A 144,179-nucleotide genomic window follows, 5' to 3' on the forward strand; every position below is an offset into this window, starting at 1 on the left:
GTCGAGGCAGGGAGAGGAGTCGCAGAAGGACCCGAACACAGGGAGACTTTAGTGCCGTTTTTCCCTCACAGCGAAGAAGGAAGAAAAGCGACCCGCCCGAGGCCAACGTCAGGAAGCAGCAACCCCCGACCGCCACGGCCCTGGCAGCCACCTCCCTCCCGCCTCAGGGGCTGGGCGGGCAGCAACAGCGGCTCCGCCCCGCTGCGGGGGCCGCCCGTGCTGGCAGAGGCGGCTTCGTTCGCCGCCGTGACGCCAGCGGCGCTGGAACACCTGGAGGGGCGGTAGAGGCGCCTGCGGCTCGGCCCTCCCCTCCGCCGCGGGCAAGGTGAGTGCGGGAAGGGGGAAGTTCGGTGGGCTCCGTGCCGGATCCTGGCAGGGAAAATGGGTTCTGCCAGCAGCTGCTGCGGCCAGTGTCATGCAGTCCTGGGTGGGCACCACCTCCCCTACGGGCTCCCCGCCTGCCTCATGGAGGGAAGGAGGCGGCGTGGCGGTTAGGCCTGAGGCGCTAGTGCCCGTGAGGGCTTGGCGGCGGCTGTAGCTGCGGCCGGACCTGTCCAAGGATGAAATATCCGAGGCACAAGATGGCATCTCGCCCTCTTTTTTGCCTTGTGTTCCCCCTCCCGCCGTGCGGTTATCTCGCCATGATTATTGCATTTCTCCGTTTCAGCCTCCCTTCCTCCCGTACATCCTCTCTGGCTCTCAGCCCGTTGGAAGCGGGAAGGCAAGGGAGGAAAACGGCTGCTTCTCAGCCGTTTCCGTCTCGGCTGACGGGCTGCGGGGCAGGTTGTCCGGCCGCGGTGGCGATGCGTGCCGTCCTCCGGAGTGGCGACGGCGGCGATGGCCTTTGCTTTCACCTGAGGGCTCGAGCCGGGTCGGGTAGGATTGGTGGAGGGCTTCCTGTGTTAAGGGTAATGGCAGTTATCAAACCAGGCACCAAGACGTTGACAGCTGGTGAAATTGGAATCAAAACTCCTCAAACTTGTGATTATAAGATTATATTTTGTGAAAGCTGGCACATGAGTGTTGTTCATCTGCTCCAGTAATTTAGAAGAAGGAAAATGGAAAATGTCTTGATTTTTTTTTTAAATTCAGTCTTTAGTAAGAGAGAACAATGAAGAACACTTTGCTCTTTTTTTTTGTCAGTATCACTGTGTGAATGTTCAGCACCAAATGTAAATAAGTTTTGCATTTGCTGATAGCCTCAAGGTCCTGCATGGACCCTTTTAAAACAACAGTTCAGGTTTGCCTTCATTCGAATGTGTAAATTTGACAGCGAATCACATAATCTCAGGGTTACATCCTCTAACTTCCTACCCCCAACTTACATCGTGTACATGCTTTGGGAGCTTGACATTGGAGTTCTTACATTTGTTTTTTGTAATATTTTGTGCCCTCCTGTAAATCTTGCTTTAAACCAAGATTACTGTTTATTTCCAGGAAGCACCTAGTTTTTCAGTTGTTTTTTTTTCACTTCATGTTTCATTCTGTTATTCCCTTTCTTTCAGTTTCTGGATGGATTTTATTTAATTTGGCTTTCAGAAAGCAACTGTGACACTTGTTCCAAAGCAGGTTTCTTGGAAATAAACTGTTCTCATGTTTTGGTCTTTGCTTAATCACTTTTCCAAAGTACTGGTCAGAGAAAATGGTGGGCTGGGATTTGGAGTGTGCAGTACAAGCTACGTTTGGTTATGATCTTTCATCTGTGTTTTTTTGGTTTTCTGGTAATCGGATCATTTTCCACTTTTATCTATCCAAAGTTCCTGAGGAGTGTAAGTGCCACATGACAGTGCAATCTGCCTGGCACTTGACCTAGGAACTGCAGTTCTTGTTGGCACATAGCATGAAGTCCAGACATCAACAATTTTTTATGCTGCTGTTTGAATAAACCTATTGGTTTAAACTGAATAACAATGATTTATTTTAATACCACTGAAGAAGGAATTTACCATAAAGCTACAGGGATCTTTTGTCAGTAAACTGCCATAACTGGTATATCCAGTCACATTTTTCCAATGGCAAGCTCTACTGGAAGAGGATGTGACAGTTAAATGCTGCCAGACCTTGGTCTGAAGTTTCTTTATTGTAACATTGTTATTTCCAGAAAGGTTCAAACGGTGTACTTCAAGAGTAATTGGTAATAGGAGTTTGCCACCTTCTTAACTGAGAAGGAGTTAAGTGGTTTTTAGAGAATGGTGATTTCCTTTGTTTGCAGGAGCTGATAATTAAAATGTGCAGGTTGACCTTACCAAGGTTTGCAGGTTCAAGACTAATTATGGCTACATGTAAGGGGGGACGTTTCTTTAACTTTTTTCTTTCACAAGATTATACTATTGGGATGTGGAGGGAATCACATAGCACAAAGTAAAATTCCTGTTGAACCCTACTACAGGGTTGGGCTGTTTTCCCCTAAGTAGAGTTTCGAGCCCACCTATGTTGCCTGTTCTTTTCTGTTATCCATGCTCTACAGGGCTGCTAAAATGTTCTGATGAGTTCCCAAGTAAGCTTTTCTGAAATAAACAAATAATAACAGGTCTTTTCATTCTTCAACTAACGTTGAAAGCAGTTGGTATGAGTTGGCAGAAAAAATGTGCTATTATCTCAGCTAAACTAGAAGTTAAGAAATGTCAGCAAAGACTCTTTTCAATACTTTTTTTCAAAATCTTCCCCAACAGTGTTGCTCTGAACTAGTTGATTCTTCAAGATATTTCCCATTTCTCAACCATAAAATTACTCTACAGATAAAAATTATGACACATGATGCAGGAGCACTTAAACATACAAAAGCCTGGAGAGTGGAGAATGTTAAGCAAAGAACCTAACAGTCAAGAAGTAGAAACATTTGACCTTTTATTTGTTTGCTAATAATAATAGTCTCACCTTAGTTTTTGCTGTGGCTATTGTTAGCCATGGCAAACCAAGGGGCATTTTGACCTGTTACGCAATTGCTTACATCAACCTTAGGAACTGTCTGTTCTGAGTTTCTGGAAAAATACTCAGTTCCATCTTGCAAGTAGCTTCATAGAGATCATCAGTGCTCTAGGAACAGTCGGCTGATGTGCTTGTATCTGAGAACAGTAATGTAGAAGCTGAGTGCACTGTGCATCTATCAAAAATATGCAGCCTGTATTGATCGTGGTGTTTACTCAAAGGGTGGTAAAAGAAGATCACTCTGTCTTTGTTCATGTAGCTGTACATTCTGAAACTGTTTTGTTAATGAAATCTCTTATCCACAGATGTGAAATAATCTTCTAAGGAAATCTAGAGAAAATTATTTTCCCCTGTTCCCTCCCCCGGCATTGTTTCTCCTTGAGTGTAATAGCATTGCTTCCTGGCTTCTGCATGGACGAAAAAGGAGGAGCAAAACAGAAACTTGAGAGTGTTGATTGTGTTAGCAAATAGGGTATCTAAATAAGAGGGCATTTAGTTTGAACTTCTAAAACCATATTTGTTTATATTTAGTATAGTATACGTGTGGAATGTTTCATGTTTTTTTAGTATATCCACTGCTTTTCTCATAGATTCTACAAAGGGAAGGTTTCTGAAGATTAAGGCTTGAGACTGATTACGGGTAGAATGTTTAACAAAAAAAACATCTTCTGTCTTTTAATCTATGCACAGTAGGTGTTCCATATGGCATTTTCTTTAATAGTGTTTGGATACTAAGTTTAAAAATACTGGTTTTTAAACTAAGAGAACAAATGTGTATTACAAAACATTTTGGTAGTCATTTCACAGAAATGAAGCAAGTCTTCATTTAGAATGAGATTAAATACTGGATTGCACGTATCTTCAGCTTTGCTCATTTGCAGCTTGAGGGTAGACTTGCCACTAAACAATTTATATTAAAATTATTCTTATGTGAAACACATATAGTAGTTAAGATACTTATCTGGTTCTTTTCTAGGGACATTCACTCAGTGTTCTTCATTAGCAGTCAAGTAAAAGATGCTATGTGAGGGTAAACTGATGCTCACAATAAGCAATGAAAAAAACAGTATAATCTGAAGAGGAAAATTAAAGTTCCAAGAAGTGCTTGCAGTGAAAGAAAAAAATGATTCCAGTAGTATTATGGCATGCGACTGTGTCCCAAGTACAATATGTTATTCAGTATGCTGCCAAATCTTTTTTTCCTCAGTAATTCAACAGACCACCATGAAATCTCAGTTCTAAGGCAAGTGAAGTAGAGAAGTGTTCTTACTGCATGATTTAGCCCCTGTAGTTCAGCTGGTTCATGCAGAAACAGTCATTTCTGCATGCTCAGAGGACAGTGATGAGGCTCTGGTTCAGGTGCTCAGAGTTGCTCTTAGGAGCTTCTGTTCACTATCTGCACAGGGGTTTACTATGAAAGGCTTGTATGTAATTTAAGCACCACAAATAATTCAAGTCAAACGGCATGAATTTTATTCCCCCTCAGCACCTCTCAGGCATATGAATGTAGCAAGAGTCCCTCTCTCTATAACAGATGCTATTTTGTACTTTGCTTAAGGAACTATGAAACTTCTTTGTAGATGTCAGTTCCTGAAATAGCTATTTCTGTTGAAAAAATTCCCTGCAATATTTCTTCTCCTGAGAAGCTCTGGACAATCTGTAAAAGATACACTTTCCAGGATAAGTAGAAAAGATGTAGATCTATCTGTGACAAAGGAATAGACAAAAAGTTGTGGATGGAAGGAACTGCTAATGCAGCACTTGCAGACCAATTCTGCAAACTTTTTGAATCAATAACAAGTGCATCAGTGAGTAGTCTAACAGAATGAAAATGCTTCTGGATTTAAAGCTAAGCGTGGATGATTCTTCAGGATTAGAACATCAATTATGAGCATTAAGAGCTTTAGAGAAAAAAATAAATCTTGTCATTGGTATTGATATAACTTAAACTCTAGATTCATTTTATCTGAGTTACAGTGGTAGATATTCATGTAATTGAGGGTAGGAATACTTCTAAGTTGGTAGATAACCTTGATGCTGAATGTCTCTATAGAGATAGACTTCATTTTTCACACTTTTCCCGCATTGACAACATGGATTATTCAGATCAGTAGACTGCTTTATTCTCTTTTGCTTGGGAAAGACAAAGTGAAATGTGAGTTGAAGCTCCTGGTCAGCATGTTTGTAGAGAAACCAGAGAAGATATAACTATGCCCTGCTTAATCTTCATCTTGCAGTAGGACTGCTTCTTGCTTTAGGGCCCATTTACTTGATTTGATTTGATCACAGGTTTGAGGGAGCAGAGTGGGGGGAGATGGGTTGTCAGCCAAGAGCTGTTTGAGTCACAGATGGCATCGCTTCCCTCACCTAAGCACATATTCTTCCCTTCAGAGCATTTTACATAAATGAAACTATCACTCTTAACTTTTATAGATATAGCTCCTTAAAATTCTTCATATTTATTGTCACTTAATATCACTCTACTATTAGTGTAATAGAAGGGTTTTTTAAGATTATTCATTTTTACAAACACATTATATTATGTAAATCAACTGCAATGCATGATTCTGCCATATTTGTAGTTATAAGTTGCAGGAGTTCTAGGTACAGAGAGTCTGTTAGAGTTTGAACACAGAACATATTAGGTACTTCGAAAGGATAGCAGACTGAAAGTGAAAGTGCTATCAGTGAAAGTGCAGAATTATGTCTTTTTTGGTGATTTCTTTCACATAAGGGTTGCTGAATCCTGCTCTGCCACTTACTCACTTCCATCTTGTGGTTTCTGGAGGCATCTCAAAAGAATGTGTTGTTCAATCTACAGCCTTCATGCCTAACTATATACTAGGTTATCTTTGGATGTCAAATATAATCTGTAGATCCACCTAACATTTTGCTAAGACTTAGTTAATCTCTTGATTCTGAGAAGTTGTGTTTAGACCAACACTTTGTTTTAGATACCATCATCACAGTTTAAAAGATTCCTGTTTGTTGTCTCTGATTGCTTTCTGCTTTCTTCTGTAAGATCTTTTATATAAGCTAAGAGCACAGTGAGAGCTGTGTAACCAGTGCTTAGCCAAGGAGAGATAGGAAGACAGGGTGATGCAGAAGTGTTATGAAGTTGTGTGCATTACAGCTATTTTGGCTTCCTATGGAAAGAATTTGTGGATAAACAGTTTACAACCCAGATAAACTCTGCCACATATGCAGAGGTGCCATAGTTGGCTGTTTGCAGAGCCATCTTGGTTCGAGCAAGTTTTGTTGGCTGTGGCAAGAGCACTGTGTGAATGCAGCTGTACCACTTCTGGAGCCAGGCTGAGTCTAGAAACAGTTCAGCTGAATTTCACAGCATCCAGGCTGTTAGGCTATGCAAAGCCTCTCTAGTGTCAGTCTGTAAAGTGGGAGGTTTGTGGAACATGACGCTGAGGCTTCTTGGTAGCTCTTCAGAGGGGTTTTCAGAGTTTTGTCAGGGTTTAAGAGCCCAGATGGTTCTGTGTGGAAATGGATGTTTCAGTACTGTGGTCCCTTGTGTTCTGGGTCAACTTGTTATGAATAAGGATGGCTAAGGCTTAATTGCAAAAACTGAGGTAGCATCTATCTGTCCCAAAACATTGGGAAGCTCTTGCAAAATTACTGGAGCCATGCATGGTCTTCTTCAGGAAACCTCTGATCAGAAGCAATAAACATATATTTGTGTGCTATAATAGTTATATAAATATATATATATAGTTAGTTAGTTAGTTAGCTATAATGTAGTACTGCTTGTGCTAGAATGCAGTAGAGCTTCTATGTTTGCTTCCCTCCCCACCTCCCCATCATATCTAGAATATCTCTGCCTTTTGTTTGCTAAGATAAGGGCTGACTGTCACAGAGATCACAAGTGTTGTGTAAAAGATAATGGAGACTTTTCCTATACAAATGCTTAGCCAGTGGCACGGTGAATCCTTTTTTTTTAAAAAAAAAAAAAAGTCAACATAGTATCATTGAAACTTTTTTTTGTGTTAATACACTGTGAAGAAAAAAAAATAAAAGAAAGCCCCTTACATCAGCTCCTTGTGTCAAATTAAGCTTGTTTTTGTATATAAAACTGTATGATAACCTGCGTTAATTTGAGATTTGACTGGAGTTTTCAGGGAAGATATTGGTGGATCTATTTACTGTCGTGTGTTCCTATTACAGTCAGCTTTGGCAAAGAGCAGCTCTTTTGAAAATTCTGTTCAGGACATTTATGTCATTTTCTTCAAAAGCATAACAGAGTTCAAAACCTAAAGTAGTCAAAGGTTGTGTGCTTGGAGCCTCTCTGCAGCGTCAGGGTCAGCATTTCATAACTGTAGAGATTCTTTGTTACACGGTTATGAAGTGTTCCTCTAAATTCCTGAATACTTCCCTGGGCTGTTTCCAGTCCCCTTTTATTAGCATCTCTCACTTTTTGTGGGTAGACTTATGACTTTGGGATTTCTTTAAGAAAAATTCTTAAAGTCCTTAGTTACAGTTGAACGAATATCTTAACTGTCTTCCTGGAGTCAGACAATAACAACACATAAAATTAGAGATTATGAACATAAATAAATTACAGCCCTGTTAAATAACTGCAAGGACAATTTACTTTGTGCTTGTAGCCATAGGTAAAGAATGAAAACTGTTACTGTTAAAAGTTTTTCAGCTACAAATGAAAATGAACAATATGACTAAAAGGTGAAAATATTGTAGCTAACTCTTAGGAAGAAAGCAGATTATACTTTTTGTTTGGTTTTGTAGCCCCAGTGGTCATGGTGCAATGTTACTCTGCTGTCCATTTAGAGAATTCGTGTGGAAAGTTTTCTGTATAATGGTAGCAGCAAACATGCTGCTCTACAGTCTCATCTTCTTTTACATTGGACAAATTTTCACAGATTCATATAGGCTGGAGGGAGCATTGGAAATTATATAGTCCAGGCTCATGCTCAGCCAGGCCTAGTTAAAGCAAGTTGTTCACGGCCTTGTCCAAGCACTTGCCTTACTGGGCAGCTTGTGCCAGTGCTTGCCTGCCCTCATAGTAAAGAATTTCCTACCTGTACGAAGTGAGAATTTTTACTTGGCCTTCCAGTGTGCAACTTTGAGAAGAGTACATCTCTCATTAATTAGTTGTAGACAGCAATAAGACCTCCTGTTAGTCTGGTGGCCTTATAGCTGAAGAAGTGTGGAATTGGAGTGGCTTGACATTGGCTGGATGCCACTCCCTCTCCTAAACTGCCATTCTGTCACTCAGCCTCCTAAAGTGGGCAAGGAAGAGAAAATAGAATGAAAGGCTCATGGATGGAGATAAGGACAGGGAAATTGCTCAGCAATAACCATCACAAATGAAACAGACTCAAGTTGGGGAATTTAGTTTAATTTATTGTCAATCAGAACAGAGAAGGGTAATGATAAATAAAAACTGGATCCTCCATGCCTGGAAAGGTGATGGAACAACTCATCCTGAACGTTGCTACTAAACAAGGAAAAGGTGGTTATGAGGGGGAGTCAATTTGGATTCACCAAGTGAAGATCCTGTTTGACCAACCTGATAGCCTTCTACAAGGGTATAATTGGCTGGCTAGATGAGGGAAGAGCAGCAGATGTCATCTACCTTGACTTCAGCAAGGTTTTTGACACTGTCTCCCATAACAGCCTCATCAGAAAGCTCAGGCAGTGTGGCTTGGATAAGTGGACAGTGAGGTGGATTGAGAGCTGGCTGAACAACAGAGCCCAGAGGGTGGTGATCAGTGGCACTGTGGAGTCCACAGGGATTGGTTCTGGGGCCAGTCTTGTTCAACATCTTCATCAGTGATCTGGATGAGGGGACAGAGTGTACCCTCAGCAAGTTGGCTGATGACACCAAACTGGGAGGACTGGCTGATTCCCCAGAAAGCTGTGCTGCCATTCAGCGGGATCTCGACTGGCTTGAGAGTTGGGCAGAGAGGAACCTCATGAGGTTCAACAAGGACAAGTGCAGAGTCCTGCGTTTGGGAAGGAACAACCCCATGCACCAGTACAGACTGGGGGTTGACCTGCTGGAGAGCAGCTCTGCAGAGAGAGACCTGGGAGTTCTGGTTGACAGCAAATTAGCCAGCAATGTGCCCTAATGGCCAAGAAGGCCAATGGCATCCTGGGATGCATCAAAAAGAGTTTTGCCAGCAGGTCAAGGGAGGTTCTTCTCCCCCTCTACTGTGCCCTGGTGAGGCCTCATCTGGAGTCCTGTGTCCAGTTCTGGGCTCCCCAGCTCAAGAGGGACAGAGAACTTCTGGAGAGAGTCCAGTGCAGAGCCACCAAGGTGAGCAGGGAACTGGAACATCTTCATTATGAGGAAAGGCTGCGGGAACTGGGGCTATTTAGTTTGGATAAGAGGAGACTTGACGGGGGATCTCATTAATATTTACAAATATCTAAATGGTGGATGTCAGGAGGTTGGGACATCCATTTTTTCTGTTGTACCTAGTGACTAGACAAGGGCTAATGGAAAGAAGCTGAAATACAACAAGTTCCATTTAAACATAAGGAAAAACTATTTCAGTGTTCAGGTGAGGGAGCCCTGGCGCAGGCTGCCCAGGGTGGATGTGGAGTCTCCTTCTCTGGTGGTCTTCAAAACCCGCCTGGATATGTTCCTGTGTGACCTGATCTAGGTGGACCTGCTTTAGCAGGGGGCTTTGACTAGATGATATTTAAAGGTCCATTCCAAACCTACCATTCTATAATTTCCCTCAACCCTGTCTTCTTCTTGAGTCTCTGTCTTCTGCCTCTTAGCAGTGCAGGGGGATGGGGAAAGGCAGTTTCGGTCAGTTCATCACAAGTGGCCTTTGCTGCTGTGACCTCTCAGTGGGAGACTGCACACTTTCCCTGATTCAGTGTGGAGTGCCTCTCCATGTGAGACAGTCCTCCATGAAGTTCTCCAAAGTGGATCTTTCCCATGTATTCTCCAGGAGCTGCTCCACAGTGGATCCCTTCCACAGGGGCAATCCTTCAGGAACAGACTACTCCAGCATGGACTTCCTATGGAGTCACAGCCTCCTCTGGGTATCCACCTGCTTCAGTGTGGCATCCTTCCTGGACTGCATCTGGATCACTGCTCCACAGTGGCCTCCATGGCTGCAGGGGCAGGGCCTCACCATGGGCTGCACCACGGGCTGCAGGGGAATCTCTACTCCAGTGCCTGGAGCATCTCCTCCTCTCCTTCACTAACCTTGATGACTTCTGAGTTGTTCTCACATTCTCACTCCCTTCTCCCACTGTAGTTTGCTCCTGAGCAGTAACTTTTTTTTTCCTTCTCAATTATGTTAATTACAGATATTAACACCATCACTGTTTGTCTCAGCCTTGGCCAAGGGCAGGCCCATCTTGGAGACTACTGGATATTAACTGTATTGGGTATAAGGAGGGGAAGCATCATGCAGTTTCTCTCAGAAGCCACATCTATAGCCCTCCCCTGCTACCAAAAGCTTCCAACCCAAACTGAGTACAGGGATCCAGACCCTTACTGACAGATCCACTCCAGTATGCCAGTTGTCTTTCCCGTATAGAGAGCCCAAAATTGGACACTACTTCAGATGTCTCACAAGAGGCTGTTGAGGATTCTAGGGGACAGCATGATAAAAGCATTGCCAGAATCAGCATACAATATCCACTGCTCTCCCTTCACTCACGAGAGGTAATAATTTCATAGTCAGGGATAATAAATCCATGCTGGCTGTTACCACTCACTTTTTTGTCTTTCATGTGGCTGGGAATGTTTTCCAGGATGGTTTTCTCCATGATCTTTCCAGGAACTGAAACTCATGGGCTTGAAGTTTCCCTTTACTCTTTACTGTAATTTTTGAAGATGGATATGATGTTTGTCTTTCTCCAGTCATCAGACACCTCTTTTCATCAGTGTAACCTCCAAGAGAACAGAGAGAACGTCATTGCAATGACATAAGCCAGCTCCCTCAGCACTGCAAGATCCATTCTATCTGGTCTCATGGACTTCTGTATGTCCAAATGGCTTAGGTACTTCTTAACTTGGTCTTTCTGTAATACGAGTAATAAATGATACAGACCTACTGATATTAGGCTCAGAGCGCTAGAAAGCCACAGGGCAGACCTTCCAGTGAAAACTGAGGCAAGGTCATACCTCTGCCTTTCCATATTCTCTGTCACACTGTGTCACAATGTTATCCTTAGCCTGTTTTTGCTGCTACTTTTTATAGAACTCCTCTTGTTGCCTTTTGTGTCCTTTGCTAGGTTCAACCCCAACGTGGCTCCATCTAACTCCATCTCTGCATACTGAGGCAATGTTTTTTGCATTCTTCTAAGTAACCTGCCCCTGCCTTGATTTTCTATATGCATTAGTTTTGCATTTCAGTTCATTAAAATTAATGTGTCATGGCCTCCTGACACAGGTTCTCAACTATGAACAGACTGTTCATGTGCCTCAAAGAAGTTGACCTTGAAGACCACATAGTAGTCCCAAGCTCCTCTTGAAAACCCAGTTAAGGATATGGCCTACGTAATAAGACTGGATGTTTCTTAAATTTAAAAACCTAACATTACAAGCTAAACAAATTATACATTTTCAGTAGAACTCAGATACAAGCATGAGCATTCCTATAATAGCACATCAACTACATCCAGCTCAAGTAAATATTCCGTTATTATATTACTCTATCTTTGGTTCTAGTTTCAGTATCTATGTTAATATACGCAGGTTCCATTTCAGTAGAGCTGAACTGTGATGCTGAAACATGAAGTATGAAATAGTGTAGAATGGTGCAAATATTACACAAGTGTATCTAACTTGAAACAAGGCCAATGTGTATTGAAATCATTTAAGGCACTGTTGAGATCAGTGAGACCCAAACCAAATGCAAATTTGGGATCTAAATTAACAGCTAAAAGAATTATGTAATAGTAGTGCACATCCAGGTTTTTCTGAATGTTCTCAGTCACTGAGAAAGGTGAAACTCAGCCAGGTTTTTTGAGGCATAACTGGTTTCTTCATGAAAGCTCCTTAAACAGCATCTGGAATGAATGTGATCCAGGCATATTCTTGATAGAAATTATGGGTGAAATACTGCAAGCCTTATCAAAAGTCATATGATTCTTTTTGAGCAACCACAATTGTGTTTTCTCAATGCCCGTGTGTACTAAGCTGTCTTTGTACAAACTGATTTCTCACTTAGGATCAGAAGCTCCTCTGTACTGGAAGTAAGAAGGGCCCAGGGGTTGAGCTTGAGCACTGAGCTACTGCTTGTTCCTGCTGTTTAGTTGCTGCAGTCTACCTGGCATGGTTTTTATCTACATAATGCAGAATACTCGGAGACTTTTCTCTCTGGGCATGTTTTTCCATGTGCCAGGAGCTATTTCTAGCAACAGTATTTCCTTCCACGCTAATTGGCCATATAACACTATCCCACCAGGTCTTGTAGTTCAGACACCTCAAATGCCAATATGTTGCACAGCAGAAAGGGAGCACATGCTCTCATTTTCATACCATGAAAACACAGTCATAATAGCCATAATACAGTTTTCACTTTGAACTAAAAAAATCCCCACAAATACTATCTTAAGGGCATTAGGAGGACTGTGTAGGACTGAGAAGAGTATAACAAAAAAGATCCCAGAGTCAAAATATAAGGTCAGATGTTTAGGAAGAATGAACGTGAGCTGTGCTTACAAATGAGAACTCGTTCACCATGACCCTGATTTTTAATTTTTTTTTAACGGACATTGGTTTTCAGAAGAGTCAGATGGACATGTACAGTGTGTAATGTCAGTGCCTTAGACATGTCCCCCATGTTGGACATTTACACTTTGTTCCACAGCGTGTTATTCCATCTAGGTAGACTGTTCTTTGCTTCCTGTCAAACCAAGTATGCTGCTGAATAACTGAGTCATGAATGTGTATACAAGCTAAATATTGTGTTTTTATCTAACTCACACACACCCACAGTTGACTTAAGGGGACAAGTATTAAGCAGTCAAGTTGAGCATAAAGGTTTTAGAAAACTGGAGTTAATGTTGCCTGTTACTTATGGCTCTAGAAATCACAGCAAAGCCATGACTGATGTTGTTCATTCTGTATGTTGTCTGACTCAATGCTACTCTAATGCCAGCAACAATCTGAAAGTGTTCTTCTGTGTTGTTTAGCTGTTGGCCTTTACATTTAAACTCTGCTTTGAATTTTCTCAGTGTCTGTCTTGCAGTACTGCTGAGCACTTAACAAAAATTCCAGTTCAGGAAAATTTCCTTCCGTGATATCGTCTTACAGCATCTTCTAGAAGTTTGCTAGGAATTTTCACAAGTACTGACAGCAGAGAAGTTAAAATTGGAAAAACAGGATTTGTCTCCATTCTGCTCCAAATGGAAGTGCGTGTGCATCATGGTTACATGTTTGCAGGAACCCACGAAAGGGAATGCAATCTATTCCAGTGCTAACCATACTGTCTGTCAGCAGCACTGTGCTAGATATGTTTCCAGGGTCACATCTCCCCCTTTCAGCCTCTCTTCTGTCTCACCCATATTATTGCCCAAGTTCAGTTTCAGCACCATTACCTTCCTTGTTGCTTTTTATATTACTGTTATCTCAATCAGCTTTATATCTTAGTGCAGCTTGTTGGTGTGTTCCTTCTGTGTCTGGTCTTACCAAAGGCCTTTTCCCATCAATACCATCTGACCAGCTGCTTTTTTATCTCATCTGTGATCATGCTGCAGCACCTCAGTTCACATGGTGGCTGTATGCTGGAGAACAGATTCCTCTCTGATAGCAGCAGAGGAAAAGCTAGGTGCTGCTTGTTTATAAGAAGAGTCTGGTTTGACTTGTAAATTTGGCCTGCAAGGAGTGTGCTAAGTTACTGTTGGGAAGTGATGTGCATGCCATCTGGTTAGCTCAAAGAATAGTAGGAGACCTGAGTATCCAAGCTGAAGATACTAACTTATAAAATCTAAAGTCCAAAAGCATAAAAATAACATTCTATCCTCAGGATCTGTGTTGTCATCACAGAAGAATGACCTGGTGGTTACATTTGGCATTGATGGCTTAAGAAATGATGCAAATAGTGTTTTTAAGATGTACATCAGTAGGACATGTTCAAAAAAAGTAGCTGTATTTGTTGTGGCTAAAACTTCGCAGGGAAAGAAAATTGACCAAGGAATATGCCTACCATGATTGATTTTGGCTTGCGTTATCAGAACTCACTGAATTTATTACAGGCAAATTTGCTTTTGCCTGGAAAATTTGCTAACATAACAATTTCCAACATCAGCAATATCACTTAAATGTGTTTGTCACCGATTTAAGTGAAAATTGTGTGTTACGTGAGAAAAGCATATTTAGTCCAGGGATTGAAAACTTTTCTGTGGCTAAACAGTTAACAAGGTGCCACAACATAGTAATTTTCTGTGTGAAAAGGTAAGGAGTTTCTAATGTATAACTTGAAAACTATGGTCTAAAGATGTTTGAATTAACTGATAATTTCTTAATTTGTTTAAGTGTCTGAAGAAAACAAGAAACATGGAAGGTCATAAATAGTAAGTATCTTAATAATTTTTTCTAAACTGAAAAGCTAGTGGTGTTTGGCTTTGTTGATTTGTCACTGCCTGAGTCTAGCACACATTATGTTCTGGCATCTAGTATTTATATAAAATCACTGTTAGATATTATGTTTAAAAAGAATAACAATAAAAAATTTTAAAACTGCCAAAAAAATGGAAAAAGAAGTTAATTGACTAGATACAAAATTTTATGTTATCTATTTAGTGCTTAATGGAAAAAGTGTATGGACTGTCATTTTTCAAGAGGTTTATCTGTGGCTGTCAACTTCAGAATGAAGTACATCCTTCTTTTAGTTATATTTTCTGATTACTTAACAAAGCCTAAATATGTCCTTGATTGCTTGACACAAAATCTGTTTAAAAAGATATTAACAAGTAAAAATTCTTCACTGAATATTTCAGTAATGTGATTATAAATCTTTAATTATCTTAAGCATAAACAGGAGCCAGTAAATCCCATGAAATTAGAAGATGAATTTGTGTGTAGTGGTAAAAGACTATATTCCTCATATTCCTTCAATAAGTTTATAAGTCTCTAATTCAGGAATCTGTATTAATCCCAGCATTTCTTTATTTTTTGTGATCTAATATAGAACTTATTTTTATTCCTTGCACCATGCCCTCAGTAGTAGTCTCCCCCCTAATAGTCTCAAGTGAGGTAGATATCAAGGCTGGTTGACATCAAATGAATTATGCTCTTTTTGTCACTTGACCACTGAACTGAGATATCAGTTATTTCCACAGCTGTAGCAGAGGTTAAAGCACACAACTCATCAAACAGCCAGGGTCTTTATACTACCATGTAAGCGGTTTCCTTTTTTTTTCCTTTTAAAGTAAGACTATTTTTATTAAACTCTCATATTCTTATAATGCAGGGGGATCTTCTTGTTATTTATTAGACGTTGTAGGTTCTACATTTTAAAATTGCAGCAAATATCAGATCAATATAGGCATCATCTAACCTGATAGGCTGTCTGTTGTCAGAGTGCATAAGGATTGCTTAGTGCAGAATTCCATTTGAAATGTGGTATGTTTTGCATGTGTTTTTTATTTTGTGCTATAGCACAAAAAAGCCTTTATTTTAATTTTAATGAAATTTGTAAATTAGATTCTTGGAACTAATGTTTTTGTAGTGTTAAATGAGTAAATGTCATTGCATTTAAAGTTTTAGGAAAAAAGACAAGAAGTCCTGTTGTGTTAAGTGACTACTGAATTTTGTCCTTGCTCACTTTCAGTTTAACTTCTTACCATCCCTTTGGTGATGAAGGCACTGTCTCCTGATTAAAAATAACTAAAGCAAATAACAAATTTCTGTGAAACAAACATCCTTTTGTAGTTTGAAGTGTGTTGCTAGTAACTATGTAGGACAGACGTGCCACCCTTTTGGGAAATGTGTATGAATGTCCTGTTTCAGAATGGCCATAGCATTTCACAGCAAGCATCTATCTGTTTGTCTCAATACATGACCTGATGTGTATCTCAAGTCTGAAGACATCTTGGGGTAGCATCCCTGAGCTGTCTGTGTATTTAATATCACACGTTTTAGCAACCCTTCATTACTAAAGATCTGTAAAATCACTGCAGCTCTTTATATATGCACACAGAAGAAAAGGCATGTACTTTTTTCAGAAGTTAATAACAGAATAACACTTCTCAAAAGCGATCAAGATTTAATTGTAAGGATATCTTTTTTTATTGAGCCATCTTGGTATGGTTTAAATATTGTGGAATTTGGAGTTTGTCTTTAAATTGCACTTTTTATTAGATCTGCTACAGGAATACAGAATCATCTGTTAGTAGAAAATAATCCTTGAAAAAAGAATTACCCATTGTGCACCCACAATCATTATGTAGCCATTGCATAAAGAAAGACATGAGCTATCTGTATTTCACATACCATGCTCAAAAGAGATGTGCTGTTATTGTAATTCTTTATTACTCAATTGTAAAAAAGAGAGGGCAAGAAGCAGTCTTAATTCCATTCATAATAATCCTGACACTGTTGAAATTGCATGAAAATTGCTGCTTACTTATGCAACTCTGCTAGTCCATTTGAAACTCCCTCATTGGTTATATAGAAATTAAAAGTTAATTCCATGGACTATAAATTATTTTATAATGCATTGGGAAGAATTCTTTGCACCTGATTCTTTGGCAGTGCTACATGTTAAAGACAGTTAAATTGAAAGAAGTGTATTATTTTCTAAAGTAGGATAGGAAATATAATACTAAGTTAATTGCTTTGTTATTAATGTATAATGAGGAAATGCATATTACAATAAACTTGTCTGCAGACAAATGCAATATTCTTGATGTAAATGTGTTAATTTAGCATGTTAGAATTATTTTTTTAAGCATTCCTTTGAAGTTTTGTATTTTTTTCTTAATATTTTAGCAATTATCCAAGGGAATTTTATGACCAATATGCTCAAAGCCAAGAAAAATCTGTGGTGAATAAAATGCAACAGAAATACTGGAAAACAAAACAGGCCCTTATAAAAGTTACAGGAAAAAAGGAAGATGAACATGTTGTGGCTTCAGATGCAGATCTGGATGCAAAACTAGAGGTTTGTAATATTTACATGCTGTGTATTCTCTGTTCACTTTAAAAATCTTTTCCTTTCCATCAAGCCTCTAATATATGTACACCTTATATATACATATATTTTATAATTATTTCTTGCAATATCTTTTATAGTTTTTGACAAAATTACATATGTAAATATGTGGAATGTAATATCATTTTGTAATATAGATCTCCATGACCCTCAAACTTTATTTGCAACTTGACATATTTATTTTCAGGAACAAGTGATCATCCATTGTGCTTATATCTGTTTACGTTCTTTTTTTTACACAGTATTCTAAACTATATAAAAATCACATTCTTTATAAACTTACAAATAACACATATGCCAGAAAATCACACAATATACAATCATAGAATGGTAGGGGTTGGAAGGGACCTTTAGAGATCATCTAGTCCAAGCCCCCTGCTAAAGCAGGTCAGTCTAGATCAGGTCGCATAGGAACGTGTTCAGGCAGGTCTTGAAGACCTCCAAGGAAGGAGATTCCACAACCCTTCTGGGCAGCCTCTGCCAGGGCTCCCTCACCCTCACAGTAAAATAGTTTTTTCCTATAATTAGATGGAACTTTTTGTGTTCCAGCTTCATGCCATTACCCCTTGTCCTGTTGCTAGATAAAATGGAAAAAAGGGATGCCCCAACCTCCTGACACCCACCATTTAGATGTTTGTAATTACTAAATGAGATCCCCTGTCAAGTCTCCTCCTATCCAAACTAAACAGCCCCAGTTCCTGCAGCTTTTCTCGTATGAAGATGTTCCAGTCCCCTGCTGACCTGGCGCTGCACTGGACTCTCTCCAGAAGTTCTCTGTCCCTCTTGAGCTGGGGAGCCCAGAACTGGACACAGAACTCCGGATGAGGCCTCACCATGGCAGAGTAGATGAGGAGAAGAACCTCCCTTGACCTGCTGGCCACACTCTTCTTGATGCATCCCAGGATGCCATTGGCCTTCTTGGCCACGAGGGCACATTGCTGGCTCATATGTAGTTTATTATCAATCAGGACTCCCAGGTCTCTCTCTGCAGAGCTGCTCTCCAGCAGGTCAACCCCCAGTCTGTACTGGTGCATGGGGTTGTTCCTTCCCAAACGCAGGACTCTGCACTTGTCCTTGTTGAACCTCATGAGGTTCCTCTCTGCCCAACTCTCAGTCCGGTTGAGATCCCGCTGAATGGCAGCACAGCCTTCTGGGGAATCAGCCAGTCCTCCCAGTTTGGTGTCATCAGCCAACTTGCTGAGGGTACACTCTGTCCCCTCATCCACATCACTGATGAAGATGTTGAACAGGACTGGCCCCAGAATCGATCCCTGTGGAACTCCACTGGCCACAGGCCTCCGACACGATTCTGTGCCATTGATCACCACCCTCTGGACTCTGTCATTCAGCCAGCTTTTGATCCACCTCACTGTCTACTCATCCAAGCCACACTACTTGAGCTTTCTGATGAGGATGTTATGGGAGACAGTGTCAAAAGCCTTGCTGAAGTCAAGGTAGATGACATCTGCTGCTCTCCCCTCATCTAGCCAGCCTGTTATGCCCTCATGAAGGCTATCAGGTTGGTCAAACAGGATTTCCTCTTGCTGAATCCATGTTGACTCCCCTTGATAACCATCTTTTCCTTCATATGTTCAGTGATAACATTCAGGATGAGTTGTTCCATCACTTTTCCAGGGATGGAGGTGAGGCTGACCAGCCTGCAGTTTCCTGGGTCATCCTTTCTGCCCTTTTTGAAGCCTGGAGTGACATTGGCCTTTCTCCAGTCCTCAGGCACATCACCTGTGCTCCATGATTGTTCAAAAATGATGAAGAGAGCTTAGCAGTGACATCAACCAGCTCCCTCAGCACTCTAGGGTGCATTTCATCAGGATCTATTGACTTAGAAGCCTTAAGCTTGGCCAACAAGTCTTTAACCTCTTCCTCTTCCACCCAGGGCAAGTCCTCTGCTGTCCAGGCCACTCTACCATTCTTGCTGGACTGGGCTTCCCGAGGGCCAGTCTTGGCTGTAAAGAATGAAGCAAAGAAGGCATTCAGTAGTTCGGCCTTCTCTGCATCCTCAGTCACCAGAGCACCCTCTGTGTTTAGCAGTGGGCCCACATTACACCTCACCATCCTTCTGCTGCTGATGTACTTGAGAAATGCCTTATTACTGTCCTTAACTTCCCTGGCTAAATTTAATTCTACAAGGGATCTGGCCTTCCTAGTTGCACCCCTGCATGCCCTGGCAATGTTCCTACACTCTTCCCAAGAAGCCAGCCCCTGTTTCCACCTCTCATTGATGGCTGCTTTCTGCCTGAGTTGTCCCAGCAGATCCTTGCTCATCCACAGAGGCCTCCTACCTCCTTGTCCTCCTTTCTTGTGTGACACACTGATCCTGGGCTTGGAGGAAGTGGTGCTTGAAGACTGACCAGCACTCTTGGGCACTGCTGTATTCTAGAATCTTATCCTACGAGATCCGTCCAAGTAAGTCTTTGCAGATGCCAAAGTTAGCTCGCCTGAAATCCAGGGTCACGATCCTGCTTTGTGTCCTGCCTCTTCCACACAGGATCTTGAACTCTACCATCTCACAGTCGCTGTAGCCGAGGTTGCCTCCAACCTTCACATCCCCAACCAGACCCTCCTTATTTGTCAGTACCAGGTCCAGCAGCACACCCCTATTCATTGGTTCCTCGATCACCTGTGACAAGAAGTTGTTGTCAACAATCTCTAGGAACCTCCTGGACTGTGTGTGCTTGGCTGTGTGGCTATCCCAGCAAATATCAGGGTGGTTGATGTCCCCCATGAGGACAAGGGGTTGTGATCGTGAGGCAGCTCTCAGTTGTTCGTATGCCTCATCCACTTCCTCCTCCTGATCAGGTGGCCTGTAGCAGACTCCTACAACAATATCACCTGCCTTGCCCTGCCCATTAATGTTGACCCATAAGCACTCAACCTGCCCCTCTTCCCCACGCAGGCACAGTTCGGTACACATTAATTGCTCCCTCACATAGAGAGCAACTCCTCCTCCACACCTTGTCAGTCTGTCCTTCCTAAACAATACATAGCCCTCCATGGCTGTGCTCCAGCCATGGCAGCTGTCCCACCAAGAAGAAGTAAGCTGCATAGTGCACTCTGCTCCTTTGAGCTTTTTTGCAGAGAAATAGCTTCTGACACAACCAAAGAAGCTTCTAGAGGTCTGTAAAGTGTAGACAAGAGACGAAATCCTGCTGTGTGACAAATACAGTTCTACTGTCAGTATCATCAACCCACTGAAAAAAAAATTAAGGTTCTACAAATTGAAAAGCTTGAACATCTTTGACACAAAAAAGGTAAAGAATAGACTGACAAAGTGTAATGAGAAAGTTAATGTCCTTCTAAGTTTTATTGGTACTGTTTTGTTACGTAAGGTTGCCTCACTGGTTGGGTTTTTTGCAGTTTCTTAGAAAATCATTGACATAGAAGTCTCAGTTTATTTACATTTCAGATGAAATACAAGAGGCTTTTTTACAATGAACAAATCTATAATAGTGAGAACTTATAACATGATGATTCTAGCTATGGAATCATCACAATGATGTACAAATCAAGAGTATTGATGTAAAACAAACTGGAAGGATGGAACAGTATTTTATAAATATTTTAGTAGATAATTATAAAACCCTGAGTTCCTACCATGCTTACTGTGTTGCAGCTTCATTGGGAAGGGTGATTTGTTAGCTCAGGTGGGATTGGAAATAGGGAAACTTGTGTTTATCAGGTAAACTCGCAAGCATGTTCTCACTTGAACAGTTTCTCAATTGCAAGTCACGCTCTCGGTTTAAAAGACAAGACCCATGTAAATATGTAGGAAGTCAAGCAGCTGCAAAGACAGACAGTTATTGTGCCAGTAGTCCATATTACTTAAATTTGTATAATACTTGATAGAGGATAGTTAAGGTTTAAGTTACAGGTTGGAGGCTTTAGATGGACAGACAGGAAGACTAGTAATTTTTCTGTTTTTGAGAAACAGTCTCCAAACTTAATCAAGACTGACTTTTTTTCCCTTCTTCCTTTGGAAATTGCTGCTTTAAAAATTTGATTAGAAAAGCAGAGCTATAACAGTAAAAGGTTCAGTTTAAATCAATAACTTTCTATGTTGGCATACCAGAGCAAGTTTTTTCCATTAGACTTTGCAGTATTAAAATTCAGTATGTGTATTAACACATTATAAGCATGATAGACATTTTGGTAAAACATGATAGACATTTTGGCTCCACTGTTAGGTTGTTTTAGAAACATCTTTATGTTTCTAAATATACATCTTTATTTTTCCAGAGATATCAATTTTAAAAGCCCAATATGAGTAGCTAGGTCAACTATTATCTGTTTAGAATAGGTCTGTTTACAAATTTTTTTTTGTCTTTATTTTCCTTTGTAAGTTATGATTGGTCTGTCTGTAGTTTCAGTGGACAACTTAAGTGAAAGGTAAGCACAATTGATAATGGAAAAATACTTTCAATCTGGAGAGATTACTCATTTTTCAAGAAGAAAATAGTGATCCCTAATAATTTCTAAAAAAAACTAAGCTCACTCTTGTATTTTAATCATTAGTGTTTCTTACACATGCTTACAATTTTTTTTTGCTGTCTTTTGTTTCAATATCAGCTGTTCCATTCTATTCAGAGAACATGTATGGAGCTGCTGAAAGCAATTGAACTATATCAAAAAAGGATTTGTTGTAAGTATGATGAAATATGGTAGTTAAAATATATTATGGAATCATTGAAAAGTGAAAAATTAAAAATGAAAATGAGGAGCTACTAACTTCATCCTATTGAAAAATAAAGATAACATTTATTGTAGACAACTAAAGGCAAACCTGTTTATTTGCTTGAAGATCTCCGAGTTCATAAGTTTTATATTTGATAATATGCAGTGATTGGTACCAATAATTATGGGAGAAAGCTTGTTTTTAAGAGCTGTTTCTTCATTACTTGCTTTAAATTCAGAAGTGTCTTATCTTAGAGGTCCTAATTCCATTCTCATCTGGTTGAGGGATTTTTTAATCAGGCTTCTGTATGAAAAATATTTGGTTTATTACTAGTTTTAGAATTAAGTAGTCCATGCTGTTATGATGTAGTTGATAATACCGACTTGGCTGTAACAGATTTGCAGGAATTAGTAGCAGTCAGTGAGAGGCAGGGATCTCATTTGAAAAGTTTCAAACAGCAGGTTGTGTTAAATGACCTCTAAACGTTCTCTGCAGTCACTATTATTTGTTTATCTGCTGCTGTGATTTCTGGCCTGGAAAAGAGAATCCAGCTTTGGAGACTACTTTCAATTTATTTTCTTTGATTGTATGTTAGCTGTATTTGTTCCAGTCTTTCTACTGTGTTCAAAGAGAGTTGAAGATAATGTTTCAGGATCTAGAAGTAGTAGCATATTGAGTTCAAGAAGTGTTCCACAATAACAGGTGAAATCTCTGGCACAAAGATATGCATGCAGCATGTTCTACCGGGGTGTGTTATGAATCTACATTGAATTTGACTGTCAACATTTGGAAAAATTACAAGGACTTCAAGAGACCTTCTTTCATTATATTAGGCCATTTACCCTATTGATACTGGGAAGAAATTGGTTTTATAGGAGATCACCCCTTTGGAAGACTGATAGTTGAGGCTATAATGAAATGTTTTTGTAAGGATGTGAGATCATGAAGACCCATGGTCCCAGTTTAAAAGTAGTAAAAAATTCAGTGCAAAAATACTTAAGTGTTTAAATTTCTTGTTTAAAAAATGGTCAGTTAATTTGAAGTACTAGATTTTTCGTATGAAGATTAATTGCTGTAGTCAAGCGTGAAAAATGGAGGGCAAGAGAAATGCAAGTGAACAAGCTTTGGGTAGTATAACTCAGAATTACCCTCGGTGAAGGTCTACTACCAAAAATCAACTGAGGCAGTCTAGATGGTAAATAAAGAATTTAAAAAAACAGCAACAGACAAAAAAAAAAAACCACCAAAAAAACCCCCCAGACTTAAAAGATAATCTAAGCTAATTCTTTTGTTCAGGAAAGAAATAGCATGTTTCTTCTGTTGCCTTTCAGCACTGCTGGAATTTTGTGATTGTTATCTCAAGTGAATCAGATCTTCTGTTTACTAAAAGCAGGAATTCCATAAAAATATTTATTTTTGCTGCACTGTCTGGATTTAAGAGTGAGTTAACCTATTTTATGTTAGGCCAGTTTTAAAGCTGCTCTAGGAACCTATTAAATAACTCATTTATTTTTTGTTAGTTCTGTCTCAGGAAGAAAATGAATTGGGCAAATTTCTTCGATCACAGGGTTCTCAGGATAAAACAAGAGCAGGAAAAATGATGCAAGCCACAGGAAAGGCCCTCTGCTTTTCTTCTCAGCAAAGGTACATGTGTCAGAATTACGGTCTTATTATTTACTTAGGACATGGGATAGTGGTAGTTGATTTGCCGCTGGCATAATTCATTTTGCCAATTGACATGTGTGAGAAACCAAATGATAGAAAAGTTATTGACCAAACTTGCTGTAGTGTTGACAGTATTACTGACTTGGTCTGTGTAGTTTGCCCCATCCTGTTTTTTGTCTTATGAACATGTTGTGTTTGTGCATCTCCATATCCTTTAACTATGCCTGTTCAGCTCACGAGTTTTAAAGCTGTACAGGTGCATCTGTGTGGCTTCCCAAGCAGCAGGGCTGTGAAGGACCTGATCACAGGTCCCTCTCCTGCTTCTCACACTGCTGAGAAATGCTACAGCAGGCTCATTGTGGAGTTACCGGTGCCCTGAGAGGGCTGGGAAATGCGTAGGGCAATGCCTTTTTCTGGGCCACAGAGTCTTACACCTCAAGTAGATGGAGGGGAAAGAAGAAACCTGAATGCCATTTTCTGCTTTAACCATACACCATGCAGTCTGCCAGGAGAAGATCCTAGATTGCCACTGAGATCATGTAGCTTGGGTAGGAGCAAATCAATAAAAGGTAATCCAGAGGGACACACATACAAACAATCACATGTTGCTACCCAGAGCTCTTGATGTATCATTGACCCTGTGTTTCCTCAAAGATTTAAACAGTAACAGTACCCGGTGGCATTATGAGCATTAAGATGCTTTTTTTAACAGTATTGGAACTATGAAAGTTTGAAATTCACCATCATTTGCAAGGGAAAATTCTGTTCCATGACATTTCACAGGATTTTTTGGGGTTCTTAACTATAATACTGGTGATACTTTCCAGCTTTAGCTTAACAATGCAGCTGTGTGGCTCAAAATAAAATGTCACATAAAGAGTATTGAGAATTCCATGTGTTAATTCATATCCAGGCTATAGTTTGGTCATTAGCACATCCAGTAACAGCCACGAGTGGGATGTTTAAAACACATGTAAGGCACCTTTAAGCAAAAGCATTTATGATTTGAGCAAAAGCATTGACAATTTGCTTCTTTATAAAGCTTTAACTGTTTATAGAAATCCCTGACGTGTCTACATAAACTGAATTTTCATTTGAATGGTTGGAGTACGTTTGTAGCATGAGAAAAAATGGGGGTCGGGGACAGGGGGAGGCAAGGAAGCCAAGAAGCTCACATTTTATTATATCTCTTAATGCATTAAGATTTAAGACATCTTTTTAAATAAACTCATAAAAATAAAACCAATTCTTCATCTTCTTTTTTGCTGTCCTCAAGCTCACATTGACGTTGGGACTGTGCTTATTTACATTGCATGCCAATATCTAGCTCAGTAGATCAAGATGACACAGTTTGCTGGTTACTGGAGCTGAAACTGGAAATTCTCTTATGCCTATGAAGTCACTAAGTAACTCATTAAACTAAATCCATACTGGTGTAGAACTGATTGAACCTGTTCCAGTGAGGTGACTGCTGTCAACCATGAGGAAAGCAGAAGCAGTAGGAGGAAGCAAAGCAAAAGTTGGAGTAATCTTGTCTAGTTCTGAGATGTCATTAGGTTCATTAGTGATGGCATAAAGAAGACAACAGTGTCCCCTGTTGCCTTTCCAAAATGTATTACTGGAAGAAACTTTTAAGAAAATGCTTAAATCTTTCCAAAAGATAAACGTCCTTCAAAGGTGCCTTAAAAAAAAAAAAATTGTGGATGTGATCAGGTAACTTGACAGGTGACTTCTTTATTTAGATGTACATTTGAAGATTAAAAACCTAATGGAAGTGAGGCTTAACATGACAATCCTGATACATCTGTGGTATGTATCCCATAATAAATTATCTCAGGTACATTTTTAAAGCTGTTAAATACAGCTTTCAAAGAGGAATGTTAATAGCAGACATAGAAGCAGCTTGGCTAACTAAAAAACTTACACACATTAGAAAAAGTCTTTTTCCAGTTGCATTTGTAAGTGAATGGTCACTACCTGAAGGTTGCAAACAGATTATTCATGCAAAATTACCCCATTCATGTGTACCCCTAACGAAGCTGTAGAACCATCTGAACATACACGAGCATTTGAGTGGACTATTTTGACTGTATATGTTTTTTTGATAGCTAGTATGGTGTCAGTAATTGTATTAATCCAACTTATTTAACATGTTCCTCTCCTTCCTTTCTTTCCTTCATGCCTTCCCCCAGACTAGCATTGCGTGCTCCTTTGAGTAGATTATATCAAGAAGTGGAGACTTTCAGATACAGGGCGATCTCAGACACATGGCTGACAGTAAACCGAATGGAACAGTATCGGACTGAGTACAGAGGAGCTCTACTCTGGATGAAAGATGTGTCTCAGGAGCTGGATCCAGATCTTTATAAGCAGATGGAAAAGTTCAGGAAGGTATGAAGTTTCCTATAGTTTCCTAGAAGGGGATGCCTGCTGAATGACAGTGAGGCATGGTTTTGATTCTTCCAAGGAAGGCATAATTCAGCAGCAGTGAGGATGCCATTTAACATAACTAATCTTTTCCATGTGACAGAAGTCAAATTAATCCTATCTGGCATACAGTATCCTTCACAGAGTGGGCTATAAAGGGAGATACAGTAGTAAGAAACAGCGTTTTTCATTAGTCTATTCAACTTCAGCTTAAATCTTCATAATTTAAATAATATCTCTTTTCAAAGAAGGTTATCTAATTTTAAATACTTAGATGTGATGCCTGAATGACTAATGGAAGAAGATATATCTCCTGTCAGCTGGGGAAGGGAAAATTGATTTTTGCAACTAAAGAGTGCAGAATAACAAAGATGCTATAGTATCTACTGCTAGATTCTTGGGTGCAGTTAAAGACCCAACATTTTAAAAATTGACATTTTCTGGATTTTAAGGAGTTGCAAATTCAGAATTTGATCTTACATTCTTTGTGCAGTTCAGCATGATTCTTGGGCAACTGCTAAGCAATAAAAGCACTAAGAATGTACTCTCTATAAAGTGTCACTCAAATTTGCTGAAGTCTTCCACTCCTAAAGGACTTCCAGAAATCACAAGCCCTACCTAGGTGGTAGTCACACCTTGTAGCAAACTGCAGTTTTGCTACAAGGTGTGAGTATAAAATTTATTTGGACTGATCCTGTCCCAGTCAGTTTGGGAATGCTCACGAGAACTTCACATTTGCTAGTGAGGTTCTAGAGCCTATTTGTTAAAAGGCTATAGTTCACAGTTTGCTGTTTGTACATCTGGACTGTTAAGAGGAGATAGGATCCTAGGTGTAACATGGTGGCTTGTGCTTTGAGTAAAGGCAGTAAAAAAATTTACAGAAATTGGGTCATACTTGAATGCAGAGACCTAGTAATAGAAATGGTATTAAGACGTACATGCATATGTGCATGGGACTTGGAGCCAGGTAATGTTCAAAAGAGGAAACACTAGACAATGGCTTAAGTAGTCTGTGACTGAAAATGTTTGGAGACGAAAGATATTTAATATAAGGTTTTAAAGCTTGAATAGGAATTAGGAATAAACCTTCCTAACAGGAAAGGACTGGCATGCATCTAGGCTACAGTATTTTTTGTAAACGGAAGTGGTGACAATAGCAATTAAGGAAGGAGTGGAACGAATGAAATCCCAGCTAGTCATCTAATCTTTATTTAATGCTTCAGTACAGGATATTCCTGTAAGTCTTGTGGCACCAGACATGTATTTTATTATGCCTTGTGGGAAATGTTTATAATGGCAAGTTCTTGCAGGTAAAATAATTGGTATGGTCTTGGCCTCAGCCAGTTGCGTATGTATAATGTTTGATTTATTAGAAAAACACTTTAAAAATGGAATTTTAGAATTAATAAAGCAGTACTGGTAATGATCATACAAAATTGATTTATAGCTTTGTTGCAAAACAAATGCTATGGAAGTCACAGATTATATAAATTGCAAAGTAATTAAAATAATGTATGCTTTGTACAGCGAGCTGCTATAGTTAAAAAGTTAGATGTGAAATTTCAGCCATTGTGGGTTGCTGTACTTCAAGGTCAGCAAAAATAAGATTTGATTTATTCTTTGTAAAGCCCTCACAAAATTTGGTAGTAAAAATGTGGAAATAGTAAGTATTTTGAAGTATTTCTAGGTTTGAAATGAGTTCTACTCTGATGCAGAAAAACAGAGAATGTAGACTCTAAAATTCTGTAGTGTTACCTCAAATAGTTTAAAAAAACCTCAGCAACTTTGAGAAGGTCTTTTCAACCTTTCTTTCCTCCAGTTGTCTGTCAACCGAAAACCTTTCAGGTTGCATTATAACGCAGAGGACGAAAAGTTCTGTATTTTGTAGCCAACAAAGTAAAGAAATGCCCTAGGTATCCAGTTCCCTAGGTATCCCAGCTGTGCAACAGGCATATCAAACTAGTCTTTGAAGATTTTAACACTTGCAGAAAGTAAACATTTTATTTTTTCATTCTGGAAAATAAAATAATTACAAAAATAAAATCCTTAAGCATAATGTACTTTAAGAGCTGTTGCTGAACAAGACACAGCAGTTTAGTTTGGTGCTTTACAAACGTAGATGGCAAACAAAATTAATGATGGATAGTGACTACAGTCCTAAATAATTAAAGGAGTTATTGTCTTTTTGTTCTGTTCTTGCTTGCAGATCTTAATTGTGCCATAGTGTGGCAGTGTAATGCTGGGGTTTGGGGGCTTGTTTTGGATCTGTAGCAACAATTGAAGGAATCGTGATAGTTTTGTGTTGACAAAGATATCATAATTACTGATGTAAGGTTTTGGTTTTGTAAAATATACTATCACCAGAGGTAAATGCTTGGTCTGAAGTTCTGTATCTAGGGATGCAACAGCAAGTAGTGAAGCTGATCCTGGCAGAACACTCGAAAGAATTTTTTCTTAAGGCTTCTAATTGTAAAAATCTTAAGTATTGCTTTAGTAAACATCTTTTTTATTTCAAGTAAACAGTGCTGGTTTAGTGATCTATTACATTGGCAGTATTTATATCACTAGGTTATAGGACCGTTTTTCAAGTATATAGCCTTTTATAATGTAATCATAAATGTATCATTATGTATACAGCTATGGTGCTTGTTTTTGGAGACAAAAGCTAAATCAATCCAGATGGAGTTTTTACACTTGCCCCTAGAATGGCTCAGACTAAAAGATCAATAGTTGAGTCAGTGTTTTCAGAGCTGATAAAATCTCAGTTAAAATATTGGCATTTTTGTAGGTCTCTTTCAAAACAATGAGGTACTTGAAAGAGTTTTCTAATGCTGTTCTCAAGGCATCAGTCTAAATATGCAAGACACAGCAATACTACCTTTTTCAAGTGCCCTGGAACACTGCAGAACAGCTTTTTTACACTGCTGTTTGAAGATATCCATATTATTGTAGCTACTTGAGTCAGACCAAGGAAACAGGTGAAGTACTTACTTTTCCCTGCAGAGTTCTATAAATGCTGTGTAACTTCATTCTTTTTTGGTTTGTGGTCGGTTTGTTTTTTTCTGTTAACAGCTTTTATGGACACTCCAGGGCTGTTCTAGATATAGAGGTCTTCCATCCCAGGTTCAGCATTTGAAGTGCTGCTTGAAAGAATCTAAACAGCATCTTGGCAATGCTTTGATACTTAATTTGAATGAGTTAATACCCCTTTACTAGATTCTCCACTGCTGATCAGGTTTTTAAGGTTCTTAAACCCAGACTTTTATCTATCTGACTGTAGCATGAGCTCTGCTATGATGTAAAAATACAGACCAAATTGTTGAAGTGCAGATAATCACTCAATGTCATTCCTTCCTTTGTGAAAAAGTTAAATTTTGCAGGCATTTCCTGAGAAGGAACGTGCCTATATTGCAGAGTGATAGGCTATGATACCAGGAAACAGCCTCCCATGTGTAGCCTACAGGAACACAGAAGAGACTGTCCTGTTCCATTTTACTTAACTAACTGTATAAGCATCTCAGATGCTTACACAGTGCAATACAGACTTTCTTGTCAAACTCAGACATCACAAAGCCGCTTATAACAAGTAAAATATGATAGCTGAAAAAAAATATCATGATAACCTTTTGTCTAACTGTAAGAAAAATTCCATCTGTGACGTGGCAGGTTATATACCATATTGCACTGATAGAGCAAATTAATCCTTTCTATATTTGTTTTTCACTTCCATCATTCTTCTACTCCTCTGCTTACCCCTTCATTCTGATTCTTGAACCAAAGCTGGAGTATCTTTGTAAATACCCAGCGGCCATGCTGAGGTCCCTGAGACAGGCTGCACTGCATCAGTGTGCTCAAAACTGGGTACCTGGTGGACTGTTTCTGCCTGTAGTCTGTGTCTCTGTTTTGCCAAAACTGCTTTCCTAGACGCTCTTCTTTTGTGTGAACCAAATGAAGCTCAGATGGGACAAAGAATAGACTGAAGCTGTTTAAGGGTAATGCATGCAAGAATGCATGGGCTGGTTCCAGCAGAACTTTGTAAATGCTATGAGACTGATCTGCAAGCTATATGTTGCAAGTCCTGTATCTATGTCTGTGGTACTGAATATGATACTGTCTATGATATCTGAATTTGTAAAACTGTATGTATTAGGTAGGATACTGTCTGGAAAAAAGAGTTAGGTTTTGATCAAAATATTTGCAATGGGATCTGTGATGGGAATCAGTAGCATGCTTTGTCTTGGTAACTTCTGGAAGATTAAAAGGCTTTACCTCACAGTGCAGAGCCCCGAACTACTTCAGTGATGTTAAGAAAGTGGAATAGATCTCACCACAAAAAAAAAGGATTTTCAGGTTATTCCCCAAAAGATCATAAATGATTACAGGGCCTTTAATGCCTAGCTGTTACTTTGCACGCAGCTGTTGAGAAACTTCTAAGTTTGCAGCTGAGTCATTGGCACACTGCTTATCTGAAGTTCTTCCTAGTTATAGCACTCTATATACTTGAAACAAAATTAATGCATTTAAATGGCATTTGAAAGATAAATCTGCCAAGAGAAAAAAAAGCAGTGAGAAACAGGAAAGTTCAACAAGAACTCATAATGACATAACAATAGCTTAAACTGTTGTTTTTATAAATGTACTAATGTAGGGTGTGGCTGATCTATCAAAATTCTCTGTTTAAGAAACAAAAGAGCTTGTGTGGACAGCTGCAGAGTAATTAAATTTCTAAATAAATCAATTTATTAAATAGTGAGAAGGGAAATGCTGAAGTGTACATTCGTTGTAAAGAACTCAGCATGTATGGATAAGATCCATCAGAAGCAGCCTTACAGGGCAGGCTCAGGACCTACGTCTGTGTTCCCCCACTGTCCCCTTGCCTACTAGCACTGCCTAGTACGTGTGCACTTTGGCCTGTGTGTGGATGAACAGGCTGTACCATGTTACAGCATCATCTGCTATTCACCTGTCCATTAACATCAGCGCAAACAGCCTTACAGACCCAAAGGCACTGTGGAAATGTGCTGGAGGGGTTTTTTTTTAATTATTATTATTATTTATTCTCTGTTATCTTTGAAAACTCTTGGAAAGATGAGAAAATGCAAAAGTAAAAAATAAAATAAAAATAATAAATAAAATTAAAAAAGGTAAAAGTAAAAAAAAAATAGGGAAGGAGAAAAACAAATATGGTGCTTATCTTTGAAATAAGAACGGACTTGGCAGTTGCCTTCCGTGTAAATTTAATTTGAGTTCCTGGTAAAATAATTAAAAGGAAAGAAAAGGAAATCTGTTAGCATTTAGAGGTTAACAAATTTAAGAGTAAGTAAATAACCCAGGTTTATAAATAACATTAGAGATTTTATTTTCTTTTGGATTTTTATTCAAATTTTTTAATTAATAAGAAAAAAATGGCAAATCTGGATTGTTGCAGTTCCTTATGAGTGATTACTGGAAAAATTGATTTCACTTGTGCTAGAAAAATAAGAGCTCTCAGAGCTAAAAATTGAGAATATTGGCTGAGGGGTACTAAACAAAGTTATAGAGGATCATAGAATATAAAGATGGAAAATATCTTAAAGATCAACTAAACTCTTTTCCTAACAGGAAAAAATTGTGCATTTGTAATATGTTTCCCAAGTGTTTTTCTGCATCTAATAAATACAATTCAGTTGGAAATTTTGTGGCTATTGATGATTTTTCTAGTTAAATGATTAAAAAATCAACCAAAAGAAATCGTGGTAATTATCATTACATCTGCAGACAATATTGAGCTGGAAAGTCTTTTGATTTTGCAAGCAGAAAAGTGTACCAGAGTCTTAAAGAAAAATGTCTTTGGCTGTTACAGTCACACTGGTGTAATCTGTAGACTCTCAGCTACCATAGTTACAAAGAGCAGCGTAAGTGATTGATGGTTAGAGCCAGCTATGGTAGTCACTGTTTACCATCTTGGCTTTCCAGAATTCTTTTTTTAAAAAAATATAGACAGCAGCTGACTCTTTCTTTTTAGCTGATACTGCCATATTAAATTCCAAGGTTAACTTCATCTGGAAAACTTACAGTGCATTTGCCTTTAGGTGACAAAAATGTAGGCCTTTGCATGTAAGAAACCAGATGATGCCTCTTGTGCTCTGGAAAAGTCAGAAAGATCTGAGTAGTTTCAGTAGACCACACATTAGCTAAGAGATGTGTGACACTACAGTGTTGAAAAAAAATACTGGCTTTCATAATACCTATTAGGTACATGAGATAGTAAAATCTATTATTTCAGTAGTCCATCTTTATCACTCTTGATTCAAAATCTTCTTTGATAAATAAAAGCCTGACTCAATCTGTTTGCTGATTTGTATTGCTGTTGCTCATTAGATGAATAGGTGAGGTTCCAGGAGATCCAGTAATACTTACTGCAAGATAGCTGCATACTCTAAAATTAGTAAGATGATGTCACACTACACTCTGAGATCTACATCTTACTGTAGCAATGTGATGGCAGAGATATAGAGGTAATAGCATGCTCTTACATTATGATGATAAGCAACATCTACAGATACCATTTGTTGTGATGTGTGTGTGCCATCAAGAGCATATTTGGTTTCATTCTGGTAGGGAACAGCAGTAAGAATATTATTTTAAAGTGATTTTTTAACATGAAAGTATATAGTGTTGAAAATGATACATTTAATTATTTACTTAGCAATTATGGTAGTGAAAAACAAAAGACACAGAAATATAATATGCTGCTTATACAAAATTGTAATTTTTGCTGTGTCATTATTGTCTGTCCATGTAAAAACAGATAGGGTTTCAGTGCAGTTCTCTGTGTACTTTCTACTATAACCTTTTTTCCCAGGTTTTTCAATGTCAAATTCAGAAACATTAAGGGGAGATACCCAAACATTCCAAGGCACTTTATATATAAAATGCTCAGGCATTTTAAGGCAGTTGTGAAAGACACTCCTATTTTGAAAATGTGAGCTAAAGTAAAAATGTTCTTCACAGTGTAAGCATTTTGTAGTCTTCTAACCTTAAATTACCATTTCAAGTACCATTTTTAAGAGTCAGTGTAGACAACAGATAAAATCAATGATTTTCTGAAGCCATTTAATGCATATTAAATATCACTAATAATTGTAACTGTGTTAAAAGCAAAGTAACAATATGTGATAAAGATGCCATTTTAAAAGCATAAGAGTATGCTACTAAAAATAGAAACAGGCTTCTTAGAAGAGATTACATCATCTTAAGTGGTATTGCTTGTAGAATATAGTTGCTTCCAGAGACTGAGGCTTGCGCTTGAGAGGCGATTTGTCATCTGTTCAGTTATTTTTAAGAAAGAAGAGTCTGAGGTAAGACTCCACAAAATGGCTGTAAAATATATTAAAATGAAGTGCTAGTCCACTGATACAATATAATTTTAACAACCTTGTTTCATGTAACCTAGCTGAAATTTAATAAAGGTTTAATTGCACATTTCAGACTTTAAAGACTTCCAAGGAAAGGCAGACAGACACATCCTAAAAATTTCTGTTCACATAAGTAGCAGATGTAGTATTGTTTCAACAGAGTACAGAATATATGGATTTTAAAAAGTCAATTATTTAAATCAATAGTAATGTTAAGTCCAACTTCAATGTAGAAATTATTGGTCTCAATATGAAAAAAGGTGCTCTCAAACATGATGTGGCAAAAATTAAGCTCCAAGAATGTTCTCATGTCTAATAATTAAAGAAATGTGTAAGTATTAAATGTAATATTGAAAATTTATTTTTAAAAGAAAGGAACAGCTGAACATTGTTTTTGCCTAATTATTCTGATGTGGTTTGGTCTTAAAGTCAGAAAAAAAAGGTGATTGCCTAGACAATTTCTGTTGCTCACATGAAAACTCTTAACTCTGCAAACTGGTCTGTGTGGGCAAAGCCCCTAACCCATGTGGATCATTCTGAATTCACATAACCTAAATGAAGTGTAAAAATGTAAACAGAATAGGTTGTGAAAGGAGAAATGAGTTTTGAAAAATTCCTTCAGCCTTAATAATCTGAAAAGACTAGGAGGGTAGCTAAAGAAATATTTTTAAAAAATAAATGGATTACAGATGTGACCAAAATGAGAGAATTCTGCAGGAGAGAAAAATAAACAGGAAGGGGAATACAGCTGTTGGGAAAAACATTGTTTACACAAGAGAACCAAGTTTTTCTATGGTCACCACTGCCCAGGAATTCTTCTTATACTTCCCTAAAATGCCTGGGCACCTACATAATGTAGTCCATCTGCTTCTTAAGGCCTTTGCTGTTGTTATATGCTACATAAGCTCTGAATGAGTACAAAGATGCTGTGTTTTTTCTCTTTCACGTAACAAAACCAGATTGAAGATAGGATTTAAAAAAAAAAGCCACCAAACCAAAGGTACTGTTCTAACCAGAAAAATGGCTAATATGCCATTTCATCTCTGTTGCGGGGATAGTCTGCCTGAATCTTGGTTAGATTTTAGATGTTATTTCTTTTATAATAATAAAGTCTGAAGAGACTACAGAAAGATTTGTGTAGGGGTGTTCTTTTATAAGTAAAATCTTTCTGAATTTGTGTCTGGACAAAATACAGTGTAATTGTTTTGAGGGAAACTAGGCATACTTACTCATGTATGAAATACCAGCCAGGAATAGCAGTAACAACACATGGGATAATGTACAATAGACATTGTGTTACAAATTAGTCATGATTATTAGTGGGTGCCATTTCATATTCTGTGCTGAAAAAGGTTAAATAGATAACAAAATGCAAAAACTCAACTTACAGGACTTCTACTCTTGCATTAGCACTGTAAACAGTGTGGCTTTGCACTCAGTGACAGCATCTGGGGAGTAAATATTAAAGGCAATTCGGTTGTCATGGTGATCTTCTTAAAGGTATCTTACTCAGAGTGTTGGTGTCACATCCAGCTAGGATTTGCAGCAGATTTGTCAATGGCATTCCCTAGCACTTTGTACATCTGCCCATCCCACCACCCTTTGCAAAGGCCAAGAGGATCTTGCAGGCCTGCTTACTGCGTTACGGTGCTTTCACTGGAGAAAATGTTGCTGCACCTGAAGTTCAGCTTTTCACATCCCTTTCCCTAATTTCAGTTTAGTCACTCTCCCCATCTGCATACTGAGAAGTATGACCCAGTCAAGTAACAGTCTTGCTGAGGCCCTTAAGAATTTAATTTGAATGCAAAGAAATGAAAAATAGAAATTATATTTTCTAACCATGAGGACACTGCATTTTAAAGGAGTCAAGAAGACCTCTAGAATATCTTCACTAAATGAGATAAAAGGAACTGTGTAATTACTAAATGAGTAAAATCATGGACATAGTATAGAGATTAGTTTTATGCTATTTTGCAACTTTCTTTATGTCATTCCTTACCTTTCAGTCATCAAAGGTAGTAATTAGCTGTGTCTATTTCCTGCAGAGGCTCTCTACCTGCTCCCACTTTGCCAGCACCCCTCCCTACACCATGTGTGCCAACCATCTTTTGCTTTCAGATTATCTAATATGATTAACACAATTGAGTTATGATAAACTCAGCACTTTAAAATCCTAAGTCCAGATTACTTCTTGTTTAGATTACTTCTTGTATATGGTCATTCAGACCTGAAAGCTTATTTCTTTGCTTTTGCCATTTGTTTTGGTCAGCCTCTTTCTTGCTACAAATCTTCACAGTCATTTTGGGCAACTCATGGGCTGTGACTCTCTGTTTCCAGATTACATGTGCAAAGAACTGTTGTGTTTTATCAACTCCCTCCTAGTCATCTAGGGAGACATTCTAAGTTAACAGGACCAAATTCTTCCCTAAAGAGGATGTGTGCTCATGCATGAAAGTGTGCACCCGTTTGCACTTTAGAATAGTGTATGTCCAAGCATCCTGTTGTGGTAATTACAACTGCAGACTGACATGTGCATGCTTACTGCTAGAACTATATTTGGGGCTCATAATGTAGAAGTCTATCCCCAAACTGCAAAGTAATGCTATTGAGATGGATGTCATTCTGTATGCAGTTTAAGAGTTTCCTGGTCACATGAGCAAAAAAAATCATTGTTAATTATTTTCTTTGTGTGTCCTTACTTGAAGGTCTCTATTAGTGTCAGAACATTTTTTTTCCTTTCAGCCTAATAAAACACACATCCTGGCTTTGACTAATACTGAAACCTGTTACCTACAGAAGGTTGAGGTGTTTATCTAGGCTTCTTAAAGTGAAAAAAAAAGCAGATCTTCTAGCAAGGCTAGAAGCTACATATTTATTGCCTTCCTTTCATTTAAATTGGCATTTAATCATTGTTCCCTTTTTAAAATAATTCATGTATTGATCCTAGCTGTAAAAAATGAATAAAATTACTGGGAAAAAACCCTTTCCATCTTAATAGTTTGAGGAACATGTTATGTTCTGTGCTGTCTGATAATCAGAGAGTAGCCAAAAGGTGTAAACTCTGAGTAAAGCTGCTCCTGTATATGGTTTATTCCTGTAACGACTCAACGCAAATAATTTGGGAGGAGAAGCTGTGTGCACTCTGTCTCTTGGCTGTCACATATCTGACTGCATGCAAACTCTCTCCTTTGGTACAGTTGGAAGTTAAACAGATTACCCATAAGTAGTTTGTCTTAGTGCTGGAGAAAAATAGAGGTCTCACACAGACAGCAGTGGTTTCAGTTGGGATGTAACTGCTGACTGCAGCCCTCTATTTCCCCTCATGCTCACCTTTGGAGCAAGATCTACAGCTCTTTGGGTCAAAGCTGCTGACATCAGGCCCTACCCTGCGTAAAGTGTGGACATGTTCATTTGGAGGTAGTTTGTTTCTGCGCATGCAAAAGATCGGAAAGTTGGTAGGTAACATGTAGGGAGTGTGGGACTACATATTTGAAGAGTAGGGAAACATTTTTGGAAAGGAAAAGCCAGGATACCCATAGCCCTTTTTCTAGGGAAAGTTTATGGCTATTCAGAGATGCTGCTTTTCTGAAGTATGGTCTAAGTGAAGCTGAACTGATCTGTGTAAACACTCACTGCATTTTGAGAGTAGCATCTATCGATTTAACTTAAACATGTATTTTCCTCAGCTTAAATTCAAGTAAACAACCCTTAATTTGAAGTAAGTCTTATGTAAATGCACACCGTCTGTTTAATTCAAAATAATTTTTAAAACAGTTTAGTTAAACAGCAGAAGAGTAAGATACTTTTTCTATTTCTAGGCTGTGGACTTGGAGGCTCTTGAATCCTTTAAGATGCGGTGATTTAGTAATGTTTTTCCACTTTGCCCAGTTTTTATGTTGTGCTGTGATATTAGTTTCAGTAATGACTTAGAGTGTGGTTCTGAAAAATGGAAGACTTGCTGCTTTCAGCTTCTTAAATTTAACAAACTCTTTTCATTTTTACAGTAAACAGTGGTTGGAGTTATACAAGCTATCCACATGTTATGTTTGAAAGTTGGTTCCATCCTATATCTGATGGAATTGTTTTTAAAAGCTGACATATTTTCTGTGTATATTCCATTTTATGTTTTGTTGCTATGAACTCATTGCTGGTTGAGGATTTGGATTCCTGTTCTGGAACTACACTATGCTGTTCAGTTTGTGAAAGCTGTTGTGAGGCTTAAAGCTAAAGATTTTGTTGTTGTCTGGTTTTGGCTGGATGACTTTGCTGGATTGTGCTGAGAAATGTGACTTTGATCAGGGCTGTGTCCAGCTGCTGGGTAAGTGGAAAGGATCCTGCAGAAGCTGCACTCTCGTCAAATGATGTGCAGTGTCTGCTTGTGCAAGGCCATGATAGAGGGGCAGAAAGCAGGAAGGAGGAGGAAAGTATCTCCTTGATTCCTGATAATTCCATAGGAAAAAACTTCAGAGATTTTCTGTTGCTGTTGGACTGTACCTTTCAACTTTTTTTTTTTTCCCTGTGAAGGGACTAAACTATTTTTTAATAATGAAGGAGGAAATGTATTCCTATTGCTGCAGGGCAGCAGTTCAAAAAGTTATTTAGCATAGAGAGCAACAGTACTTGCTACAGTTTTCATGTCTTAGAGAAGTTTGATTTGAATGAAACAAAGCTTTACTGCTGCAGACATGTTTGGATCCAGGCCTTTGCACTACCATAGGACTGATGGCAGGAAGGAAAATATGTCAAATTTGTTTTAAAAAGTTAGGCAAGGAAAGGACAAGAGGAAATGGCCTCAAGTTGCACCAGGGGAGGTTTAGATTGGATATTAAGAAGAACCTTTTCACTGGGCAGGCTGTTAAACACTGGCACAGGCTGTCCAAGAAGGTGGTGGGGTCACCATCCGTGGAGATATATGAGACGCATAGATAAGGTACTGGGGGATATGGTTTAGTGATGGGCTTGGCAGTGTAAGGCGAGTGGTTGGACTTGATGATCTTAAGGGTCGTTTCCAACCAAAAGATTCTATGAAAATAAAACATTCTCACGAATCTTCAATTAGAACACCTTGTTGATTGAATAACAGGAAGACTTTTGACATATGAATTTAGAATATCTGTAATTGTTGGCCTGTTCTGGTTAAATATCTAACCCAGTAGTAGGGCTTCTCCAATAATATTTATTTATGGTAAACTAACTTCTTAAAAATAAAAAAGAGAGTAAATAAATGAGCTATATATACTTTTTTTCCCCAGAGAATTCATGGAGATAATAACACTATTCAGTGTAGCACTCCACTCTAAAATGTCGTGAGTGAAAATTTCATTAGCAGACAGCCCTCTAGGAGTTGAACCAAGAGAGAGGAGTGTTGCCTGCATGCTTGGGCAATGGATGCTGGGAGATAAGCTAGGCCTGTCCAGGTAGATCCTGTAGGTTTGGGAAATCCATTTCCAAAATTCAAATCCCAGGTCTTAATGTTGTATATATTATACAAAACTTTACAAAAGTCAAGTACTAAGATCTGAGCTTCTCTCTGCACTGCAGTTACAGTTGTAGAAATGTTGGATCATGTCAAAATTGTCCCCACCATTCTCTTAATGAATCTGTGTGAATGCAAAGCTTACATACTGTCCTGCAGTAGATACGTGATGCATTTGTACATGCTTTCTGTTATTTAGGCACATTTGGGCATAGGCAGTGCTTGAATATACCCTGGCAATTGAAACTGAGCACTCTTACAGTTATGAAATTATATCACTCAATGTGCTTTTGAATTTTGAGAGTAGAAAATCAGCTGTTACACACATATTAAAGAGTTTACTACCTTCTTTACTGCCTTTTGAAATACCTTTGCTGCCTTATACCACAGAACAGGGTTCTCCCACCATGAGGAAGCACCAAGCCAGTCTGAATCCAGCATAACACAAACCCATCCTGACCTGCAAAACATGCCTCAAGGTTACCTTATTCCTAAGGATAAAACACATTAGTTCAAACAGAAATCCACTGTCTGGTCATCATCTTTCTTCGTTTCTGACCAATGCTAGCAACCGGGTTGTTGCACAGAGAAATACGCACTGATGTTTTCATGTGACCAGTCGAGGCATCCACTGTACATAGTATTTGGGGTATTTTTCTATGAAATTGTCCAGTTGCCTTTTGAACTAATATCAACTCTGGCCATCACAACAGATTGCTGTGATCAGAGAGCTGCCCTGGTAACACAGATGTGTGTAAAGATCTACTGTCTTGCATTGAATTCAAACAGCTAGTTGGGTGCAATACCCTCTGGTTCCTGTGTCGGATGAAATCTGCTCTTTCACAGCTGTTGTATGTTTGATATGGTAGATTTCCATCATGTTCCTCCTTAGTCTTCTCTTTTCTTTTTTTTTTTTGCAGGGGGGAAAATCCTAGTCTATCATCGTTTTTACAGAAACTAATTTACAGACATTTTGTTATTGCCTTTTTTTTTTTTTCCCTAATTGCTAAGCCTGAACTGATCTGCCCTTGCAGCTCCACTTGACTCTGAGTGGAAGAAAAATACAGAGTAAAAAAAAATCTTCATATCCCTGCATTTTTTTTAAGGAATCATATGCAGAATGTGCAAGGAGGTTCTCATTTTTCTTCATCCCTAAAGAGACACAAAAGAATGGGAGAAGGTACATTATAAACTATGAGGAATAAACACAGGGCTGGGAAGGAAGTGAGGCAGTAGAAAAAAAAAGAAAGGGAGAAAGAAGTGACATAAATGTGAATGTGTTTGCATAAGGGAAGAGAGGGAAAGCTACTTGGTAGGATTCAATTTCTGTGATAGGCATCACTGAATATATCAGAAGGTGGTACAACCAACCTGTGGTTTCTGGAGACATAAAAAAAGAATATTCAAGCCAGTCATAATTTTGTATCCTCACAGGGGTCAGAGAATTGCTCACATCTGCTGACTGTCAGTTGTTATGAAGTAAGCAGTTTTGACCATGGCTTACTTATTACTGCCAGACTAGAGTTACCTGGTGTGTGAGCCAACAGGCTCAAGGCAGTAAACTTTTTACAGGCTGAATGCTAAAAAACTTTGGAGGGAAATGTGGCATAAATGTGACAGAGCACATTTTGTATTCTACTGAATAAAATCCACAAAAAAGGTATGGTGCATGTCCATGACCTGGCTCTTTGGTAAATATGGTATTTTAACAGTTTCTTTTAGAAAAAAATCCTCGATTGGGATTTTAAAATAGCAGTACCTAACTCAGTGTACCTAACAACATCTTTCCTTACCTTATATTTTTATATTGCTGTTAAAAAAAAAATAGTAGCAATGTTCATTAAGCACTTTGCTCTTTAATATGACATTCTCTTTGACCCATGGCCATAGACAGGGATTTCAAACCAGGAAGAAAAAGACATCTGACCTAAAGTACTGTGAGGACAGATCATGACCAGAAATCAAGGCAAAGTTACATAGGCAGGAGGGGTTCTGTGGTCAAAGAAGAGAACACAGAAGGGTAGTGGTAGTTCTTCTGCGATATATTTGTATCCCAAGCACAACGCCCGCCTCTCCAGTAGCTGGAGATACAAACAAAATTAAAGTATATGTTTGGACTTCTATATTAGGAGTATGTTTAATTCTTTTCTCCTCCCAGGCAGCAAATTGCTAATTGCAGCTCTGTAACTACATTTGCAAGGTTTCTGCTACAGTTTTTATGAAGATCTTCTGTAAACATGGAGCTTAACTGCCAGCCAGTGTCAGGAGTCGCCTGATACAGATCCTAGTCCCCATCTCTGGCTTTTAAAACTAGAGAGAGGGAGTATCAGAAAGTGTAAGATGTAACATGAGGACTAGGGGAAATTACTTAAGATGAAACATTTTTAAGTCAGTCTGTCTCACTTTACAAAAAGAACACGAAGAGTTGGCTTGTCCACTTTATGTAAGTTGCTGAGGCTCTTCACTCATCGGGACTGTATCAGGAATCATGTCTTGGAAGCTTATGCTACATGAATTCAAATGGTAAATAAGGCACATATTAAGGTTATTATTAGCAATAAAAGATTTTTTTTTTTAGATGCTACTTATGTTAGGATTTATCAAACCCGACTTCAGGCATCTGCTGTGTAGATGCCAGCACTTAATCAACAAGAACTCTCTTTGTAGTCCAGGGGAGAGAAAAATGTTCTTTTAGGATGATGTGGACCAAACTCAAGTCTCCATAACTATTTCTGTTGGTCAGAACATGTGAGCTAGGCAGAGCTAGTGTGTCTTTCTGGAAGACGTGCCTTAGAGTAAGTGCAGGAGTAATATTTTGTTACGTTAATCTACCGATTTATTCTGGCCTTAAACTGTCTAGTCAAATACATGGCAACTGTTTAGGAACACTTTTCTAGAAAACCTGCAGAGCTTCCCAAAGCTGGATCAGATGTGAATGATAAAGGAGATAGGAATCCTGCTGTTCACGGGAACAAATTCTGGCAAACACTGGTCCAAAATAGTGACTACCATTGTGAAGATTACTATGAGGACTTATACTGACTCTCCTCAAAGAACTGCTGAAATGGGCCATATCCTATTAGGATGCGTTGAAACACATGGAGAAAATATGGGGTTTTTTTTGGTGCTTCCTGGAGTTTAAGACTTGGTTGCCCACAGATACCTGAATGTTTCTAATGAAATATTTTTAACATACTGAAAAAAGTGTATTAGTAGAAAATTGGTTTATTTAAAATATGGCATTTAAAAAAGTAATATTACTAAAACTAATGATGTCTCATATATTTTTAAAACTGTGAAAATTTAATCCAACACAAATATACTAAGCTCTCCCTATTACATGATTATGTCGTTTTCTAGATGGATAACATTTTAAAAGTTGTAATTGCTAACAGATTTAAAGTACAAATTATTATTATGGAACCTTAAAAGATTTTCAGATTGCTCTGTTTCATTCTGGGAAATGAGGCAGTAGTGATAAATATAAATGCATGTATTTATATGTACTTGCATGTATTTGTATATTGCAAAATTCCTCCAATATAATTTCATAAAAAGCTCCTAAAGGTTTTGTTTTCAAATTGTAATTTATTTAGTGCATCAGGGCATGTTAGAGGCAGAAATAAGAGCTATTCAGAGTATGATCACCTTCCTGTAGAAAAAATAATTAACCCTCAGGTTGTTCTATAGCATAATACAACATCACAGCCACAGGTGGGAACAGAACACAAAAAACATTATTTTATTTCTATTAATTTCATGGACTTGAGAAATTCTGTTGTGTTATCAATTGCATGCCACACACTTATTTGGAGCTGTGTGTTGTATCAAAGCTATCATGTGTTGGTGTAAAGTGTCCTTGTGAAATTTAGTTCTGTCATATAATCCTTTGCTTACTTGGTACACAAATATTCTCCTGTCTGTCACATCCTTAGTAGCCTTCAGAGCAGTACAGAATGAAAAAGGAGAGAGAAGTTTAATGTCCTACAGTATTTCTTGCTAGAAATCACAAAAACAGCCCGATACAAAACTTGGTATTTTATGTAAAAGAGTTCAATTTTATCTTTGCACCAGTCAGGATATTATTATAGTTTTGTTATAAATCGTTTTAAGCAGAAAAAACCAAAATCCCCCAAGCTCTTCAAACTCTCCAGATTCTCAGATCTGGAGCACGACTGAAGGCTGAAATTCACTTGAGCAGGCTGTTATATCCAGACAGCCAGTGGCAACTCTAATGCTTTTAAACTGGTTGATATTGCAGTAGAAAAGTTTGTAGTAGACCTGTGTGTGTGTGCACATGCACATGCGTAGATCACAGTGGAAGAGAACTGTACCACACAAGTGATGGAATGGTGCAGGCTATTCATGGTCATGTTTAGAAGACTGGGATCTTCGGTTTTCTTTTGCAAAGTTGAACAAGTGACTGCTATAATGTTCTGATGGAGTAGACTCCAGCTGTCCTGGGGGAAAGAGTCACCCCTGTAGGTAGCCAGTAAGGGCTTGTTTTGCAAGTACAGTCCTAGTTTAAGACCCTTGTCTTTCAAACACTTGGACTCATGCTTAAATACTCCGTAATTTTAGGGCAGTCATGTAATTTATTCAGTGCTTTTTGGTGTTGAGTACAATGGGACCCAGTCTCATTGAAACCTTCAGGGACTGCTGTAGTAGAAATGTTGAATAATAATAGCAATGCTGTTGAAATCAAAGAGAATACTCACATATTCAAATGAAAATGTGCATTCTCATCAGAGGCTATTGTTCTTCTGTGTGAATTAAAACTATTACAGATGTTACTTGTATTCCATTCTGCTTGCAGAGGTAGATGAAAAATCCTACTTTTGTGTAAACTTTTTTTTTAAACTATGAACAACTCTATCATCTGAATTCAAGTAGAGTAGGATTGTAAAAATATCTAAAATGTAGCAGGTTTGGGAGATGTTTGCAGGGTTTGGAAGAAAAACATTTCTGTTATAATACAAGCTTTTACTAGTTCTTTTCTCTAGATCACTTTGTCATAGTATAAGGAGAGCAAAATATTTGTTAAAATCATAGAGATTGCATTGTTCTGTCTAGACATAGAAACATTGTGATTAAAGGAAAAAACCCTTTTAACCAGTGCATGATGACTTTATGGTTGTTCTGTGTGTAGACAATTGATGTTTCAGATTGAGTTATTTGGCAGAGAAACATGATTGTTCTTGGTCCCACTAAAAACAATGAAATCTATATTCTGTTATGGAGTGGTATAGCATTGCTTCTGCTTTCTTTTTGGTGGTGGTTTGGGCTGTTTTCTCTGTTGGTTTGTTTTTGGTTTTTTCTTTCTTGTTTTTTAGCACTCTTCTTCTCTTGCATACATTCAGTTCCAGGACTTTCATGAACATGTTGCAACCTCCAGTAAGAAATATGAACAGGTGACTTAGATGCTTCAATTAAATCTAAAATTTGTGGGTAATTGTGGCAGATAATTTGCTAGTACATATTTGCAATTATTTGAGTAGGTATTGAGTTCATTGGATTATGTTGGATATTACTGTGTTCCGGTTGAATGCTTAGGGTTTTTCTCACTATGAATGTTTCAGTCACTAGAAAAATGGTCTTTGGTGGCTGGAAAGTCTTTGTGCTGTATTGTAGCTGATTCTAGACTTGCCTTGATCGGGTCTGTATGTAGTGAGAGTTTTCAGCACTTTAGGATACCAGAAAGTTGTGCCAGATTGCCTTCCAGAGTCTTTCTTTCTTAAAATGTAAATAGCCTAATACACATTTAATTCAGCTTTCACTTGTCTAATGTCTTTCTGTGTGATTTTGCTGATAGATTTAAACCAGCTTGACACAGGACGTGTATATTTTTGACAGCCATTTCAAATTGTTATTTGCTCGTACTACTGCAGTGACTGAGAATCTGAATCAGAGATAGCAGCTCCACTCTAATAGTCATGCACAGGAACAGTTTAAGAAAAAGGCAATCTGTACGGCAGGTGTACTTGCATTTTTTTCCTCTTCTCATGGAGACATAACTTCTCCTTCAAATGTAGCAGAAATACAGACAGTGCTTTTGTTGCTTTCCAGGGTGAGACAGGTAGACATGCAATGGTAATGAAATCCTTTATGTGAATTGCAATATGACTGCAAATTTGCTTAATCAAGGTTAATAGGACAAGGTGCATGGGGATGCATGCCCAAGTGCAGATGATCGTCATTAGGACCAAACAGCAAATTTAAAAAATATATCATTGGAACTTATTATGCATTTTACATTATCTAAATTCCTATCTCAAGAATAATTTCATTTCTTGAACAAATCTGATGAACATCTGCCCTTTTTCAGACCTAAGAGATGTTATTTGGATTTATTATACTATCCAAGTAGTTTTCCTTTTCTTAGATAGATGTTTTTCGCTTTATAAATCTCATCTCCTAAATTAATTTTTATCAGTGTTTCTCATCATATCATAAATGAAGATTTTAATAACCAGGGCTGAAGCATACAAACAGAAGTATGCTACCTCTTCTTTAACCATTGTTCCTATATGTTATTCCTGCAGATTGATGGAACAGAGATTAATGAATGTGGTAAATATTATTCCAACCCAAGGAAGCAGTTGAGTGAAAGTGTAGTCTCCATAATGTAGAACATACCAAAGCACACTGAAGTCAGGTTTAGTACTGTGTGAGATGCTGGAAGCATTATTTTGTATAAAACCTTGTAATTTCTGTTCTCTGGGTATTCAGCCAGAATCAATCTTGAAGGTTTGGGGTTTTTTTTAAATAAATAACTGCTTATATATGCTCATGTCAAAGTGTAGTGGGTGCTCCTTGTTATAACTGCACACGGGCTATGAAGTCATTACAGTTTTGTGGGAACTGGGAATGTAGTTCCTTATGTTTTCTGTGCTATATGCAGAAATACTATAAGATATGCTATACACTAAATACTTTGTCCTGAAACTACAACATACTTCAGTTTGCATTTAATTTTCATATAGGCTTTACAACAGTCAGGTATGCCAGAAGATGCCAGACTTATTTAATGCACAGATTTGTTCTGATTGCATCTGCTGGTAGAGTTTACCCAGGGCCCTCAACAGGAAGGTTTGCTATATTCCAAGCATTTTTTTTTTCTTGAATTACCTCCCTCCTTCCAGCTTTACACACACTGTGCATGCTTTTCACATCAAGTGAGAGGTTGGGTGACAAATTAGACTGGAAGCATCTGTTTCTGCTTCTATGCCGGAGATGGTGAGACAAAAATATACTGTATATAAAGTCTGTTAGTGCATTTATCCAACATAAGTTCTTTTTTGGAGATGATGCTTCATGAGCTGAATTGTCCCTGAAATTAGACTACTACTGAAAATAAATTTTATCTTTTATGGTAGACTAAAAGAAAGTAATAACACAGATGTACTGTAGAGGACATAAAGATTCCTTGAAAATACATGGAAAATCTGTATTTTATTATCGAACATAATGAATAGGGGTTTTTAACTGGATCTGAGCATTTCTCTATTTTTATGTTAGCACTTGTGAATATTTGGATTTTTCTGTTGGAATATATATTTAGGAACCTGCATTAGCAAATATTTGCCCTGAGCATCAAGCATTCCAGAATCTGACTTTCAAGTCCTCAGGATTTAACATTTATTTATTTACTTATTTATTTTAGTCTTTTGAAATTATTTCAGTTTTATCTGTCATCTTATCGTTTATAAAACTATTAATTTAATAAGATATTGCTTTCCAAATTTGTATTTTCTTATGTGCTCTCTTAAAAAAAAAATCTATTCCATAAATGTAGTACTTAAGATGTTTGCATTTGGAGTTAAAAGCAGGTTGTTCTCAGTTGCTCCTTAGAAAATGCAAAAGATGAAGAGTAATAATATTTTGTAGATAGTACCATAAGATTTTCTCATACAGCATAAACCTCAGTACCTACAGTTTCAGGTGCTTAGTAGGTCTTTTATTGTAAAATGTCCAAGTTACATTTGAATTAGGGCAGTTCTTTTGCAGTCAGTAGAATCTGGACACTTTTCAGACAAGGACTTTGAAGAAGTTTTGTATGTTCAGCTTTAATGAAGTTAAATGTATGAATAAAAATTTGCAAGACTGAGATGACAATGAGGTATTTCTCATGTCAGAGATATGAAGATTAATATGTATTACATCAGCTTTCCCTTGAGTAGAAAACCAAAGGTTCAGTCTAATAACTTGTGTAGTATTAAATAGATTATGCTTTGTATGCGTCAAGTTTTTATACCTGATTCCTGAAGCCAGAAGTAATCTTAAAAAATGTTTATCACTAATCGGAATTGCATTTATTGACACATATTAAAGGCAGAAGTCATGCTGATGGTAGTATGCAATGTTATTTCTTGGCTGTCCTGCACTGCTGCTGCAAAATGGAGAGTACTTTTGCTCAATAAACTTTAAGTATATCAAAAAAACTAAAAGCATTGTTAATTTAATAGTCCTCCTAGTGTCATGTCTTCCCTAGTTGGCAAGAGAAGTGTCTGGCATTTGGTAACACAGCATAACGTATTTTGAATCATCTGTATGAGCATGGCAAATATAGTTTGTATTTCATAGAATCATAGAATAATAGAATCATAGAATGATAGGGGTTGGAAGGGACCTTTAGAAATCATCTAGTCCAACCCCCCTGCAGAAGCAGGTTCACCTAGATCAGGTCACGTAGGAACATGTCCAGGCGGGTCTTGAAGACCTCCAAGGAAAGAGACTCCACAACCCCTCTGGGCAGCCTGTGCCAGGGCTCCGTCACCCTCACAGTGAAATAGTTTTTTCTTATATTTAAGTGGAACTTTTTGTGTTCCAGCTTCATGCCATTACCCCTTGTCCTGTTGCCAGCTACTATAGAAAAAAGGGATGTCCCAACCTCCTGACACCCACCCTATGTATGTGACATTGTGCTGTGGATCATCTTTATGAATGCTGTAGCTTTTAAAAGAGACACTAATTACATGTTCAGTTAAGTGCTGACATTGCTTCTTGCTAAATGTCCCTGAAGACTGTCTGTAGGAAGAGTACAACTCAAACTTCACAGTTTTTTGTTTTATGGGTTCTTTCTTTCCTTTTAAGCAGTTGGAGACATGAGGTAGACCGAAATAACAGTCTGTTGTGTGAAGTCCTTGTGTGGACTTGGAGCTCTAGAAATTAATAATTACATTAGAAGTACTGGGAAGTACACCATCTGACAGTATTTATATTCCACAGAGCTAAAATTCTTTGCTTTCTTGGACTACAAAGCCCCAGATGTTCTTACTGCATTTTCACCATTGATATGATATACTGAATAAGAAAGTGATTCTGCAGCACTGTAAAATGTAGTCTTATATATGATGTGTTTGCACTGACATCATTTTAATTTCTCTAGATTTTCAGGGCTGTAACTGAGATCAGAATTCAGTCTCAAGTCTCACTAGGTTTTTCAAAGCCTTACAACATCTCTTACTTAAAGACCTTCCTGTTGTAGCAATTATTGCTGACTAAAGATGTAGGTAATCTCACATTTGGATTTCAGTTACAAGTTCCTTTTTGCACAGGCCCACAATTTTCTTCACAATTCTCCTTTTTAGACTGAAGTTGTAAATCCATGCTCTCAGTCACTCACAGCTGAGACAAATACAGGATTTGAGGACCTAATGCAGGACAAATGTGTTTTATCCAGGACTGGGTCAAGCTTCCACACTCCTGCCACTGCTCCCATTCTCCTCAGTTTTGGAGGCCTGTAAGGTCTGTACCCACCTACTGATTTGAGTAGACAATTGTGTGTGGGATGAGATTCCTGGCATGGTGCCTTACCCCAGACTAAGAGGCAGCCTAGGCTAAGGCCAGACTCACAAAATACTGTATTTTTGTAGGGAAATACCTTGGTAGAAGCTGCTCCTTTTATATCATAGCTTAGCGTTTGTCATGCTTACCAAAGGAGTGGAAGCCCTGGGAACAATTTCCTCCTTCTTGAGGGAATTCAAATTATTCTCCACCTTACCAAAATATCTCCTAACTACCCAAAAACTCTTCCAGCTCTGGACATCCCTCTTAGGTTTGAAACTCAAGTATGAAAAAATAATAAGGCAAGTCACAGAATCATCAGTAAGGTGTTGTAGTTAGAGCACTGGATCAGGTCAGATGTTTGAGGTGTAGTTTTTATTACCGAAAGTCAAGATTTACTCATTAATTGCGTGATGTAATATGAGAACTTACCCTAGAAGACTTCCCATTCTAGATGAATGCACTAATTGCAAAGCTATTTTATAAAGATGGAGCATCACTGCTTTTTCATTGTGATTAAAGCAAAAAAAAAAAAAAAGTGTTTTTTTTCCTAGGCATCATCTTTTTCTACAATTAATCTCTCACCTGTGAGATGGTGCATTTATGAGAAATTTTGAATTATGGTCATTTCTTCCTTATAAACATATCAGACCTATGATTTGTGCAACCCTAATATATTACTTACGCAGAGCTGATTTGACTAGTGAAAAATAGTTGGCATATATACAGCAACCCAAGTCCCACAATTTGTGTGAGTAGGTCATCATCAGATGCAGACCTCTTGCTGTTTTTCTGCCTGGTTGGAAGTCTCATATACTTTAAGTGAGTTTGGGAAAATAAGATTAGAAATCTGGCAAGCCTAACATTTCAGATGTCATTATGAGGTGTGTGTTTGTCCTTACTGCACAAGGAGCACTGGCACTTGCTGCAAGTTTCTGTATTCACTTTTAAAGATCAGAGCATACAAGTTTATCAAATCTTGTTCAATTGAGTTTGCATATTCTGAAAAAAATTTAGCTAACTGTCAGTCCGATAAAGGAAAGTGTATTTGCATTCAGTGGGGTTTTTTCCACCATGAAGGGTTTTTTGGGGGGGAAACATTTTATTATAACTGTGAAAGATCATCATGTTTTGTGGTTTGATTGTTTCGCATTTCCTTGGAAGAAAGCTAAATTTTGTATACAAATTTTGTTAAATGTGGTTTGTTAGAGTAGTAGGGTAGTATACAAAGCTGTCAAAAAAGCAAGGGATACTGGATACAACGTGCCTATATCAACTTTCTACTATGATACCCGATTGTGAGAATACCCATTGTTCTTGTCAAAGATGTGTAGCTTGTATGACAGAGAGTGTCTTCGATGTAGTAGTAGAAGAATAATTTGAAAAATAAAAACCTTTTGAAACTAAAATTGTTTGCTTCTAAGAAAAGAGGGCCTTGTTTTTTTAATAGCAATAAACAGGAAAATCACTCATTTTTAGAAGAAAAACTTTAATGAGCAAAATTTTTGTAGCAGTTCAAAGTTATTGGAGTGCTGTATTGTCAACAGGAGTTGCAGATTGAAGTTTGTCAGTGTAATTTGTCTCCTACTATAGGTTCATGGAGATGTCTCTGCCTGTGTGCCTGTATATTATATAGTAAGCTTTTACTTCCAAATCAGTTAATCAGGCTTAGAATTGGTATTTCTATAACAAAATACCAAAAATGGGTAAGTTTTCTAATTATTATGTTCTCGGTATGTATTTAACACGAATATCCATCTTATAAACAGGGATTAGAAAACAAAATTTCTTCACTGAATATATAAGAAAAATAGTAACATAGAAGCCATTTTTAGCATATATTAGCCTGACATCTTAATTTCAGTGGAACTGATGCTATAATAAAGTTCTAGACTAATTTTAATTGAGCCTGTTTAGGTGTCTGATTTCTCTAAAAGTTGTATTAGTTTGCAGAGAAGAAAATTGTCTACGTAAACAGTTGTCCCTTTGTTTGAAGGTTCAAGCTCAAGTGCGACATGCAAAACTCAATTTTGACAAACTGAAGACTGATGTCTGTCAAAAAGTGGATCTTTTGGGAGCAAGCAGATGCAACCTCCTTTCTCATGTGTTAACAACATATCAGGTATCCGAAGAAAACTTTGACCTTCAAGAGAATGATTTCCTGTTATTATATGGTTTTTTTAAGAGATTACTATAGCAATACTCAACAGTTTGGATATGTAAGTAGTATTGGAGAGTACATGTGAAATTTGAACTGAAAGCAGATTGGCATAAAAGCTAACATTGCAATGATATTTTATCCTCCCTTACAGACAACACTTCTTCATTTTTGGGAAAAAACTTCACACACGATGGCAGCCATCCATGAAAGTTTCAAAGGTTATCAGCCATATGAATTCACTATGTTAAAGGTAAGGAACATATAAGATATGTTTGTTTGCCGAATGATAACAAGTAAGAGAACATAAAAGGATGTAGAAAGCACACATTCATATTTTGTCTGTATAGTGTCTGACAATTTTATCCCTGTCCCATCTTTTAATTTAAATACAGATTTTCTGTTTAATGTACTTCTGGCTAGTGTAATGGCTGAGGAGTATTTCGAAAGAAGACATTATTCAGGGCTGCTAAGTGGGATTGTGATTGATTATTCCTAAAGAATAGTAAAATCCAGCAGAATCGGGGATTTATGATGCTTTTGAAATCTTGGAAGTGAATTAATACTATTTTGCCTTTGTGTTTGTTTCTAAAAGCTCACACTCCTTAAAAACACTTTATTGGACTGAATATGAGTACATGGATACTCAGTGTTTCCATACCTGTACTCAGAGTTTCACTGGTTATGTAAAAATAATCACTCAGCACTGTATTTTCCTGGTCTTGCCTTGTCTCTGCATATGAAGTTGCTTTTTGCCTGTTGCAAGTTGAAGTTCAGCAGGGGAAAGAGAAAACAGTGGAAAAAAATCATAAACTTTCCAGTTAACCCCATAGACATCTTTGTCCTGTAGTTATTTTGTGCAATGCAGTAACGACATGATTGGCTAATCCTATTTGCACGGGAGAAGAGTGAAGGAAGTCTGAGGAAAGAGTTACTGTTGGGAGGAAAGAGAGAAATGAACAGCTTGTGTCAAAGGCGCTCTTTGCTTGGAGAGACAACACAGTTTGAAAACATTTACAAGCCATAGCATCTGTCCATGAAACATTTGTGCATATGACACATAGAAGTGGAAGTTGGGCTGCATTATGCCTGTATAGCCTGTGGCTACCCCAAAGAAGCACCTGAAAGTATTAGATTTAATTCACACAGACCACCAAACTTGTCTCTACATAATTATGCTATATTTAAAGTTGTTTTCTATAATAGGGGTTGTAAGAGAGCAGTTTCTGAACTTTGACGAGAGCTTCGGGATACTGTTAGTCCTGCCACATGAAAGAACAGACCGAACAGATGTAGAGCTAAATCTTTCCTGGACAAGGACAAAAAAAAAACCCAAAAAAACCAAGAAAAATTATTCCAAGTCCTCATTTGCTGTGAAGTTAACATAACTCTAAGCTGCTTTTTTGCATAGTCCACGTCATGCAACATGGGTTTTAGCCAGAGCTTATGTCCAGATTTCAGCAGGAGACAGTTTTGACATTGCTAGTAGTTGCCTAAAGACTCACCAATTAAACTGCAAATCGGAAAGGAAAGTCTCTCTTACTTCTGCACCATTGCCTCCCATTGTAGTGATGTATAGTTCACAGTCTGGGTTAACATGGCCACAGTCCTGCTTGGAGACCTGAGTACCATGCTGCTAGGCTATTCTCATAATTTCCCAATGTTAGAAGGTTTTTTCTGAGAATTTTTTTCTCTTTGCTTTGATACAAACCAGTTTTAGTCTTAATGTGTATATGTAGCCTATTTTATTGCTGGATATTTATTCTTTATTCTCTTTGATATCTAAAAATGGGATTATTTGAACAAGATTTATGATGTTTCAAAATGTATAGTAACATTTGGACACCTTGGAGAGAAACTTGTACAGAAAATGCACCTGTTCTGGAGTGTGAAGTACCCTTGTGGTGGAGAGTAAAAGAGATTTGAGCATGCTTTTTATCTTTTCGACTTCCTCCTGTGAAAGATTTCAGTATAAGTTTGAATTTAGGTTGGGAATCTATGAGGAAAATACAATCCATATTGAGTCTACACATGTACTCCCTTGAAGCAAAAGGTAACTGTAAAAATGATTATGAGTATTGTAGTGTGTTTAGGATGCAGCCTAACTTTGTTATGAGACTCTTAACTATTTTTCTTGCTGGCCTCCTGCACTGAAAAGATGTGATTTCCTGTTTTTGCAGTGATATGTATGCTGAGAAATTATGCTAATCATGAGGTAGTTTTATACTACAGAACTTCATGAAACCTGTGCTTTCAAAAAAACAGCTGCTTGGGAATAAGACTGTGTTACTGCCTTTCAGTATCAAGTCTTTATTTCTGTCAGTCACAAGAGTGGGATTATACCAAAGTTAAATCTCCTCCATGATCTCTGTCTCCCCAGTTAGTTGTTTCTGTTTGTTTACATTAAATGATTGCTAAGGAGATTAAATCAAACACTGGTGGTTGCATCAGATGAGGTTCTGTTGCCTAAGGTAATAGATCTCTGCTGCTACTTCAACTGCTTTACTAGGTAAGTCACCTCACCTTTACTTGTCATTTGAAGAGTGTAGGAATCCCATGAGTCCTGTGTCTCCGCTGCTAGACATGAGTGTGGGATAACAATAGATGTTTATAGTTAGGAAACTGATCCCTACTGCTTGTACCATATGTTCATGCCAGAGTACCTATATATTAAGAAGGACCTGCAAGCTAATTGTACATTCAGATTACATAGTATTTTGGTTTTCATGAAGTATAATAGATGGCTGTAGCTGGCCTGGGGTAAGTGTAGTTTCTAGTAGAAAAACTTTTGGTCTAAAAATGTATCCAATGAAGATACCATGTCTGCTGTTGTCTTTGTGCATTAAAAATATACAATCAGAATATATGATAGCTTAAAATATACATAAAATATTTCTATTTTCACTTTTCTACATTTAATTGGAAATTACCCCTTTTAGAATACTTTTGCCTATCTTATCTCTTAAACGGAATCTTTACGGAAAGAAAATGTTCAATTTGATGCTTGCAAATCATTTTTGTGCCTTATGATTCCGGTTCTGATTCTAGCAGTTAATTTTATTCATACAAGTGGTCTTTCTGAGTTAAACTAAGCACACATGTATGTAGGATTAGCATTTTTAAAAAAGAATATAAACAAAATGTTAATATTTGACTTAGGCATAGATTGTCTTACTGAAAAATTAGAAGGTGTAATGTACTTGAAAATTACTATTTGTGTTTTGTAGTATGAATATATTCATGTACCAGATTTACCTCAGGAAAGAGATTCTTAAATGCCTCTTGGGATTGTTTCTGCATAGAAAACATTGTCTGTAGAGATGTTTGCCAAACTGCCTTAATGAAAAGCAGCCTATTTGTTTTCTTTGCTTCAGGATGTATACTGAGAGTAGTATAATTGTGCTATTGCAGCTGTATTTCCTAACTATGAGTTTTATGCTTGATGAAACATGATTATTAATGTGCTAAAACTCTATGTATCATGATGTAAAGTATCCGTTACTGTACTCATTGCTATGACATTAATGGTGAGTAGCTGCTGTTGTGGTAAAGCCTTTAAGGTTTCATTGGTTAGAAATTACCATATATCAAATGAACCAAAATTTCTTTCAAGGATTGCTTTTCACGAATAGTACCTCTTTCTAATTTATGTCATCATTCATTTGCCTTAGTTACTTAATAAATATTTAGTAGCATTTTTGACGTTTTAATGCTATTATAATACCAAACTTCCCTGAAGAGTTTGTATGAGGCTAGAAATAATAATAACCCTGGTAAGGGAGTCAATAGGCATAAATCTCAGTGCGTCCATTTATTTCCACGCAAAGTGGAATGCTGCTGCCTGTGCTCCTTACGTTGTTTGGAGAACTCTGTTCAAACAGGTGCCTTCTCCTGACTTCTGCTGTAGTCTGGTATCCTTTTTTGTTTACATTTGCACCATGACTACACTCAATTGCAATGCTGCATAAAATTGTGATGATTTGGGCTTTTCTTCTAATGAATCCCTATGGGGAAATTCTGAGACTACCTGCTTTTTCTCTTCCCTTTACGCTCTCTCCCCAAATTAAACGTATCCAAGGTTTTTTCTCCTGAGTAATGTTACCCTTCCCCATATGTATCATCATGTCCTGAGATGTATCCCTGGCTGCTGAAACTGCCCTCAGCTGTGTTGCTTTGATTCTTTCTCAGTCAAGAGGAAATGCATTAGTTGTCCAAGGCACTTGAGGGGAACTGTGTGTGGTGATTTAACTGCAGAGGATTGGTTTTGTGAGCAGTCCAGATGATCTTGGCTTGGCTTAAAAGCAGCCCAGATGTAGGTGAAGGATTTTTTCGAGTGAGTAGCAGTTAGCCTCTGAATGGTGCCTGAGATGGAACCAGAGTTAACTGAAGTGAAGGAACCCCTTACCAGCTTGGATATTTAGTCTGAGTACTGGGAATAAGCAAATTATCATTTGGGTGACTTTTGGTCATAGAGACGGACAAGGTGGGCAGAGTGACTGTGAACTCACTCTGCTAGTATAAATGGTCTTGCCCTGATTTTTATAGTAAAAGAGAAATAACAAAGCTAGAAAGAAAACTTTAAATATAAGAGGATCCTACATTAAGCCATGTACTGGTTAGCTTACAACAAAGCCTGTATGAGCCCACATGAGCACCCAGAAGAGTACTGTGAAGTTAGGCTTTTGCTGTCAGCCAGCAAAGTCAGGGATGCTTCATACACCCAACTGAAGTGTGCTTCCTTTTATCTGAACTCAGTCTGTGTCTTACAGACTTGTTTAATCACTACACTTTCTAAGTGATGGGACTTCTTCCTCTCTTCTGATGTAAGTTGAAAAAGCGCAGGGCCATCAAGATGATCAGGAGAGTGAAGCGTCTTCCTTATGGGGAAAGGCTGTGGGAACTGGGGCTGTTTAGTCTAGAGAAGAGGAGACTGAGGGGATATCTCCTTAATATTTACAAATATCTAAATGGTGGATGTTAGGAGATTGGGGCAGCACTTTTTCTGTTGTATCTAGTGACAGGACAAGGGGTAATGGAAAGAAGCTGGAACGCAAAATGTTCCATTTAAACATAAGAAAAAACTATTTCCCTGTTGAGGTGAGGGAGCCCTGACACAGCCTAGCCAGGGAGGGTGTGGATTCTCCTCTGGAGATTGTAAAAGCCCATCTGGACATGTTCCTGTGTGACCTGATCTAGGTGAACCTGCTTTAGCAGGGAAGTTGGACTAGATGATCTCTAGAAGCCCCCTCCAACCCCTACCATTCTCTGATTCTGTGATTCTACGATTTGATTTCTACATATACTCAACAGTAGTGACCACAGGACTGTGGGTTCACATTTAGAAAACAGTTGACAATGTCTTTTTAACACTGTTTTATTTTGTACCCATTCTCTAGCTAATAAAATGGTTTTTAAAAGACATTCTGGTTTGTAGTGCACATCAAGATGTGAAGAGAGACAGGGGAAAGGAAAACAATTTCATTATTTGTGATCAGAATTTGAAAGAATATTGTCTAATTAAGTTGTTGCATTGAATTATTGCACTAAAATACAGCTACTGATTTTTAACAATTTTTATCATAATCTCCATTGAAATTGAAACTGTATCTCAGAGCCGTGTTTGTTTTTCTAATACAGGAAATAGTAACTGCCATTATTATCATGCTGTTTCCTTCCCAAGGTACTTGTGAATTCCATTTCTATATGGTGTTTCCGTGGCTTGATCACAGTCCTTTAAATATGGATTTCCTGAAACAGTCATGAAGGAAACATCATAAAATATAGCTCCTTAAAAAAGGATGATGATATTTCTGTATTTTTTCTTGGTGAAGATGCACAAAATTTATTTGTGATAGTTTTCTTTAACTTGGATAATTAAGTGGTGGTTGAAGTAGTTCTGTTTGCTCTTCAAAACAATTTCATCCCTCTTGGGGCAGGCTCTGTGTTGCCATACTTAGTGGCAGGCAGAGCACCACAAGTGTTGCACCATCACCTCCTGATTACAGAGGACTGTGTGTCCAACTGTGAAGGTGTCCAAGATGGTTCAAGTGCCTGAAGCAGTACAGTCCCTGTAATGCAAAGCATTGCTGTCTTTCATGTCCTCTTAGAGTCAATGGAGTAATTCTCCTAAATTTTAATAGTACAAGAGGTGCAATCTAATTAATAGCAGTAAAATGAAGTTAGTCACATATTCATTCATAGGTGATCTAGCTAAGGTGGATAGTGTCCATTATTAAGAATCCAAGAAGTAGTCTTACGTGTGGTTCTGATCAGCACTGTTACAATGTCGGAAGTGGCAACAATGGAATAAGTTACATTTCTTTAATTCCTCTATTTATTATTTCTGTTGTTGTGATCCCTCATCTTTTGACACATGATATCTGCAGTGCTCAGGGTGCTTATGACAAATTCATCTGTAGAAGTTCTTATTAATTTACTGAGTTCAAATTAACTTACTGAGAGGGGGAAAAAAAAGCAAGTATGATATACAACAGGGCCATTAGGTGGTTTCTAAAACACTGAAGTATACATTTCCTCATACAGACAAGTACTGACCCAAGCGGAAACTGGAATGCGTCTTGTGGTCATCTGTCCTGGTTAACAGGGCAGTGTGAACAAAACCTGTGATACACCTGGGAATGATTTTCTTGTAACAGATGGGCTGAGGATTCTAACTTCTGTTCAGTTGACGAGGTGGACTTCGCAGCCATGGCTTTTTTTCTTTGTTTTAGTATTCTGATGAAACATACTACCATTTTGTTAAAAATCCAGATGCAAAACCACTACATTTTTTGTGGATGTTTTGCACAAGAAGTGGCTTATTTGTTTTAGCCTCAGCTTTTCAGAGGCCGGGGGAGAAAGTGGGTTAGATGCACCACTAGTAGTATCAATGAAACATAAGTAAACTGAATTTCAAATGGTTAGCACTATTCACATGAAAGATGGCTTTTTTTTTTCAGAAAACGAGTTGGTCTTTGGAAAGAGGAATGGCAAAAACCACCTTCATGGCAAAAACCATTTGATAGAACCAAATACTTACATTTCTAACTTCTACAATTGTTTAGTTACTATATTCAGCTATTTAATTTTTCATACAGAAATCCTAATTAATGCATAACAGTGACAACTCATATTTATCACTTTTGTAATCTCAAAGAGTCAATCTATAATGCTTTATGTGTTGGCTTGTTCACGAACATGTCCAAATTTTGGTTATAAAAATGTTGTCCGTGACACTGCACGTTGTCATCATGTAGCATGGTCTTTGGCTTGCAGAGGCACAGTAGGGTTTTCTAAAACCACTCGAGCCCTCTGTGTAGCTAGTCATCCAAGATTTTAACCCTCATTTTCAGATTCAGGATACAAGTAGTACCTTACCACTGCACTGCAGTTGCCAAAGTTGTGTGCATAGTTGTGTCAGGGGAAGAAAGAGGCAAATCCCTCAAATGGCAAAGAAATATGTTGTCAGTGCATTGCTTTGCACACAGTATAGCTGGTTTTACTTAGAAATATTGGAAACACAAGTTCAGAAGTATCCAAGAGTTACCTTCCCAGATAAAGTATGTTCACGTGGCTCCGTTTGATTATCTTCTAACATTTTTTTTTTTTACTTGTTTGAGTCAGATACAATGTTGCAGAACCATTTGTGCTTAATTTATGTAGGGTCTATAGTCTAGTTTAGCCTTAAATGACACACTTTCACTTCCCTGATTCTATTTTGTTTTTTTCATTTATATTACAATTACCGTGTAGAGCTTGCAAGATCCTGTGAATAAACTAACAGAAAAAGCAGAAAAGGAGGACTCGCAGATTGAGAGTATCAAACCTGTACAAGATCATCAGAGTCAGTAAGTCACGTGGCCTTCATGTTAAAATATTAAGTATTTTTTTATATAATCTGCTTTGTGGTTGCTCAAGTCACCGAACATTTATAAGTGGAAATGTAGACACAGCTAATCTAATCATGCTAGCTAATAGTCAGCTTAGTAGAATTCCTGAAATATTGTAATGTGTTTGTGAAAACTCACAAATTTTATGGTGAAATTAGGAGTTTTTAAAAGACCCGTTAGACCTTAATAAGTTTTTCATCTTTCCTAGCCTTCTCTTTCTTTTTCAGCTTTTGCTTCAATTTTTTATTCAGTAAAAGAAATAGTAAACAACTACACATGGGAGAAGGTCTATGAGCATTGTGTTTCTCCCTTCAGCAGCATCTCCTTTCACCTGGGAACAGGATATGGACTCCCGATTGCTTTGAGCGGCGATTAGTTTTTGTAATGTATACAGCATCAGTTAGTAATCCAATGAAGCAGTAGGTACTTAGTATAAAGTACATCTAAGTGAGCTAATGCTATTGAGGTTTGAGTTACCTGTAGCTCTGAGGTGAGAGAGACTTGTCAAAGGGCTGCTGTGGGGAGAGGAGAACAGGAGACCGAGATGCGATCCCTCCCTTTACGGGACCATCAGGGTTCAGTTGCGGGGAGATGCAATGTTGATATAATCCTACTGCCACCTGTTGTTTTTGCTGTTCCTGGTTAAATGAAGCACCCGGCAAAGGATCAGTTGTCAAAAAGCATAGAACAGCTTGACTGATGAGTGCATTTTGCTTGGTTACTTATAATGATAAATTTTTTAAGAGTTTAGTTTTCCAGACCTTTTACCTGTTTAGACTCAGAACCGGTTTATAAATTGATCAGATTAGGCGCTGTTCAGATTAGAAAGGACTCAGACAAGCACCATTTGGCAGGTGGTTGTCTCCACAGCACTTCCTCGAATCTGCTGCATCTCGTAACAATAATAAAGAATTTCATAAATAATTGTTTTCCTTGATGTTGAATATAAAGTTCTGTGATGAACTTTATGCAAGATGTGTGCATTGGTGCCTACCAGCAAATGCATTGGATGCCATGTCATGCTTGTACTTGTTTTTATTTATGAATTATCTTTTTCTTTCTCTGTCATAAAACTGAGGGGAAAAAAATATGTCACCGTTTTGCTATGTAAAACAAACCATAAGCAAACATCTAAGATTCTAGAAGAATTACAGAAAACAAAGTTTTCATTCACAGTAAACATTCATTATACTGGAATTGGCCCTGAATCTAATTTTCCTCTGCTTCACCACAAGCATATTAAGAGCAGGGGCAGTGACTGCTCCTGTCCTGTCACTGGAGTTGCTGTCCTCTTCACCAGCACATCATTCTTGTGGCTACTTCATTCTCTACTGGTACAAAATAATAGCACTTAATATGTAGTGAAGAGATTACCTTTGTGTAAGAATTGTATGTAAACCACAGCTTTATTTTTTTCCTGTCAAGAGTATCAACACTGCTGAACTGGACTTCTAGAAATCTGCTGACCTGGGACAAAAGTCACCTGATTGGTGATTTTTAATTAATTGCTCTTGAAAAGAGAAGTGCAAAGTTGTTGGATTGGGGTTGATTGGGGTTGGTTGTTTTTTTTGGAACAATGGTACATCCACCATGATTGAAACTGATGAAAGACCAAATCTGGAAAAGCAAAATACACTGTACTTTCCTTTACAATATTTAGTTAGATTGAAAGTGGAAAGGTGGTAGGTTTTAATAGTTGGTCTTCAGTCTAATTTTGGTTTTCAACAGACTTCTGTCAAACAAAAAAAGTTAATAACAGACCAGCAAATGCAAGAGTCCTCATGAATTGCTGTTTGTCATTGATATGATTCTATAATGATGTGACCAAAAAGAGAAAAAGATTGTTATTCTCTAACTTTAGAATTCTTTTCTCATTTTTTTTCTTATTTTTCAAATTAAGGTTGATTTCATTAGATGAGGAGAGCCATACCAAGGAATCAAACTATTCAGGTATTTTATTTCACGTTATCATAACTTCGTAATTGCTATAATATGTGGGTTCTTTCATTTTGTTTATTTCCTGTATTTCAGCTTCACTCAGTAAATCTCTACAATGCAAAATGCAAAAAACTTAAGACTCAGAAGATCTGTTGAAACTAATCTCCCACATGTTATATTGCACTACATTCAGTAACTCTCAGGTAGATCAAACAGTTTGTCTTCTGAAGTATAATTCTTACATTGGGCACGTCTTCGAGGAAAGGATCTACAGATTAGCAGATGTCAAGACAAGGAAAGTTTGCCACTTAGCTTAGTAGTTTGTTCCAGTGACTAAACATGTACTCTGTTAAAAACTTGATGGATTCAGGTGGAACTTCTGCCCAAAAGCATCAGCCACTGCCAATGATCTGACGGTTATTCTTATTCAGTGACTCAGCCAGGCTCTAATTGAAAGTGCACAGTGAAAGAACGTGAGATAATGGACACTAGTGACATGAAGGGAAAATCTGATCACATAATAGGAAAAAAAGTGTTTACAGTGAGGATGGTGAAGCTCTGGAAGAAATGCCTGGAGGGATTGCAGAATATTCTTCACTGGAGATCTTCAAGACTTGACAGGACAAGTCCCTGTGGAACCTGATCTAACCTCATAGCTGACTATACTCTGATAAGGGCCTTGGATAAGATGACCCTCAGAGGTCATTCCAGCCTAAATAATAAAGCCATGGCTTTTATCTTTTTCCGCTGAATTAATGGAGAATTGTTTTTAATAGGTGGCATTTTATCCTCCATGAGGATATTTAGAACGTATTAAACTAAAATCAAGACTCTTTTCAAATCTTCATTTAGATAGACTAACAATATTGATGTCTTGAAGATGTCTTCTCTGCTCCTTTGTTTTTGCAGTTTTTGTTTCCATTGCACTTTTCAACATCCCGTTTAACACGTGAAATATATAGCTGGACAAGATATTTCTGATGTTGGTCTCTCCTGTCCTATTTCTGAAACATAAAATCACATTCCTATTTCTATATCCAAGAAGGACATCTCGTTTCCCTGCAACATCAAGTTAGAAGCTCTTGTTTGAATTGTTGCTTGTCAAGACTCTGTTCCTTTTGGTCACAGCTTTCCAGGACTCATTCTTCCTTTCTGCAGCATGGCTTGGATTCCTTATTCCTAGAGATATAAGTTACAACTTAGTGGTATTATGTTCTCCCAGCTCTGACTACAGAAACTGAATGCCTGGCCTGAATGACTACCACTAATAGTCTGTTAGATGTTTGCACATTTTTTTCAAGATTGATTTTGTGTTTACATCCAGATGACCGCTAAAGCCATTGAATACCAATGAATATAACACTAAGCCTTGCAGATCTAAACTAGAAACACTTCAACTTTGCAATTATTTCTCCTAACAACTGAGTTTTGACATCTGTTAGTTGTCATGTTCCTAATCTATTCAATATGTTCATTATAGGTATTATGCAGTGCTGACTTTTTAGCTGGAAAGATATATAGTGCAAAGTCAAATTGTTTCTAGGCAAATGTCTTTACCAAAGAAAGTTTGTAGTGTTTTCAAAGAGTGAAGTTAGTTGTTTGGCTTTTTTTGAACTAGGTCTGCTTTCCATAAAAACATCTTTCATTATAAGAGCATTTATTATGCTTGTATTCTTTTGCTGAATCCCATACTGATCAGAATTCAGTTGAATGTTTTGCCTAGAAGTAATGGTGAGCTACTAGCACATAATTACGTGCAATTGCTTGAGTTACCCTGTTAATTATTGTTGTTGAGTATTTTTTGTAGTAATGATGCAATATAAGGACTTCTCCAATGTTTGAAGTTTCCCACATTTTGCAATTACTTCAATCAGATATCTCTTCTATGAGATATTTTCATATTCTTGCATACAAATTCTGACATATTTTCTTAGCAGATGTTTTCTAGAATCTGAGTTACTTATGGGCTGTAAAATATTTCACTGTCATCCATAGTACATATACCTTGTTCTATCTCCTCCATTGCCTCTAAAAGGAGCAGAAGTATTTTGGCATGTTTCCGTAGGCATATTTCAGTAGGTAACTCATCCTGGTTTGCCACATATCTTGAATAAGATTAGTCACCTGAAGGAGATGTCTTCACTGGTAAATGAAATGTAGATGATTGTTTTAACTCCATGTCTAATCTAAATAACTTTCTGAGAACTTAGGGTAGTTACAGTTGGGGCATGATGGTGTTTTTCACCTCTGGTAGCCTATAGGCATCGGCTATGCATTTTCCATCCTATTGGTCTGAGCCTATTTATTTTCCTGCAGAAGAGGTGTTATTACTTATATCCTGACCTAGGCTGCTTTGGGAGAAGATTCCTTTTCACCATTCCCAGAGTTGGTGTCATGAGGAAGAATATATTGTCAAGGAAGGTGTTTTAGAGAGTGATGGGGTTCTGGGCATCTTTTTGCTTGCTCCTGGCCTGTGTAAGTACAAGCCTCTAAAACAAGTGTGTCTGCTTCTGGAGGACAGCAGAGTCCTGTCTGATTCTTGCAGTTGCCTCAGCTGGGTGCACTCAGCCTGGAGGTGGGCTGGCATGGCAGTCAGCAATTCAAAGGAAGATATACACACCCACTCCCCAGGTTATTCTTCAGAAATTTTCCTCACTTCTCAGAAATCATGGAATCACAGAATTGTTATGGTTAGAAAAGACTTTTAAGATCAAGTCCAGCCACTAACCTAACACTACCCAGCCCACCCCTAAACTAAACCATATCCCTCAGCCCCCCATCTATGCATCTTTTGAATATCTCTAGGGATGGTGACTCCACCACCTCCCTGGGCAGCCTGTTGCAATGCTTAATAACTCTCTCAGTGAAAAAGTTCTTCCTAATGTCCAATCTAAACCTCTCCTGATGCAACTTGAACCCATTTCCTCATGTCCTATCATTTATTACTGGGGAGAAGAGACCAACCCCTTCAGGTAGATGTAGAGAGTGATCATACCTCCTCTCAGATGTGTGTAGCTTGAGTCTTTCATCCATCCCGACTCAGATCATTTTGAACCTGAATACCAACAACCACTTAATGTTGATCTTACAGTGACATTGTTTATAAGCCTGGTCTTGTGCCAAGTGCAGTTTGACATGTTCATGGCAATGACAAGGATGTCATATCCACGTTACATGGAAATTGTTACCATAAGCAGAACTTCACTACACTTTTAGGTGTATACATACTGATTGTCAGTGTACTGCAGACCTTCCTTTGTTGCTTTTCTTTTTTCTGTTTTTTTTGCTCTTAGGTGCCATAGATGACTTATTAGACCTGCAACCTGAAGAAAATGGTATGGAACATTTATGCATGTCTTTTTCATCTGCTTTCCAATTACAGGCCCAAAGTACAATTTTAATCTTAGATCTTAATTATTTTCACAAACTTAAAGATTGAATGAAATTATTCAGATGCAGTATTTAAACACTGTTCAAGGAAGCTTAACTTCCTATACATGCAGAGACACTATTCCCGATCTTACAATGTGAAGTAAACCTCACTGGGGATAAAACTCATTGTAACAGCTGATTTAAGATTAGGTATCATAGAATGGTAGGGGTTGGAAGAGACCTCTAGAGATCATCTAGTCCAACCGCCCTGCAGAAGCAAGTCCACCTAGATCAGGTCACACAGGAACACATCCAGGCAGGTATTGAAGACCTCCAGAGAAGAAGACTCCACACCCCTCCTGGCCAGGCTGTTGCAGTTACACTGGACTATATCCTATTTGCCTCACTGAAGTAGGTTCCACTGTAAACCTTACCCTTCCTATAACATTTTACAAAGTGGTTTTCTTGATTCTTTAGTTTGTTGTATCACAAGCCTTGGCAATCCTCTAGTGACCAAGATTTTGTATCAGAAATGAACCTATCAGAAACAAATTATTTAGTCCTCTTAAAACCATATAAAGATTGAAGACTTCTTTCAGCCAGATAGTTAATTTAATCTGCTGTGTTGTTCACATGCACACATGAGAAAGCAATCTTTCATTCCAGGCTCTACTCCTATCCTGTTTTACCAAGTCACGTGAAAGATCTGGCTGAAAGTTTTGTATTGAGTTTTCATATGCAGTAAGATTATTGCCTATAATTTCTAATCTGCTTTTCACTCATGTATCTCAAAAGAACAAGTGGAAACAATGGTCAACAAAAACAACTGTGACAACTCAAAAAGAAAGTAAAGAAGCAAAGAAAAAAATCCCTTTTTGTGGGTTAGTCAGACAGACTAATAGTGTATTTGAGGTATTTAAGGCACTGCCTTCATGGTAGATAAGGAAGAGAGCATTTGCAAAGACCTTGACTTTGGATTTGCCACCAGCAGCCTCTTGCTCTGTGAGGAAATTACCCATGGGAGGAATCTCCCATGAAGGCAGTAACAGAGAAAGTTCCTCAGCTGTCTGTGCAGAAGCAGCCATAATCTGTGGATAGATAAGGTAGTGATGACTTCTTTACTGTGGTTAATAAAAAATGTCTGTGCATGTTTGCTAGTGGATTGCTTTCTTCTGGTTCTTCCCTTACTCAGTTTCATTCCTTGTTGGTAGGTAGAGGCAATGCATACAATTATTGGCCATACAAGTTTAGCTATGTCAGTTAGAAAACTTCTTTTGTTTGTTTTTAGTCAAATAGTTAAACCAATACAAAAACGGTTTCAAGGCTATGTCAGAAAAGAATGATTATGTTAATATCACAGTATCAGTCATTATTAGCTAGTTTTACACACTAGCTAGCTTTAGGCTAATGAATATTTTATGATTTTATGTTGATTTTAAGCAGTATAGTTGGAGGTACACTTTCATGTGTGTTTCAGAAAGAAGTCTTGATCCTGTATGTCCAATCATTTATCATTGTGAATATTTTTAGTTTCTCTTACCATTTATTTGATTTAAACACTAGCAAAACAGAGCATATTTGCAAAGGAATATGAACATTGCTACAAGCCTGCTCAAACAACTACAAAAAGGAATATAATGATGTCGCTTTTTCAGTGTTTTATTGAGAGTTTGGGCTTGTTTTTTTCATGGACGTTTATAAGGGTTTTTTGTCAGCATGTGCAGACAAAAAAAAGGATTTTTACCTCAAAAATGGGCACAGAAAACAAAGAAATGGGGAAAGAAGTAATAGATGATTTATGGGTGAGGTGAGAAAGTCCATAGCATTCTAGTAATCTAGCAGAGATACCACATGAGTAATATCTTAGTAAGCAAAACTGGTTTTGGGATAACCTTTATTGCAACTGTTGCTCACTTGAGGTATCCTGAGCATGAGCAGCAGCCTATCCTCCCCTGCACCTGGTGCATTGTCCCCAAAGGAAGATCAGAAAGTCTGCTAAGAACTGTGTCACTCTTCTGATTTCTGATGGTTGTACACCCCTACTGTGTGCAAGACCTAACTAAAGCTGTATGTTGTACTTGCCCCCTGAGTAAAAATGGGACTACTGCAGTGGGATAGATGAAGCAGAGCTTTGCTGTGAGCCATGTTGCTGCAGAGCTTTTGTTCCTTTCCTAGGTCATTTGTGGTCAGGTACAGCATTGTTGGTATAGTAATGATGTTCTCTTTGTATCTCAGCTTGCAAGCATTCCAAATTCATGAAAGGGCCTTCTTAAAGCAGCTTTGAGATGTTGATGCCACGTAGAGATCAGAGTTCTTCAGAGTCTTTGAAACTACAAGTGCGTTTCCCTTATGGAAGGATTTACCCCTCTGCCTCACCTATAGAATAGGTTGGAGGAATTGTAGGTGCTTGGACAGCATTAACGTTCTTTGTTATTTGTCTGAAAATGAGAAAGCAGCATGAGAATTCATGAGGACCATTTTTTTTCCTGAGGTATTTTAGTGATAGTCTAGTGGGAACATCAGGAAAAGTGATGTATTTGTAATGTTTCTGTTTCTATTTCTTGGGCCCTGTCAAGAAGTACAGAGCTATATAAAAATGTGAATTAGAAAGGAGTTGAATCTCAGTGCTGCCCTCAGTACTTAATACAACTCTCACAGTATGTGTTGGGTTTATTTGTTTCTTAGTATGTAGGTGTGCATGCTGACTCATTAGCCTATTTTAAAACACAGTTTTGCACTTTTTTTCTCCTCTGAGTCAACTTCAGCTATTTCATTATAAATTATTGCAGCTATTAAAAGGGACCTCTCCTGAGAAGGACCTTGCATTTAAATAAAATGGCCTGTTGCAGCCACTTTGGTAATATGACTCTTATCACAATCTAAAAAGCTTCAAAATGTCTTCTGCTAGTTTTATACAACTTGGAGGGCTCTGCTGATCTACTTAAGCTTTGAAAATCTGAAGTTGCTTCTCTGCCTTACCACAAGTTTGAAACGAGCATAACTAAGACAAACTGATCTGGGTTTCAGTACCATAATATTATCAATATTTATCAACCACTATTTTTGTCCTCTGTGTCCTCCCACAGCAGAGCTCTGAGTGTTCCAAGTAAAATAACACTTGGAGTTCCTTGATAGTACTTTCACTTACCAAATAATTTTGTAAACTAGAGATGGATTATGATCCTGGTTACAAGTTTTATGTATTTTATGTAACTGACATTTTTTTTTAAGGAGTAATGGCTCAAGTGATCTAAGAGTTCCTTCTGCTGCAGTTCTGGTGCTAGCAAAAACAGCAAGGGGAATCACAAAGAAATTGGCCCCTGTTGTTTCTCAGCAGCCTGGGGGTGGGGTGTGAGAGGGAGTTACTACAGCATTGAACAGTGTAGAAATCTCTACTCTGTGTAGAGTAACCTGTTCTCCTGGGGAAATACCCCAGTAATACAGGCATTGGTCAGGTGATCTTAAGTATGTTCTTACAAAATTCTAGAATAATCCTCAACTCTTATTTCTTTTCAATTTATGACAATCTGATTTTTTTCCGACAGTTTTATGTCATGTTTCAAAGAGCAACATCAAAGTGGTCTTTTCCAATGTTTTAAATATTAGAATATGTAAATATTTTAGTGTCGTGTTTAATAGATTTTTGAACATACTTTTAGTATTGTTTGTGATGAGAAATGAGTCTTAGCAGTGAGGTTATCTAAGATAATCAAGGAATTCTTTGTTGTATAACCTACGAGCCCAAATATCCAGAGTATTCCATCTCAACATACAAATCCAAGATTGGATATTTTTAAAGGTACCTTTTTATTTGTCTAAAAAGTTATTTTTCTTGACTTTTTCTGAGACAGCTTCAAAGGATCATTTTATGAGGTCCTTGGAGTCAGAACCTGGTGATAAGGATGACATGGTACTACTAAATGAGATACTCAACGCTTCCTCCCTGGACGAGGGGGAATTCAGCAAAGAGTGGACAGCTGTGTTTGGACAGGTTGCACTTGCTGATGTCACCATGAACTCTTCAGCTGGAGACGCAGAGGGCACTTCATCATCTGTGGCACCAGCACCATCAGGCTACCTGCCTTCACAGCTGTTAGACCAAAATATGAATGACTTGCAGTCATCTTTACATGGTAAGAGCTCGTCTTGTTCTGTTAGCATTTTGGTTTTAGAGTATGATTTTCTGGCACAAAGAAGTGCGGTGGCAGCTTATGTTGTGCCGTAGCAGCAGAAATCCTGAAGTTAAAGCCAAATGTGGCCTGGACAAAAACGAGTAGCATATTTGTTTCTCTAGCCCTGCTCATTCAGTGTTTGTGAATGAAGCACTCTAAAACCTAAAGTCAAGATTACCATCTTGAATGTATTCATTAAGCTTCCTGAAATATTCTGTAGGCCTTTGAAATTATATTTTCTGTAGCAGAAAATTTGTCTGAGTAGGTTTTACTAGTTAAATCATCACTGCTGTCTCTGTTTGGGGGCCAGAGATCCAAAAGTGATTACAATGTGTTTTCTGGGAATACTATTTTTAAAGAACTGAGTGAAAATCAATTACATTCATTCATTTTTTTGCTTTTTTCAAAGCATCCTATACTGTTGCATGTAGGGATATGGGTAAGATAGAATGAATTGTCTCATCCTAGCAATCTTACAGATGGATTCATCTCATCAGGTTACTTATTTGTTGATGTAACTGTTTCTCTTCCCTTTCTTCTGTGAAGTTCATTTTCTTGGGTTTTCCAAGCTGATGCTGGAGGGAGAGGAAATGAAAGGAGAGACGGGAACTAGAGCAGAGCTTTCCTGCTGCTGCTTTTACCTTGAGAGAGAAAGGGAGATAGGCAGGATGGCAATAACCAGATGACAGCAACTACCTTCATTCTCCCCGTATCTGGCAAGATTTCTCCTAGGGCTTTGCAAGCTGGAGGATGACCTTCCATTTTTGGGCTCTGTCCCAAGTTATTTAGTCTCATTTGGGGAAAAGGGATGTAGGAAAGACTAGCAGACTGATTTCCAACCTGAGGACTCCTTGGAACCCATGCAAATGGTATGATATACATGATGTAAAATTATCTGTGACATTTTAGCAAGAACAAGAAAGTAAAATTTACCTTATGATTAATACAGTTACCACCATGACCCCTAAAGCAGGATATTTGTGTTCACTGACTTCAGGGCTTAGATGGAAACTGAGGAAGTGACATTTGCAATGATGCAGTTTTAGATGTATTTCTATGATGACAAACATGTATACATGAGGATAACTGGTAGAAGGAAGAGGGACTGGAAGAGTGTAGGATTTGACCTCACAAAATACGAGTTAATAAAAATAATGAGGTTTTAGCCCTGCACTATCAAATTAAACAATTTTGTAACCAGGAGCAGACATGGCATCTATTGAAAGAGGAAAAAGGAACAATGAAAAACACCTTTCTTGATATATACACATAAACAGATTGAAGCAAAAATATTTTTGAGGTGTAAATGGCAAAGGAGGCTGGGTGTCCTTTCTGAGGCTGCTGTTATCCCTGTCATTTGCCCAAGACACTGGCATCAGCTGCACTGTTACCACTTCAGATTCGAAACTCGGGCATGTCTCGTTCAAGGAACACTAGAAATGGAAAACCCATTCCAGTCAACATGGTATCCCAAAATCTTTTTGACTAAGGAAAAAGAGTAAAAGTGTATTTTTTTTTTTTTATGAATTTCCACGGTTTTGGCTGAAGATCAGGGTGATGGACCCACTGGCATTTGAAAATTTAGGACTAATCATCTGAATGATTGTATCTGTATGATGTTCTCAGCTGACTGTAGTTGCCAAGTAAAATACATTATTTAATTTTCATAGACTATTTTTCTTTTAAGAGGTTATTTTTAACAGTTTTGTTATTTTTTAACAGAAGGGGAAATTCTGTCCTTTTTATACCTGTGAAATCTCAGCTTAAATCTTAAACTGCATTGCACAGCACTTCTTCCATAATTTAGCCTTATCAACAAATTTAGGAACTTTTTTTAGAAAAACAAAATATTAAATGCATTATAAACATGTTTAAACATACAGGTAGGAAATATTGGAATATATTAATTAGGGCTATTTTTACTGAAGACTTGTGATACATCTCCTATGTGTTTTGCCTCCCCCCAGTTGGTAGGATTGCTTAATAATTATTCAGTGTGAGGTGCTACACTGGAGCCTCAATGTTGCATACTTCCTGTGTGAATTTGGCCTTAAGACCATAAAGATTCTTAAAACTCACATGCTTAACTTTAAGCACATTAACTTTTCTATTAACTTCAGTGGGATTACTTACTTATTTTACTTTAAGCACACTCATAAATCTTTGGGGCTTTGTTTTCTCTCTGCCTCAGATCTTAATCTGTAAAACAGGCACAATGCTATGTAGGTTATAAACTGTTATGGTCAGGAATTCCCAGCTCGGAGTTTTCTCTGGCTGTATTTATAGGCAGGATCTAGCACAACGGGACTTTGAATTGCTATGGGACTACCAGGTGCTGGTTTAAAGTACAGATAAAAGTGTATGTGTGTGTGTGTGTGTGTGTGTAGTTTGGTTGCCTTTCCACTTTTTCAGAGAGAGTGTTGGCTTTCTCATTATGTTTGTGGCTGCATTTGCTTATTTATTCATTCTACTAAGAGCTCCTTCTTGTCTTTTCTACACATGCAAATATTCCGGTTGGTAGGATGTTCTGCTCACCATTTTCATGTCTAAATTTATTTGTGGTAACATTTGTGAAGATGCTAGCTGAAAAGTGAGCTGTTTGGTTTCCTTGCTGTCTTGGCAATAATCATGTAGACATCCTGTGAACAGGCAAACCAGGACAGGCTTAGAGCCAACAACTCCTTTCAAATTGATAGGCTGCAGTTTGTTTTTGAAAGGTAAAGTTGTTCTCTGTAGCTCAATGTGAGGACATAAAAACATAATTCATGAAAGTAGTCAATAAAAATTATGTGTTAGTGTTTCCCAAGGCCTCCCTAGATGGGTGAAAGTTCATTATGAAAGCATCACACATTTTCTTGAGCATTTTTGGTTGGATGTTTTTGTTGCTGCTCTTGGGTTCTTGTTGTTTCCTAAGTGGTACTTGAGCTACTTGCATTTCAGTGAACAGGGAACCACACACTAGCATCTCTCATCCACATGCTACTTATCAAGCCTTAGTCCAGGAACTCAAAGGAGGGCTCCAAAGGAGTTAACTGGTCTACAGTGTTTTACTCTCTGGTCTGCCAATCACATCAGTATGAAGGAATGCCAGTGACATCTCAGAGCGCCAACTCCTGCTCTCACTGAAGTCAGTGGGACTTGCACAGAAGGTTTCTGGCCAGCACTTATATGAAATTAGGATTTGGCCCTGTTTGCTTAAGCCACTCAATTTATCCATGGCCATCCACTGCCATATTAAACACTTTCTTACAACACATCTCCAAACAAACAAAAGCCTTACAGTTTTCTTTAGGTGTATATAATGTCCTTTGCCATTCTTCTCTTTTGTAACACAAGCAGAGAAAATGCCTGGAAAAGTATGTAATTCTGAAGTATTAATGCCATACTTTTATTATTCAAATGTGCTTATTTCAAAGATTGAACTCTGAAATCTCATTTTCAGGGGGCACAGGCTAGCTGATAAGCTTGTATCACCTTTTCCTGGAACAAATAAATGTGAGCACTCTGCATCCAGATTTTGACGTTTTGGTTTGTCTCCTTAGAGATAGAGGATGTTTGTGGCTTTAAGTTTCCTTTCTAATTCATGTGATTTTACAGAAACACTCTTCTTGCCTCTTTTTAATAATAGCTTGGGCTTCAGGCCTTTGATAGTCAAACTGAGATCAGGAGGAGATAAGAATAATCTATTAGAGAGAGAAATAGCTTATGTGGCTTAACGTACCTGTTACAGGTACTGTCAGGACACTGGGTACCAACACCTGACAGGGGTCTCAAATGAGAAGAAGGTAAGGGGAGAAGGGAAAAAGAGACTAGAAAAGGATGTGAAAAGCATGAACTTACAGGAAAAAAGATACCGAATATGGAAATTCCAACTGCGTGCACAGATGAGAATCCTGTTGTGATACTGCAGAATTTGATCTACTAGGTCACTGAGATGGATGGATAATTGATCAGGCCACACTTAAAGGAGATATTATTGAATTTAGAAATTATGACCTCCCATCCTGTAAATGGGATAAAGCATATGGATTTAAATATCTTAACCAAGAGACAAAAATGCTTCATTTTTTCCTACTATGTTTCCATGGTACACCAGTCCTGGTGCATTTTGCCAACCTGGCTCGTCTGGCCTCATTAACTGTATTTATCGTGACTCTTTTGTAGCTAAGGAATATGCATGTAAGAAGAAAAAACTGTGACTACTCAGTCTCACTTTTTCCTACATAGCTACTGAGAACATCCTGTCAAACGAACAACAGAAAAAACCTCCATGAAAACCTAGCTTTCATTTGACTGACAGCAGTGCATCTTTAATTCTTCAAAGTGTTTTGCAATAATTTTATTCTGATAATGATTTTAAAAGTAACTGAAAATGCAAGGCCTCTAAATATAGAGGTTTTGGTAATAATTTATGAAATTAAAGTATTTGAAACTGTAAAAGTAAAAATAGGTGGGAAAAAAGTTTAGTACATATAATATTTTTGCCCAAAGCTAAGTGATATTCTCTCTACAGCTGTGCTTGACTTGGTTACTGTACTGGCCTTTCTGTGAACAAGTATCAACTGTGATGGGATAAAAGAAAAAAAATCTTTATTTTAGACAGGTTAAAGGTTTGAAAAGAGTACAGTTGCCTGAATCAGGACATGATGAAACACATCCATAGATAACTCTCTTCTTAAGGATGCTGCTTGTCTGCAGTATCTGACTGCTGATGCCTTGTGTACAAGGAAAGATACCAACGGCCATAACCATAAACATAACACTCAGCTCCATCCCCTGCAGTGTGCATTGTGCTGCCAGACAAGGGGGTGGCAGAGTTAACAAAGTAATTCTTCATTGTAATGCTGCTGTATTATTGAATTTTAGGATGGGCAGCAAACAGCATGAGCCCGCCATCGGTACCGCAGCCAGCACAGAAGCCAAGCAGCCTGAATGTGAACTCCAACAAGACGCCTGTGAAAGGTGAGGCAGTCATGCACTTTTTCAGTTGCTTCACTTTTCCTTTTTAGATCTGGTTCTTTTATCTTTCCTTTTCTCAGTCACTCTATCACAATGAAGCCTATTTTTGTAGTAGTTAACATGTTGAGAATCTTACGCTCACTAATGAATTACTCTGTTTCAGCATTGATTATGCCTATGATACATGCGTGTATGTGGAACTATTTTCAATAGGCTTCAGTGCTAGTATGTCAAAAGACTAATTTACTATAGTATGAGTGAGCTTAAAACTGCAGTTTATTTTACTACTTCAATTTTGAGTCACACAGAATAGCATTTGCATGCACTTTTTCTAAGCTAAACATCTCCAGGAGGACATTGTAAATTTTGTTGTTAACATACATCATATCAGTAATCATCTGTTTGAAACTTCTTGCAACTGATAAAAGAGTGCATAGTCCTGCCATCTACTGAGATAAAGCCCTGCTAATTTTGACTAGGGTTTTCTGGATAAGTGAACTAGAAATACGTTGACTCCTTATTGCCAGTTTGTAGCCTATTTGATGCATTCACATTTGATCAGAAGCTATATTAAAGATGTGTAGTACAGAAGAAAGGAGCTATGTGCATTCCTTCCTTTGACTCCTTGCATTAAAAGTCTTGACATTTTTCAGCTCAACAGAAAAGAGAGATGGTTAGGGTGTTTTGGAAGCTGTTTTGAAAATTAATATTACCACAGCCATGATACCTTCACTAGAAAAAGGAACACCCTTGAGCTACTCTGAAATTTCTGTTTATGAGAGTGACAGATACTCCAGCCTCACAGACACCATAGTGAAAGTCATGCCAGGAGGAGCCTATTTTGTCTGTAAATTCCTTGGCACAAAGAATGCTTTCATGTTATCCTGTGGAAGAGCACATCTTATCTCATTATCAATGTAATACAAGTTAAGAATAGGGTCACAAAAAACAAAGCAAACGGTGATGTGCCATGGTTACAGCCGTCAGCATTGGCACCGCTGTAGCAGAGCATCTGTCCTGCTGGAATAAGAGAAGGCAGGAGACCTCTGTGAAATCTATATGTCAGTATAGACACACAGATGCAATTGTCCAGCTGCTGTTGAAACATATTCCTGGTTCACATATTTTTGTACCCATTAAAAAATACACCCTGCTACTAGAGGCTGTGCTTGGACTGGCTGTCAAACATACCTCCTCTCTCTCTAGCCAGTACCTTCCCATGAAAACTTCATTCTGTTAATTCATTCTATTAATGACCTTGTGCAGTCATGTACTGGGGGGACAGAACAATCACATGAACTGGATTTGGGCAAAGGAATTTAGTCCTGTAAGAGAGTTTGAAAGGAAAATTTGCCTTGACTTTCCTCTTGCTTTCTTGCAGGCATGCAGGTGCACACACAAATAAAATACCTTTCATGAAACAAAGCTAGAGAGAGTGAGAGTGTTACTATTTTTAAAGTGTCCTGGTACTTATCATAGCAGAAGCCGTATGAAATACACAGGCAGAGAGATGTAAATGTTCATTCTTACTGAAGTTCCGTGTTCTGTTAAAGGTAGTGTTTTAAAATGCCATCGCTCATTCTGATTTTCTTGTCAGAAGTGCCCTTAGTGATAAATTAAACAGTCTCATGGCATTTGTTTGACCTGAGTCAAACATTCAGTCAGTTTTGTTTTAAAATAGCTGACAAGTCTGTACTTTTATACTTTTCTTTTTTTTTTTCCAGAACCTACAAAGAATCCTAAAGACTTGACTGCCTGGTTTAGTCTCTTTGCTGACCTTGACCCGTTATCCAATCCTGATGCTGTTGGGAAAACTGATAAAGAACATGAATTGCTTAATGCATGAGTCAGCTGCCTGTGGTAATTCACATTGTTCCATTCATCAACACCATTTTGGGGTTTAAAAAAATCTAAATGAAAATTAGTATGCTGTGGTGAAACTATAAAGTATGTGCCATGATAATAAACTAAAGGGAATGAATCCCCTTTTCTATAGGTACAAGGTATTTGCTCTTGTTTTGTATAAAGAGCTTGCATTTATTTTCTACGTGGATTTACAAAAATGAGGTTAAGAATTAGGGCAGATTTCTTGCCAAATTAGATTATCTGCTGAAACACTGTCTTTGCCTGTGGTAATGCAGGAGCTAACACTGGAGTGAAATACAAATTGCAAACCTATTTTTTTATAATGTTTCTTGAGTAAATTAAAAGAAGAATACGTAACTGGGGAGGCTGCATGAGTCAAACATCCGTCGTGTATATAATATATATATAGTACTGCTACATTAAGATATTATCAACTAAATTTGTTATTATGGTGAAAAATCTGTGCTGGGTCTAATTATTGAAGAAATACATTTGGGTCTGTGCAGCCATGGAAATTGTGCCCTTTCTAATTTAACTTACTAGACAAACTGCACTACATAAACAGAAGTCATGCCCGGCAGGCTTCTTTTCTGACGTTTTTCTCCATTGCACCAACAGAATTTGCACCTGTTTTCAGAAGTTTCTTGCAACTGCTGCTTTACCATGCCTTCAAAACATGTTCATATTTCTGTTGAGAGTATTTTTCATCCAGTTTATTTCTGAAGCATGTGTTATTTTGAGCTTGTTGTGACATTAACTCTTTAATAAAATGATTTTGACAAAAAAAGGCCTTTTATTCCCCTTGGAATGCTGGTGTGCTGTTGAATTGGTGTGTAACAAGCACTTGAAGATAAAACATACCATCAGTTTTTAGACAGTACCTAATAATTCATGTATTACCTTATGCTATTTCTGAACAGTAATTCAGCAGGACAGTAAGAAAATTTGTACTTGGTGTCTCCCTGCCTCCCCAGTCTCCTTTTACATCAAAGGAAGGTGACGGGTGTGTCAAAAGCCGCTTAAGGGTGGAAGTTTTGCATATTTGCTCTATGTACTATTTAGTATTTGGCCTTTTCAAGTGCACTTAATTTGCAGTTTTTCACTACCACTTCACCATAGTTAGTTAATCCATGCCTCATGGTCTGTTAGATAACTATGTACCTCCATTGGAAACTTGAAAAATAACTATATAAATATAGAAGTTAACTGAACTGACCTGCTGCTTCTCAAATGCATCGGAACATCATTGGATGGCCACACCGAGTAGCATTGATGTGCATTTTGATATTTTCTACCTAAAAAGCTACATGCTGTCAGTGGAGGGGGATTGGACTGACTCGAGTTCATCTGGCTGAATCTTTAGCAAGTTTTAAATACTACTGTCCAAAACTGTAATGTTTAAAATCCCACCCCATCATAGCCTGGAACTCTCAAAATATTGAAGTTTTTGCCAGAGAAATTCTTCAAATGTTTAGCAGCATATTTTCACTTATAATGGGAAAGGACACTCTGGGCTTCTCTTTGCACAGTACCCAGCCCACCCAGGTCCCCAGCAGGGAGGCTGGTAACTAAGACATGGAAGCTGATGCAGATGCCTGTTTCTAAAGATGAAAGTCAATTCCTTCCACAGTGTTTCCTGCTGTTTGGTGCTGGCAGCTAAAAAAGCCGTCTTTTCTGAGGTGTAAAACTTTCTTGGTCCTGCCTGAACACCTGACTTGGGGCTGTAGTCTCTGGCAGTAAATACGGCATCTACAAAGTGCATTAACTGGGAAATGCCTCATGTTTACACTGGAGTGCAGTGTACCCTACCCTTACAAGTTCTAGTTTGCACTCATAACACAGGATCTCCGCCTCAAATCCTCTTCATCTCAAACTGTAATTATTTGCAGTGTCACAAATATTAGGAGCTCAAGGGATAGACAGGCTTCTTTGCAGCCCAGTTTGGTTACCACTGAAATAATTAAACATATTCTTGCAGCTTTAGCAAGTCTGTGGTTGCTAAACTTGCTCTGGGTTATGTTCTTTTATAGTCACCAAAACAGTTGTGGAAAAGCTGCTCTAGTGTTTTTAGTAGCTAAAGCAGTAAGGCTAAGAGTAAAGAGGAGGCCATAGGGACTTCAAAACAGCTAACGAACTATTCTTCAAAATTCAGACAAGTGTGTTTGGTTTTAAGGTCACAGATTTTGGCCTTCTAGGATTACAAAGTCTCCTGTCATAATTGGCACAATTAAGGGCATTGCACAAGTTCAGCTAAAGATGTTCTAAGTCTTCATCATCTTTTCAGGTGGAAAACCACTTGAATGATCATCCCATTATACACAAGAAAAGCCACGGCTGCAGGGTTTTTCCATGCACGCTCCCACCTGCAGTACCAGTTATTTCATTTTATGCATTAATTCATCATAACGTGCCCTTTTTTAAATCAACATTCGCTATGAATGTTTATTCTTTAGCCTATACCATTTTTTTCCACACTTTCAAATGAAAAAAGAAACAAAGCCCACAAAAAATAAGCCAGAATGGTTTGGAATATTACTCATTTTGTTTAAAGAGCAGAGATTGAAATCCCTGAGTACAGCGCATTATTATCAGGGACATTTATTGAAGCTGAAAACTAGAGCAACAAAAGCTAACACTCTGCAAATAGGCATTTTTCAGGTAAAAAAAAAAATCTTAATTACAGAGTTACAAAGAATGCTGCTCTGCTGCTAATGAAGTGTGTGGCATGTGTTGCTCAGCAGCTGGGGCTGGAGAGTAACTCCAGTGCCATTGTGAGTGGATGTTGTGTGATGTGCACACAGGCTCAGCAGGAGCTGGGACAACAGCGTAGTTCATCATCCCAGTAAAATTACAGATTGATTGTTCTACACACATAACATTCATCTTGACTTAATAATGCTTCATTCCAGTTACATAGTCTGGTTTTAGTAGTGGATTGTTTTAAAACAAAAACAGCCGCAGAACCCCTGTGGCAGATGAAAACAGTAGTAATTGATTAACTGTCTTTATCGGGAAGTTTGTTAAAGTTGATGTAATTGATTTTGGCAAGTCAAGGTTTCTACAAATCTACGAACAGCTGCTTCAGGGGAATTGGGGGGGTGTGCCTTGGGAATTGAACAGCTCATAGAGGAAAGAAAACTGACAGCTTCTTCAAGTAGCTTTTCTGGCCTTAAAAGATTGGAATTTACTTCCAACATAGTAAATATGACTCACCTTGTTCCCTCTGCTGCTTCTGTGTCCAACATGGCATGGGCACAGGTCAGGTACTTTGAAGCAGGACTACTTGGCTGCAAGCAGCCACCTGCCTTCCCCCAACACCCTTCTATAAAGGGGTGTCCTTCACACATCAGGGGCTGCTCACACCAGAACAAACAGGACCACCTACACAACAAGGTGACTGTGAATGCAGAAGCAGCACCAGCAGAAGCTTTGCTACAAGTGGGAATAGCAGCAGGCTTACAAGCCCTGATGGCTCCTGGGTCTGAGCCTGGAGACGTTCAGTGGAGCAGGAGGTTGACAGGAGGACACAGCACCCAGGCATTGTGCATTATGCTGCATTTCCCTGGGGTCTCTGCCATTGCCCTCTGACACCTTCCATCACATCCCACTGCAGGTGCTGGGGATACTGGACGAGCATCACTGAGGAAGGAAGGGTAATTGTACTGTCCATACTTGCTGCTGAGAGTATGTGGGCTGAAATAGCCCCAGGCAAAGAAAAAAAAGCTGTAAGGTCCTATATTCCCTCAGTCAGTTCCCAAAAACAACTACTGGGTTGCAGCAAGACACTGACATGATAAAGTTGCAGCTTACAGTGTTGGGTCCCTTCTCACATTTCAAGCTCCCTTTTTCTTCCAGTTGGTCCAGCACGCATCTGCTTTCTCTTCCCTGGCAGGGGATCATGGAAGCACCCTGGCAAGGAGGAGCTGGGCCACATAGGGAGGCCCTGCTGGGCAGCCTGTGGCCACCCTTGCTCACCTCATCTCACTGAGGACTCACTGCAGGACGTGGGGCCACCCAGGGACCCAGCGTATTTCTATTAACTGGTTTTTAACAGTACAGGTGTGTAAGCAACCTTAAGCCCTCACTGGAACCCAGACACACTGTCTCAGTCAGCACTTACTGTAACACTCCCTCTAGTTAGCCTACTTTTACAATTTCTGCTCCTTGTCAATGTCTTATTTTTAAACAAGCCCCCATATGGAAAGGCAGGGAGCAGAGCAACAACTAGGGTTGCCAGCAGCTGAGCAGCAGAAAAGCTGAGACAGTCTAGCACCGCCTTGGCAAACTGGGCACAAACAAGCCAATCCCCAACACACTGTTGGGGCTGCCTCCCCACTGCTCAGCGGGTGCTTCATGCCTGGAACCCACATGCAGAGTACACAGACTCTCCCATGACAGTAAACATGGGTACCGTGGCCAAACAGGCCCTGCAAGCTCTGCCAGTTTGGCCTTGGGTAACCATCCAGCCTCCAGCTCCCAGGCAGGCTGGCTTTGCAGTCAGTGGGACCATTACCCAGGTGTTCATTAACAGTGCTCTCCTAAGCATAAAATTGACTTTTCCTCTCCTTGACTAATTGGAAACCTTCCCTTTAAGTAACACAAAGTATTTGCACAGGAGCTCACTATGTTAGACCTGCTGGAGTGGGTCCAGAGGAGGGCACAAAAATGATCGAAAGGCAGGAGCATCTTTCCTAGGAGGAAAGAGAGTTGGGGTTCAGTCTGGAAAAGAGAAGGCTCTGAAGAGACCTTATTGTGGCTTTTCAGTACTTAAAGGGAGCTTCTAAGAAGACAGGGACAAACCTATCACGGCTTTTAGTGATAGGACAAGAGGTAATGGTTTTGAACTAAAAAAAGGGTAGATTGAGGGGAGATAGAAGGAAGAAAATTTTTGCAATGAGGGCAGTGGAACGGGTTGCCCAGGGAAGTTGCAGATGTCCCATCCCTGGAAGTGTTCAAGGTCAGGCTGGATATGTCTTTGAACAACTTGATCTTCTAGTGCATGACTAGAAGACCATTAAAGGTCTATAACAAAGTGAGGAGGCTGCCATTTGCCAAAGAGCAGTGTACAGCTCCCATTAGCTGCATCAACTTTTAACTCTGCTCTACCAGAGCGAAAGCTTGATGTGCCCAACCTTATAATTAATAAATAGGAGAAGAGTGTGAAGTTTGGCTGCTTTCAAAAAATTACAAAATTTGAACTAACAAGAGAGAAGTGTACTGTAGCTTGGAGGTGATGATCTGGCTCATTCCACTTGCCAGCTATTTACACTAGTTGTTGTGGGAATCTTTATGGGGTAATGAATTCTAAACAAAAGGAGAAAATAGATAAAGACTTTCAGAAGTGACTGCAGACCTACCTAAGCTGTTAAAGAGGTCACTGTGAGTCTTTGCTTCAAACAGAAGTCTTTCATCTGGCCCAGAAACCTATCCTGAAGGTTGTTTCCTTTATTTTGGACTCGGACAGCTATTATGGCAGTAGGCAACGTCCCAAGACAGGTGCCAGAAGCCATATGCTTGCTTCATCAACAGGCTGGGGAGAGGGAAAACAAGTTTATAACTGCTACAAAAGTAAATCATCCACCCTATCTCATCTAGGTAGGCAGTTAACAGCTGTCTGCAGGAAATAAGTATGCTGAAAGCAACAGGAGCAGGATCTGACACGGGGAAATATCAAACTCCTACTGTTATTTCAAGTGCAATCCTCAGAATAAACCCTTGACACATAAAATACAGAAATTAAAATCATGAGCACTGAAGTAACTGCGTTGCTGTTACAGCTGTGTAGGTTCCTGGACTGTCCAGGCAGTCTGTGTGGTCTTCCACGATCACCTCTGTCTTGAACTGGAGTACCAGAGCTTCAGGACACCAAAGTCCAACAACAGAGAGCGACCCTCACTGTGGCAGGGCAATAGTTTGATTTGATTTTTAGAAAACAACAGAGATTCTGAAGAATGAGTGAAGCCCTGGAGGAATTTTTCTGATCTACGGTTCATCTGGATCTTGGGTTGATCTGACCTTCCTGCAAGGTTGCCCCTGAACAGCAGCCAGGGCTGCAAAGGAGTCAGAGGCGTATGAGCAATTCAAAGCTTTTCCCCCTAAATGCTAACCTATATTGTTAAGGCACAGAAGCCTGCCCAGGTCTTGGGCCTTTGAGCATCTCAAACCCATCTAAATGTGAGTCACTACCCCATACTGTCCTAGCAGGCTTTTAAACTGAAAGAAGAGCCAGCAGTGTCACTGATCTGGCTGAAAACTTGTCCAAAAAATGTAAGAAAGAAAAAAAGAAGAAGAAAGCCACAATTTCTGAGGCAGCAGAAATCACACAGGCACACAAGCCTGCCCAGCTGGGAGACACCAGCAATGACAGCAGATGGCAGCACTACAAGAGCCTTTATAGTCACCTCTGGCACCAAACCACACCCAAACATACCTCCACGATGTACAGAGCCAACACTGCCCTACCCGTAGGGAAATAACTACACAAAGCCTTAACTGAACAAAAGCTTCCTCTTATCAACACTTAACACCCCGCCCCCACTCCTACCCGCCCCCCGCCCCCAGCACTTTGCAGCTTTCGCTTTCATTTTTAAAGGAAGTGATGTGGGTCTCCTTAGAGGCAGGAGGGCTCTTGGCTTCATCACCAGCCTTTGCTACCTTCATCGGTTATTATTCCTATGCTTCAAAGGCTGGAGAGACCTCAGAGAGCACAGATCCATCTCACTGCTCACAGTTTAAGCCATGGGAATGTTGCCAAAACAAAGTATAAAGGAAAATAAGCTTAAAAAGCAAACTGAGGCACTCAGAAAGAAATGCTGCCCTGGCTCAGCCCCGAGGCTCCTCCTCTTGTCCCCACCCATTTAACAGCCCATCCTCTTAGCAAACAGTTAATGCCATCGGAAAACACTGAAAATCGGTAATGGGTCAATTTTTCTACTTGAGATTTGCAGGAGCAAACTGAACTGTCTGTCCTGAGGTGGTTTTTAATGTACAGTACAGTTTTCCTGTAAGTGGCTTGGGTCCCCTCTCTGTTCCACATAAACACGGGAAGTATCTAATGGAGGGCTTAATTGAGGTTGAGATACATAATGGTGGTATCTTTGACGGTTGTTATCCAAGTAAAACCAAAAAAAAAAGAAAGAAAGGTGTTCTAAGATGCTTTTATGGTGCCAAAATAAGCCCTTCTGCTGTGTAGCATTACCAAACCAAACCAAGTTCCTTTCTGCAGGGAGGACTGCTAAAGGGAAGCAAGTGCCTTTCCACAGGGAACACCAGTTGCAGCACCAGGGCATAGTAAAACAATGATTAAAAAAAATACAAAAAACCCCAAGACATACACAAAAAAACAAGCAAAAACCCCCCAAAACAAAACTGGCCCACAACAACATCAAGCACCTTGAGGCCAGCCTTTCCATGACTTGTGAGCTTATGATGGTTCCTGTCCCGTTTTTAAAGCTGGAGTCTGAAGCCACACCATGATGCAGCCTGCCTTGAGGGCTGTGGGAGACCAGGACAGGTAGGCATCCTCAGTACTGATCAGGCTGGGAAACTGAGACTCCTACAATGGTGAAGGCTAAGGCATGGTGACTGGCTGGAAGCAGGATGGTGCCTGCTTCACCTGCAGATCTGCATCTACAGCACAGGGCGAGAGCCTGGGGAGCCCTGCACCTGCCATGCCTGGGCCATGCAGCAGTACTGGGAGCCAGCCCACAGCAGTGGGCAACTCCTTGCTGACAACCCGTCCTGTCACCTAAGGACATTTGCAGCTTGTCTGGGACTTGGACCCAGGACATTACGGAGAGACTGCTGAGGCCTGTCCAGTCATGAGGTTCTTTGGCAAACAAAGGGAGCAGGGTGACATGGTCAAAACAGGCCTTGGAGATGACTAAAAGGGCCCACACAGAATCACAGAGTGGTGGGGGCTGGAAGAGACCTCTAGAGATCAGCCAGTCCAACCCGCTTCACCTCAATCAGGCCACACAAGAACGTGTCCAGGTGGGTTTTGAAGACCCCCAGAGAAGGAGACCCCACACCCTCCCTGGGCAGCCTGTGCCAGGGCTCCCTCATAGGAAATACATTTCTCCTTGCGTTTAACTGGAACTTTTTGTGTTCCAGTGTGCACCCATTACCCCTTGTCTTGTCACTGGGCACTACAGAAAAACGACTCGCCTCATCCTCTGGATACCCACCCTTCCAGCATTGGTAAGATCTTATCCCGGGTAAGTCCAAATAATCAACAGTACCGTGGGGAGCTCTGCCAGCACCTCTGGGAGAGCAGGAGGACTCTCAGAAGAGGCTGTATGCTCATACACGCAGCCTGGCAGCAAACAAGAGGAATAGGAGGCCTGCATGCAGTGGCAGGGCTACCCTCTCACTGGGATCAGAGCTGTAGTGGGACAGCTTACACAACTGGATATGGGCTTGTTAGGTAGGACCAGACAAGATGGCGAGGAGAGGAAGCTGCCATTTATGAGAAGTCATGGATGCCTTGGGATAAGTGGTAATCTAGCTGAGAGCTTCTGAGTCAGGATTAGAGGGAGATCAACATGGACAACAAAGTGGAAAGTGTCTGCTCCAAGACACCCTGATCACAAAGGAAAAGATGAGGCCTTTTTCAGGTAACTTGAAGAAGCCTCACATTCACAGGCCTGAGATCTACTAGATGGACAGCAGAGACAAGCAATCCGGGAGGTTTCTGTAGCACCCTTGCTAGTGAGGGAGGATGCTCAGCTAGATCTCACAGCTACAGAGAACAACTGGTCAGGAAAATGAAGGCTGCAGGCAGCCTTGGCCAAAGTTACCATAAGGTGGTAAAGTTTAGGATCCTGAGAGGAAGGGGGGAAAAGCAAAATCACAACTAAAGACTTTAGAAGAGCAGGCATTGGCCCCTTCAGGGACCTGCTTGGAAGAATCCCATGGGATACAGCCCTGGAAAGGAGTTCAGGAGACCTGGTTAATTTCCAAGGATCACATGCTCCAAGCTCAATCTTCCCTCTCTACTCAGCGCTGTAGAAGGCTCAGGGAAGAATCCTACCATGTGGATCAATGTCTGAAATGGGAGGAGCGGGACTGGTGTCAAAAAAGGTGAAGCCAGACTTTTCACAGTGGTGCCCCAGAGATAGTGGGCTGCACAAACTAAAATACAGGAAATTCTATTTAATTGTACCAAATCACTTTTTTACTGTGACTGTCATCAAACACTGCAAGAGGTTGCTGAGTGAGATCATAAGAGTCTCTCTTCCTGGAGACACTCCATACTCAACTGGACAATGCCTGAGCAACCTCCTCAGCTGATTTTTATGACAATTACAACATTTTCCATCAAAAGAGTTCTATCCAAAAATTTATTTTCCACATCCAGGATATTCTTACAACTTTATTCAACAGTCCCTAATCCTGAAGGCACAAAAGTCTTTAGGCATTTAGTTTCCCTCAATACATTTCCACAGGCACAACAGGTCAGCTACAGAAGTACCACAGGCCCCAGGTCACTGGGATGCCCCATGCCAAATTGCTCACAGAATTTCACAGGATTCTCAAGTTTTGGGTGTTCTTTGCCCGAGTGTCTAGTCTGATGTCAAGTCTAGCAGGTACATTTTCTCACTGGGTACAAAACCAAATCAAGCTATGGTTCTGCATTCAAGAGCCTTCCAGTGAGGATGCCAAAGAGAGATGGATTGCAATCTACAGATGGCCTGATTGGAAGAACAAATGATACATACCCAGACCTATGCTCCTTTGAGTATTGAGGCATTCACTGCTTTCCCAACCAAAAGATCATACAGTATGTACAACATGCACATACAAGATTACTTTCCAAATCAGGTACAGGTAGGGCCTAGGCTACCTTTGCTTTCCTATTGCATAGAAGGTAAAAGACCTCCTACCACTACCTTACCCCCAGCCCATGTCAGGAGTTCCCATTCAGAAGAGAGTCAAAATAGAAAGTCCTCCCTAGAGGGAAGCAGATTTCTTAGATTCTGAACTCAGAAAGTATCTAAACTGTCTCCTTGGCATTCTCCACTATAACAGACAACCCATTGAACCCAACTTCATTTCATGAACAAGAGACCCTGAATGACGTGGCAATCCTTAGTACATTTGCATATTCCCCATATTTTTTTCAGCTGAAAAACTGAAACACGAAATGTTTATCCAAGACTTTTCGGGAAGAAATTAAAACCCCCACCTCTTTAAAGTCAACTGAAATGTAAAAAAGCCCCAAGTAATCACAAGTGAGTAAGGCTTGTAAAAACATTTTTGAGTACATCCTTTGTAAAATGATCTCACTTCAAACATAGCAGTACTTGATTAAAAAATCCACTTAGCAAGTTGTCCCAGCACCTAATAAGCCTTTATGCTAAGTAAATCTGTATTTCTAGTGTGAATTTATCTAGCTTCATTTTCTTGCTTGCTACAGTTTAATATTACATGTCTGTTAAATTTAAGTAGCTTGTGACTATTTCCTATGTAGGTATTTACTAACTGGAATTAAGTCACCCCTCAACTATGGAGTTCAACACATTGTACTCCTACAAAAGCGTGCTGTGTGTTTTTTCCAGTACATCACTCATTCCTATAGCTCGGCCCAGAGTCTTCTCCAGCCTCTCAAGGTCTCTCTGGAACTGGACAGTTTTCAAGGACTAATGCAGGCAGGGACAAGATACGCATATTTTAACTGTGTGACAATCTCTGATCAAACAACTTCCTTTAGCCAAGCACCAGCTATGAATGACTCTACGTGTACCTGCCAGTAATGGGTGTTCACTTGTTTTTTTCCTTGCATTTAAGGTTGTGGAAATACATTGCCAAAATTATGGTTATTTCCTCTCAACTGTGCAGCTGGACATTTCTGTTTGTATGGCTATTTTGCATAATGACACAAGCTTGTTTACAAGAGTAATTGATTTCTACTTCTACTAGTCATCTGTCATCTTGGGTTTTACCTGAATTCAGAAATGAGGTATGAATCCATTACCATGGAGTAAGGCCAGGAGCTAGTTTGCTAAACCCCAGTGGTCTTTGTTAGCAACTGTGATGTCAGCCAACATCTGCCATTCATTCAGTTCCTTCTGTTTATTTTGTATTACCCCAGGCTTACATTTAAATACCATGAAGATACTGAGGCTCTACCTTTGGGCCAATATCTGGCCCTTCCCAAGAGCTGATTTCTCATGAAACCATAAATCATTTCCCTGACAGCACCCTGCTTCCTAAAACAAGCAGGTCACTATCTGCTGCCCTCCACTCCAGCACATGTAAGCCAAGGGCTCCTCCTGCACAGTCCTCCAGTCCCTGAAGAGTCCATTCCTAGAAATATGAATTGCTGGCAAATCTAACATTTGAGTTCAGGAAGATCTTTTTGTCACAATGCAGGGGCACAAGGCAAAATTGTTTCATTAGCTCTCTCAGCAACATTTTGGGGTGTTTATCTTGGCTTTGAGGAAAACACAGGCAGTGAATTACACAAAACACACAACTTCAAAGTGTGGCTTATGTGCAAGCAGCATGTTACCACAACCACAGCTAGCCAGGCGAGGTCAAGGTTCGCAGGGATGGTGACAAAGTTACCTGTGATACAAGCTGCACCATGTCTTTTCAGGGCAAGCTATGTGCTTATGTCAAAGTAATTCTTGAGAAAAGAATGCCTTCCCAAACAAGGACAACCCAAAACTGCTGCAGGCAAATCCACTTAGAAAACAAGGCCGTCACGAGCTTTTCCTAGCGAGCCCTACAAGCCGATGATGAAACGGCTAAAACCAAGGTGTTTCTGAATGAAGTACAACAAGCATTTTTGCAGTGGGGTGGGATACTGCAGCCTTGGAGGCTCTAGACTTTCACCAAATCCAGTTAAGGTGTTTAACATAGCTACACCGAAACTTTGCAATCTCTGGGATGCAGAAAACTTACATTTCCACTTGATGATATGCACTGAACCATTCTTGATGGTTATTACCACAGTTCACTTCAGTACACGCTCACTTTGGAGGATTTACATGTATTTAAATATTCTTCTTCTTTCTCCCTCTCTCCCCCTCACTCCCCCATCTGGAAAGAATTATTCTGCAAGTCAAATGATAATGATTTGACTCACACAAAACAACATGAAACCAAGGCTGTCAGTAGATTTATACCACATCCTTTAGGGGTTTAGTTTAGTTTCACACAGTGAAACATCTAATGGCTTTCATGATTTTCAACAGATAACTTGAAATTAGCCATACCACAAACACAGCAGCAGATACATAGTTTCCATACTACTTAACTGCCTTTTTTTCTATGCTCTAAACCTCATTAAATGCAGAAATAAAATACGCTATTTTTAAGCATAAATATTTGGCTATTTTTAGATTTTTTTCCCCTTCCTAGAACAGTGTTACACAAAAATCAATAGATAAGAGATTATCTTGTTCTAGAAGAGACAGCACGCTAGTCATAATAATGTCTGATATTACTCTAGATGTAAATTTGGAACAATATTAACTTTTAATCTCATTCTATGGTGTTTCATATGCAGTTTCCAAAACAAATAAATGAACCACTGCTTTTGTATGTCATCCTCACCACTTTTGGTTTTTCAACTATATTTTTTATTTAAATAAGACACAGGAACTTCTATACCGAAAAAAATACAAAACAAAAGCCACACATTTCCTTGTGTAAAGCAATATTGTGTGATAACTTGAATACTGTCCAGCACAGTGGCTAGAAATAACAGTACAACTATGTACAAAACTTTAAACAATATTTGACAATTTTCTACAGCTGGATGTAGAATACAATTGAGATAAACAACTGCTGGGAAATTTACATGGCAAAGCATTAGCTTTAACACATTTGGTTTGAAACCTTCAAATCTAAGAACAAATGTGCAATTGAATTAATATTTAGTTTCTCGTGGAAAAAAGTAAAAAGAACACGTAATGGCATTGCAAATATTGTACAGAGTTCATCACTGATCTAAAAATCATTCAACATATCCCCTGGTAACCTAACACCAATAACTGAGACTACAATTTCTTATCTGGACATAACCAGAGCATAAAAAGGTCATCTTACTGCCATGTTAATTTAGAAAGAAAAATATTAGAAGGAATCAATACTTACATCACAAGTATTTTCTCCCCTTTACCTTCAGTCTACAAAATATATAGTGTTTTCAACCTAGGCCTGAGATTAGTAGGGGTAAAGATGGCTGTTATGTTTCAAAGTTTTTCACATGGAAATGGTTGAAAGGCAGATCCCTCTCTCTCTCCTCCTATAATTTTCTGCAAGGGGAGCCAAAAACCTGACTAATAGGCCACAAATTTCACCTTGTAAGATAGCATTAACTAAAAATCAGTAATAAAAAGGAAACTATGCTTTACTTCCAAAGAACTCAAAAAACATGTGCTTTAGTTACTGGTGCTCACTCTCACCCCCATCCAATCTCACCTTCGAAAGAGGAAAAAACCCATAGTGGAGCAAGTTTAAATGCTCAGTAGCTGCAGGCTACTCATCTCGTCAATTCCTGGAAAAGGTGAACCTTATTCTCCTAGGAGCTGACAGCCTAGATGTAGTTCCACTGAGCTGAAAGCAATGGAGCAAGAACATCAAGTTTATTTTGCCTTTGGGGTCCTCTTTGTATCACAGGAAATTATCTCTGAAAGCAACACTCCTCTTGCTCCAGCACAACAGAAGAGCACCACTAACTCCTTCTTGCTGTGTTCTATTTTGAGAAAGTGCCCAGCCTGCAAAACCAGGATTATTTTACAAGTTTGGTTTTTTTATTCATACTTCAGGAGGGGGGAAAACACACTTTTACAGATACAACTTAAGTAACTAAGTTATGGGAGAAGCTTTGATTAAGTAACATGAACTCAAAACTATTGTTTTTCCCACCCCTCTTAGAACACTCACTTGCTACTTTTGGACTTTAATCCAAACGCAATTACTCACTACATAAATAAAATGCTGCTCATCTAACACTGCTCGACAAAATCTGAAAATCTCTTTCCAACCAGCAAATGAATGAACATTTCCAAAAGAGAAACTAAACATTAATTTGACTTTTAGACGGTAACAGTAGCATTTCACATCCTTAACTGCCAACAAAAGCATGAGAGGAAATCCCCATCATCCCCTGTGAAACCTGAAAGAATTTCTGTCCTTGAACAAAAACATTCTTGTCTTTCAAAATCCTCTCACACACAATGTGGAATGTTTCTCATGTACAGCCTAGTACTGAACACTTTATTTGTAACAGTTGAACAGTCATTAACTGAGCAACACCTGAAATCTTTAAATGCCACATATTTACAGATACTGAAATGACAGTAAATGCAACAGTTGTCTTAATTGTAAGCACATGACAAAGTGATATACATCACAGATTTGCTGGTTCTCCTCATGTTCACCCATGCCCAGGGTCGTGGTTCACCTGGATCTGAATGCACTTATTCCAAGAAAGTGGAATGTAATGAGGAAGTATTAATGCATAAAACAAGGAAAGGCAAAAGAGTGATGTTCCCTCTTTAGCTTTGTAGCTGTAAAATATTTACTATCCCAATATGACATACATTCCAAGTTACCTGAGTTTACACTTCGAGAGAAGTACCTGAAGCTCGGCCATAGGGTGGGCACTGTGCAACTGCTGTGGCCTTCTTTTTTTTTTTTCTTTTTTTTTTTGCATTGTGTGTATTACAGAAGTTAGAAACATAAACACCTGGATCAATTGTAAACATAATCCTGAAGTACAGTATTTTCCATAGGACACAACACAGCAAGACATTTTCTATTCAGACAGGCAACTTTTTTTTTATATATATATAGAGCTTATTTATACTGTAGAATTTGAAACAGAACACAGGACACAGTACTACTCTGGTCAAACATACTATGAAATGCATAGTCTCCACTTAAAATGCTTAATGATATATGCATTCTGCAGGCGTTACTGCTTTCTCACAAAAAATGCTGAATATGAATTCTGTCCCTGCCAAGAACAGCCTTGAGAGATTTTTCTGGATGCTACTAATTATTCTGTGTTGTTCTGAAAGGTTGCCACCTCATGCAGATGTATCTGAACTATCATCTCCTCAATCCTTGTTTCAGGGCAGAGGCCTGCTCCACCTTGGACTAGATTAACATGTAGCTCTGAGGAGAGGAGTGGTCTTCAGCCTGAATTTCTTGCAAAAGCGGCTGCTGCTGTTGGGACGGTTGCTGTACCGGGACCTCTGTAGAGTCCATTGTGCTGGTGTCATCTGACAGAGATGAGAAAGAGACCCGAGACGAAAGCTGCTCAACAGTCAGGGTGCTCAAAGCTGTGCTTTGACCAGAGTTTGGAGAGTTCTTCAGCATCAGGTCTGAAGCGGGAAGGAGAGGGCCCAGGAGTTTTACAGGACAGAAAGCTGATCCGGTCGGGATGAAATTAACCTTGTTTTTGTCAGGACATGAAAAGAGAGGGGCTGAGACAGGCTGACGAGACCTACAACAAGGGAAAAAAAGGATTATATTCCTGGTCGACCGAGATCATTTATACGTCATGAACTTTGTGGTTCTACATGTTGCTAAAATGTGAATGACAAGGAATGGGATTAATTGGACAGAGGGGCAAACATCTTCCATATTGGTAGTCAGCTAACTGATCCACAGCATTAAAAACAGTACCATCACCAAAAAATGACTCAATAATTACTGGATAAACATGCAACTTGTGGCAAGAAAAATCTGCAGTACATATGCACACACACAAAAGATGCCACGGTAATTTAAAATGGCACAAATTCTTCTGTAATAATCCCTTTGAGAATCTCCACGAAATTAGACCTCTCCTTTCCCATATTCTGTAATTTTTGTCTGGAGGCTTCCTCCACAACCCAACTTTGCTCCTTCACCATCCAGCAGGCAATGGATGCTGTTAGATCAAGAAACATCCCCTCAATGCTTTCCTCCACGGAGCTAAGCCTGCAACCTTGACAGCATGTGCTCAAATACTGCTGGGACTAGGGAAAAAGACACAATGTTCAAGAGTTTAATTTCAGATTTCTTGCTCAGCAAAAATATTGAGCAGGGTCCATGCTGTAAGAATACTACAGTCTACAAACACTTCAGAGGTTTCATTCCATTTTGTATGTTTTATACACATCCAAAATAACCTATGCTCAAAAGGAATTATGAAAATGAGAGTTTTTGTTTTAAGCCACAAACATTTAGAAAGTTAATAAAAATATATGGAAAGAGGTTTATAAATGCTTAGGAAATTAAATGTACCTTATCTTTTCTGCTTGGATTTTTGTTGCCTTTTATAAATGCACAAAAAGAGTTCAAGCATAAAAGACTCCATTTCCTCTTCAAACCAACATGAACACTTCAACTTCTCTTCTGTGCAAACTCTAAGAATAGTTTGCTCCTGAAAAACTCATCAGCTGGAATAGTTTATTCATCTGCAGTTGAATAGGCTCAGTAAACAGGTTTACTGCTTTGCAGATACCAGCTGATATAAAAGGCATTACTTACGACATTTCCTCAAAGACCTTCACTCGCTCACATCCCTCTGGGGGCTCTCGTTTGAACATGTAGCTGTTGTTTGGTTTGGGAGATGAGGCATACTTGGGCAACGGTGAGCTACTCCCACTGTCTGAAAATTTAAAGCAGTTATATTACTAGAGATTGAGAGTGCTGTTTAATTAAATGCGATTTCCAAACAAGATGCCTTTTTTTCACAGTTCAGCCACTATGCCGGTTTGCTTCTACCACCACGCTTCCTTTAGCACAGGCTATTTCTAACATCCTGGTATGGCACATTTTTTTTTTCTGAATAAAAGCTTCAGCGCAGCAGTAACCTATCATATAACAACACATAGCAGGAGGACATTTTTTATCCAGAACACTGCAATAGGAACAAAGCAGAGCTGTGATCCTGGAAACAAATACGTTCTTCATTATGTATTTAAAAAACCCCCATAAATGAACAAGGTAATATGCATAATACATGCAGAAGAATTATGAGTGGTAATGATAATACACCTCCTCCCTGTATAAACATGGTTATCGAAAATGTGTGTATACAGCATGTATCTTATTTTTAAACACAATTCTTCACTGGAACATTGACCTCAGTCTCATAAATAGTTCTGAAGTTGCAAAGAAACAAAGCATGTTTGTAACACAGATACTGATACCTCATCATTACAACGTCCTGCTTCACTTGTTTCACAACTGTTTTAGCATCCAAAATAAAACTACTGCAATTAAATTCTAACATTACTACTAACAATACAATGTAGGTATTCTTCGTAACTCTAGCTGTCTGTGTGTATTTTACTGGCCACACTTAAGTCTAAAGGTGTGAACACCTAGGAGACAAGGCACTAGGCAGATTTCTGTGTACTTCTTGAAAAATTTAACAGAGAAGGCTCAACTCTGGTAATGACAAAAGCACAAAACTTTGAAAAATTCAGACTATGAAAGGAATCACCTTAAACACTCATCTTGACAACATGATATTGAGTGCGTAAAGGAAATAAAGTTGGTACAAAAATAATTACTCACAGAAAATTAAGCTTTCTGCAGCAGCTTCTAGCTTTTCAAAAAGCAACACCTATCTCGGGGCAGTATTAGTGGTTCCCTATTCTTCCTGCTTACAATTAAAAAAAAAATGAAGTGGTAAGGTTAAAAAGGATGATCCGACTTACAAACACACCTTATTTGGAGAGAAAGAACAGATCTTTCTTTAGCTCCTTTCCACCAGTGTGAGGTACCTTATCATTTCTAACTCAGATACCTTTTGTTTATTCTGCTGTTGATGCTGTTTTTCAGCAAAAGTGAAAAACCCACCAAACCTCAAAGCACTGTGATCTAGATTCACTGAAGCATATAAGATTCTCTTTAACAGTTTGTAAACACTAACTACATAAACTTTTGTATAACTATGCCTTGAATACAAAGGCTAATCATCAGAGATTTTGAAACGTCTGCTTCCTCTTATGACGAGACACAAATCAACTCAAATGTCGTACTTCCCTTTGGAGATTTCCTATGAAAGACAAAAAAACCACCCACCAGTTGAAGCGAATCTCAGTAGTGTATCGATTATATAGCTCCCTTCTGCTGTAGAGTGAGCACATAACTTCTGTTTACAGATTTTAGGTGTTACCTCTACGAAGGCAGAAAAAGCTTAGAGACAATACAGACATTTGCCAAGCTAACAGCATGATGGTCCTTGTTGGCATCTTTCCACTGCTGGCCCACATAGCTCATTCCAAGCACAGAAATCATTAACAGAAGCCAGACAGTTCGTTTCCTCCTTTTAATATTTGAAATTGAAGATTCAAATTTCTATTTAAAAAATCTGAGACATAAAAAGTGCTAGTGTTCATTCCACCAAATAGTGGAAAACTGTGAAAGTACATCCAAGGAAAGAATTAAACTGAATTCAAAGTCAATTCCTGGAAGACTGAGAGTCTTGTCCAGCCAGTTCAGTTTTCAATGGAGTTTTCAGTTTACTTAGCCCTGTCTGGCTGAGACTTTCTATATAAGACAGCTGTTAAAGAAGTAAAAATAAAAATTACAATGTACAATGGAACCATTCTGTTTCTCTCTTTATCCTCCCTGCTTCTAAAGCTTCCCAAGTTGTCACTTTTTTTCATTTTGACCAAAGACACAAAACACTGATTAGAAAAGTACGTGGTTATCCAGAGACTCAACGGGTACAAGTTTGGTGTTGATTCTACACATACAGCAGCAGTGCAGGAACAGAAGGGCACTGGGAAAATAGGTCATGGGTTGAAGTGAAAAGAGGTGCAATTTACAGCTTAGGCGAGGATCCACTGGCACATCCTGTAAACTCTTAAGTGCTAAACTATGTCATTATTAATCCCCAATGACAGAGGAAACGTGTATTCTCAACCTGCACCATTTCCACCCATTTTTTACTGTCTCAGATACTGCCATGTGTGAGCCTTTATGTCAGAGGACACGTCTGCATCTCCCAGGCTTCTACCAGCAGGGTGAGCTCCCCTGGCGCCCTTCGGCCAACTATCACATTTCATTACAATGACAAAGATTGAAGATTAACAGATGTAACCTCTAAAGTGAGTTTTGTTCCCATAACCACCCAGCAGATAAAACAGAGCCTCACCACACAGAATTTCTAAACATAAATTTTAAAAACGGATATATCCTGTTATCAAGAAATTGTTTAAGATTCTTATTAGAACACAAAATGTACCATTTTAAACAGAAGACTCGATACCTAAAACTTTAGCTTGCATATATTAAAGCAACAAAGAAGGCAAACTCAAAAAGAACCTGTAAAACAATTTTTTGAGTGACAAAACTTAAAGGGAAGAAGACTGAGCTTTGGGATTTGTTTTGATAGTTTCAAAAATGCCTTTGCTTCTTAAGACTACATAACACTTCCTATACAATTTTAATTTTTAAAACTATGAATCAGATGCCCAGAAGTTAAAAAGTTCCTTCAGTTCATCTTCATGAACATGTTGCTCGTAACAGCCTGCTTAGCAACAGTCGGAATTGTCATGGTTTAGCAAGGAGCAACTTTTGCTTGGTAACAGGGGGAAGGGGGTGCAGTCCAGACCTGGTAAAGAGTTCTTGGACTTCCCCCTGGCTCTTGGGTTCAAAACCACTTCCAGCCCAGCTGTGCCAATCTGGCGCCTCTGCCATCACTACTTAAGGACAGGAATTTGAAATGCTTGGGAGAAGGTGTAGGAGCGGTACAAGATGGAGGTGACCATATGGACCCCACAGTCAGAGGAGGAAGGAAGGAGGAGCACCGGACCAGAGACCCCTCTGCAACTCATGGCGAGAACGCAGCTGTGCCCCTGCAACCCATGGAGGACCATGGCAGGACTCCACCAGCAGCTCCGGGTGAGTGTGCCCAGATGGGCGAGAGACTGTGTGAGGAGGCGGCCATAGCGCAGGCCGTGCTGGAGAGCCTGTGGGCCGCAGAGCAGACCCATATGAGAGGCAGAAAGGAGCTGCAGCCTTTGGGATGAACAGACATTGGAACTGCCCATGCAGGGCTGCCGTGTGTGTGAGGTACCCCACAGAGATGCAGGGAGGACTAGTGCGAAGCCTGTCTGCCCCGAGGAGAGACAAATGGCAGAAGCTATCAGGAATAGACTGGCTGAAACCCCCACTCCCTGCCCCACTGGGAGGAGAAAAAAACCACCCAGATAAGGTCTCTGAGCCCGGGAAGAGGGGAGGGGTGAGGAGAAGGTGGTCTCAAAGGGCTGGTTGTACTCTTCATCATTGTACCACTCTGTGTTGTTTTGTGTTGGTTATGTTTTGGGGTTTTATGGTTATGTTTTAGTTGGTGGTGGACTAAATTATTTTCTGTTTTCTTCCCCAAGCCCAGTGGCCTGGTCTGTTTCGTCCTGGACTTTGAGGGGCAATTAAGCTCTCCCTGCCCTTTGGCCATTCTCAGGTCTTTGGTACTTGAGGCTAATCGTGGTCTTTTAGCCCTTGATAGGCCTAAACTGCTACAGGAATATACAAAGCCACACAAAATTGTCTAAACCAAAATCCCTGAAAAACAGGCTACACGATCTTTTTTGTATCAAAAACTCCAAATTTCATCTGCTTATATCTCAGTATGTCTTAACGGCTATGACAGATGTAAGGTTCCAAGTATGTTATGGAGCACCCTGAATTCCAGCCTCACAGACCAGGGCATCTTCAAACAGATCTAGTGAAACTGGGAGTTTTAATGCAGCAGGGCAGCCACTGACTTGCAGCAATAGCCTGATTTTTGAAAACAAAATCATAAAGCCATTAAAAAACCTTCTCTCTCACCCTTACCTATCTGCTCCAACCAATACCATTTTGTATTGCTGCTCCATTCAGGGCAGTATTGTGGGCCTTTTCTAATATTTAGCTTTCACTTTCTTTTGAAAAATTCAATAGATTTAGCAGCTTCTTGCAGAAACCTAAACCAAACAGCTGATACAGTCCAAAGAGCAGCTGTGAGGGCCTCAGGCCAAAGCACAGCTTTGCACAAGAAATAAAAGATGCTTTAGAAATGTAAAGCAGTGCTGTGTCTGTACAGAGTGCTGGCTCCTCTCACGGCTTGGTCTCTCAGTCAAACTACTAACCTTCCTCTCCCTATTCAGCAACACACTCAGAAGCATTCATAAAGCTGTTAATTATATGTTTTAATGGTAAAGCCAAGTTATTCCCGTAGAGAGGAAAATAAAACCTCAACTTTAGGAAAGCAACAGAAAAAATATCTTGGTTTAAAATGTCTACATTCAGCTACACAATGCACTTTTCAAAACTCAAGGGGCCTCACAGCAAACTCAGGACAGTTTTATTCTAGCATCACAAAAACCTTTAAAATGAAGGTGCAAAAAACTTCACTAGTTTTGTTTTATAAAGTGGTTAACACCCACAACAGATGTTAACTGTCTCTCACAACTTGCTATTCCCTTATAATTTCTACCTATAGTCTTCATTTATGTCTAATGTTAGCTATTTTTGAAGATAACATCCTTACTCAGAACAACTGGCCTATGGGATCTTAACAATCTAAGAGTAAAAGGTGCCTTTCTGACTATACTTTTACAACTTCTGAACAAATTCTCTTGGAAAAACACAACATATTTTTCTAGTTTCTATCTTGTTCCTGAAGAATGAAGATGTGACAAGCAGTTCAAACTTCTACCTTTCATAAGCACAGTATTAAGCACCTACTTCAACTAATTTAAAAATGCAACTATATTAACTTTACAAAGCTGTCTAGCACTGTCACCTATATGCTACTACTAAAGCAGATTTTTATATAAATCTAGCTCTAAAGCTAGTTTTAAAACCAAAATCCACAAGTAAGTCTTGCTCATTGTGAAGTTCAGCAATAAATTTTACTCCAGTTAGCTGTTCAAAAAAATCCAAGACAGAAGTTAAAAGGCCTTGAAAAGCATTAAGAAGGCTAGATGCATTATTTCCAGCTTTCTCCACTCACTACTGCCAATAAAGTACCACTGAAAATTCCAATTACTGTGATAACTGAGTACCAACTGCAAAAGGAATTACTCTTTTCATTTCCTCCCTTTTTAACTTCTATTTGTTATCAGGATACATATGAACAAATTTACCTGTCAAGACATTTCCTTATGTGCTAATACTTTAGTGGATGTCTCCATAGTGATCCAGTCTTGACAAATGTAAGAGAAGCAGAGTGGGGGAAGCTAATATCTCTGTTATTTTTAAAGCATGGCCAACTATCACATTGAGCTCAAACTTTCACTTTGATATAGTTAACCTATATTTGTTCACACAACCACTTCCAATTCAGGATTTGGGCACGTGGATTTGTTTTCCACTTCTTCCTTTTAAATCCAAGATGGGAAAGCAATACTTTTCAGAAACCAAGAAAAACTAGTGTTTCTCCTGCTGCCTTCCCCAATCCTATTTCCAACTTAAGAATTACTAAACAAAGAATATTTACACAAACAGCTTTACCATACTTACAACTTCAAAATACTGCTGTCTTCAGCTGATTAGTAAATCTATGCTAAACCTTAGAAGCTTTCCTCTGTGACACTTTTAACTCTTAGCTTGCAAGTTTCACCCAAATTCTGCATTTCTCTAAAATAAAGTCCATGTTTCCAGCAAGCCGACCAGAAACTCAAGAATAATTTCATTAGTAAACAGTTGTCCAGAAAATCAGTCTTTTTACACTGGTGTCTAAATTTTCAAACTAGATGTTCTGTCAGGAACTCAATTACTGAAACTGCAGTTAACACCCTCTACAAAATCAAAGGACATTTTACAGACTTTGGAAAAAATGTAGGATATTGACACATAAACACATAACTTATTCAGAAATTTTGGGTTGTTATGCAACATACACAGCCAAGTAATTACTCAGATTATTCAAAGTCATATCTGAGCTCCTCACCAAATAGTTTCAAGTAGAATGTAACAGTTAGAAGCAGAGTACTTTCAAAAGCAGTCCAAAACTACATCACCACTTTGATCAGCAAGAAACTCACCCACGATGAATACAGAAGTCTACCACAAACTTTCTTGAAACCTTTTTTAGACATAAACATGTTACAGTCTGAATTCTTCACATTAGAATCTTCATAAATAGTTAAGACTGTTTGCTGTGCTCCTCTGACGTATTTATGGAAGATGTTTGTGAAGTTTCACAAACAAGAGGGAAAAATATATGTAAACAAACAAAATCAATGTTAAGATAAAACCTCAATCCCTCCACAATCATTGAACAAAACTAAAAACTGATGTAATGAGTAAAATGAAGGTAGTTGTAAAACCAGGACACCACATGCCTCCCATAGGTAAAGGCAGGCCATTCTACTCTCACCTTTATCACGGTCATAGAGTAAATCTTCTGTTGAGCAAGGACTCCCGTCCTGAGATTCAGGAGGGCAAAAGGGAGAAACACATGGTGAATGACTGCTGCAGCTGCTGCTGCGCTCCTGGACAGATGGAGTTTGAGTGTCAATGCTTCGTGTACTACTACTACGATAGTGAGCAGGTAATGGGGCCCTTCGACCATCAGGGATATCCAAAGGCTGCAAGAGAAATAAGCAATTCAGGTTACAGAGAAAAGATCAAATTCCTAAGCAATGTCAGCCTACAGCACTCATAACTGAAGTAATGAGGTAAGGCCTTACAAACAGCAAACGAGCCATTTATGAAAGAAGAATTTTTACACAAGAGAAAATAATACAATGTACAATGGACACAACCTAATCATGCTGAATGCTGGGACAAAGCACAGATGTTCCAAGCCAACTATATCCTCTTAGTGCAAAGTTAACACCAAAACATGCCTCAACACATGCTACTTTTATGGGTTTGTAATTTTTATTATAGTTTAAAAAGAAAAAAAAAATCCAAGCAAACAAACCTTTCCAACAAACAGATTTGTAATTGTACTTAGTAATACAATTTTCAATAAAGGTCACTGTTATTTTGAAAGAAAAACAAGTACCCTAACAGAGATCACATTTGGATGAAAAGCAAATCAGAAAATGTAAAAAACAACAGCATAACATTGCTGTAACAACCAAATGAATTACAATTATAAATGTAACCATCCCCGTTCTGTTAGCAAGTCATAATTCTCTGTAACACCTCTACATTTCATCCCTCCCTTCTATAGGCAGCCTCTGACAAAATGGCAACTAACAAGATGACGCACAGGCTTATACAAGGTTCACAAGCTTTATCTTGAACCAAATCTAGCAAGCACTGCGGCTCCTATCAGCCTAGTTGGCACTGGCCAGTGATCTTGCATCCCATTCTGCAATATATTGTGTAGACACGTTTACAGTAATAGATTGGCACACTCTGTTTGTCCTTCCCAGTGGAAAAATAGTTCTATCATAAAGACAGCACTGCTTTAAACATAAGAAATCAAATGAGAACTACAGTTTCCTTTGAAAGTGAAGGGGAAAAAATTCCTGCAAGATTTAAATATTTTTATCCTCACTTCAGTGAGGATGGTGTTCAGGCTACAGAGAACAGCTTAAACATTCTGGCTACAAAAAATGAATGTCTTTTTCCTTCTTGCTTCAAGACAACATTTTTGTTTTACTGCTTTCCTCTTCCCTATATATTCAAAACCTATAACAGCTTGCTGCAGAGTTTAAAATTCAACACATTTGCTAGCAATGAGGACACAAAATCTATGGTTCGTTATGACATTCTTCCCTTTATAGCAACAATCTAATCCAGTAGACCACCACGTAGTATACAAAGAGGCAGACTTAGAGCAGGAAGATTCTTTTCTTCTTATGAGTTTTCTAGTTAATATCATTTCTCATTTTAATTAAGAGCAAAGAAATACACTATAAAGAGAACATTACAGTTGCTACATCAAATGCTGAGAAGTTTGGACACAGATATGTAGTCTGTTCCAACAGCTCGGTTCACATTGCATATGCATTACAACATGACTACACGTTGCTATTCCCATCACCTCCAACAGGCTGTGACTCATTCAATTCACGGGACAGACCCGAAGCATTATATCATTTGCTACACAGACAGAAGTAGAAAACAAGACTGAAGCTGTAGAAAGAAAATAGTCTAATAATTAACATAACCAAAAAGCTAGTTGCTATGCAGAACAGTGGTTTTATTTCTGTCTCTTGCCATGAAAATTCTCAGAGATGCCAGGAAGCCATCTGAACCAACTTCTCTTGTTTATGGTTACCTTTTCTGGATGCCTAGTCCAGGTAGGACTGATTTGCAAAAGTCTTCTGTAGGAGAAAAGCTTGTAAAATCTCATGCAGTATCCTGAGTTAGCTGAAGAATCACATTATAGAAGCCTGATGGATTTGTGTTTCTCCATCCATAAAGTGCAGATAATATCTTTCTTCTCACAAGTGTGATAAAAAGGCAACAAAATTTCTGACACTCTCCTATTATATAGATGCAAAAACCCGGGAAGAAATACAGACTTCTAACTTCAAAGCAAGGTTTAATAGTGAGTGTTAGGATACAAATCTAATGAGGAGAAAACAAGAAAACCCAAACAGCTGCTCATTAAGTGCATATACTATGCCCTACCTAACAGGTAAAGCATGAATTCCGGGAGGTGAGGGAAAAATCCCCATTAAGTGATCACATAATTAAAGACTTCAGGATAACACAGATGTTCTTCCACACCCGGAGGAACAACGTAGTCTTATGTAGTCAGGAAGTATATCCCAAATCACGTACTGAAACCTCCACTGAATTAAAATTTGATGTACAGTTTTCCGTGTCTTAAGATACACCTCTAAATACACACAAGTAGAAAAAGCTAAATATTTATCACTCTTTCCAAGTAAAATAACTTCTAAGGCACTAAAAATGCCTGCAAATATTTCAAATTACTGTGCTTGTGTATTTGTCTTGCCTTTAGTATTTAATCTAAGTTTTGACAAGCACAAAAAACTTATAAAAATATCAACTAAAAGTACTCTACTTTTTTAAAGCTTTATATATTAAACCTGATCAACATTAAAAATACTTTAGAAGTTACTTTCCATGAGTTATGCCTAAAGTATTCTAAAAACTGAAGCCTTCACAACCTTACAACCTAAGAAATAGGTAACTCATTTGGTATAGCTGCTGTTAGTTTCCACAATGCTCAATGCATGGAAAAAAACTAGAAATTACTGCATTATAAATGCTGGTTCTTGTGGTTGTTTATTTTTGCAAGTGTCCAGACACATACTGATGCCAAATGCATTCTGACAGGACACCTGCCAACCTCTATGGGACACTGTTATATACTACCCTCATCTCCCTGCAAAGGTATGGTAATGCTCCAGTGGATATCATGCATTTCTCAGCACACTGTCAAAATTCACCACATCGTTTTCAGTATAGATCTTTTTGCTGTAAAAATACCTAAGAACATCCTACTCAGTAGCATCAGGAATGCTACTATGATATAACATACCAATGGGAGCCTTAAAAATAATCTGCTCTTCACAACCTTCAAAATTATCTGGGATGCAGCTTCTTGAGAGCAAAGAATTCCATGCTTTTGATTTAAAAATTGTTCTCTAGAGTGGAACAGAAGGGAAAATGCTTCTTCCTTCCAGCATCAATCAAGTCATCAATGCATTAGACAAGGTGCAAGTGCAAAAAAACCATAATGCATCCTAGAAAGGGACACTTAGAAAAACTCAAGGCTTTTCAGATGAAGGATATCAAGATTTCAGTAAGGATCCTCTGCATCTGTGCAAATTAGAAAAAGCACTTTTATAAAGAACTAGGTTTTCTGATAGTTACAGAAAACCATCTTGCTATCTATTTCCACAAGCATTAAAATCAAGCAATAAACACGTTTATCATTTTACTTACCTTTCTTTACTTAACTATCTTCTTGAAACAAAAATAACAGGCATAATGTTGCCAATTATTTTCACTTTTATATGTTCAACTTCTATTATCATTAAAATATTATCAAAAGCAGAGTGTGTGTCAACTTACAGAACTAAGTCATTATGAGAGAAGGCAGAAGACATGCTCAATCAATTTATACAGATTGTAAGAAGTAGGATTACAAAAATTCAAGTCAGTAAAAGGGAAAACAGAAAATACACAACAAAAATCAAGTCTAAAAAATAAATTGGTATGTTGATCTTAAGATTAAGCAAGGAAGTATGAAACTGGGAAGAAATTTTCACTGGCTACCCATTTTAACTGGGAGCTAAATTTTCAAACTGTCCTATATATCACCTAGTCTGATTTCAATATATGAACTAAGAAACAAATAAACAAAATCAGAAATTTATACTGAAGAGATGAGAGAGTAATAGAAAAACATTCAAGAATGTTTGACTAAAATTTTAAGAGTTAACAGAACTAAAATGCATGTTATTGGGACAGACCAAAAATGGTTACCAAAATGAAACCGAAGAAATTAGAAAGTCACTACTGTAGTATCTAAATTAAAAAAAAAAGAAAAAAAAGAAAAAGTTGGTAGTGGAATATACCTAAAATAAAGGTAATATTCCTTCTCAGTGCTTTTAGCAGCTTGGATGTTATTTCCCAAATGGAAACGAACACAGATTCACAAGGGGGCACAAAGCATTTTATGCAGTTGAATAGATAAGATTCATACGAAAACTAAGGTTTGAACATGCACTGCTAAAACTGTGGAGTAAATACAGAAAAAAAGAGAACAGCTGAAAATCTACATGCATAGTCTTACAAGTAAGTCTGTAGTATCACTTATCTTTCACATATCACTCAAAGCAACCAAGTGCCTTTGACTGCTATTTTAAAATACTTTCTAAAAATACAGAATGTTACAGTAAGAAGGAACAGCAGAAAAATGAAAGAAAACCAAATTGTTTCACTAGCAGTGAAACTAATGAAGCTTGGTTTCCTATGGCGTATCTTTTGTTCAGTCACTCCTAACCTTTAACCTAGCTGCCCCAACTCCTACGGGCTAAAAAGAAGTTGAACTGTTGTATTAGAAAGTTCACCAGCAGTAAGATTGAGTATATTACTCTTGTTCTGATCTTCAATAAGTAAGCTATGAGATCTAGCATGTACAGGAAGCCAGTGCTAGGAGTCTCAGTTTAGGTCGTACTAGATCGAATTTCACAGAAGTTAACAGTTATATAGCAAGAAACAACTCTGCCCCCAAGGATGGACTTGACTTTAAGGGCAAGGTATACTGTATGACTTTCTTTTGTGTCGAAGACTCTCCCTAGCTAGATGTTTGGAGGAAAGGCTCACTATTGCCTTGGTTGTGTAAATTGCTGAGCACCTCTGGCCTCAATCCAACAATGCACTTACATATGTGCTTAACTGTTTTCCTGGATCAGAGCCAGTACATTCAGTAACTTAGTTCTGCATCGCAAGTAATAAGCTGTTAAAGCCCAAGGACAACATTTACAAAGATGGTTTGTCTGATAAATAAATGAAATGTCCTCTAACCGTAGGAGATTACAACACTTGCCATGGCAACATCAGTGAGGGCATACCTTTCCATACTTTCTTTGGAGATGGTGCAACAAAGTTTATTGATTTGGGCTTTCTGTTTCGGTTTGTGTCTTTATTTTTTTCATAACTGTTACAACACATGTTCCTTCTAAAGGGATGAGACAGCAAACTTAGTGTAAAACATCTGCTACTACAGTATTTCACTCTTAAGACTGCTTTGTTCACACAACTTAGGTCTCTGGAGAAGGTAAGACTACTCCTAAACTCTTTAAGTTTACTGCCAAAATGAAGGACTAAAAATACCAGGTTTTGGAATGTTAAACCTCCGATGAGGTTTTATAACTTGACTAGAACACCGAATTGCTATTATGTGACCATTCACAAGAAAGGAACCTATATCTTCAAGAAGATTAGAAAAAAAAAAGTAGTTTATCCTACAGCAGAAAATTTTCATTGGCTACTTAGGAAACAGTAGCTTTAAACCATGTATTTCACATTTTTAGTGTCATCTAAGCACTCCAGTGCTCCTCAATGACAATTTCAATGGCTGCAGTTCTCCCACACAAGCAAAGCTGCCCCATTTGTCAGCATTTCCCATACAGACATCTCCAGTGACAGATCACAGTGCTTTAATGGAAGTAATAAAAGTATAGAAACCTAAAAGCAGAGCATAGCACAGGAAACTTAAGTCTTGCCTAAGAAAAAGAATGCAAAATGAAGCAAATTAATCTTCAGATCTCTAATTACTTATCACTGTAGCCCAAAGCATCTAAATTTTCAAGCAACTGCATTTTGAACAAAAACTCTCAAATTCTCTGAAGAAAGGGCATTATAAACAAAGTATGTTTAGACAGAAGCCCTAAAAAAAAAGGCAAACCCTCCCCCCTCAACAAACCTAAACCACCAAAAATTTTCAAACAGGGCTTTGAGGAAAATTTATTTGTGATTTTAGCCACAAGGAAGGTTTCTCATGAGAAAGGCTTCCCACACGTTTATAGGTTATGCAGGAAAACCAACCATAAACACATTAATATAAGCTTACCTTGGACAGTTCTTCTTTTCCACTATTTTCTTTAATGAATACTTTTTCCAGTTCGGGGCTTATTCCTTCTACATTACACGGCACACGAGACACAGTTGATTTTGGCACTGAAATATTTGACAGTGGCATAGGGACTGATCTGGAAATAGAAGCCTAGAGGTAGAGAGAAAATGATTTGAAGTTGGGAAATTGAATAAATACTCAGACTTTGTTGAAGAAGAAATTGTGTATTAATTTTGCCATCTAGAAGACCATCTTTACTTGGCAAACTTCAATAAAAAGAAATGCTTGCATAAATAAAAAAGCCACTAAAAACACCTCTACTTAAGTCAGTCAAGTATTCTATAATAAAATCCTTCTACTACTGCACTTATCAGTAAGCAAGCAGTATATGTACTTTCCAGATATAGGCTGTATAGGCTACAGAACATGCAGTAGGAGGATGGGGAGCACATGGGGTGCTGATGGTTTAACTGAAAAAAAAAGGCATTTTATAACATTCCTAAAGCTTAATCACTCAACTGAAATATTCACTTAATGCACTTTTATTCTCTTTTGGTTGGCTTTAGTAAAACAAAACTAAAGCATTCATTTTGAACCACTAATTTCATTAGCTTATACTTTCAGAACTTTATAACAAAAGTCTTAAAAGATAAGAAATGTTGTTAAGAATCAAGCACGTAAATAAACAGAAGTATGACTTTCAGAAAAGCCTGTTGGGAGTGGAGCTGTATCACCAACAGAAATAATTGACAACAGTGAACATGCACCTTGTGCCGTCAGCCTCAAAAACCTTGACAGTAATTACATAGCATAGATGTATGTACACTGACATTCATGAACAGTGTTCACTTCCCTTGCTCCCAGTGTTCTCCTCTGGTTCACAGAATCACAGGATGCTCAAGACAAAATGTAAGAACCTTTGAGCTCTTGCCAAATGGACCTTCCACAATGTGCATCTCCAAAGGCACATCTCACTTGGGTGGAGGCATTCTCTGGCTAACAAAACACACTGACTGCACAATGGCTTCCCCACAAGGGTGCCAGAACTGAAAGCTTCACCAGTCTCGTTAGAGAACTTTTTGAGAATAAAAATGTTGCATGAGCCATGACAAAGTAAGCTCCAAGCACTGAAGAACGGTGGGTTTCAGTCTGTGTCAAAGACTGTTTTTACCATGACTATAAATAGCGGCATGGGTACCTGCAACAGCTTGCTTTGGGATGGAAAGCAAACCCCTTTTCTAGGCAAAATAGAGTAGGATACTTTATTATAAAGGCATGAAAGTTTCAGAAAGAATACCAATTTCCTGTATGTTTTCATCACAAGATTAGGTTTTAACCACATTATACAAATAGAAGGAGGAACATAAAGGATCAGCCTTCATGGCTCAACATCTTTTTGCAGAAACACTAGCTATTTAAATAGGCAATCAGGAAATATAAGGACAGAACCAACATTTCAGGAGTTCAAATAGTGACCTGTTAAGTAACATGGGGTCCAAGTTAAGGATCCACCATGAGGGAAATTTAATCAGGTCTCAAATGTCTTCACCGTCAAGTAAGACAAGACTAACTGCTTTCTACATTAGCTGAAGGTTTACGAAGCCATGCCAGAACCTTGCCTGAGCTTTAAAACTCATAATTGGGTTTCAGTTTTGCTGGTAGCTTGTAAGTGCTAGAGCTGACAATGCACAGGGCATCTTACATTGCACTCTGCTGAAAATCTGGTTCGTGGTCAGGTTATTTGGCCAGGTAATTTGTCCAAAATCATATGTGTCAGCATCTTTGTAACAGGAGAAATACACATATATTCAGAGCACAGGCAAATTTTTAGAACTTTGTAAAACATGAAAATGACCTGAAAACAAAAATTGCGTTAGCCCGGCTAGTGTTAATATGATCAGCTATATAAAAAAAATGCCAAAACACACACATCACTGTGAAAAATAGGTAAGTAATAAGACAACAGAAAACAAAAGCTGTCAGACTAAGAACCTGAGCTTAATCTCTCAAATGGAAGGATATCAAACCCATAGACTGACGGCTGGAGAGAAGTCCTGTGTTCACAATATCCACTGGTGTAGAACATGAGAACTGACATCAACATAATCTGGACATAATATTTTGCATCCTACAGATTATATCTGATTGAGGTTTTACAGTAAGTCACAGTGCTTGGAACAAGAACAGGCTGGTTGTGATAGCAATGTTTCCACTTAATACGATGAAAACTCAAAATACACTGCAGCAACTGTACTGTAACATAGACACTGCAACCACAAGCTCTCTTGCCAGAAGACACGATCCTGTATTGAAAATGATTCTTGGACTACTAAAGCAACCAAGAGGTAATGTCCTAGACAAAACCATGATGAAAAAAGATCATTTCTACTGTAGCATGACAGATCATTTAGTCACCAGTCACCAGGGATGTCGTACCATGGCAAGCATCCTCTTGATTTCAGTTGAGTTTAAATTCAAGGTGAATTGTCACTTTCTTTTCAGAAAGTAAACACCACAATAATGTTTTCCTTGACATCATGTGGAAATTGCTTCTCTGGCCAGGAATTGGCCAATAATCAACGTATCAGGAAGATTCTTAAAAGGGCACAAGGAAATGTGATTTTCCCTCAAATCTCTGGGATAATTCAGCATAATTGTCTTTTACTGAGGAATACCTGGTAAGGTGAATTACAAGTCTGTTCATAACAAGCCAGTCAGCACTCTGTTTGCTACTTAAAGACTGATCAATTGCTGGGCTGCCAATCCAGATACTTACTCTTGGAACTTTCCTTTATTTTATTTTATTTTTTGTGAAATCAGCTCAGATGAAATTGAGCTGTGAAACCGATAAGCAAATATCTTCCAGAGGAGCAGAGACCTTTCAAAGTGTACCACTTGGAAGCAAGTATGTATGCAGTGTTATCTGATCATGCTTAGAATTTTTACAGCATCTTAATATGTTTTAGCTGTTATCCTGCTGCAGCCCTTTTTTCTATTATTGTATGACAACTATCAGATAAATTCCAGTGAAGATGCAATGGTATCAGGCTGTTAAGCATTTCAGTGTACCACGCAAGAGAAAATACAGAAAAAAGTCAGGAAGAAACAGCAGGCAATTCACCCAACTCTGGTAAGGTAGAAGGCTGTTAATACAAGCAACTACCTACTTACCTGAGTCTGACTGATTGCTATATGGTTGCCATGGAGAGGTGACTGACGTTCTTTCTCTTTACTGTGACGACTACTCTGCTTACTGCGCTGAAGCTGCTGCCTCAGTTTGGCAATCTGCTGGAAAGAGGTTCAGATGAAGTGATAATGAGCTATCAAATAGATAACTGCTCAAATATATGAAGTAAATTAATAGATGTTTTCAGTCCCCTTTGGAGGATTTTCCAAGTGTATGGGATTTTCCTCCTTTGAAGTATGAACATTAAAGCTTCTTTCTGCATATCGCATACTTTCTCCAAAATATCTGCTTTATCTATCAACCTGAATATCGCAGCACGCTTAGTTTAACTACTAAACTTCCTCATTTACAAACAATCTCTGTAATAACTGATGCAAAATAAAGTAGATAGAATGACAGTTTCTGGCCTATAACTGGTTTAAATTGCAGATTATGAAGCCTACAATTTAATTTATTTGATATAAACGGAACCAAAGTTTTCCAATGAAAATTCATCGTAAAAGGAAAAAGCCATCAAAACAATTGGCAATCAATATGCTTTTTCCATCTTGGATAACTTATTAATACATTGAATAGTATCTCCCTGCATGCTCAATTACCACAGATTCTTTCAGGCAGACAGAATTGTCTTCTCTGCTGTCTGCTGCAAAGAAGTCTAATCAAAAGTTACATATTTTGAAGCTCAAATGTAACTAAAACAATTACCCATTTGACCACTGATGCTTAATAGAAACCAAACAATTTCATATGGGGATTATTCCACTTATTTATTCCTCCCAGATAACTCCCATATAGAAATTATCTCTCTAAGCATTGCCTCCAAAGTTCAGACCATCTGCAAGTTCACACAACAGGTATATCCGCACTTCCTTAAAACTAGTTATTTTTTTCCTTTGGCCTCAAGTCCCACTGTCCCTCATGCTCAGCACATTGACAGAATCCGAGAATCACAGAATAGCAGGGGCTGGAAGAGATGTCCAATCCCCCTGCTAAAGCAGGTCCACATAGATCAGGTCACACAGGAACACATCCAGGCAAATTTTGAAAATCTCCAGAGAAGGAGACTCCACACGCTCCCTGGGCAGCCTGTGTCACGGCTCCCTCTCCTGAACAGGAAAGAAGTTTTTCCTCACATTTAAGTGGAACTTTTTGTGTTCTAGTATGTGCCCATTACCCCTTGTCCTGCCACTGGGCACTACATAAAAATGACTCTCCCCATCCTCTTGTCATAGAATCATAGAATTGTTTTGGTTGGAAAAGACCTTTAAGATCATCCAGCCCAACATCTATCCCAGCAATTCCAAGTCCATGACTAAACCATGTCCCTCAGCACCTCATCTATGCATCTTTTAAATCTCTAGGGACGGTGACTCCACCACTTTCATGGGCATCCTGTTCCCGTGTTTAACAACTCCCTCAGTGAAAAAATTCTTCCTAATGTCCAATCTAAACTTTCCCTGGTGAAACCTGAGGCTATTCCCTCTTTTCTATCACTTGTCACTTAGGAGAAGAGACTGACCCTTATCTCACTACAACCTCCTTTCAGGTAGTTGAGACTGATCATGTCTCCCCTCAGCCTCCTTTTCTCCAGGATAAACAGCCCCAGCTTCCTCAGCTGCTCCTTTTAAGACTTGTCCACAGCAAATCCACCACTTGCTAAAGATAATCCTGAAATCCCAATAGCTTTTTTCTTCTACAAGATTATATTTTCATTTTACTTTCCATCATAAACTCAAATAATGCCACTACTATTAACAGCAAGAGGTACCTGTGCTAACTTCCTAGAAGTTTGTCACCTTTTTCCTAAGGAGCAGAGAAGCATAATCAGAGCATCAAACACACCCAAAATGAGCTACAGACAGGTATTACGTACAATAATCCTAGGAAAACAAATGTAATTTGTGTAGTGAGGAAGGAGTCTGAAACATACGTCTTGATGGCACTTGTTTTACCAAGCATCTCAAAGCAGCTGCAGATCTTGTCTCCTGCGCACTCAACTGCAGCAACTAATACAAGCTAGGGAATTTGCTGTGCAAAGAAAACATTTCCAGGTGACTGGTATCATGAAAACATGTACTTGAAGATCCAGCCATTCCACTGGTGTAAAGACATTCTGACATTGAACTCCATTGACAAGAGCAATACAAATATATTTCAAGTAGGAAGATGAGGCAGAAAAGCAACAATACACTATACCAGAGACAAAAAAGTTCATTAACAAGAACATTTCATTTTAACTAGGTAGCTACATACAGAACAGGTTTGGTGCACCATTTCTCTCACAAGAACAAGTACTGAGCATGAGCATGACAGGTGCACACACAACCATACTAAGGAATACACGTAATTCATAAAAATACATAATAAGTATCCTTTAAAGCATCCAGTTGTTGAACACAGTAAAGCCTTATCCTTGCCTGGACGTGCACCTGAATTCATAAAATGTGACAATGATTTTAGTATACAAATTCAAATGGTATCCCTACCTACCTAGCTTGAAGACACATAAAAAGTTCTCACTATGCAATATCAGTGTTTCTTTTGACAATATATCTGAAAATACTCATTAAAAAATGAAGAAAATCAAGGAATTCCTCAAGTAATAAATGTAATTTAAACCCTACTTCCAATGTTCAGATAGAATATTTTTAAAATCTTTAGATACTCTGCAAGGTGTAAACATATATGGCTGTTAGTTTCACAGGATATCTTTTAATTCACTTTTGGCAAGTACCATCATATGACTTTATGGTGGGGAGAGGAACACAAAGCACCTATCTGTGCACATTTCAAAAAACTATGACAGTTTTCAGCTTTTCCTCTTCTAGTGACTGTTCCCTGCAATATTGTTGTGATATCAGAAAGACTCTTTTCTTCACATACTTTGAAGTTACATAAAAAAAAAAAACCAAACAAGAAAACAAAGACCAGTGCCCCATCAGAGTAATAAACCTACAGTAGGTCATTCAGGACACAAACTTGAATTTCAGCCTTGATAGTTTACTGTCATACAGCCAAACTGAAGATGACCATCAATTATTAAATAAACAAGAAGTTAGGAAAAAGTCTCTATAAATACATTTATTGCTTGCTGAATACTTTTACAGATAGAAATGTACTTGAGATAATGATGAATCTTATCTCTACCACTTCTAATACGCATGCAGTGTAACATAACTAATGGCACAAACTTTAGAAATAAGCAAATTAGGTAATTTCTTTACAACACTGCAATAATTCAAATATCGTGAAAATTTTTCATTTGAAGAAGCCTAGATGCAGACTACTAATATGAAGAAACGTGTCACGTCTCACCGTTCCCTTCCAGTCAATACCAGTCAATAGGCTGTACAAATCAGGCTATACAACACAGTAACTTGCTACTGCTGAACAAGTCATTAACACCTTATTAATGAGAGCGAGCGCTAACTCACTCACGAACCAGTAGGTCAAAGTGCAAAACAAGCCTTAGAAATTTACCCTAAACCTTTGACTACAATCTTTTGATTTGTATATGAAAGCACATAAAATGTGCAAACTCTCATATTCCATTCTCTTTTATTCCAAAGTCCTTTTCAAGTATGCTGTTAGAGCAAAAGGGACCTTCAATGGGAGTAACTGGTGTCAGTGTCAGATACAGCATACAGAGGTGCTTAAGGGAAGTGAAAAATCAGTTGTCTAGAATATATCTTTAAAAACCTACACAGACTGAAAAGTGTTTGGTTTATATCCTGGGTTTTTTTTTCCCCACTTCAGGCTAAATTCCAGTTCAGGGTAAGCTACAAATAAAATTGTCCCTATTCAACTTCAACAGAATTTCAAACTAACTATTCAGGTTCAAAGGGGAAAAAATACCAGTGGTTCAAACCACTGTTTGGTTTGTGTCCAGTACAAAGACTGACAGCAATCCTTATCTCCCAGTCAAGATGTGTATATGTTAAAATAATGTTAAAGCAGCCTTACATGTTATGTTTGAGACTTTGTAAAAACAAGCAGTAGAATCCTTCATCATCATCACAATATAAAGCACAGGAGGTGATAAAAAAGGTACACTATCATTACAAAGTTTACACTGAGAGATGAGGAGTTTAAAATCTTTTAATAGACCAACTACAAAAAAGCAAATATTGCCTATTTCACTACTTCAATTCAAGGACGACATAACTGACTACTACTCAAAGTGAAATTTTTTTGTTGTGGTAATATAGAACTCATTTGCTTGCTTGAGATCTAAAGTCTACAGACTAATTTTTATGGTTTTTAAATGTAAATTAAAAAGATGTCTCAGTTGTGTTAAATGCATTTAACTGTAATAGTTCTCAAAGTAACCATGGAAAACCCACTTTTTAAAATCTTAAAAGCAGATTCAATCTTATTTTATCAAAACCAATGGAAACCAGGCATACAAGTATTTGGCTAGTTCACAATATTAATATAATTAAAAAAATACTTGCTAGAAATCATTCCATTAATTGTTGGAACAAGAAAACATGAATCCAAACAAGCCAAGGGAACTGTAAAGAGCTATCTACTTGTTTACTGTCAAATGTTTTGGGAAACAATTAAAAATACTGAGCAGAACTACTGTTACGTGTGTCACAAACACAGTTGTCCAGGAGAGGTGATGCTTTTATTTCCATTACTTAAGTTTTCACTTTCAGCTGCCTATAGCTTTGTCAAATGCATGCAACATTCAGCTCTCCTATCCCATTCCTATCAGAGATTTCAGTACAAGTATTTGGAGTTGTTTTAAGAATGACATTAAAACGAAAAGGGGGAGGGAAATCATTTAACCATTTTATATGCTAAAACACATTATCAGAGCTTTTTACCTGCCAAGATCTGTTGTCCAATACTTTGGAAGAAAAAGCTAAACATTTTCCTGAGGGTCCTTTATGCTGGGAAATGAGCACCTCTACTCCTTTGGAAAAAGCTTTACACTGGGTGAAACTTTAGCAAAAATTTCCATTTGCACGTGTTCAAAAAAGATGTTTGTTGCTGGCAGATACATTTGCTAGTAATTCTGTCTCTACTGAGCTTTACAGTTTGAATAGAACTGACTCAAAGAAGTTCTCCTTCCAGAAAGTGCAGATAACTGTGGCGCAAAGGAACCAAGTGCACAGATAAGTATTAGACAAACTTGTAACACCCACCACACAGGCATTAAGAAGCTGGATAGTGAAGCTGGAACCAGGACTTACAGGTGAGGGAAAGGAAAAAGGGGTTTGGATTTTTAGGTGAACAACCATTGTAAAATTTGGATAGAAATAATTTCCTTCCACACTCCCATTTTTTCCATTACTACGTAATATCGGAACGGAATCAAGAAACCCATTGACCACATGTTTATTATCTTTCTCTTGTCAGTCCATAAAGAGGATGGCAACCTACTGCAATGGATCACTGTTATCAAATGGCAAAGACTTGCTTACATGCTGGAGTTTTCACTATCACTGACAGTCACAGCCTGTCATGAAGAAAAGCTGCTTGTTGCAGAACTTGACAGATAAAGGTGAAGATGACGAAGGATAGTCACTCAGTAAAAGCAAGCGTTATCCTAGAAATACAGATGCTATTCCTGTTCCTGCTACAATTCCTTTTTGCTAGTTATATTTAAGACAAAACTTTTCAGACACAGATATCCTTCTGCACTAAATTCTGGGCACTTAATCTGCAATTCTGAGCGCTTCCTCACGGCTGCAGATGAAGCCACTTGGAGCTAAAGGTCCATGTACTAAGAAATCAGCTACGATGGGTTTCCCAACAGACAACACAGCTTCATCCCATTACCCCTTGTCCTGTTGCTAGATACAATAGGAAAAAGGGATGTCCCAACCTCTTGACACCCACCATTTAGATATTTGTAAATATTAATGAGATCCCCCGTCAAGTCTCCTCTAGACTAAACAGTCCCAGTTCCCGCAGCCTTTCCCCATAAGGAAGATGCTCCAGTCCCCTGATCATCTTGGTGGCCCTGTGTTGGACTCTCTCCAGAAGTTCTCTGTCCCTCTTAAGCTGAGGAGCCCAGAACTGGACACAGGACTCCACATGAGGCCTCACCAGGTCACAGTAGAGGGGGTGCAGAACCTCCCTTGACCTGCTGGCAAAACTCTTTTTGATGCATCCCAGGATGCCATTGGCCTTCTTGGCCATGAGGGCACATTGCTGGCTCATGGTTAGTTTATTACAAAACAGCACTCCCAGGTCTTTCTCTGCAGAGCTGCTCTCCAGCAGGTCAACCCCCAGCCTGTCCTACTGCATGGGATTGTTCCTTCCTAGATACAGGACTCTGCACTTGTCCTTGTTGAACCTCATGAGGTTCCTCTCTGCCCAACTCTGAAGTCGGTCGAGATCCTGCTGAATGGCAGCACAGCCTTCTGGGGAATCAGCCAGTCCTCCCAGTTTGGTGTCATCAGCCAACTTGCTGAGGGGACACTCTGTCCCCTCATCCAGATCACTGATGAAGATGTTGAACAAGACTGGCCCCAGAACTGATCCCTGAGGAACTCCACTGGCCACAGGCCTCCAACTCGATTCTGTGCCATTGATCACCACCCTCTGGGCTCTGTCATTCAGTCAGCTCTTGATCCACCTCACTGTCCACTCATCCACGCCACACTGCCTGAGCCTTCTGATGAGGATGTTATGGGAGACAGTGTCAAAAGCCTTGCTGAAGTCAAGGTAGACAACATCTGCTGCTCTCCCCTCATCTAGTCAGCCGGGTATGCACTCATAGAAGGCTATCAGGTTGGTCAAACAGGATTTCCCCTTGGTGAATCCATGTCGGCTCCCCCGATAACCACTTTTTCCTTCATATGTTTAGTGACTACTTTCAGGATTAATAACTAAACATCAATCCTTTTGATAACTATTATTACTAACAATGGCTGTCAAGAAGAGGATTTTTTTATTGCCAGTAACATCTTCTCCTCAGGTATCCTATATGTTTCTTCTCATTTTTGAATGTCCTATACGCACAGAGTCAGAAGCGAGAATGCAAAAAGCCCATGGTCTTGGGGAAAAGTCTCACCCCATGAGAAAACGACGCAAGATCCCTTTCTGAAAAAGAAAAGTGTAGCTCTTGGAAAAGAAGATGGATCCTTCCTGATAGGGGCATGAGGCCAACTGGAGACTGGTTATTAGGTACTGGACAGAGCTAGAGTTACACAAACTCTGGACAGAATGGAATTTATTGGGACAAAAACTGAAATACTGTCATTTCAGCTGAGCTGAAGACCATTTTACCGCATCTACTTTCTCTTGACGCAAATCCACTTCACCTTTGGTCAGTTCTTTCTAGTTGCAGCTGTAGTTGACAGCAAAATACATATGATTAAGTGAACTTCAAGTAATCATACCATTACTGTATCAACATTTACCCTTCTTTTCCATTTCTGAAAGTGATGCTCTATCTCTACCCTTAAACTCGAACAAAATTTCTAATCAAGCATATGCCGACATACAAACTTACAAAATGTCTCTTTCAGAAGGGCAGGATTAAAGAATAGAAAGCTAATTACTGTAACTTTGAACAGAAAAATTAGTAAGCAACAAGAAGCTGTTTCCTCAGAACTCACTCTGGCCACTCCTTCACAGCCACCACTGTGTAGTAGGAAGAGAGGAAATCCAACAGGCGTAAAATAACAACGACTCTTGAAACAACTCTTAGGTTGGAGGTAAAAACTTGTTTCAAAAGCAAGAAAGGAGGAAGAGGAAGGAAAGGGTGTAGTTTCCTGGACTCCAGATAGAGATTAAAAAATGTCTTAGGCATATAAAAAATTGAAAGGCTTCACTGTACAAGTTTTCTCACCTCTTTTAGTTGATCAGCACTTCCCCATGATGCTGAGCGCTGATGTGATTTCTTTTCTGCTCCTTCCTCAGCCCAACAGCTAGGTGTCTAAGAGGGAAAAAAAGAAAATACACTGTACTCAATTCTCTAGGTAAGAACAACTTTCAGCACAAATTTTTGCTTTTTCTAAAGTGTCAGAGTTCAGGCATCATACATGAATAAATTTCAGAATCTGATATGCAGCAGTAGTAGTCTGAATAAATTAAAAAATTAGAAAAATAAGGCTTTGTAAACTTTCATTTACAAAGGATAAGGACAATGCACATTACTGAAGAAGGAATGTCTGAAAAACACATAAAAATCTCACCTGGCTACTCCTCATTTCACTCACTGGCCAGTTTAGAAAACCAAAAATTAAAAACAAAAAAAAAAACCAAACTCCACAAACTCAAGAGACCAAAAGCCAGGATTCACTTCTCTCACCTGTCTTCCTTAATTATTGGGCCATATAAGCAACTCATCCTTGCTAACTCTGACTTGATACGGGGTTTGATGCACCTTTTATTATATTTGGTACGGACCTACATGAGCAGAACAGTTGTCAGGCTTTTTGTAGCCTTGTCTGCAAAACAAGAAGTTTGGGGACTACCCTTGGATGTAGGAGCTATAAAGCTAAACCCCAAAGACTGAGAAGGGTCTGTAAAAGCCAGATCTCCACACTCCTGTCCTTATTCACAAGACTATTATGGAAATTAAGGGTATCCATCTGTGTTTCCAAACAAGAGAGTCATCATCTGCCAGAGAAGCAATGGGGGTATCTAAAATCCAGGTGGCTAATAAATCATATAAAACTGAGGCTACAGGCACATATATAAATATATAGATATAAAAATTTGTGATAAGACCCAAGCCAACAAAATTTTTTCAATAATTCCTCCTAGTATTAGCTGAACCTTTCACTATAAGGCCACAAGAAATAAAACTACACCACTGAAATTATGAGAATTTACAGTGAGATTTTTCAGGGTGATGACTGATGTTACTTCTCCAAGACAGGCAGGACCCCAGCCCAGCAGGACAGGTACCATCTGGGATCCACTTCCCTGCGGGACTTTCATTCTCATGCATGGAAACCCTGTTCCTCCACCTCTTTCCTTCTTGCTTCCTCTCTACAGTCTAAAAACTTCTGTAGTAGTCACTCATTTAGCAGACATTGTTCTGCTCAGTAAAGAGGCTAGGCATTGCCTTGAAGAGCACCACAGAAATAATGTCCTCAGCCTCGCTGCCCTGCAAAAGGTGATGGCCTCTCCAGGGCCAGGTTACTTGAGCCACACACACCAGGCACCTGGTACTATCAAGCATGGAATCGTCATTTCAGAGCACAGACTATACCTTTAAACCCCTGCACTGTCATAGTATCATACGGCCTACAGCCCAGCATCTAACTCATAAGTGCTAATATTTAATGCACTGAGTCACTTCACGTGCATAGGTATCCCATTTGTGTTTTCCGTCAGCCTTGCACTTTCCATGTTTTTGGTGTTCTTTTCTCCATTATTCTTACACCACCATGAATACCTCCACCAAAAGCCCAATAAGCTGTGAGGGCAATTAGAAAGCAAAATGCGAAAAATCAGTAATTAAGTTTTTGATGCATGTTTGCAGGAGATTAAAAACAACTCCTTATAAAAAGTTAAGGTTCTCTCTATTAGTTATATGACTTTCCCTATGTCGAGGAAGATGCCAGAAGATAATTTATGAAAAAACAAAAAACCCAGAGCAAAGAGTTAAAACAGCTCTTTAGAACACAGGAGTCCCTCAGCCAGGCCACTAATGACTCTCGGCATCCAAAGCAGAGCCTCTGCCACATGTGTTACCTGCGGATGCATTTGCTTGTTCTGCATTTTAGCAGAGCCATGTTCTAAATAATTACTTGTTCTTGCAGACTAGGTACACACCACCACCCTGAAACTTGTGTGGAAGACACTGTATCGCTTTTAATTTTGCTGCTTTTTCAAAGCCATGGGCTTTCACAACCTATTATTATTTACCTTTCAATTAAAATTTCTCTTTTCTTAAAAGTATTTTACTATACCTCAAGTACAGATAGAACCAGACTCTCATACAAAACCAGAAACGCATCAATGACCAAAAAAATTATCTTCCGATTAATGTTTTATGAAATTTCACTACTCAGTTTGGGGAATAACTCCAGGATGAAGTAAAAACAGGCATTCCAAGTGCTTAAATATTTACCTGTAGTGCAGGAGGATGTACCAGGGATCACTAACAAGCTCACAGCTTTTCCACTACAGTTTAATAAACAGAACAGAAAAGACACCAAATGTCTACAAAGCCAAAGTGAGTTTCTCAAGGAGAAGTAAACGGTTAAAAAAGACAAAGCAAAACAAACAAACAAATAAAAATCCCAACTAAAGAAAAGAATCCTGCATGTAGAAAGCGAGAGCTTGCCTGTTTGGTTTTTTTAATAAGCATAGATACCTATCCAGATAGCAAGGACAAAAGCCAAACTACTAATAGTAACACCTTGAAGACCTGGTGACTGTTAGTAGAGCGAGAATCCTTAAATTGAATTTGGTCTAACGAAAAATCAAAAGTAACAAATATAAAACATCCATTCACTTAAAAACAAATTTTGTATTTTCTCAACTATGCTTTGTTTACCTCTTCCACTGAAATACTATCTCACTTGAAACAAGGGCTACACAGCTGCTCTCAATCTCAGGTAAATTGAGTCAAGTCACAAACTTTCAAAATATACATATGAGTATCAGTATACAGTGAGGCGACTTTGTGTCCCTCAATTTTATTTGCACTATTAGGTTAAAAATGCTACATTGATGTTCCTAGCACAGTACTGAAGTACCAAAGCAATGCTGTATTAATGTACTATTTGTTTTCAGATGAAAACAAGAAATAGGTTAAATAGTAACATAACATCAGTAGCTTCCCAGTCTTCTAACCATAGAAATTGCTGCTTATAATATATTGTAACCCACATTATAAGGAGAAGTTTGTAACCCAAAATCATTACACTCAAGCAAAAGCTCTAAAAAACACAAACACAAGAACCCCACACTTCTTACATTCAAACAGAAATTGTGCTTTTCTAAGTTTAGGTCATGTATGAGCACCTCATATCTCACTTGCATGTTATAATTTACATCACAAGTAAGATGGGGGTGTACAGCATCCTTGATACGCCATATTTCATGAAAACTGTTTTCCCATCTTTGTTTATACCTTCTACAAAACAAGTGTATCCATGGAAGCCTTCATTTGAAGTTGCTTCTGTACTTCCCACGTGTTAAACACATTAAAGAAAATAATGACAGTAAAAAAGTAATTAAAAACTATATTTGAAGAAAAATTTCTCAGCCACAATAAATGCAACAGCAGTTGTTGCAATTCAAATTGAAAGCACAGTGAGGGTTATCATCATAGGCCCTATCTGTGAAACTATCTGTGAAATATTTCAGAGCTGAAAGAAATATACAGCATATACTTAAGTATGATCTGAACTTCATGAAACTGAAGGATTATTCCTGCAAGTTTTTATCCAGGAACTAAGATTTAAAAGATTTTAAGAAGAGAACCTTGCTGCAGCCTCAAGAGGAGGATCACTGGTATTTCAAAATGTTAAGGCTTGTGATCCCAGTTTCAGCTGGCACAATGCTTTAAGCATGTGCAAGGGATGGGACATGCTGACAACACCATATCTGGTTTCTCTTAAGTTTTAATGCAAATCACAATTACCATTGTTCTAACTCACCCAACCTTGCAGAGATTAGCATTTCTTCAAACAGGCTTGGTAATTCTGCCTTGCTTTTTCACCCATCTCAGGGATATACACCTACATTCTTTCCTCTTCATTTAGATCAGGATGACTGCATGGAGCACCAACCTATCTAAACCTAAAATAGGACTGAATTACTCTAAACATGCCACATTTTATTGCCAGCTCTTCAGGCTATTTATTGTATCTAGCCTGCATTCCAGATTAATCACTCTGGGGGATAGGTGCAAAGATTAATAACACAGGTTTTTGAAGAATTTACACATTCAAAAGAAATTCAACCATAGCCCTAGAAGATAGTCTGATGAGTCCTCGTGTTTCTAAAGCATTCATAAGCCCTCCAGAAATTTTACTGAAAGAAATGGCCTAAAGAGTTAGAAGTTAATTTGACTGTAGGTAATGACTCCTCTTCAACAACAGGCAGGTTAAGAAAAGTTAGAATGATAAACTCATAGTTATGTGACACATCTCTTCCTCCTTGTCCCCTCTGACCAAACTATATAATTAAAAATATCCCACAAAAGCAATGATAACAGTATTTCTGTGCATTTTTGAAATACATAAAAAACTACCAAATAAAATAGCATACCTTTGATCATCCAAAACTTCTTGAGCCTTAAAGATCAGCTAGTTGTATGCATATGCACACATAAACATAAATACACATAGAATCCTGAGAAATCTGAAACTGTATAAATATTACAATTCATACTGTGGTACATTTTTCCAAAAGCACAGATAGCAATCTCGTTTCTTTCCAGTGTTTTCAGTTAAAACACTTGAGGTGGGTAAGAGGGACAAGGAAACATGAACTATAATTATTATTCTCCAAGATGCAACAGAAAGTAAAACAAACAAAATTCTTCTTTTTCTATTTAAATAGTAAGATATTTTATTTTCTTTTAAAATCTGGGATTACTTGTAGAGAAAGGAGCACTATATAGATTCAAAGAACTTAAGTATGAAACAAACTTGGAATACAACTCTAATTAAAGGTTCCTCACAGTGAAGACCAGAATCTGACTCCCTTTTTTTTAAATACAGGAATTCTAAGAAACTTGGAACAGCCATAATCACCACCTTCACAAAACTGCACAAAATTTGTATTTTTAAATTAATGTTTAAATAGGGACAGAAAATATCCTTGAAAGATAATTATTCTACCTACAATGTAAGTTATACTGATAAATACCATTGTTATTCTTACTGATTGTAAGAAAAATACTAAGTATTGTTCATGAGTTTAGAATTAAAATAAGAGATAATTTATTCTCTGATGAGACATACTCATACAAAAAAAACCTGGTTTCTTGATTTTCATTATCTTGTGTTTTTTTGATTTTGTTTGTTATCATCTTCCACTCTGATAAACTGCCAAGTGTTATTATTTTTAGCTCCTGTAAACTATATGAACTCCAAGGAGCTAAGTTGTTACTTAGCAAACAAACATGAAGTAGTAAAAGTACTTGTGCTGGTACTCAGGCAAAGACCAAGGTTATAATTTTACTTCATTTACCATGTATGCTTCCTATCAACAACTTGGAACTCATCCTTACTGTTGAAATTCAAATTACACTAATTCAAACAAAAAAAACCCCATCCTAGTGAACATTCCACTTTTTAAAAATAGAACTTGCTGTGTCCATCATTATACTTGTTACATTTTACGTATTCATATAGTCTTGAGTAGTCCACACATCTTTCAGCTCATCTTAAACACTTCTAAAGCCTTGATTTTCGCATAATTTGAAAAAAAAAAAAAAGACAGCTAATAGAATTCATTCTTAGAAGATATTCACACAAATCCAAAGCATGAAACTTCCCTGCCCTTGCCCCTTTGAAATAACACTTCAGCTTGCAAGGACAACACCACTTCCTTTCCCCTCTGTTACATTTGATTATGCTAAGAAGGTAAAACTTCACTTTTTTTTTTCCTCCCTGAGCTTTGTCTCTGAATGGGGTAAAAAGGGTGGTAGCCAATGGGTCAAGTAACCTAAACACTTACTTGAGCTCACTAGGAAAGCAATTTTACTGACAAATGCAATTTTACTGACTCTAATATTTATAGAACAATTTTGTTTCTCTTTTCTGTAACTAGTGAACAGCTTTGAGAATGCTTAAATATTCTAAATGTTATATACCTAAGGATATTTGTGAAGTTTTATACAGATATATGTTTTAAAAGAAGGGTTAAGACACACAGTAACTACAAAGCATGCTACTGACAATCTCCTGAATGGAAACTGATTTCAAAACAGAAAGACTTTCAAGGCATAGTATTGCGAAAGGAAGGCACTTTGGAAGTAAATCCAGGATTAAGAGCTTTTTAGGTAGATCTAAAGATGACTGCTTCCTCTCTTTTGCTAAATTTGGCTGGCTGGTTTCAAAATTAATGCGTAGGATATAAACACAGCATTTTCTTAAAGGCTCCCATTACAGTTTCTCAAAGATTCTTTGAATGATTTTAATCATCAGATTCTCAAATTTATTAAATAGGATTTCTGGAACATACACACCTATCTGTTGTTCTTTTCTACACATTCTACACTTATCCTTCCCCATCAGAGGACTTCCTGCACTGTGTTACAGTATATTTAAAGAGATTGAGAACATTATTTATACCTTCTATCTTGTCCTGAGAAATTTGGTATTACACAGAACACTAAAATCTAGAATTACTTAAAAGACCTGCTGTGTTTGCTCTAAGCAATGGTGGCAGAATGAGTAACAAGTATCTTGCAAGTCAGTAGAAACTACCACAAGCAAAGTTATGACAGAAAAATCCATGATACCATATGCACTGTGACAACATAAGCTTCCATTAAAAACAATTCTTAATGGCAAAAGAGAGTTATAAGCAAAGGTAGGATGTCAGAATTATCATTTTTCTTTGCAGCACACACATGGTAACAATCGATCAGAAAATCATGGCACAAGAGAGAAAAAAATTGATTTAACAACCATGCCTAAATGGCCTGCAGATTGAAAACACAAGATAGCTTCTTAATCCCTATTCCTAATAACACTACTGGAAAAACAATAATGCAACTATTTTGCTAATAATTTGGGAGAAGGGCTTGGAATTATATAATTTTTTACCTGTTTGATAATAATCATCTTTGTGGGAAACAAGCTCCAGCAAGAGGAGCAATCAGGCAAGAAACAATGTTCACCTTTCTAGCACTATGAATGCTGCAACAGCCTACCTGTCAGCAGTTCTTGCTAAGGACAGAGCTCCAAGAAGGATCCAAAAATACCACAAGGGTATCAGGCCATAAATAATCTCAGTACCCTTCCCTCTACAGTTGGTGGTTAAGGTTCTCATTCTGGTGTCTGGCTTCAAGCGGCAATTCTTCCACAGGGCATTTGTATTTGTCTTCCTTGCTACTAAGTAGCACAGGGGATGTGTCTCAAGACCACACTGCACACTCACTCCCAGCTTCCTCTTCTTGATTTCCCCTCTAGTGATAAACTGATCAATTCTTCTTAACAGTAACTCCTCTCCTTCTCCTCCTCCACACACACATAAATACACTTTGAAACACACCGATTTATCGCTACAATTTAGTAAAATCTTCAGTTTGTCAGCCACTACTATTATGGAATCTTTTAAATAGCACTCAGCACAATTTGCATATAGTAGCTTCAAAATAAACCAGATACAAGGCTGAGATTGAAATCTGCCTCTTTAGGCTCAACAGATCCACCCACACACAGAAAATTATTTTTCCACAACTGTTTTCTAAAAGTATTAAAATAGTATGTGTCACATACCATGTTACTGAATTGTCACTGATTAAAAAACACCACTGTACCTTATTTTTAGGGTTTCATAGTTTAAAAAAAATAATGAATCCACCTTTCTTCAGAATTAAGTTGAGCTAAGATTCCAGATCAGGTGACAAAAGTACTGTCAGGAAGGCATCAATTATACGAAACATCTCTGTTGTCTTGTTTCACAGCTTTTACCTGAGTAGATTTATCTTTCATACATGAAGGGTAGTGTACATGGGGATCACGTGGCCACTGTCCTGTGAGGTAAGGTCCTGTTATTGTGTCCAAAGAAGAAGTTCGCCTTATCGTACCAGAAGTTCTGATTTGCTGGGATTTTGGCCTGTCCACTGTAGAAAATCAGAACAAAATCAACAAAAATGTCAGCTAAATTTGATGTGAAATGATAAAAGCTAGCTATGACACACAATGGCAAGAACACATCAGAAACTTTTGTCTAAATACCAAGCTGAAAAGAATGTCATCACATCAAAGGGAATAACATCAGACAAAGGAGGAAAAACATACAAAAGGGAAAATTTAACACTTCGTAAAACCAACAACACTAAAAGTGTGCATATTTGCAAAGAACTGGGCTACTTATGGGATATAATTCCATAAGTAGAAACCATTAAGCAAATTTAAATACAATGATGATGCAACTCAGGAAAGCCAGACATATAAAAATAGAAACCATAACATGGTATCAGCATTCAGTTACTTTTTTAAGTCAGTTGCTCAGCTTTCTAAACACAAAAGCACAAATCATTACCAAAACTATGATTCTTAAGAATCTGCACATCTGATTTCTTGCTCTCATATATGTCATTCCACTACAAGATTCCAATACAGGCCTTAGCAAGCTGAAAGCATGTGTCTGCGTATTTGCCTCTTGACACAGCTCAGGTCAAGGCAGCTACCATGTTTGTCCTCACTCACCACATAGCATGCAATCTTTGACTCCTCCCTGTCCTCTCCCCATACACCCAGATCATGGAACACTTTTTCCTGCATTTCATTTGGAAAGCAGAGAGTAGCATGATTCATGAGACTGATGTGGGAAAGAACAGAGTTTTACAGCATGCTCCCTGGATTGTTTTGCTTTGTCCTTTAGGCAAAATTACTTCATATACTTCTTTTCTAGACTTCACATAAGCCAGCCTAAGCCCTACATTACAGCTAATGTCTATTTTGCTCACCTTTACTAAAAGTAGTCTGCAAGTGATATTACTTTCACATTAGTCACATGCTATGCACTGATATGACCCACTAAAGCCCCTACTCACAGCTCAAAACTTGAGAGCAGACCTGCTAGCACACTTCTGAGCCTAAACACAGCTACTAATTCCCCCATGTGTTTTCTCTTTATCACCTAGAATTGCTGGATCTCAAAATGCAGATTCCATCATCAATGTTTCATATAGCATCCAACACAATGATTAGGGTATAGTACAGCATGCTTACAGTATGATACATGAACATGATAAACCAGATCATTTTAGAGAAATGTAGAGCTGCTGAAACACTTAATTAGCTACTCCTTTTAGGTGAAGTGTTCCAAGTAATGCTGTGAATGGGCAGCATGATAGTATATTATGCTGCCTTTATATAATTGTTTTGATTGCCTACCATTTCAAACAGATCTATCCTCACAGGATTTCAATTGTGACAAACCTGCATTTTAAGAGTTTTGAACTATTAAAAGAAGTCTGAAATCCAAAACAAAGGTGACAAATTTAAACATGAAGCCAGTATTTATATTTGCGCTGAAACACTATTGTAGCTAATGAGTGCATACCTACGCAGCACTCTTCCAGTCTTCAGTGTCCCACTATCACACTGCACTACTCTTCCAAGTAGCCTGACTTTCTAATATTTCTCCAAAACCTCCATTCATTAGGTATCACAAGCATAAAATATCCAGAACTTGCTAAATATGTAAGTAGTTAAGTGTGCTCTAAAAGAAACTTTTGAGTTAGAGAACACTCAAAGCCAAACTGAAAAGACAAAGTCTGAAGATGAGGAAATAGGGATTAAGTATACCTTTGCAAACTTTACATTTAAAGTTTTGATGAAAAAAATCCCAAGAAAATACAAACCCAAAACACACACATAAAATACACAAAACCAAAGAGTGAACTACGGTCTGTGTTCTGTCTCTCATCTACACACAAAGAGACCAGTAATCCCAACATTAATAATTCACATGATTTCATTAAAACTGAACAGAAACATACACCACCAAAGTTACTATACATATTTTTCCATGGAAATCGTGGAAGTAGACTGCAGGACACTGTCAAAGCTAAATGCCAGGAAAAGCAAAGTTCAAGATATAGTATTTTAAGTCCTTACTACTCCTCGATATTTCTTTGAATTACAGGAAATAAACCACTTCTCAATCAATCCAAGTTAACACTAATTTAATGTCAATCCTATTCCTCCGTTGTCTGCATTCCTTCCATTTACTTTGAGGTGGCATGCACAGAGGTATAAACCGACCTAGTGAAGTGATTCAGCGAGTTAAGTGTGGAAAATGAAGATGTACCTCCCAAAATCAGAAATACATGGTTTTGCCCATTACAGGCTGAGTTGGCATAATTTAATGGGCAGAAAAAAAACCACAGGAGAATCAGAAGTAACAAAAGGTTTGTAGCAGCACTGAGGTCTGTTCAGCAACACTTCTGGCTCTCATCCTTAGATCATAAAAACCCTTAGATCATAAAAAAAAAAAAAAGTAAAAGCATGAAATCTGAAGGCACTTCTATAAATTAGCATTTTACAAACTGTCTTGTACAGTAATGTACTTAAAGATTAAAAGATTAAAGATTAAAGATTAAAAGATGCTACAGAGAGCAGTGTTGAACTGGACCACAACAGTGGTGGCTCAGACGAGCTTCAGTTGTTTTCTAAATATTAAAACTGGTCTTAGGATTTATTTCTTAATTTTGCTTTTCCACCTCATAATAAGTCTGTCTTCCTGCTACTCTAGGAAGCTACTATAGAATTCTAACTTCTATCCAAACTTTCATTTTCATTTCAATGGAATTTTTATGCTACTATCATTAATATCCTTTCCCAGTCCAAATCACTTTCTCCAGATGGCATCTTCATGCTCCAAGCTTCTCACAGAAGTACAAGAGAAAATAAAAACAATGCAAGTACCACCTGATACCTGAAGCCCTTCAACAGTTCCTTAAATTAGCCAATAGATACTCAGCATTCAAAAAGGCTCCATCTATATTGAGAAATTTCTAAAATCACAGACTGATTTTACCCAAGTTTCAGAATATACCTTACCTGACAATATCTGAGCATATGAAAGGATGTTAATCAGAACAATTGTTGTAAATCAGAACAATTCTGTTGTCTTCCTCAGTGATGTGTGATATATCTCGCAAGGAGCTCAGCTCCACCTTTAGAACAAGTAAACTTAAGAACACAGCACTTGAGCAGCATAATGTTACCTGAAAAGGAGCTAATCAGAAATTACAAAATTAAGATGTATGCTCATAGGAAGGCAAAACACCTCACGTGTTATTCAAAATATGCAACAAGTTTCATTTAAAGGATTTAACTGCTATTGCTACAAATTTCTAGTTACAAATGATGTTATGCAAAATGACACAAGGCTCCAACCAATTACTACAGTTAGTGAAATGCAGCATGATCCTAAGTTCCAGCAGGAATCAACTAAAATAAACTGCATGAAATCATGACACTATGGTTCTGCATGCTGCACTGAGAGTCAAAAGGATTCTAGTTATACCACCTAGACTGACTGAAAAAAGGTTTCCATTTCTCTGCTGGCAAAATGTAATTTAGTCGGAGACTAACACATGACAGCTCTTTTGAAAAGGACACAGGGTTCAAATAAAACCATCTGCTACAGCTCTAAAATGAGGAGATTGCCTTCCCATGCAACACAGAGGCGGATAACCTGCAAATAATCTCAAAGCCATGTTCGCAGTCCATTTTAGCTTAAATAATGCTTTCACCCGTGTGTGCAATGAGGAATATCACCTGCAGCAGAAAAGCAAGATTGACAGCCAGCACTGGTACCATTACAAAAACTGCTTCAGCTAAATCCACCAGAGCTCATCTGTCAGCATCTTTTCTTCCCATCTCTCTTTCAGCAGTTAGCAGATGCAGTTCAAATTTGGCCAAAACTTTTCCACTCACATCCTTGTATGGATACATCCAGCTTAAAAAGACTAAAATTATCCTAAGAACTTCTCAGATGACAAAGATTGCACTCAAGTTGTGTGAAAAACATGAAATAAAAATAAAATTAATTCTTCCCTAAAACTAGAAGTATTATCATCTCATTATCGATGTCAGCTGTGACACTCTCCTGTCAAAAGGCAAGACAACATCCTTTCAATGTCTTGAAAGTTCATCTATAACTTAAACTATTTACCCAAGACAGCCAGGTCATGACACCATGAAACATCAGAACTAAATTCCACAATAAAGTTTCACGAGATGTTGTTTCTGGTCAGTTCAGTTGATAATACTTCTGGTTCACTTTCAGAGCTACTAGTGAAATGAGTCCCAAGTTTCACTCTCATCCATTCCTAAAGAATTTCAATTTTTACCTACGAAAAGAATACTAACTTCAAAACAATTTTCCCCAAAACCACTAAAGACTTTTGTACTCTCTTTGATGTATATTCTAGCCTACTTAAGACTCTTGTCAAGAGTCCCAAAGTCAAGAGATAAAGTAGTCTGTCTCAAAGGAGATGCAGAAACTAGATATCATATTATAAAGGAGTATCAGATATTTCTAGAGCATTCCTAGTAAAGATGACAACAAATTTGTAACAATCTACCAAATAAATGATTCAGAAGTGTCTGTGTGAATACTTCTTAAATAATTAAGTACATGTGAATACAGCCTGAGAAATCATAAATTACAATTGGAAAGCTGAATACTAAGGAATGGTGACTTAGAGCAACTACTGAAAATGATGGCTCAACACTTTGGTCACAGTTACCACAGCAAAGGCTGCACATGACTGTCCCACACATCTAGTCAAACTCTTCTGTTACACCTTCTACAATTATGAAAATGAATACCTCTGCTCTTGCTTGCTGCAAACAATGATTGCCAAAGTACTACAAAAGTAGACTTTCAGATACAAGAGGCAGAACGGTCTGTGAAGAGTACGGTTAAGTGGGTTTTTGCCTTTTTGTTTTTCAAGCAAGTATACAGTGATACTGTACTGATTCCTGAATGTATATTTGATTGGTCTTTCCTGCTCCGACTACATAGGCAGATGGCAAACTGGTGCAGGTTTATTTGCAGAATTTGTCTCTATGGCTTTGTGAGGAAAAAGATTGAATAATGGGGATTTAGAGGCTACTCAAAAAATACTTAAATCTTCATTCTCAAGAAGGCTTTTGTCTTGTAACTGGAGCCAAAATATCTCAAGAAGAAGATTAACGAGGGATTTTGGGTCCCTAGAAGTCCTACTCCACAGGACAGATCTCTTGGCTCAAAAGACATTCCTCAGTTGTCAGCAACTGACAGGCTTGTTTCTGACCCAATCTGCAAACTGGCTGAATGACTGCACTAACCGTTCAGAGCAGTGCAGATTAACAAAGAGCATACTGTCTGCCATGTACTGTTCATAGAAAGTAACAAAAAACAGGATTTTAAATACCAACTTAAAAATATGAAGTTGTTGTACTCTTCATCCTCTAATTTTAAATTTTCATATTCTGCTTAATAGCTTAAAGTAAAATATTAGCTTTTTCATACATTTAAAATGCAGTACAGTGTTTTGCAAAAGGATATTTCTAAGAAGGTATCATAAGAAACAGTCATTTTAAGTTACCTGATACATCTCTAAAAATACTGTACATTCACCTCCATAAAAGCTGTCTTCATTATGTGCACTGCATAGGTTTTGTTTCAGTTGTATCAACTTTAAGTTTCTAATTTTAGAAATCAAGACAGAGGATGACTAAAAATGAAGGAGGATGACACTGAAGTTAACTATTCTAAACAGACAGATAGAATCCACTCTAATTTCTTCTCATTATCCATAACATTGAACCAACAAAAAAAATGGCACGTTACAGCACTATAGTCTAACCAAGCCTCAAACAGCCCATCATGGTTTGACATGACAGCCTTTTCTGGTAAGGGGGAAGGGGCTGTAAAGACAGCTCCTGTAGGAAGTTGCTCACAACTCTCCCCAGCTCTGAGCCAGACCCACTGCTGGGGCTGAGCCAATTAGATGCCTCCATGATGACTTTTTAAGAAGCCGAAAGAGGAGGCTTCTTCCTCCTTCTTCTTCCTGTTTCTTCCTTCTTCTGTCCCTTCTTCTTTTCTGGCTGGTGGTGGTGTAAGGGGTGAGAAGAGTAAGAGAAACAACCATGTGGACTCCAAGGTCAGTGATGAAAGAGAGGAGGAGGTGTGCTGGAGCAGAGACTCCCCTGCGTTCTACGGAGAAGACTGGTGAAGCTGAGATTAGTTTGCATTTCTTTAAGGACCCTGCATCAAGGGCAGAGACTCATTTTGACAATGACCCCAAATCAGGGGCAGAGACTCATTTTGCTATGCACCTCGAGACAGGGGCAGTAGCTATAACTGGAGGAGGCCATGTCCCATGGGAGGGATTCGATCACTTCATTACAGACACCAAGCCAGGGGCAGTGATTCTCTTCATTAAAACTATGGCTGGAGCAGGTCGTGTCCCAAGGGAGGGACTCAATATTCACAGAAGCTGTAACTGTGGGGAGGAATCCACAACAAAGAAACTTATGCCCAGAAAAGGCTATGTCCTGGCGGAGTGATCCTCTATCTGCAGAAACTGCAACGATGGTGAAGAATCCACGCCAGAGATATTCACCAAGGACTGTGTCCCATGTGAGGGACCCTGTATTGGCAGAAACCACAGCTGCTGAGAAGAACCCACACCAGAGAAGTTCATTAAGGACTGTTTCCTGGGGGAGGGACCTGCAGGGTAAGAATGCAAGGAGTCATCCTCATCTGAGAAGACAGAAGCAGCAGAGCCCATCTGTGAGAGACTGACCACATCCCCTATTCCCTGCCTCCCTGAGCTATTGATAGGGGAAGGAGGTAGAGATATAAGGAGCAGTGAGCTGGACTCAGGAAGAAAGGAGGGATGGGGGAGGGAGATCTTAAAGTGCTGGTTGTCATTTTCTCACCATCCTATTCCCTTTTTGCTTTTATACTGTTCTGTTTCTTGTAGGCAGTAGAATAAACTTTCGTACTTTCCTCTCTAAGTCAAGTACTGGAGTCTGTTTTGCCCAAAACCGTACTTGGCAGCAAGCCCTCCCTGCCCTTGTCTTAGTCCACCACAACCTTGCTTATCTTTTTACTCTCATTTCGCTGGGGCCTCCGCCATCCTAATGAGAGTGGGGGTGAATGGGGGCACCAAGCGAGAGACTGTTGTGGTACCGCTGTGCTAGCTGGGCCAAACCATGACACAACCAAACTGAACAAGAAGGAAGCAGTCCATGAAATCTGAGTTCTTTTCAGAGATCCAGGTCCATGAACGATGTGCTCTCTATATCCAAGACTCTTCAGGGGAGCAAGAATGAAAAAAAAAACAAGAACCAAACCCCACCAAACATGGAAGGGAACCAGTCTTCCATGTAGGTCATTTTACAGTTTGGTAGTCAGGGCAAATTTCCTTTTGTACCTGATAAGGCTTACAAGAATTAACTGAACTCCATGAAACAGCAAATCTATCAATACAAGAGGAAGCTTATATTGGGAAAAAATTCTTTTTAAAGAAAATGGTAGTCAAAGACCCACAGGAAGGGGTTTTGGGAACCAACCTTATTGAGTTATTTTTTATAGCCATGACTAAGTCGTCTAGGAAATGATGAGGTCTTCTGATTAGCCACTGAATTCAACATGTATTTCCTTCCACCAAGGAAGTTTTAGGCATGGCTTTTCAAGGTTGTACAGCTCTACTGACCTAACTGCACAAGACAGCACGGTGCTCAGTACTAGGCTGCAGATACCTGGAGGAAGAGGGACAGATGGATGAATACAAATTTCACTGGACCTACAGCTGACTCAAAATCTTTGTTGTCTATGCATGTGTGTTGAAATATGGTCTCTTCCTCACTTCCCTATTCCACTCAACTAAAGGTCAAGTAAAATGTGGCTACATATATATTCCAGAAGTCAGATCTATTCACAGCGAAACTCCCGATTAAAATCAACATAACCCTTAAAAATGAAGCTACACAGAATGCTCTAATCTCAGCAAGAAAAGTAAATGAACTACAAGGAAGAAAGCTTAAGCCTCTAAAGCTAAGTTATTCTTCTAATAAAGATTACTCCTGGCATGCATAGGACCTGTATACAAAGACACAGCAGAGTCCTGCACCTGGGAAGGAACAACCCCATGCACCAGTACAGGCTGGGGGTTGAACTGCCGAAGAGCAGCTCTGCAGATAGAGACCTGGGAGTCCCGATTGATAATAAACTAAACATGAGCCAGCAATTTGCCCTCATGGTCAAGAAGGCCAATGGCATCCTGGGATGCATCAAGAAGAGTGTGGCCAGCAGGTCAAGGGAGATTCTTCTCCCCCTCTACTCTGCCCTGGTGAAGCCTCATCTGGAGTCCTGTGTCCAGTTCTGGTCTCCTCAGCTCAAGAGGGACAGGGAAGTGCTGGAGAGAGTCCATCACAGGGCCACCAAGATGATGAGGGGAATGGAACATCTTTCATATGAGGAAAGGCTGTGGGAATTGGGGCTGTTTAGTCTGAAGAAGAGGAGACTCAGGGGAGATCTTATTAACATTTATAAATATCTAAAGGGAGGGTACCAGGAGATTGGGACATCCCTTTTTCTATAGTAGCTAGCAACAGGACAAGGGGTAATGGGATGAAGCTGGAACACAAAAGGTTACACTTAAATATAAGAAAAAACTGTTTCACTGTGAGGTGAGGGAGCCCTGGCACAGGCTGCCCAGAAGTGTTGTGGAGTCTCCTTCTCTGGAGGTCTTCAATACCGGCCTGGACATACTCCTATGCAACTTGATCTAGGTGAACCTGCTTCTGCAGGGGGGTTGGACTAGATGATCTCTAAAGGTCCCTTCCAATCCCTACCATTCCATGATTCTATGAATATCACAAAAGTCTGCTTCAACAGATGTAACCTACACAATTGCACTCTAACAGCACATCGGGTGAGTAAAAAATCAATTCCAAAACTTTCTGTATTTCACATTTTTAGAATATATTTTTCTTTGTAAGGATATTACTTCAAATTTGAACACTACACAAACACTTAAATATCCTTTTATAAAATATCTAAAAATCTTCCCACTTTAAAAGCTGAAACAAAATTGATGGATCTCAGCAGCTAAGTACTTGGGAAAAAGAAAACTTTGAAACACATAACCAACTATTAACTGCTGTGCACTTTTGCGGGTAGAGAATTTTCTGCATTTTAGTTCATTAATTTAGATCTGATGAATAACAAATGTATCCAATATTGATAAATGAACCAGGAAAAGAAAAAGAACACTGAAGCTGTATTTCTTCTTCCAGTCTATCTGTAATTAAAATCTTGAAGGAAATTATAAACACATGCAGTTAATTCAGTAACTAAACATAATACCACCTTTGTTGAATAAACTGAATGACTCTGAAGGTGGAGTGGTTTTGCTTATAATGATAATGCTTATAAAATACAGAGAAAAGTGGGTGTTTTGTACACCTTTAATTCCACTTTCCATCAAAATGCAGCTGAACATTATTATGAATAAAAAGATACTTTTAAAAAAATCAGAATTGCACAATTCACCATTTTCACAATCAAAATACACAAAGAACTGTAATCAATGCATGCTAGGCTACAGAATGCCATCGCAATGATCACCAATGATTAGAGACTGAAAACATTCTCCTAGCTACAGCTAATTATACTAAACACAAGTATTTTTTTCCTGAAAAAAATACTGAAAAATAGAAATACAAAACTAGATTAAAACTGATTGCTTATATCAGGCTGCCTAACTTTGCTGATCAAATACATTACCTTTTCATTATCCATTAAGTCATTAAAATAAAGGACTAGAAACAACTTTCTAAATCAGGAGCCCAGTTTTCAACTATCAGCGGCAAAATACACAGTCACTTAAGAACACATTACAAATTCAATCCTAGAGCACCTGGATATTTTGCCCTCATGATTCCTACTGGAAAGATTATCCTAGTAGATACTTTTATTCTGATGGTTTCAGGCCTTCTCACAGTTTTCCACCTAAACATTTACTCTGTCAAACAAATCCACCCATTCATACCCTAGCACTAACTTACAGTTCTTCCTTCTCACCTCTCCATCCCCTTCCCTGTCCAGTTGGATTCAGAGAAAGCAACTGTATTTGTATTTCAAGTAGATTTGGTTTTTATCATTGCATGGTTAAACTTCTGAGTCCAGTTTGATTTTACCTTTCTAAAACTGCGGAGCACTAAAATAGTGTGCAGCATCCCAGATGATGTCTCAGGAGGACCCTTGTGTGGCACGTTGCTCAAGACCTGACCTGTGCCCAGTACCTTTTCAGTCACTTCATGTTGGCAGTTTAGAGGTGCCACAGTCACCCAACTTGACCCTCCAGCATTTTTAAATTACATGCTTCCTCTTAGAGGAAAAGACACTCAAGTACAACCTCACATACATAAACTTCCATTTCTTACTTATAAATCCCATTTTCAAAAATTATTTCAATTCCCAAGGTCCTTTAACTCTCCTTTTATCATCTGCCTGTGTAGTAATTACACTTCTCAAAACTCATCAGCAGTTTCATCACCCTAACTTCAAAATTTGCCTAAGCTGGTAATATCTATTTCCCATCTAGAAGATCATTCCTCTAATCAAAACCACCAGTTTTGCATGACAATTTGGAAAGCTCATTTTGTTCTTTAGCATTTTTCCCTGCTTTCCACCATCCCTCAGAATTTCTTCTGAAGTTTCACCTATAGCTGAGGTTAGGCCAACAGATCTTTATTTTAGAACTGGACTCTCCATTTTCTGTGTTTTAAAACCACCAGTGCTGTACCTGCTATACTCGGCTTAGAAACTTGAAGGTTAGTGTGAAGTTCTGAAGAGGTTTTTCTAGAAGCCTACGATAAAGATCGCTAACTGACTTTGTTAAAATATGCAATCTGTGTTTATCATTGTCAATTTCTTATTGCAAATCACAAATTTCAAATTTCCTTTTTTAGTGTGTCTTCCTGGGTTAAAACAAACAAAACTGTCCTTAATGAAAGTTGATTATTTATACTTCATCTCAGTAAGCACAAAGGATTGAATAAATACCTATGCTGTCTCCTATGAGATTTTTGCTACTGTTCCCTCAGAGTTGATTTTGAAATCACACATTCCAGCAAATTAGTTGTAGATCATAATTAATCTCTTTTTTTCTTGGTACTGAATTGCTGCAACTATTTTTTCCTTATTTTTCTATTTACATGCTTCTATCATCTGCCTTAAAGTGTGGGAAGTCCAAATTTGTTTAGGTTTTAAGATTCACTTTTTGACTGACAATGTGACATTTTCTCAGTTCTTCCTGCTGGCCCGGTCCTTGCAGGCTCTCTGCTTTTCTCAAAAAGGCCACTAGGATAAGTGTCCATGCAATCAAATCATATCCTTGAGTTTTTCTGATGTCTGAAAGATTCCAATAGTGTTAACAATTTCCATTAAAATATTCTCTCTGTATTCAAATAAAAGCCACTGTGTTTAGCCAAATTTTCCACTATTTCCTTCATAAATCTGAAGCTTTATTCCAGATTTATGAATTTCAGAATACATCTCTATGTAGGATTTTTCAGCTTTGCTCTATATGCATGCAAATTTACACCATTCAGAAACGCCAAGCTGTAGAAAACATCTATTTTATGTACAGCACAAGCACACCCATTTCTTCTGCTTCTCCCAGATTTTGAGTTGTCAGACTTAGTGACGTCGACCTTCAATGCAGCCAAACTGATTTTCTACTATAATTGTTGCAATCAGAAGATCTCCCTGCATCCTACTTCATATTAAAGGTTACACGCACGACCAGATAAAATCATGAGACTTGATTCTAATAGGCTGGATCCTTCTTTGGAAGAAATTAAGGTAGATGTATAAAAAGTTTCATAAAATTAGTATTTTAAATTACACATGGACTGCACACTTTAATACCTGACTTGGTTTAAAAGCATGAGTGTCTTTGTTTCTACAGAAATGCCCAAAGGTTATTTGGATATTCAGCATGGACAACTCCAAGTTGAACTTGAGTCTCTGATCAGTTCCTCATATGAACATTCCTCAAATACACGTTACTTTTAAACATGCAAGAGTTCATTACATTTTTACCATAAGAAATTTTTCTCTTTAAGATTAGTACTTTTTCTTGTTCCCCTTGAAAAAAAGTCAAGTATTTCAAATGTTTTTTATGGTTTCTTTGTGAGGAAGAAAATATTGCAAAGTTGATTACTCAGGGCAGGGTATCAGGTACAAAAAAGGAACCATGGAAGGCAAAGCACCAGAGAACCCAGTATGAGAGAAATGATGTGTAAAGGTATCCCACTTTCAATTGCCACAATTAAGCAAACACAGCTTAAGAATGAAAATCTTAAGACCCTGAACGGAAATTCACTCCAGTGAAGACAGCTTCTACTTTAACCTGGCAGCTTCCCAGCTATTGTGTAAACCTAAGTCTTACTCTGCATTCTTCAGCAGTTAGCTGATATTTTTAGAGTCATACTGTTCAAAGTCTGTTCTGGGACACCCAGCATAAATCTTGGTTTAATTTTTAGCAGGCAAGTTGACCCCCCATTACTTTAAGATTTCACATGTAACAAAGATTTTGAATATGATATGCTGGATACAGAGGTGTAACACTTAAGTGCATAGTGAACACTGCAAAGTCACTTGGGTTTTGCAATGTACTTTCCAGGGATTCATACTCCAGAAAGAATTAGCTGACATACAGCACTGAATTTAAGCTGACTCCATGTGTAAGAGCTGCACTCACCCAACCATTACAGAGCACAGACCACACCATAGTGATACCTACTATAATCATCAGCATATTCTAGTCCTACTGGGCTACTGAGCTCTGCTGTGATGTGCAGGAGGAGTGGTAGTGAGATTATGTTAAATAGCTACAGAGATCCATGGGAATTGTACAACACTCACTGGCTCCTCCATGCTGTGTGATTCAGTGGCCTGAGTTCTGGGAACACAGTGCAAAATTCTCAAGGTTTATCCATCAACATTTCTGTTCCAGCACGGGTACACAGATCCACATGCAGTAAAAGTGACTGTACTGTTACCCCTGAAGCTGTATGTTCACAAACCTGGGCATTTTTATCCGCACTTAGCTGATCCCCAGTAGCCAATGGCTGCCTGCACATCATACTTCGAAGTTCTGAGCTTTGTACTTACAGGCTAATTCCCACAAACTATGACTAAAAGAATTACCTAGTGATTGAGAACTGAATGACCAGAATTTGTTTTCTGCAACAAACGCATTATTTTAAAAGTATAATTTGGTTTCCAAAAGCTGACAGATGTCAACATTGCAGTCCAAGCACCTGTATCAAAATGCTGAGGTTTTTTCTAACCATGAAGTCTTTTCTTAAAAAAAAAAAAAAAAAAAAGTAGATAATGGTAATTCAGTTGGCCAAACTTCACAAAATATTTCTATCAAAACTCCAGAACAGGCACTGTAAGCTAAAACACTAGAGATTAAAAGGCACATGACATAATGCCCATTTTGCCACATATTTAATCACTTCACAACCAAGTAATTACTGTTACAGAAAACATTTCCAAAAGGCAGAGTTAAACAATATTAAAATGTATATAAGTACAGAAATGTTTCAAGTTTGTAGTATGAATGCCAATGATCTTGCAATCACTAAACAAGCGAGTTAAAGATGAGTGTTAATTCCTGAAATTCAGAAGTTTTTCTACAATCTCCTTGCTTAAGGCCTGCTAGTAAGAGTTTAGAAAAAGAGGATGAAGCCAATCTTGTTCAAACAGGTGACGTGCACTGTTTAAGGAACGAGAACCTTAGTCAAACTGGAATAATAGCTTATCTCAAGGCAGAGTGAGAAGAAAATATTCTACAGTGGATTTTAGATGATTCAAAAACCATGACAGAACTGGTAGTGTATGCTCTTAGTCATGACTTATGATAGGAATACTTAGATATTCTTCCTAAAGAGGAGATAAAATGTGTAGTTTGGGTAAAACTACTTTCAGATAGTGCAAAAAACAAGTGGTATGGAAGAACCACTGTTGTTAATCGCTTATTTGTATTTGATTCAGAGAACAATATCTATAGCAGATAGTCCTCAATTTTACACTAGAAACAGTGAAAGTTAAATCCCTATAAAGACCGACATCATCTGTGTCATGCAACACTAAATAAGAGGGTCTAATCAATACAGTATCTTGCATTAGTTTTCAAAATCCAAGCTCATAACATTTTATGACCTACTGGGAAGTCTGTTTTGCCAAAGCAGCAATATCTAAAATGGAAACCTAATTAAGAGATCTACTACTAAGAAAAATGAACACTTTCCCTCAAAATCACCTTCCATTGACCCAACAACACCTGGTTGGGTTAATCCCTGTTTATAAACTGTTTGTGCTGAAAAGATGTATTACTTGAGTATAGACACCCACACCCCTGTTTCCTGTGCCCCACTCCTCCCCACCCAGGTCAAAGCTAATCTGTTTTTAACAGGGTGATAATTAATAGTTTGATAGGATACAGTAACTAACAGCAAGCAGTGCAGATACCAAAGAAGCAAGGAAGGTGCAGAATTAAAATGAACAGGACAAGGGCTGAGGCACTGTTAAAGTGCCAGAGACAGCATGCTGAGGGCAGTCCCCAGCATGGCTCCACTTGACCTAGCTGGGTTTAGTTCCCCAAGCAAATACAGGCAGCTAAAACCAGAAGACAGTGTGAGCAGAGTCATTGTCAGACAGTCCAGGGAAACCATGTAAGAGACCAGCTTCAGCCCTAAGTCCATATTCACACATCTGGGAGAGCAGAAAAGGGTTTCTGAAAGAGTCTGTATTTCACTTTCAACCATGGGTGTTTCAAAGGATGAAATCCTATCTTCAGAAAAACATGAGTTGGAGAGACTGACTTGTCCTTCAAAATTACTGATATTATACACTGTATCGTGATACTCTGTGGCATCCATACTACAGAAGCCTCAAATTGTGATCCTTTTCAGTACTCATCAGCTATTTTCAAGCTCTAGGGTTTAACTTCTGGTTAATACAAATTAGTGGTGGTGAACTTCAGAGACAATTCAGGAAAGAAAAATTAAAGCATAACTGAAAAATAACCTATTTGGGGGAAGTAAATACACACTCAAAATCTAACCATTAGATTAAGTACAAACACACATTTTCCTTCATCTGTCTTCATTTTCTCATTGCTCACACATTAAAAATAATGACACAAAGGAAATGGGGATAATCTCAGTCTGACAAGTTGCTGTGGATGCATCTCTTCTAACAGAGACATAATCTGACTTTACTTGCCTGAAAATGATGTAAGCCATTGTTTAGAGTCCTTCTCTATAAGCAGACACTTTTTAAAAAGAGCTAGTCAATGTTTAAACCCTACTATATTAACAACTTTTCCTCAACATACAGTAGTCGGTTCTCCATGGACTTACTGTGTCAAGCGTTGGCAATATCTCCAGTAAAGAAAAGCGTTGCCAATTGATTTAAACAAGAACTTTTATTTTTTACTGTGGGGGAAAAAAAACCCTATTACCTTCTTCAGATGAAGATAATTACTCAATTGATGAAATCATATAAAATAAAAAAGGATTTCAAATATTCACTGAAAACTGAAACACTGAGGAGCCCATAGTTTATTTCTAGTAGGTTTTGCACTATTGCAACTATTGCTGCTATCAAGTCCAGGTTGAACTGAAATTACAGAATTAGTGCATCAGTTATTTTTTTTTCTTAATGACGATATTTAGAGTAGTAACATAAAACCCACTTTAAAAATAACTAATCTTTCCACTGTGAATTTTAGCAATATAGCAAAGCTCAACAACTTATTATGTGTCAGTCTACACTTGGAAAACACCGATAAGATTCTAAGATACATTCCCTTGATCTATTCTCCCTACATTTTAAGATACATTTTGAGAACCTCTGTTCACCCCACCACCACGGAAAACAAAAACGGAGAAAGGACACAGGAACTGTGAATTTCAGAAACTGAATTTCAGTATTAGCCATTGTTTTACTATGTATGGATGTTGGCAAGTAACTTCAGTTTGGTCACATGTAATACTAATACTTGCTTAGTTCCAAAGAATAAGGTACTAAAGATCAGGTCATTATTTCATACAGATATAAACATTTTTTTTCCCATGGGGCAGTGGGAGAGTGTGCTTTTTTAATAGTTAATGACTTGCTACAATACCATTCAGGTTCATTGGAGAAAATATCTTTCTATTTTTCTCTCCCGCAGTTAACATCTGAAAGAAGCTTGATTAATCTGTTTTACAAAACATTTAAGGACATCTAATACCCTATTCTCATTTAAAGTGATATTAAAACATTCAATTAAAAAGCCTTTGAGTTCAAGATAACTGGTTCCAATTTAGCGAATGTCTTTTATTTCACCATATTATATTCCAGTGAAAGTTATTTTGGGAAGCAGGAGGGACAAAGCTGGAACAAAATTGTTTTGGCCATACAATTCTGGGAATACTGCTATTATTCAGGCACCAGGAAATAGGAAGTGTCACAAAAATTACTTCCTTACCTACATTTGTTAGAAATGAAGGGAAGATCTTCTTCATCTATAGTATAAAAGCTTACAATGCCAAAATATTGGGTGGCTTGAATCCAGGATTTTAAAATAGTTCTACCTTTTGAAGTCTGAGTTTTGTTTTTTAAAATACTGATACTCCTTACTAGTCTAGAGAGAGCAATATTGTCTCACTCCACTCACATCTTATCTACTAACATAACAACGGATATATATACTTACTACACAGAACTGGGTTATGCAGTTGTTTTGCATCTTTTTTAATTCCTTTCTCTTAGTAATGTTGGCAACACTTCAGGAATTATTTTGGGAAGTAGAAGACATTGGGAACATTTAAAAGCAAAATTGATTACAGTATTTTTCATATGTCCTTACAACTAACCTTTGCCTCCAAAATTTGATATAGAAAAAACTTTGTACTACAAACTATTTCAGTGAAAGTTACAAAAATATGAAGCATAATACTACAGAATTACCTGAGCTAACATTAAACAAATCAAAACATTTGATGAAAGCACTATTGAGCCTGAATCATACAGAAACCACTTACACCTTTCCTTGTGTACAAAACATCACATTACATGTAAAAATAAAAAAGACCAGATTAAACAAGACACCCACTCTCACATTTATACAAGCTACTTTACATAATAGCAGAAACTACTGATTTTATCCAGCTAAGGCAAGTAAGAAAACAAGTTGCTTATCTTCCCCATAAAATATTAAGTGTTCACAAGCAAGTAATACATTTTGACCTGTTCAAAGGGGGTTTGGGGGGCTAGTATTGACTGTCCTTTGTCATAAACTAGGCAGCTTCACGTTCTGTTGACATAACATCTATGCATTCAGAAATGTATTACACATATTCTCTCTAAGAAAATCACGTGTTGTTGCATTCATCCAGACACTTTTTACATTCACAAAACATTAGTACAGGCTATAAAAACGTATCCGCTAGTAAGAAAAAAACAGGTTTAAGAAAAAGAAAAAAGGATTAGGCTCATACATTGTAGGCTTATCATACAATCTCAAAAGTTTTTTCTTGTTTTTTTCCCTTTTCTAACACCCTGAAATGATTATACAGTGTTCACGATTTTTCATCCATTCAGTATCAATATCAAATGCAAATACTGGCATTGATAGTTTCCTAACAACTACAAATCTCCATTTTTTAAAAAAAAATACCACCAAATTCTTAAAAGTTTCTGTTCTACACACATAAGGGTTTGCTGCAGAATAAAAATATTTATGGCGTCCTAGGAAGAAGGGAGAGAAAAGATGATGATGGGAGAAGAAACAGCATGCTGCTTTCATTCATGTACTAGTGATGTCAGTGCCTGTAATGGTAGTTGCTTTGACCTGTAGAGGCTCAAAGCTGGAGTGTTTTCACAGAAATCTCCTTTATAAAAAGAACCTCTGGCAAATGCCTAAAATAATCCAAAATAAAATGGCTCAGTAGGATTGCCAATTGAAGGCATCAATACTGGAAAAGGCTGAAAGGAAGTGAGAATGAGGCAGGTGTCTTAAGATGAGAAAAGCACCTATCCATCAGAATCATAAGCAGTCTCCAGCACAAGCACATTCACAAAACAATTCAAGTCAGACTGCAGAGCCAAACAGATCTCCTGCACTGGTGAGAAAAACAACAGGATTATACCTAGAGTCTAAGCTCACATTTTACAGCAGTGGGAAATGGTTTTGAAAGACTGACAAAACAACTTAATATTCAAGTTCCTTCCCCAAAACTTGCACACTGCAAAGAACTATGAATAACTGGAGTAGTACATTGTTTAACAAGCTGCAGCAAGATGGTCCATGTTTGAAAACAGAACATCCCTCCCCCCCGCCCAAGTCCTCCATTATTACTGCAGCAGGCCTCCAGTTCAATCAATTTTCTATACACTACTATCACCGTACAGACTACAAACATTGTTTGTACCCATACATCACATACCAGCATGCTGAGAACAAGCAGGGAAACAAGGACAAAATTCTGCCTCATGGTATGCAACTATATTCCAGATTGTATACAAACAGCTTTAGGGTTGTGGGTTTTGGTTTGTTGTTTTTTTTTTTTGGGGGGGGGGGGGGGGGGGTGGTTGGTAATCTTTTTTTCATTTGCGAAACTGATAAAATACAGTATCTTATTACCCTCGCCTGCTAGAAAATGGTGCCTGTATTTCGGTAAAATAAAGCTGTTGACGTGTGCAACTGTGGTCATTATTAGGGCGATCACGTTGTTTTCATTCATTCATTCAGGATTTGCTAGAGGATGTCAGCTTCTGCAGCAGCAGCTGGCTTGACCTGGAGGAGGGGGAACAAATTCCTCACAGTGCATATAGATTACAGGGTGCATTTCTTGATGGACCATTTATAATTTTACATATTGCACTCATTAAACCAAATCAAGCCATGTATGCTGCTAACACTGTTCACCATGAGGCAAGCTCAAACAAGTCTAACGATGGAAAAGTCATTTGGTACTAATTTATAATCTGATTTATTAAGACTAAAATAGCCCACAGATAAAGATGACTGAAACCACTCTCCAAAATTAAAACTTCCCCTCCAACAAAAAAAAAATTCATGTCGTAATTAAACACTTGACAGCTTTGCAGTATTCTTCCTTGCTTGCACATAACTGCCCACATTTCCCCCTCTTCAGTACACCTTAAACGTAGACCTTTTATACACTGCACTACTATAATGTTTTGCCCTGGGTTCCCATAATTAAATTACAGTATTCAGCATCATCACTGTTCATGTGCCCCAATTTTTTTTTTGTTTTGCCTAGTTTCCCATTAACATGTTCCAAAGGTTAAAGGAGGAAAACAGGAAAACAACATTTAGTATTTTGTACAGTGGGAAAAATATAATCTTTAAAATTTTAAATTAAGCTTGAATGAAGCAAACCCACTGAAGCTCAGTTCCATTTTCAAGCTTGCAAGAAATTCTGCATAAACAGATGATCTTTTGGAGAAATAAGTTGTGAAGTATTTAGATACTTCAGATTATAAACAATCAATTTAGTCATCTGCATAAGCACAAACACTGTAGATAATAAATTAACTGGCAGTGGTGTTTTGCTTGTTTGCAAAACCCTGTCCATGTCCAATGGCCGATCTGACCACAGAGATTTGCCGAAGTTACAAATACTACAGATAGTAAGGTTTTACTACACATTAAAACTGAAAGAGGGAGGTGGGAAGAAGGTAACAGATTCCACAGCTACAGAACACATTGGCAACTAACACAGACCACAATTTGCCACAGAAATGAAACACAGTAAGACTTAAGGAAGGGACAGAGTAACCAAGGGGTATTGAACCACATAAAGCGTTCCCAGAAAGAGATGATGTGTGATACCTGATAGCTACAGCAGAATAACATAAAAAGTGCATTTAGTCTGATTCATTCAACTGCTGAAGTGATGAGGGAAAGGGAGCAGGAGGAAAGATGGCCACTGCCACTTTAACACACTCAATAATTTAACAGGTAACCTGACACAGGTTTAGTTGGACATTTTGCATTTTAAACTTTATGGGTCTATTTTAGCTGTACTGGGTTTGGTCTGGGTTTGTTTTGTTTTTTACAGTCTCAAAGATTCAATACTAAATACCACAAGGAAACACACTGTTGTATTTGGTTTTGAGTGATATGGGAATTTCCTTTTTGGAGTCTGTGTTGAAAACATTACACATTTTACCTACGATGTTATAAAAATGTGAGACTTTAAGAAACTGAGCTGTGCAGAAGGAAGAAAGAGTATTTGAGGTTTTAATATATGCTGAAGAAGTGGGTTGTGACACCCCAGATATAAATCTAACCCATAAGCAACCCGTACTAAATAATTACGCCTGTAGACAGGGAAGCGGGCTCATTTCAGACTCGTGCCTGTGTCACACATCTTCACTTACACAGCCCGTGCGCAACGGCTGCGGAAGTACCGTCCCCGGCTGCTCTCTCCGCAGCAGCAGAGCAAGGCCGAGCCGGGGGAGCCGCCGGCAGCCCCCGAGGACAGGAGAGAGTGAGAGCGGAGGGGCTCGTCCCCGCTCCGCCAGGGAGGCGCTTTCTCCCGAGGCCGGCGAGAGGGGAGGACGGGGATGTTTTTCCCAAGCTAGATCTTCACCTCGCCCTCCATGGAGGGGGAATGACATTTAAAGGCTCGCCACCCGCTCCGGGGGGAGGCGGCGGGACTAAGTGCTGTCCCCCTCCCGCCTGCTGTCCTCGCAGGGCAAACCCAGGCACGGCATCTGCCCCGCCCCCTCCTGGCAGGGCTCACCCTCTCCCGCGCCCGTTCTCTGAGCCTCTAGCGGGGCTGCTCTCGCCGGGCCAGGTCGGCAGTACGCCGGGCTCCCACCCCTGCGGGCGTGGGGGGGCAGGGCGCACCACTCACAGCGGGGAGCTGAGGCCATGGGTGCTAGGAGCCAGGGTGGCCCCGGCTCAGCCGGCACCCCCGAG

At 38.5% G+C, this 144,179-nt stretch overlaps 2 protein-coding genes and 1 long non-coding RNA gene across 7 annotated transcripts in view; 2 read left to right on the top strand and 1 right to left on the bottom strand.

Annotated features, from left to right (window-relative positions):
* Positions 1-235: 235 nt before the first annotated feature.
* Positions 236-75,629, top strand: ICA1 (islet cell autoantigen 1). Of its 2 annotated transcripts, XM_061996870.1 has the most exons (14): positions 236-325; positions 14,408-14,445; positions 16,865-17,036; positions 21,672-21,744; positions 23,298-23,421; positions 25,635-25,833; positions 50,525-50,650; positions 50,841-50,939; positions 58,439-58,533; positions 60,476-60,525; positions 63,807-63,848; positions 67,737-68,018; positions 72,924-73,019; positions 74,741-75,629. In XM_061996870.1, exons 2-14 carry the CDS (start codon positions 14,429-14,431, stop codon positions 74,860-74,862), a joined length of 1,497 nt encoding a protein of 498 aa, XP_061852854.1. In that variant the 5' UTR covers positions 236-325; positions 14,408-14,428; the 3' UTR covers positions 74,863-75,629. The 2 variants fall into 2 exon arrangements, with proteins under 2 accessions (XP_061852854.1, XP_061852855.1); XM_061996871.1 differs by lacking the exon at positions 63,807-63,848.
* Positions 75,630-88,623: 12,994 nt separating this feature from the next.
* Positions 88,624-144,179, bottom strand: part of GLCCI1 (glucocorticoid induced 1) — a 56,489-nt gene continuing 933 nt past the window's right edge. Inside the window, exons 2-8 of one of the 4 annotated variants that reach the window (XM_061996144.1) lie at positions 123,112-123,263; positions 115,347-115,433; positions 107,521-107,634; positions 104,347-104,499; positions 98,209-98,419; positions 91,377-91,497; positions 88,624-90,345 (exon numbers count right to left, since the gene is read on the bottom strand). In XM_061996144.1, the coding sequence (XP_061852128.1) occupies positions 89,997-90,345; positions 91,377-91,497; positions 98,209-98,419; positions 104,347-104,499; positions 107,521-107,634; positions 115,347-115,433; positions 123,112-123,263 (1,187 nt within the window). In that variant the 3' untranslated portion in view covers positions 88,624-89,996. Of the gene's footprint in view, positions 90,346-91,376; positions 91,498-98,208; positions 98,420-104,346; positions 104,500-107,520; positions 107,638-115,346; positions 115,434-123,111; positions 123,264-144,179 lie in introns of all 4 variants that reach the window. The other 3 variants (XM_061996143.1, XM_061996145.1, XM_061996146.1) reach the window with 3 other exon arrangements.
* LOC133625453 (uncharacterized) overlaps positions 144,046-144,179 on the top strand; it is an 11,599-nt gene continuing 11,465 nt past the window's right edge. Inside the window, exon 1 of the long non-coding RNA XR_009818723.1 lies at positions 144,046-144,179. This exon is cut by the window's right edge and continues 77 nt beyond it. This is a non-coding gene — a long non-coding RNA (uncharacterized LOC133625453).

Source organism: Colius striatus, chromosome 5 (assembly GCF_028858725.1).
Source record: "Colius striatus isolate bColStr4 chromosome 5, bColStr4.1.hap1, whole genome shotgun sequence".
Taxonomy (NCBI): domain Eukaryota; kingdom Metazoa; phylum Chordata; class Aves; order Coliiformes; family Coliidae; genus Colius; species Colius striatus.

Bases quoted from the DNA above. Each gene is read 5' to 3' on its own strand.
- ICA1 (XM_061996870.1), top strand. The intron at 23,422-25,634 runs GTACATGTGTCA...GCCTTCCCCCAG, and splicing joins TGCTTTTCTTCTCAGCAAAG to ACTAGCATTGCGTGCTCCTT. The intron at 63,849-67,736 runs GTATGGAACATT...TTTCTGAGACAG, and splicing joins CCTGCAACCTGAAGAAAATG to CTTCAAAGGATCATTTTATG.